This window comes from Pseudochaenichthys georgianus, chromosome 10 (genome assembly GCF_902827115.2).
Source record: "Pseudochaenichthys georgianus chromosome 10, fPseGeo1.2, whole genome shotgun sequence".
In the NCBI taxonomy this organism is placed as follows: domain Eukaryota; kingdom Metazoa; phylum Chordata; class Actinopteri; order Perciformes; family Channichthyidae; genus Pseudochaenichthys; species Pseudochaenichthys georgianus.
This window is the reverse complement of record NC_047512.1, coordinates 31,749,682-31,893,860: the sequence shown is the minus strand read 5'-3', so window position 1 is coordinate 31,893,860 and position 144,179 is coordinate 31,749,682. Positions and strand designations below refer to the sequence as shown.

The following is a 144,179-nucleotide window of genomic DNA, read 5'->3' as shown; positions in this document are numbered from 1 at the left end:
AGAACTAGGGAGGAATTATGACGTCATCCCGATAAACCGATAACAGTATTAATAGCCCCGATAATATACAATATATTTTTTTGGTAAAAAAAAAGAAAAAAATACTGCGGTGTGGGTGGATTGGGATGAGGGGCGCTTGTTTTTCACTCGGCTCCTTCCGTTTTGCCAGTACTGTGGTGTTAGTGGTTTAGGAAGAGGGGAGTTCTTCACAAATCCAGCGCTCCCTAATACTTCGAACCTGATCAGTCACCTGAAACATCGCCATCGCTACGATGGTGTGTTAAAAGCGTACGAAGACAATAATACAATACAGTGTGTGTGTGTGTGTGTGTGTGTGTGTGTGTGTGTGTGTGTCTGCACGCGCGCATTGGAGCTATGTGCAACTCAAGGCATATGCTCGAACCGGAGCTGCCTGGACAACACACTCTCACTCCCTAAGCGTCCAATAGCGACGTTTGGTCAGTGTCCGTGGCGTCCAATTGTGACGCTCCTAGGCTCCTTCAGAGTCATAAAGGGACGCAAATAGCTTTCAACTGATTGCAATGTATTCCCATCTGCGTCGGGATTTGACGCTCATGGAAGCACGGCATTCGTTTATGTCGGCTGCCCTTAAAGGTAATGTGAGCGTCCATTCCCAGGAGTAAAGGATGGCTGAAGACACTACACTACCCAGAATCCCCAGCTATCGTTTGGACTACACCATGTGCTCTTGACAAACCCCGTGATAGTCCTCAAGCTCTGTGATTGGAGAGTGTGCTCCGAGCGTTAAGCCGATTCTCGAACAGCACTTGAAATGGGATGGAACCACGGCAGACTGTCCAAAACTGGATTTGAACGGGTCCACCGCGTTTTGCAAATATGGCAGTAGCCATCGATCAGCTTAAGATAAGATATACTTTATTGATCCCAAGTTGGAACATTTGCGTTACATCAGCATGTGTAACAGTTAAATATGCAGTTGTGTTTATTTGAAAATCATTTAGTATAATCACATAAATTCAGTGTTTTATATTCAACAATTCTGTGTTCTTTATTTATTGATTGTTCAATCCCTGACAAGGCCGGAGATGAAATATCTACATACATCTTATAAGAGTAATACATTATGTATAATATCAGTTAAAATAAGTGCTTCAACATAGTTAACATTGCTGGAGGTATGCACAAATATTGATAGATGTCTTGTAATGCACTATTGAGGAACCTGCAACCCAAGTTTTTCATTCAGTGCAGAACTACACCACAGTTGTGTAGGCCTATATGATATGTCAATAAACCTTAGAAAATCTTGAAATCTTGAACGGGATGTGCAAAATAGTCATTACATACAGTCTTTAATTAACAATTAGTAGAGAATAACGAGTAATGAATATACTTTATAGGGATCGTATTAATATCTAATAATAAAAATATTCAAATTCAATAACATGCTTTAACCACCAGGTGTCCCTTGATATCAGCTGTGCACCTTTATGGTGTAAATACAGCCTATCTACCAATTGGATCAAATATAAAAGTGAGCCGAATTAGTGTTGATACTGCAAGGAGACGTATTGTGTGAAAAGAAATGTAAGATGTTGTTTAATGGCTGATATATTTATGATCCACGTCACGTTTTCAGTTCCTCATGTTTGTCTTCTCATCAGGGCTCTATAAATACAGAACTACGGCAGATATGTAATATGTAATGCAGCCGAACCGTGTATTACAATGCCGTTATGTGATGACTTTCAAAGAGAAAAGCAAGCACACTCGGAATAAGGTATTATTATTATTTTGGTCTGTTTCCGGTATTTGTTAATGACGATGTGCTCTGAGATGTGAGACTGGAATTGCACAGGGGGGAAATAACGTAGGCTATCTTTAGATGCGGATTTTGTTAAACTAATATGTTTAGGCTGTGGACTAACACTATACATTGACGGGGAAGGGGGTAGCAATAAAGATAACACCATTAAACAGTTACACAACATAACAGAAATAATATCGATAGCAGCGTCCCTAGCAACCACCTTGGTAACAATGAAAACGTCGCGATTTCCTGAAGTAATCTTCGTAATAACTAGCAAACTAAAGATCATGTACATCCACTGCACACATAATCTGAAATAACAACTCATATTTCTCGCATCAAATGACATCAAAACGCATTTTAATGGCCAAACTAACTTTAAAATAGGCATTTTACACCCAGAATAAAACGAATTTCGGCCATGTTTTCTTTTTCTGCAGGGAGAAATTTGAAGATCACGTGACATAGACGCCAGCCATCGGAATGAATGGTGAAAAAAAACGGGGTTTGTCAAACAGAGCACATGGTGTAGGCCAAACGATAGCTGGGGATTCTGGGTAGTGTAGTGTCTTCAGCCATACTCAGAAAACATATTTGTTTCTCCGAATCGAAGGGGAAAAATACAAAAGCATTGCACACAATTTAAACCAATCAATGTTGTGTAATTAACAAGGATAATCTGGTGTTTTTTAGTCGATGAGTAGTGCAGATATCACTGTAAAATCAATCGACAGTAAGAGGAGTACTTACTTCCGGGTGTAAAATTCTCCGTTATCCAATGGGAATGGATGCTCACATTGCCTTTAAGGGCAGCCGGCATAAACGAATGCCGTGCTTCCATGAGCGTCAAATCCCGACGCAGATGGGAATACATTGCAATCAGTTGAAAGCTATTTGCGTCCCTTTATGACGCTGAAGGAGACTAGGAGCGTCAAAATTGGACGCCACGGACACTGACCAAACGTCGCTATTGGACGCTTAGGGAGTGAGAGTGTGTTGGCCTGGACGCTGCAATCATGTTGCTGAGTGTGCTGACTTTTCGTACAATGTCCCGCTGTCTGCTTCCTGCATAAAGTCAAGTGCTCGGCGCAGTTGTGTGGATAGAGCGCTCCTCTGTTTTCATTTAAACAGCTCCTTATATCCGTTAGCGCAGCTAGCTAGCACCAGATGCTAACAACAACAATCAATCAATCAATCAATGTTTATTTATATAGCCCAATATCACAAATGTTACATTTGTCTCAGTGGTCTTCACAGTGTGTACAGAATATCAGTATGACAATACGACACCCTCTGTCCTTAGACCCTCACATCGTACAAGGAAAAACTTCCAAAGAAAACCCAGTTTAAAGGGAAAAATGGGAGAAACCTCAGGGAGAGCAACAGAGGAGGGATCCCTCTCCCAGGACGGACAGACGTGCAATAGATGCCGTGTGTAAATTGAAAAGATAATACATTTGCAACATAGGTAGTCCAAATGTTTGGAAATGCATGTGTGTATAATAGGAAGATGAATCCACGAGGATATCCATCCAGGACCTATGATCCAGGACCACAGCCACGACTCAAGATCCAGCGCTCGCGATCCAGGACACAGGACCGCAGGATCATCCATGACTCCGGATCCCAGCGTATATAGACACCAAAAAGAAAGACATTTGGGGAAGCTGGGTTAATCGGAACATGAGTGTACACGGGTATAGACAGAGAGAAGGAAGAAGTAAGATGTCCCCCGACAAACTAAGCCTATATCAGCAAAACTAGGGGCTGAATCTAATCAGCCCTAACTATAAGCTTTATCAAAAAGGAAGGTCTTAAGCGCACTCTTAAAAACGGATAGGGTGTCTGCCGCCCGAACACAAACTGGAAGCTGATTCCACAAATGTGGAGCTTGATAAGAAAAGGCTCTGGCTCCCATTGTACTTTTAAAGATTCTAGGAACAACCAACAACCCTGCATTCTTGGAACGCAATGCCCTAGTAGGACAGTAGGGTATAATGAGTTCTTTAAGGTAAGATGGCGCCTGCCCATTAAGGGCTTTGTAGGCGAGAAGAAGAATTTTAAATTCTATCCTGTGTTCTATAGGGAGCCAGTGTAAGGCAGCCAGAACAGGAGTAATGTGGTCCCTTTTCCTAACTCTGGTTAGTACACGAGCCGCAGCATTTTGAATCAGCTGAAGCGACTTGATTGACTTCTTGGTACTCCCTGATAATAAAGAGTTACAATAATCCAGCCTAGAAGTAACAAATGCATGGACTAGTTTCTCTGCATCGTTTTGAGGCAAGATATGCCTGATTTTTGCAATGTTACGTAGATGGAAGTAGGCGGTCCTTGAAATTGATTTTATGTGGGCGTTAAAGGATAAATCCTGATCAAATATAACACCAAGATTCCTTACAGTCTCACTGGAGGCCAAATTAATGCCATCCATAGTTAGTATGTCTTTAGATAATTTGTTTCGTAGATTCTTCGGGCCAAGTACAATAACTTCAGTTTTGGTCGTGTTTAACATCAAAAAGTTTAAGGTCATCCACGTTTTTAAGTCCTTAAGGCAGTCTTGAATTTTATTTAGATGATTAATTTCATCAGGCTTGATTGATAAATATAGTTGAGTATCATCCGCATAACAATGAAAGTTTACAGAATGATTCCTTATAATATCGCCTAACGGAAGCATATATAATGTGAACAAAATAGGTCCGAGCACTGAGCCCTGTGGCACTCCATGGCTAACTTTGGTTTGCGTGGAAGATTCATCGTTAACACGTACAAACTGAGAGCGTTCAGATAGATAGGACCTAAACCAGCCTAAAGCAGTTCCCTGTATGCCAACTAAGTGCTCTAGTCTTTGCAATAGGATATCATGGTCGATAGTATCAAATGCAGCACTAAGATCGAGCAAAACAAGAATAGAGACAAGTCCCTTGTCTGAGGCTATTAGAATATCATTTGTGACTTTAACCAGAGCTGTCTCTGTGCTATGATGTGTTCTAAAGCCAGACTGAAAATCTTCAAATAAATCATTGTTTTTTAAGTAATCACACAACTGTTTTGCGACCGCTTTCTCAAGAATTTTTGAGAGGAACGGAAGATTAGAAATAGGTCTATAGTTGGCTAAAACCTCTGGATCGAGGTTGTGCTTTTTAAGAAGCGGTTTTATCACTGCTACTTTGAATGATTGTGGAACATAGCCTGATAATAAAGACATATTCATAATATTTAATAAAGAAGTGCTAATTAATGGAAAAACTTCCTTCAACAGCTTAGTTGGAATTGGGTCTAACATACACGTTGATGGTTTAGAAGAGAGAATCATTGAATGTAATTGTTCAAGGTTAATGGCTGAAAAGCATTCTAGTTTACTATCTAGTGTAATATTAGAACTTACGATTTCGGGAGCTGTTGTTAACACTATACTGGTCGAAGGCAAGAGGTCATTAATTTTGTTTCTAAGAGTAACAATTTTATCGTTAAAAAAGCACATAAAATCATTACTACTGAGTGCTAAGGGAATAGAAGGCTCAATCGAGCTGTGGCTCTCTGTCAGCCTGGCTACAGTGCTGAAAAGAAATCTTGCATTATTCTTATTCTCATCTATTAATGAAGAGTAGTAGGCTGCTCTCGCTTTACGCAGTGCTTTCTTATATTCATTGAGAGTAATATGCCAAATTAAACGAGATTCTTCAAGTTTAGTGGAACGCCATATCCTTTCAAGTTGTCTAGACTTTTGCTTTATTTTGCGGGTTTCGGCATTATGCCATGGAGCTAATCTATGTTGTTTTATTTTCTTCTTTTTCAAAGGAGCAACATAATCTAATTTTATTCGCAGCGCATCTATAGCACTATCAACAACATGATCAATTTGGGGTGGTGTACATTTTGTATAAGTTTCCTCCCCTACATGCAGACATGCTATCGAGTTAAGTATTGGTTGAATCTCTTCCTTAAATGTGGCTATAGCACTAACAGATAGGTTTCTGCTGCAAGAGCTTTTGACTAATGCTTTGTAGTCTAGTAACAGTACTTCAAAAGTTACTAAGAAATGGTCGGATAAAGCAGGATTATGCGGTTCGACTAATAGTTGCTCAATTTCAATACCATAAATCAGAACAAGGTCGAGAGTGTGATTATAACAGTGGGTTGGTTTATTTACACTCTGACAGAAACTAACAGAATCTAATATAGAGTTAAATGCAACAGTAAGGCTATTTTTATCATCGTCAACATGAATATTAAAGTCACCTACGATAATTACTTTGTCTGTTTTAAGAACCAAAGTTGATAAAAACTCAGAGAATTCTGATAAGAATTCTGAATAAGGACCTGGTGCACGATACACTGTAACAAATAAGATTGGCTGCAAAGTTTTCCAGGTCGGATGCGTAAGACTAAAAACGAGGCTTTCAAAAGAGGTATAATTACATTTTGGTTTAGTATTGATAAGTAAACTTGAGTCAAAGATTGCTGCAACTCCACCTCCTCGGCCCGTGCCTCGAGCAATATGAGTGTTGACATGGCTGGGTGGAGTGGCCTCATTTATGCTGACATATTCTTCATGTCTCAACCAAGTTTCAGTGAGACAGCATATATCAATATTATAATCTGATATTAAATCATTTACCAATATTGCTTTAGATGCTAGAGATCTTATGTTTAAGAGACCACATTTAATCTTCCTGTTTTGTTGCACTGTAGTAGTTGTTACATTTACTTTTATTAGGTTATTATGTATGACACCTCTATTAGGTTTTACATTAAATTGTCCTTGGGCAGACACACACACCGCTAATATTGGGTATTTTATTGGGTTCGGGATTCCTATGGGTGACTGCCTAGGAGAGAGCGCAGAGAAGCGTGTAAGACTGCGACTCTGCCTCCTGGTCTCAACTCCAGTTTGTCATGGATTACGTCCACAAAGCCCTGAAATGTTTGCCGAAATGAGATCTGCACCTTTCAAAGTAGGGTGAATGCCGTCTCTCTTAATCAGACCAGGTTTTCCCCAGAAGGCTGTCCAATTATTTACGAAGCCCACATTGTTTGCTGGGCACCACCAAGACAACCAGCGCTGAAATGATGACATGCGGCTATACATGTCATCATTGATCAGATTGGGGAGGGGACCAGAGAAGATTACGGTGTCCGACATTGTTTTAGCATAACTACACACCGACTCCACATTAAGTTTTGTGCATTCTGATTGGCGTAAACGAACATCATTACCACCGACGTGAATAACAATCCTACTGTATTTACGTTTAGCTTTAGCCAGCAGTTTAAGATGCGCCTCAACGTCGCCCGCTCTGGCCCCCGGAATGCATGTGACTGTGGAGGCTTCGGTCTCTAAATTCACGTGTCTCATAATAGAGCTACCAATAACCAGAGTTGGCTTCTCAGCGGGTGTCTCGCTGAGTGGGGAATATCTGTTAGATACGTGAACGGGTTGGTGGGGACCTGCGGGTTTCGCGTTATGCCCCTTCTGAACAGTCACCCAGCCTCCCTGCTGCTCGGGAGTTGCCGGGGGACGGCTAAGAGGAGCTACATTTTGCCGGTCCGCACATGCTAACATGGGCTTTACTTTAACTGAGTTACTTTCTAAGATGCGGAGCCGGGCTTCTATGGCTATGATTCCCGCCTCCAACCTAACAACTATACTACATTTAACACATGTATCCTTACCAGTAAGGGAGGCCGGGAAGTAACCAAACATGAGACAGGAAGAGCAGGAAATAGCACCAGAAGGTGGGGAAAGAGCCATGGCTAGCTATCAAGCTAAAGTAGCTACCGTTAGCAAACCCGAAAAGAGTGTAGGCAACTGTGGAGTTACAGTCGCTAAGAGAAGGAGAGTTGTGAGTGCTTAAGCTGTAGTAACGTGTGATTACAACGTCAGGCAGTTGCCGTGATCAAGAGTTTTAAAACGATCGATTAAGTTTAAGTTAATAAGCTATCAGCAACAGAACAGGCACACGGGATACCCGGAGATGAAAACAACAACAACCGGAAGTTACAACGTGCAACGTGCTCACCGCAATAGGTTCCTCCTACAATGCACGTAAGGTCTCTCTCTTGCTCACTCAGACCACACGTACACACATCCTCCCGGTCCTCCAGATGGCCAGTCGGTGCCTGCCGGTGAGTGTGGAAGTGTGGTCTGCCACAAGCGGGCGGCAGGAGCGGGGCTGTCAGCATCAGCTTGTAGATGGTATTTTAAACTCGATGCGCTCTGAAGCTACGGGGCGGCCGAGGAAAAAAAATACACATGCGTTAATCGCGTTAAAATAATTAGTGGCGTAATTTTTATTATCGGTTATCGGTATCGGTCTTGAGAAGCAGGAAGTTATCGGTATCGGTTTCAAAAAACCAATATCGTGCATCCCTAGGCAGAACCCTACATTTAAAGTGACAGATGGTGAACCAAATGCCGTAATCACACAGAACAGGTTACTGATTGAGGTTATGGGGAACTGTATGTCGTATTGTCGAATATATTCACCTAACCTGTTATCTTGATTAGTCAGCAATATTACTCTATCCTTCCTCTAACAAAATCAAATGGGTGGTTTTTGTAATACCTGCTTTTTAGAATGCTTTTACATGAAATGCTAACTTGTACATTTCATGAATATTACTTTTCTTTAGAGTGAGAGCAGACCATGGTGTGGAGAATTTTGGGGTGGCGGAGCTCATGTTGACTGTGCGTGGGCTACATATATGCATTAATATAATTACTTATATTGACTGTGCGTGGCAGCTTCATTTCAGGCAAAAGTGTGCACAATCAACGGTAGGGCATGTCTTTTGATTTTTGTATACATTGAAATATTTTTATATTTTTTTCCACATGCTGTGCTGAAAATGTACATTATTTATTTAATTTTTTATAACACTAGCATTGAACGGTTGTGGAGAGATGTCTGGATGGCAGTCACCAGAATCTTCTACATTGTCCTGCACTCACTGGAGGATGAAGGGCATTTGGATCCCAGCAACAGTACCCATTTATTCTGTTGCCACTATTGCCCCTTTCACACCAGCGCCTTTTCAGCTCCGGCTCGGAGCTAGAGCCTGAAAAGCGCCGGGTTTTCCTGTTCACACCGCAGCGGCGCCGGCTCTTAGCTCCGGAATCCGCTTCATTTCCAGCTCCAAAAAATTGTCGGTCCAGAGGCAAGAGCTTTGGAGCTAAGAGGCGACGTCGCTTACGTCTCTCTTACGTCGAGGCGTGCAGGAAACTAAACCCACCTCCCCTGAACATGGGTCGACTGTCATGCCTGCCTTCAAGCAGTGTGCTTATAAACACACTTTATAAAGTCAGGCAACACTAACCAGGCTTCGTGTGGTTCTGTTTATTTGTACCTTACTTTGACCATCCGTTCACTGTTATCGATCATTGTGGAGAGAGGCAGACGTGTTGTTTTGTATTATTGCAGCTATCGGATGCAAGTAGTCAGTTTAGCTTCGGTTGCTATGCTAACATCACCCGTTTTATACCAGAGAAACTTTCATAACAGCGTTGTGATACCAAACAGTGTCAATTCAGACTGACACACATTCACTTAGGCTAAGGGGAACTGGGGATATGCATCAGCTGCTTGTGTGAGTCGGACAGTGAATACTTTAGAGCGGCCGCTGCAGTGTGAGCTAACCGGGAGCTAACGGGAGAATAAACTCCCGTGGAAGAGCAGCCAGCACGGTCGGTAAATGCTGCAGAAACACATTAATAAACAATGAACCACGGCACTCTGGAGCAAAGTATAAGGTTGGAGAAGTCGTTATTCAATTTATTCTGGCTTCGTGTGATTAAAAGCAACACGATCATCGACCCGACGCTGTTGTTGTTGTTGTAATGGTTTCCGTTGGGGAGCAAATCAGCGATGTAAACGGTGACGCCATGACGCAGCAGGGGCAGCTCTGGGGCGCCAGTGGGCGGTGTGAACAGAGCGGGAGCTGAAAAGGGAAACCGGAGCTGAACCAGAAAAGCTCCCGCTCGGAGCTAGAAAGGGAAAAGCGCTGGTGTGAAAGCTGCATGTGTTCCTGCCACGTCTTCAACACAGCCTGAAAGTGTTCCGTGATGGATGGGACAACCATCCTTTAAGGACTGAGCAGAACATGACTCCAAATCAGATGTGGGCAATGGGAGAACTGCATAATCCCATTCATGATCCTGATGATGTTGAGGTAATAACATCATCATTTGTATGGGATATGTGCATGGAGGAATAAATGCATAGGAATGTAGTGATAATTCTTTATTCTTATTTTGTATACAATTATAACGGTACATAACAGCGGAAGAAAAGTATACATATTTTTAAAAACGGTTTTGTTTTTTGTGACAGAGATTACAGATCCCCTACATTGACTGGGAGGCCAGTGGTCATCTGCGTGAGGAACACTCGGGAATAGTTGTTCCTGTCACCCGGAGTCCTCTGAGTGATCAACAGATGGAACACCTTAATGCTAATATTGACCCAATGTTACCATCAGATTCATTTGGAAAGGACATCTACTTGAACACATTACAGTTGGTTCTCTTTACGACTGGAAATTAAGAGCAATGGATCCATGGACTACCAGTAGCAGACAAAGTATTCAGATACTTGACTGAAGTAAAAGTCTTGCCTTTATAGTCTGACTTAAGTAAAGGTATGTAAGTACTAGCCAAATGGACTTACATTTGAAGTACTCATTATGCTTTAAAAGGTTCTCTGTATGTGTTAAAACTTTTGATTATATAGCTGCATTAATGTGTATGTGAAAAATAAAATAAAAATAAACATTGATTGATGTGTCATTTCACTAATGTAAATGTTTATGGTTAATATTGACAACACTTTTGTAGTGCTTTTTATACTGTTGGCTAGTTTAATATACACCAATGCATTATATTCTCATAAGTGATTATCTACGTTTCTCAGAGAAACAGCCCTGTTTCCAGCATTGTGACGATGTATTTGCAAAGGATGATACAAGCAAAACAATCTAATCATAAAATGAAATAAAGTTGTTGCATAAATGAAGTGGAGTAAAAAGTAAGAATAATTCCAGTCCTGTATCCTACATAATAAAATATGACAATCATGAATGTCTTTCTTTTTATGAAATCAGTATCCCACATTTGTTTTAAACACTTGCAAATGATATATGCTAGAAACCAATGGATTGATATAATATTTACAATGTAAAGTCCTGTACTCTGCAGGTGCTGGTAAAGAGCAATACAATGACAAAACCTTTCCAAACAAAACAACTAGTTGGTAGGTAGGTACGTAGGTAGGTAGGCAGACAGATAGACAGACAGATAGACAGACAGATATAGATGGATATCATATATAGATAGATACTTCATTCATCCCAAATTGTGAAATGTGTGGAAACAAGTATAAACACAATAACATTAAATACAAATGAAAGCAATAGACAGGAATATATCAGTAGAAAGGACACGATGAATATTATAACATGTAATGTAGCCTTACTATGAAGGCTGACCTAAATACGGTGCTTTTCTACAGATTACTTTATTACTGCACTGGTAAAGTAAAATTAGGGCGATTAATAAGATGTGAAGTGCTTTGTAACTTTGACCCGCTTGACTGAATACACAACAAACAATGAAGAAAGAGTTTTATCTGGGCTGCTTCGCTGCCAGCTGCTCCCCCCCGGGACCCGAAAGTGGCGTATAGCCTGCACTTCAACGAAAGTGCTCGATATATGCTACATTGAACCAATAACACAAACTAACTGCATCACTATATCATGCTCTTACTTTGAAATCATGCGAAAATGTAGTCATCAGCGGGCCATCACATGGTTTCCGAAAATAACCGAGTGACACGAGTAGATTTTAGCCGAGACCGGCGGAAAATATGTCTCAAAATTCCGTGTGTGTAAAAAGACGATCCGCGAACAGAGATTTGAGATCCGTGAACAGAGATTTGAGATCCGCAAGCGCATTTTTGGTCCACAAATACAAAATGGATTCAGAAATGCCTGATCGAAAGTTGTAAATATTAAAGAGATATTCACAGATCTTTTTTTAATTTGTGAACATATTTAGCGTATTTGCAGATTTGTTTTACACTTGCAAATGTATTTGTGAGTTTGCAAATCTTTTAAATGCATTTGTGGATGTTGTTTTACATTTACAAATCACATATTTACACACAAATTATGTTTATGTTCACACAAATAATTATGAGACATATCTATGCCCATACACCTGCATCCCTTAGACAGCACAAACTAACATCAAGCAAAAGGCTGCTGTCTATTTTTGATTGTCTTATTATGGGATTAGGATAAATTAAATAAACTTTAACCTAAATAAAAGATGATCAAATCTGGTGGAAATATTTAAAATAGGATTTTCTTTTAGCCCTACCTCAAAGCAGCATGAGCTGAATACAAAGGTTGTAATTTTGTCCCAAAGTTTAATAAACATTGGAACATGTCAGAAAAATAAATAAAGCTAACAGCAGCTACACCTCAGGGTAGCATTTTATAAATCCAACCGTACTGTAGGCTATATCAGTATAAATGTTTTCACTTTAGTCTATTTATGTAATATAAAGTATAACTTATCTATAACAGAGCCCCGATCTCTGTATGACTTTAATAAACTTCTGAATTGAATAAAAAAACAAGTGTAAACAACAGTGCAGTACGTCCAGCTAGCTAGTTAGCGTCACATATTTATCCGTATTATTTTACAAAAATGTACGTTGTAATGCCCCTTGGGTTTGACGTGTGTGACGTTAGTTAATTTAAAGTAAGTTAAAACCCAATACTCACATTTATTAGTGATTCCTCCGCTCGCTGCTGCTTTTAAATCCACTCTGCTGGGAGGGCATAGATATATATAAACACTAGAGAGGCTTCTCAATACTCAAATTTCCCCTCCTCGACTCCTCGGTCCTCCGGTAGTGACCCGGAAATGAATTTCAGCGCGCCATTTTGAAGGACGTCTCATTTCTCTAAATACACACCGAGGACGGAGGATCGAGCGTCGAGGAGGCTCTCTGGAGGAGCTATAACCGAGGATACACTGATGGTTCCTCCACGGCTCCTCCGCGGATGCATTTCCGGGAACGGTGGAGGGGTGACGCACGGCCGGACTTATCGCAACGCGATGTTTACAGTGATAACAGCTGTGAGGTGCAGAAAGCAGAGCAGTGTGTACAATATATATCACTCAGTAGGCCTACTCTCTTTATTTGCTTTAGTTTAGTAGATATCTACAAAAATCCCGCTAGCATTTAGCCTCCACCACTCGCAAAAAGTTCAGACCGAGCCAAAGCTATTACAAACGCCAAATATCCTTATGTTGCCATGTTAGCAAAGCGCTACCTGGCTGTATCTGCTACCTCTGTCCCTAGAGAGGGTGTTCTCCACAGCAGGAGACATTGCTAGTGCCAGCAGATCTGCCCTTTCAGCAAGCAATGTGGAAAAGTTCATTTTTCTTTAAACAACATGAAAATACAATGACAAGCAAGTCATTATGTCAAGCTGGCTGCTTAGGTGCTAGTACAGTAAAGTTCAAATACAGATTATTTCAGTTCATCGAAATGCTGCACCTTAATGTTTATTTTATTATATTTTGTATTTATTTGAGTGAATATTCACAGTTTAATAATAATTAAAAACCCAAAACTAATAGTTTATATTTTGTGAGTACTGGTACAGTAAAGTTCAAATACAGATTATTTCAGTTCATCGAAATGCTGCACCTTAATGTTTATTGTATTATATTTTGTATTTATTTGAGTGAATATTAACAGTTTAATAATAATTAAAAACCCAAAACTAATAGTTTATGTTTTGTGAGTACTTGTACAGTAAAGTTCAAATACAGATTATTTCAGTTAATCGAAATGCTGCACCTTAATGTTTATTTTATTATATTTTGTATTTATTTGAGTGAATACATTATTTACAGTTTAATAATAATAAAAATATATATATATATGTTTTATTTTGTGAAAAAAAATTCTGCTGTACCGAAAATGTACCGAACCGAACCGTGACCAAAAAACCGAGGTACGTACCGAACCGAAATGTTTGTGAACCGTTACACCCCTAACAAATTTATCCGTCATGAAGGATGACTTAAGTCTCAAAAGAGCCCTAAGGCCTACCTGCATAACTGTTAATTGAACTTAAAAGATATGCAGATGTTTGAAATTAAAACCATCAATATGAAAATCTTCAGCCAGGAAATAATCATAATCAAACCTTTTGTTTCAATCTGAGACAAAACAAGTTGCATAATAAACTCACAAAGTCAAGACAAAGCTCTCAGATATGATGGATGACTCAAGCATCATCGAAGAACTTCTAGCAGGCCAGGAAAACCTGTTTGACAGGAGATAATGGTAGCAGAGAATATAAAGAGACATTTATGAATTACCAATTGTCATTTTATCACACATATAGTATGTTTCTTCACATAAACCTTTAAACATACACATATTGCATTCCTCTCACCACATGAAATTAGCTCAGGAACCCAAAAGTGGCCCAGTGAATGATGGAGGAGACAAAGCAGGTCCTCAAAAGGGGATAGAGGGAAAACAACTCCTTAGGCTCTCATATATAGGGTGGTCAACCTAAAAGAGACATGGAAACATTATTAAGTCTCATCATCACAAATCAAGTATGAATTCATATAACATTATAAGACACATGACATACTCAACAAATCATAGACTTCTCAGTAGCCAAAAAGTGGTGAAGTGGAGCAAATCCTTGAAAATGGACGGAGGGGGAACAACTCCTCAAGCTCTCACATGTCAAGTGGTCAACCTGAGAGGGAATTGGATACATTATTAAGTCTCTAATCATCACAAATTAAGTATGATTTTATAAAACATAAACAATTATAAACTCACCATACTAGAGGAGACTCAACAGCCAAACTTTGGTGCAGTGCAGGCAGAGAGAGAGCAAGTCCTCGAACATGGACGGAGGGGGAACAACTCCTCAAGCTCTCACATGTCAAGTGGTCAACCTGAGAGGGAATTAGATACATTATTAAGTCTGAAAAATAAATAAAATGTTTTCCTCTGTCCTGCACCTAGAGTTGAAAACTTTTGAGATGTAAAAACTTTCAAAACTTTTTTAAAATGATGAAGTATGAATTAATACAACATTAAAAAATACATGATAAACTTATCAAATTCTAACAGTGGTCCCAAATGAGAGAACAAGTCCACAAATAGAACAGAGGAGAACAACCTGTAATGGAGAATAATTGATAATTTAGTGTACATGATCACACCATTAAGGATCAACACATAAGCACAATAAAACTTCTGAAAAGCATCATTAAAATGACAAATAATGAATTACTACATCCATAATGTGTGATGTGTGATAATAACGATAATATTAAATATTTCTCACCTTATCAGTGGAGCAGCTTTTTAAGCAGCTCACTCTTCTCTGCAAGTCTGTCAATCACAGAGTCAGAGTCCAAGGCCATGAGGATGTCTTTCTCTGTGGCCATCAACATAAATGCCTCCAATTTATCAGATGAGAGGGTGCTTCTGAGTCTGTTTTTAATAAACTTCAAAATTGAAAATGTGCGCTCACAAGCCACCTGTGTGAGGGATAATGTAAGCAGGTATTTATAAGCAAGGCCTAGGACAGGGTATGCATCTGTTAGCATGTTGAAGCGGCGAAGTATCTGGTAGCAGCACAGAGGGCATTCTTTGCAGGAGCAACAGCTTATGGGAGTTATCTCAACCTCTTCTGTGTTGTCCTCCTCACCACCTGATCCATCTTCTACTGTTCTTGCTTTGTAGTCTGCCAATGGGGATGCCTTCAGCCTGTTCCACTGGAGTGCAAAGCTTTTCAACTCGGCCTGCATATTTTCCTTGGTTGCCCTGCTGTCAAATCCTTGCAAGCACTTGCTTAAGTCTTGAAGGGCAGACTGGGGAAGAGCACTGGTGCAGAGCTGAGGGAAGTTTCTGGGATCCAGACATGCCAAGTCAGCATATAGATTGCCGTGTGTTAAAAAGCGCCTATGAATGGCTTCAATTGCTGTGTCCATGATCCGGTTATGCACATTCACCTCATAGGATTTGTCTGCATCATCCAGGGTCTCATCCTGAGCCATCTCTCCAGGCAAGACTTTCTTCATCCTCCTCCTCTTTTGTGGCAGTGTGGCCTCCACTTCAATGTCCGTGTCATCTCTCTCTTGGATTTCTGTGTTTGTCCAGTTGACAAATGTGTCTGCTGCTTTTTTTACAGAATCAAAATCTCTTCCCAAGCTTTTCAGCGTATCCTGTGTCGATGCCACCATTCTGTGAGCAGAGAGGATGTCCAATCCTGCCGTCTGAAGGTATTTAGACAATGGAGAGGTATGTTCAAATATGCGGAGGAAGATTTGAGCCGTCAAGATCGTCTCATACTTGAGCAATGACTCTGCATATCCTCTGGCCATGACACGGGTACATGGTTTCACTGTTGCCTGTTTCTGTATCGCTGATAATGTCAACAGCACATCAATGTACAGACCATCTTCGGGTTTTCCAAAGGAGCCAAAGACCTTCTTCAGGGCCTCATGCTTGGCCCACCAGCGTGTCTCGCCAATAGGAGCAAGGCGTCTACGTCTCTTGTTTCGGCCTGACTCTTCCCACACATTCATCCTTTTATATGACTCTTTGATGAATACCGCAATGCCATTGAGGAGCACAAACAGGGACCCACTCTCAATAACAATCTGGGTTGTGTTTGCAAGCACCAGATTTAGTACATGTGCGTAGCACCATACATGCACCTGGTTTGGAGATTGTGCAGACAACAGTGAGGAGAATCCTTTGTATTGGCCTTGCATGTTTGATGCCCCATCAGTCGCATTTCCAATGCACATGGTCTTGCTGAGGCCCATTTTGTCCAGAACTTCTGACAGCATGTTGACAAAGGCCTGTCCAGTGGATGAACTGCACTTCAGCACTGCAACAAGCCTCTCATGAACAACATCAGTAACATACCTCATAATTATAGAGCATTGATCCTGAGAGGTGATGTCCTGCGTTGTGTCCAGCTGCACTGAAAACATTCCTGCTTTCTTGATATCACTGGAGATGTTTTCTTGAATCAGATGGTGAATTGCATCTATCACTGAGTTGACTGTGGTTTTGGAGAGTAACGTTACAAGGGAGCCTCTGCCTCTCGTGCCACCAGACAAATGCAACTTTTTGCTGTTCTCAATGCAGCTGTCCAGGTGCTCTTTTAAACAGAAATCATACTTCCCCAGTAGAAGTATGAGTTCCAAGAAATTACCATGATCAACTGTGTGGTCTTCCAGAGTATATGCTGCCTCATTTTCTGACCTCCTGTATGCAAGCCCCCTCTTCCCAAGAACCTTGATGACATCTATGATGCGCTCCAAAACCTGCCGTCTCTTTCTGACCTGCTCTCTGTGCGCCGACATCTGACTGCCACCAAACACACTGCTGATATCAGCACTGGCGGATTTCAAGAGGTAAGCTTCAGCACAGTTTCTGTGTGCACTGCTTCTCTCATGCTCCTCTGTGCGCTGGTGTATATGCCTCCAATCTGACATTCCACTGATGAACAGACTGCTATCAGTTCTCTTACCGAATGCCATACAGATGAAACAAAACAGCATGTGACGCTCTGGACAGTACGTCAGCCACCTTCTACTGGTGCCGTCTCTACTACAGAACACTTTCTGCACCACTGGATTGCTACTTTTTTGCTGAGCATGGTAATTTAAAAATGACTGGAGATTTTTCTGATCAGGTTGTGAAAAAAAATCAGTTATTTGACTGGCACACTCATAGCTCTCAACAGCTGTTTCCCTCTCAGGTGATCCTGTCTTTGGGCTGACATACTCCTCACTCTCTACAACCTTTTCCCTCTCAGCTGGTGCAGTCTTTGGGCTGACACACTCCTCACTCTCTCCAGCCTTTTCCCTCTCAGGTGATCCTGTCTTTGGGCTGACACACTCCTCACTCTCTCCAGCCTTTTCCCTCTCAGGTGATCCTGTCTTTGGGCTGACACACTCCTCACTCTCTCCAGCCTTTTCCCTCTCAGGTGGTGCAGTCTTTGGGCTGACACACTCCTCACTCTCTCCAGCCTTTTCCCTCTCAGGTGATCCTGTCTTTGGGCTGACACACTCCTCACTCTCTCCAGCCTTTTCCCTCTCAGGTGGTGCAGTCTTTGGGCTGCCTGAATTGGTCTGGCTCTCTCCCTGAACTGACCAGCTGGACTTGCCCTGAACCTGTCTGGGCTGGACATAGGGAAAGCATATATCATTGGATGGGGAAATAACTCAAAACTACAGAATAATGTACAAGATAAAAGATTAGTTCATATTGAACGAAACGTTCGTGAGCGTAACAACACTAGTGGCTTTGCCATGTTTTCATTATGACACTTACTAGTGTTTTCCAATGCAAAAAAGTCAGGTCTTTGTGACAATACCTGAAAATGCTCAAGACAGCACTATACACAGCCATTTGAAAACTACAGTAAAAGTAACACATTTACACAGAAATTAAAGTTACACACAAATTATGAAATAGTTATCACCTCAGTAAACAATAAATGAATTGAAAGATTACAATAAATACAATGGCAAATATTGCAAATTAAACTAATTATTTCCTATAGGTTTACTTGTATTTTGTGATAAAATTCAAAGTATCTCATCTGTATTTACAATATAGCTTGATTCTGCATCTCTACTTACAGCTCGTTGGTCCATGTGAACGTTTACTGTTGCTATGGCAACAAGAGACCGCTGACGTTAGCAGCTCTTAGCTAGCCTAGCTAAATCATCTGAACAATAATAACCCATAATATCACAATTCAGCATATTTAAACAAAATCAACCACAACTACCAACATTCACAGCCCTTCAACTCTGGGCTAATATGTTGTCACAAGTAGGACTATGCAGTTAATTAGGTCACATCACATTTTTTGGACATGTCTCAAAAATGTAGCCTAGCCAGCCCCTGGCTAACGTTACTTACCATGTATGCCTCCACTCGCTCGTCTCCTTGCGCAGCAGCACCTGCTGGGGTGGTGACCCCGGCACCAAATAGGTCCGTCAATTTAGAATATTTAGTAGCCTCCACCTCCAGAGACTTCAGCTTTTTAAGTCGCAGTTTTTCAGCACCACCCGGGCGTTTCTTCCGCTTATCCATTTTCAGCTCAGCACAGCAGCAGCCCGTCCCGCGACTCCCGCCAATGCTGCCATGAGGTCCCGCCCCACCCTGGTTTGTGTTGTGATTGACAGCGCTGTCAGGGCTCTCTGAGCCTGTCAGCCCATGATTGATTGACAATGACAAACAATAGACCAATAATATGTGTCGATGCTGGCAACACACTGCTAGCCAATTGGCCGGCCCAATTGGAGGGAATTTAGAGGAAAAAAAGAAAAGAAAAAAACAGACAGGACCGGCCCACATTGGGTCAATGGCCCACCGGGACGATGCCCGGTATGCCAGATGGCCAGTCCACCCCTGTGTGTAGGTGATCTAGTATTTAGTATTGTTTAATGGAATGTATATCAATGTATTAAAGTCAATACTTCATTTATTTAAACCAATATCTTTCTTGATTCTTTGTACAGTATGAAAAAAAGAGTCTTTGTACCTGTGCTGAAGTTCACTGCTGTGAGGAGTCCAGTTCTGTCTCTCACTCTCTGGTCCAGCCTGTCTGCATCACCTGGACACCTTAAACAAACAGATATATATGTAAAGTACCATGTGCACAAACAATATAACTGATTCTCTTCTGTTGAACATGTTGGATTGTGTATTGTCCGAGTCAGGGTCCTTTTTATTTTACTGTAACTTTGGAAGTTGTGTTACAAAGGCTTACTGTTTATTTGATACCCATTTGGTAATGCAATTAATAAAAACAACAATGTTTGGGTTCGTTCTTCAGATGACTGTGACGTTAAGGTGTAAGCTCGATAATGAACTCCAGCTCAATCAACCATATTGTAATATCTAAGTAATCATCTTGAAATATGACATTAATAATTGTAATATACACACATCTTATTGTGAGGTTGATTTCACATACACTACTTCGACATTAGCTTGTCTACATACTCTAGCATAGCCAATTTAAATTAACCTTAGATGCATACAGTTCCTCCTACATAATAAAATATCTCTAAGTTACAAGGATGTAACCTTATTTTATTAACCTCAAACAGAAGCCGTTTGTTCAACAGTATTATCCCACTTAACGCTTAACACTTGTCTATTTCGTTTTAACCTTTATATATACAGTCTATGATTTTAACTTGGAGGCTACGATTAGCATCGTTAGCACCGATGTAGCTACCACTAGCTTACATGCTAACCCAAGCCTTACCATTCATTACGTAGCTGATTAAAATCATTAACACATAAATAAAGCACTCGAATTTTACTTACCGCATTCATGCACCGTCTGTTTTAACCGCAGAGCGAGTCACAATAGTCCGATATATAAGCATGAAGAACAAACAACCACGGCCGCCTACAGGTTGTGTTTCCTGGATGAGCTGAGTAGGCAGAGTCCCTGTAGCTAGCTTCAAGGAGCAGCTAGCAGAGAGACAAGAAGCTAACAGCGGCAGGCACTTGACAGAGCCGTCACTCAATGTGACCACGCCCTAATTAATGCAAAAACTTTAAGACCTAATATAAATAAAAGGGTCGCGTTAGAAAACAATTCACTTACAGATCCATAATCATGAAGGTGGAATCTAACTATATCGATAATAAAAATGTATGGAGCCAGGGACAGAAACATGTTTTTTTCTACTGTAAAGTTGGGCATTTTAACATGGGGGTCTATGGAAATTGCTCCTTTCTGCAGCCATCGCCTATCGGCCAATATATGAACTGCAGTGTGTGGCACTTCCGTATTTGCTTCCCGGCTCTTCCCCAGAGTTTGCCGCTTGGTCCTACACTAATAATACAAAGTTATTATGGCTGTGTGTACCTTGTGTGCACTGCCTAGTGGTTAAAGCACGTTATTGAATTATTGTTTTTATATGTTATATTTAATTAAAAAAATATTAAGAGTACATATACTTTCATAGGGGGAAAGTAGAAGGTCTGTGATAGAAATATAGAATATAAAAATCAAGAAGATACTATAAGTGATCTCTACAATAAAACAGTTTAGTGCAGGATGTACAAATATATTAATAGGAGGAGGTGCAAAACAGAAAAACGAATTAACCTTTATTTAAACATTAAATAACAGATTAAGGTCTTCTTTTAAATAAGAAAAAACGTTGGGGGTATCTATCTACAGATAAATATTAAGCCTGATAAAGTACTTAACGTCTAATATATTGCTTTCCTGCAATGTTAACTATATTGAAGCACTTATTTGAACTAATATTATACATATGGATTATACTCTTATGTATGTAGATAGAATAAGAAATGTGCAGAATATGACAGTTTAATGGTGGAGGTACACACATATTGATAGATGTCTTGCACTGTTGAGGAACCTGTGACCCAAGTTTTTCATTCATTGCATAACTACACAGTTGTGTATATGATATGTCAATAAACCTTTAAAATCTTGAAAGGGATGTGCAAAATAGCCATAATATATAGTCTTTAATTAACTATTAGTAGAGAATAACGAGTAATTAATATACTTTATTACTCGTTTCCATTAATGTCAATTGCAGATACATGTTTAGTCTTCTCAAGCACCAACTATCAAATATCTCTCCTGATTGTTGGCACTTGACAATCACCTTCCCTGAATTTTACTCAGGTGTAACTAAAGTCTGATTTAAGGGTTGTTTATATTTCACATCATTAATCAGAATCTGCAAAGTAACTCAAATAAGTGTAGTGGAGTAAAAATACCAGGTTAACCTCTGAATTGTAGTGGAGTAGAATTACAAAGTATCAATGAGCTGTCATGTGGGTATATATTAATGCTATATATTAATGCTGCGCATTATGGACAGCGATTTTCACCCATTTATTAATTATATGTTTTACATTTGATAACACCAATGTGTTTAATACTGGCAACTTCTAATTGTGGGAAAAACGAAAACGTTCAGTGACGTCCCATAGAACATTTTGCGAAACACAATAGTGTAGTGTGTAGTTCTGGGGGGGCGTTCGATTCCAGTTTTGGATAGTCTGGCGTGGTTTCGTTCCATTTCAAACAGCTGTTTGCGTAACCTTGGCGCACTGCCACTCCAACATCCAATCCCAGACCTTGAAGAGTAATCATGGGGAATGTTTTCCGGATTTCATATAATATAAACACCAAATACCAGCATGCTTTGCGGCTAAAACATCCAATCAGCGTAGCTGAGGATCTTGGGTAATCGCTCGAAATGCCTACGTCTGTTTCCGGTTATTTTTATTTTGAAATTCAGTTCCTGACGAACGCCAAAAAAGCCCGAGATTATGGAATTAAACCAATAAATAAAAGCAAGGATAATTGTGTGTTATTGGTGAGTAAATAACAGTGTGTTATTTTGAAAAGAATAACAAATTAGAAGGAAAAAAAGATTTTAAAAATATGAGGCTCTGAGCCCCATGTATTTTCCTCACAGACGGCAACACTAAAGGTCTAAAATAAAGACCTAAATGAATATTTGGGATGTTCTTGCCTTTAGATTCTCCCAATAAGTCCAAGTACAGAGGGTGACTTTGCTGTGAAAAAACACATTTCCACTAAAAAAACGTTAGCATTCATGAAGTAATCTTCGTCATAACTAGCAAACTAAACATCATGTACATGTACTGCACAAATAATCAGAAATAAAAACTCATTACTCGCATAAAATGACATCAAAACGCATTTTAATGGCCAAATGAACCTTAAAATAGGCATTTTCCACCGAGAATAACACGAAGGTCGGCCATTGTTGTTGATCACGTGGTCTGGGAGCTGTTGCAGCGTCCATAGTGTAGTGGACATTTTTATTATATCCTTATATGCTTAAACCAAATGCTTCTCATTTCCTGAGATGTGCTGTTTTCTTTTCTTCTACTCTACTTTGGGTTTATTCCCAAGCGCTTCAAGGCCACAGAGCTGTCTTTCTCTACTGGGTTGAGACTCTCACACAAGAACTTCCCTACTCTGAGAACCGTTATGCTATCTACCGCTCAAGGACAGATGTCTAATAACAATGTGACCGTGTGAAGACAGATTTCTAACTTTCCCACTCCTTCTCTATATAAGCTTTGCTAACACATTGTATGGCGCACACTCACGCAGACTATTCTATGCTCTGTGTGACCTGTGTCTATTTTGTATTGTATCTTATGTATTTGAAGCTTCAAATAAATAACTAGAAAGACAGCTCTGTCTGATTCACCATTTATTTGTTTTGATCACTTTGACTTGTACTCTCCACAGTGTTGGGTCCTAGATTTCCATAACAAGTGGCGTTATCCGCAGGATCTCTGCAAGTTCGATTGGGGACACCTACGGACGCTGGTGGTTGCTAGCTCCAGGATCCTCGGATCCTCCTCGAACCTCGACAGAAACCGTACGGGACGAGAGGACCAGCGCCGGGGGTGGAACCGATTGACTTCACGAGATCCAACGAACTCAAAAGGCTTTCAATACTCGGTGATGTATAGTGTCTAAATTGTTTAAAGTTAAACGTAATTAAACTCCATGACATTTATGAGAGGGACTGCTCGAAAGTAGGATATTTGGGATATCCGTATCATCGACGGATGAAAAAAAAAGTGTTTTGGTAACACGGGTGTTTTGGTAACACTTAAAGACTTTGTTATGGGAGCAAAGCAGGGTAGGGGGTTTGTACACCCTCCTGAGGGTCCGATTGTGGATGTCATGCGAGCAAAATATGGTGAGGAGAGTCTGTCTAAATTAAATATATGGACAGAAATGTTCGGATTTCCTAAGGGAGGTTCTTTGAGTAAATTAAAAATCAAAAACCTGGGAGATAAATTACAAGAGTATGAAGATGGAATGAAGGGTAAAAAATAAAATTAAAGTAAAAGACTTGGAAAAACTGGACACTCATAGAAAGTGTTTAAAATACTGGGAGGATGAAGCAGAGTGCCGTGAAAGAAGGCAATTGGCCGCGGCAATAAAAAAAATACAGGCTGACGATAAGAGTGAAAAGAAAGAGAAAAATGGTTCTGTGTTACCCCCACAATATAAACCACATACTTCCCTTTATCCTCTGTTTCCAGGCATGCAGGACCCTCTCCTCCACCTTGGATCCCCATTCCCCCTCCCCCCGTCTGCTACCTGCTGAGGAGGCTGCTGGAGGGGCTGCTGATGCTGAACCAGAGGTCAACATACCAGCCGCCGCCGGAGCAGCTGCACAGCAAGACACACAGAGAGGGAGCAGAGACGAAGAGAGACAGAGAAAAGAAAATGAAGAAGAAGAAGCAGGACTGAAAAAAGATCCATGACAAGATAGAGAAAAAGAAAAGAGACGCGAAGAAAGCTGAACTCTACAGAAAAGAACACCTCCAAAAAGGAATAACTACATTCTCCCCTTTCCCTGGCCAGCTGACCATGGTCCAGGCTATTACAACCACCTGGACCCAAGGTGATGGCCAGGGCAGAGGGAATCGAGGAGGTTTCCGAGGCCGGGGAGGAAAAGGCAGAGGACGAGGAAGAGACCGCAATAACTACAATCGCTGTTTTAACTGCGGAGAAACTGGTCATCGGATCGCTGAATGCCCACACGAGAAGCAGAAAAAGAACTTTCGATCGGATAAATCGGACCATAACAAAGACAATTCTTCAAACTGACAGTCGAGGGAGGGAGTGGGGGAGGAAGGAATTAGGTCGGGGGAGACGGAACCCATGCCAGCAGCATCTAACCAGGGAAGTGACACACACACACATCATGCTATTGAGTAATTGGAAAGTGTAGAATGTCTGTAATTAAAAAGGGTACATATTTGAAATATGACACGGAAAAAGCATTTAAGAAATTTACCACACTGACTTTGGCTGTCATGGGTGTTGATGTTACATTTTTGGTTGATTCTGGGGCTACACATTCTGTGGTAAAAAGGGCAGATTTTCCTTAATGCAAATTTAGTGGTAGATTTATTCACTCAATAGGAGCTGCTGGGTAACTGTAAAGGAGAAGTTTCTGTACCACTTCAGAGTAAAGATAACGGTGATGACAGTCATCCATTTCCCACATCAGTAAAAAACAGTTATTTTATCATCTGTTTGCCCAATACATTTACTGGGCAGAGATCTGATTCTCCGGTTCGGCTTGGACCTCATTTTTCCACAAATGAGGGTCTTAAAGTCCGACAGCCATCTCCTACGATGGTTCAAAAAACTGTCATTTGATGATAAAGAACTGGTGAATGTGTATCAATAGTAATGGCTGCTGACATATCCTGATTCTCAGGCGTTGTTGCGTTTGACTGATCAACGTGTTTTTCCACCTGCTGTGTGGAGGCTTCTCATTTGCATTGTACTGCTAACGTGGTTGAAGGATCCGTGTAAATGCTATGATGAGAGTTTTTCTGTTAGAATGTGTGAATGATGAGCTCATGTTTAAAACTGTGTATTGGAGTTTGCTGGTTTTGTTACACTCACACCCACACAACACAAACCGTGTCAAATCCCAGGGGCGGTCCACACATTTCACTAGCCAGGGGCCCCACTGATAGATGGAGGGATTTGGGTCCAATCGTTAAAGATTGGGAGTCAGTCACTGATTGGGCACCTACACACACAGAATATGTCATGTACTCTATGTCACGTGACGTGTATCAAATGAAAATGTGCACGAACGTAGCCGTTCTGCGCACATTGCTGTTGGTTGAGGATGATGAGGTAATTCTCATATCTCCTGCCGCGCTTTCAGATGTGCCATACTCACTCTGGGCAGCTCACAGATATGACGTAGGTTTAATGTCCACGTTCCGTCCCGTACCCATTGAAACGTGAAGCTGTTGATGGCAGCTTCACGTTTAGCTCTCCGCTTAAACAAGGGGTCATTATTCCGTGTAACATGCTTGTTGTTATGCTTGCTGTGATGTTACATTAGTCCATTCTCCGCTTGTAATTATGCCGAAGCTTCAAAGTTGTATTTATCATCTGAATTTGCCGAAACAAGTTTAATATTCTGAAAGCCAATACTTTGTTTATTCGAAAACAGATGAAACCAAACTGTCTTTTATACAACATGGAAGTATTATACAAGTAAAACTACACGTTGCTTTAATCCCATGTAATTGTAGAATGAACACAGTCTTCCTTTGAAGATGTATAAGTCAGGTGTCTTGAGTAGTCAAAATTACCTACAAATCATTGTACACATTAGTACATATTATTTTCCAGTTACCATTCTGAGTCTATTTTTATGCAGCTCTGTGTGATTTTGTGGCTACAATTCAGACTAATACACTACCAGAAGTGGAATAAGTACTCAGATATTGTACTTGAGTAAAGGAATAAGTACTCAGATCTTGTAGTGAAATTATAAGTACTCAGATCTTGTACTTGAGTAAAAGTAGAAGTACCAGAGTGTTACAGTAACAGTCCTGCATTCAAAATGTTCCTCAAGTAAAAGTAGAAAAGTATTATCAGAATATAGTGAAAGTAGCGACAGTAAAAGTAGTCGTTGTGCAGATTGGTCCATTTCAGAATAATATATATGATATATTTTATAATGATTGATCATGAAAGTGTTCTCAAAGCTGGTAAAGGTGCAGCTAGTTTGAATGGCTTTGTATTCTGCAGGGTAGCTTGTGGATTTACTCCAGGTGGAACTACAGTCTGATTTAACACTTAATTATATTTCACATCATTCATCCACATCTGTGAAGTAACTAAAGGGATTACTGTAAATACATGTAGTGAAGGAAAAGTACACCATTTACCTCTGACTTATGTTCACTGCAAACCTAAAAGTACCTCAAAAATAGTAATCAATAATGTATTGAAAAGTTATTTGCTGATTGGTTTTTATATCGGCTCAGCCAGGTTATATGGGAGGCCCAGTCTACGTACACAAAAACAAATTGGCTTGGCTTAACAAAGAAAATCAAGGCAATAGGTTGCATCGATGTTTATTGAGTTAAGACAACTTCTAATGAAATTGTGTTAAAGCAACAAAGTTATTTGGGTTAGGGGATAAGGCTTTTCCTCTACAATCAGAGGTGTTTTCAATTACCACTTACTTAATAATTGGTAGCATAAACACAAGTTTTTAAGTTGATTACTCCAAAAGTTCCAACTTGTTTTACCGTATGATTTAAATGTAATCTTAAGTTGTATGTACTTAATTACCACATGTTGAACATGAACACATGTTTTTAAGTTGACAACTATTTATAAATTAAGTTGCTCCAAATAATATTGTATTCAATAGGGTTAGCTTTTTCATGTTTTTGCCTTTAAAGAAAGAAATTAATTGATTCCACAACAAAAATATTAGGCAATTCACTTTTTATTTTTGAACTGCAGGTGTTTATTTTAACACATGATGTTTCAAAAGGAGAGACTTCATTTAGTTTGAACATTGCCTGAAGACGGGTGACGAACTTCTCATGGTGTGCACACCTAGACCGGACTTAAAAGACGTTCCTCTGACCAACGCTGACCTCATTTTGTATGTTGATGGGTCTGCCTCTCGCGACCAAGGGGGCACTAATCGGGTGGGTTTTTCTGTTGTTTCAGATTCTGCTGTACTCCATTCTGGACCACTTCCATGTCACCTCTCAGCACAAGCAGCAGAGCTCATCGCACTAACTGAAGCCTGCACGTTTGCAGAAGGCAAAACCGTGACTATTTACACTGACTCACGCTATGCTTTCGGGGTAGTACACGATTTTGGGGTTATTTGGAAGTGTAGACAATTTCTGAAATCTGATGGCAAACCAGTACTTAACCATGTACTGGTTGCAGGCTTACTAGACGCCATTCTGCTCCCATCTGAGGTTGCAGTCTGTAAATGTGCCGCACACGCAAGCAGTACAGACCCAGTTTCCCTAGGAAATGCGTCTGCTGACTCAGCCGCAAAGGCAGCTGCTCTGATTCCTCTCACACCTCACGCACACTCAGTTGTTAAAATCCCTGTCTCCTCCTTCACTGACAAAATGTCATCACTGACTTCCATGCAGCTCCTAGCTACGCCAGTTGAGAAGGCTCAATGGAAGGCTGCTGGGACTGTTTTTGACCCAACCTCCAGCATCTGGGTTGGTCCAAATTCCAATCCATGTCTTCCAAGAAATGTTTTCCCTCATTTCGCTAAGTTGACACATGGGTTGGATCATGTGTCAAAAGGAGGGATGTTAGAGTCTATCAATCAGGAGTGGTTCATAAGGGGGTTCACAGTAACAGCTCAAAAACACTGTGAAGCATGCCTAATTTGCATTATGCAAAATTCTGGTAGACCAATAAAGGTTACAGGACCCGGAGCACATCCACCTCCCACCAGGCCATTTGAGCACCTAATGCTGGATTTCATTGAGCTTAGCCCATCAGAGGGTAAGAAGCACTGTCTGATGGTGGTGGACATGTGGTCCAAATGGGTTGAAGCTTTCCCAGTAAAAGCACAGACAGCAAATGCTGTGGCAAAGGCACTACTGAGGGAAATCATTCCTAGATGGGGACTACCAGACAACATTTCTAGCGACAGCGGTTCACATTTTGCTAATGAGGCCATTACGCAGATAGGAGAATACATGGGCATGGACATCAGAAAGCATTCGTGCTTATCATCCACAGAGTGGGGGTGGGGTGGAAAGAGAGAACGGCACAATAAAAAACAAACTATCAAAATGCTGTGCAGACACAGGTCTGTCATGGACACAAGCTCTGCCCATTGTGCTGATGTACATGCGGATGCGGAAAAGAACACGGAGTCAACTCAGCCCATTTGAAATCCTTTTTGGGGCTCCTCCACAGATTGGACTCAAGGCTCCAGGATGTCCTCTTCCCTCCACAACTTTGTGTGAGGATGCTATGTTGTCATATTGTGTTAACCTATCATCCACTTTAGCAGACATCCGACGTCAGGTAGCCGCAGCCTTGCCTACCCCTGCCACTGGTCCGCTTCACCGCCTTCAACCCGGCGATTTCGTGCTGATCAAGGATTTCTGGAAAAAGAGCTGGAAATCCAATCGTTGGCAAGGTCCCTACCAGGTGCTTCTCGTCACCCAGACAGCGGTCAAGGTCGCCGAGAGAGCTACGTGGGTCCACGCCAGCCACTGCAAGGTCGTAGTCACAGGAAAGGAGAAACGGTAGAAGCAGACGACAACAAGTGACGTGTCCAAGTCACCAACAGATGACGACAACAAGTGACGTGTCCTAGTCACCAACGGAAGATGACAACAAGTGACGTGTCCTAGTCACCACCAGCACCACACTTGCACTACATACACCAAAACACACTACACACAAGGTGTCACGAGCGAGTGCCAGCTGAGCAGTTCCATATGCTCTCTGGTTCCTCGTTTGTGTTATCGGTGTACGGAGTCTGACTGTCCGTGTCACGAAATCGACCGAGAGAATAGACACACACAACATGGAACATTTCCCCCTCGTGATGAGGGCTCGGCTGGAGAGACGACAACGCAACCGTGAGCAATGTGAATACTACTGGAGAGCCTGGACAATCATAGAATGGTTCTTCTGCATACTTGCCATGATAGTTGTGTTAGGACTAGTCCTATATTTTATGTATCCATGGTCAGCATACAGCATGTCAGCCAACATCGAGGTATCTAAGAGGTACATGGGGAAAGCAGGGCGAACCATATGGGTCGAGGGGCTGGTCAAGACAGGGATTGGTAACATTACTCTAAGGCAGGGGTGGGGAACCTCCGGCCCCCGGGCCGTATACGGCCCGCGAGACCATTTGGTTTGGCCCTCGAGGTAATTTATAAACACACGCAAAAAAGAAGAAAATTAAAGAAATCTAGACCGCAAAATAATTAAACAAGCGAGTTCCTGTTTTTCCTGGCAACGGTCATGGTCCTTGAACACAACACGAGCCTAACGTGTCATCACGTGGTATATGTCTCGTCTGACAGGGGTGCAGTGCTGACGGAGAGCACCAGAACGCTACTCCGGGACTTGCAAAAAAAATTGCCGTACTCATAAATCCGTAGGCTACACATGCCGCAGTTTTTGCGTGGCTGTGTCTTTAGTTGTAAGCCCAGTCGCGATCTGTTCATCTGTCATTCTGATCATACAGTCAATAACTGTGTTGTTATTAGCATCTGGTTAGCTAGCTATGCTAACGAATATAAGAAGCTTTTTCTCCAACCAGTGAGATAAAGGCATATCTTTATATGATCATTATAGTTATCAAAAAACAAGAGAATAAAGTAAACAGGTATAAAATACTATATGACAGTAAAACAAAGTTGTTATTAATAAACAAGAATACAGTTTGATACAGAGTGATTTGTAAAATATCCATAAAGAAAAAGTAAATCTGCTTACAGTTCTGTTTCATATGGGTGTTGAGAGATGTTTCCATAGATCTCTTCATTTTGCTCTCAAAGTGCACCAGAGTGATGCTTTCAACTTCAATATTTAAAAAAAAATCTTCCCGGGGGAGCAAGCCTCCCTGGACCGCCCTAGAGGAGGTTAGGTCCCCCCCCACTTAAATCATGTCCACATGGATAGGAAACTAAATAAATGTGCACACATCTTGTGTCCATATCTTTCTGTTGTGGTGGTCATGCCACTCCGTACACGTGCATGCATGCGCGAGTCATGGTGAGATATCTGGATTAAGAGGTTGCTTTTTCTTTGCACAGCATGAAAGAAAGGCCAAATGAATGTGCTGTGATTTTTAAGCAGAGGTCAATAATTTGTACGGCCCTCGGAGGATGTTGAAAAAATTGAAATGGCCCTTGAGAGGAAAAAGGTTCCCCACCCCTGCTCTAAGGGATCGGGAAGATAGCACAGTGCAGTTAGACCCGTGCGACTACATGCATTGCCCCGACCCTAAGAAACTGGGGTGGGCAGATGCCTACATATGCTATGTCGAGAATGACAGTCACACAGCCACTCACTGCTCGGGGGGCTGGACTTTTGTTTTATGGACCAGCACACACCGATTGGGGTTATACCTTATGGGACGACAAAACAAACATCAAAGGGAGATTGTCTATCTCCAAGGTCAATTCATCGAGCCCCGTTATCCTGTTGCAACTACAGGCTGCCCAGATATCAGACAAGGGTTATTTTGTTGTCTGTATGTATGTATCCGGCGCCGACCCGTGTGGCACATTTTACAAAGACATCGCGCCCAAAACTCAGACCCCCGAAAAGGGTAAGCAACCTTTGACGCAACTGTTGACATCCATAGGTACATCTACATTTCTAAAACGTAATCTATACATAGGCAATAACGACCATAGCAACATTGATGTGGTTCAGACCAGTAATGGGATCACCGGTAACGTCTGGTGGCACACTCTGAGATCATTCTTGCAGGCCGCAGGACAACATGGGTCATGTTATGCATGCACCCTTTTCCCCCAGGACTCATCAATGTCCGTGCCAGTTCGTCCGCGCTCTCTGACCCAGGTTGAACACCTCTGCGCGTTTATGGCTCTGACAAGGCCCATCAAGGGTGAAGACCGCGTAACCGAGTGGCGTTATGCTAGGCAGCTTGCCCCACCATGCAGTAATCGGTCTAACTCCCCTCTGCATGCATCTATGTTTGATACCACATACGCAAAGTACCAACCCGTCAGCCATGTGCACCCCAGTCATTTGAGAGGGATGAAACACAGCCTCTGCATCCAGAGAAAGTACCACAAAACGTCTCTTACACCACCTTATTTTTTCCTAGGCACTACTACTGGTTGTCTCGTATCCTACGGAACACGTGCAGTTACGGTGCTTACAAAATCTCGTATTGTCGCATATCCGGTGCCCCTGGAAGAATCCTTTCTAACGTAGCATTCCCTGATGTTAAACATATTTCCCTTCAACTGGCCTGGCCCAGTGATGCTGGGTTTAGCGCGCCACAAGATTACGTTTGGTTGTGCGGCGACAAGCTCTATCAAGTTCTGGCTCCCCTCTGGATAGGTACATGCACTCTAGTGGATTTGAATCCAGTAGTCACTGTCCTCACGTCCTTAATGTACACGACACATCATTACCCAGAGTTCCAACACCCCGAGATCTGACGTCCGCTGGAGCTAAATTCATGGGTGGCCTGTTCCCATGGTGGGGTACATTAAACAATGCCCATAAAATAGATACCTTACACGTCCGGCTAGAGAACCTCACTTACGAGACGACGCAAGGCTTCCAGGCATTGCCCCCATTCATAATAGCCTCTAGGAACATGCTCATGCAGTTTTGCTCTTGACCTTTTGTTCGCCTCAAAGGGTGGCCTGTGTCATGTGATCGGTGACTCCTGTTGCACTTACATTCCCGACGCCACCAAGAACATCACTGACACCGTGCTGCATCTCAACGACCTGTTAGCCAACATGAAAGCGATCATTTTTGGCCTATTAATCAGTTGTACCTGTTTGATTATCCCAATACTGAAGAAGTGTGTTTCCAGCATGGTATCCTCAGCTTTCGTTCAGTATACTGCTATTCCATTACACGACAATCCTTTGCGCCACAGTGAGATAGACCAGCTAGAATCAGAAGAGTCTGATTCCGACACTACAATATAATCATGTGTACCCTCCTCTCGTATGCTTACATTATATTTCAATATACTATAATATACTTAAGTAACTACAGTTGAGTAGCTACAGTGACATTCAAGTAACTGTGGAACTGTTAGTTATATATTTTTCTGCAATCCCCTAGAGACTAATACTCATGGTGACAAAAGTCGACAATGGTTCCCAATGGGTTAAAGTATTTCCTGTGGTCGTAGACCCATAAAATAGGTATCAAATTAAAGGTCTTAAATTATCGCATCCATTTATGACCTTTAAAATTTGATTAACCCTTTATGTGCCGATTTATTACGGATTTCGGGCGGCTAATCTGGCGGCCATCTTGGAAAATGGCCGCCATCTTGGATTTTCAATTGGCCAATCAGGCAGATTTGATTAGTACCACTTGGAGAACAAGTGTGCCAAATTTGATGCTTGTATCATCATTTGCACGATTCTTCTGAAACATTGCTGTTATCTGCCCCACTAATTGGAGTCTGTCCTCCACAAAAACAGCCAGTTTTCTATGATATATTTGTGATGTGTTTACTTAAACCAGCGATGGAGTGTATTCATTGATGTGTTATATCAGTCTATCCTGTCATTTGTTTTTTTTATTGATCAAGTATGATCAAAAGGGGAGAATGTAGTGGACATTTTTATTATATCCTTATATGCTTAAACCAAATGCTTCTCATTTCCTGAGATGTGCTGTTTTATTTTCTTCTACTCTACTTTGGGTTTATTCCCAAGCGCTTCAAGGCCACAGAGCTGTCTTTCTCTACTGGGTTGAGACTCACACACAGTCACATAATAACTTCCCTACTCTGAGAACCGTTATGCTATCTACCGCTCAAGGATAGATGTCTAATAACAATGTGACCGTGTGAAGACAGATTTCTAACTTTCCCACTCCTTCTCTATATAAGCTTTGCTAACACATTGTATGGCGCACACTCACGCAGACTATTCTATGCTCTGTGAGACCTGTGTCTATTTTTTATTGTATCTTATGTATTTGAAGCTTCAAATAAATAACTAGAAAGACAGCTCTGTCTGATTCACCATTTATTTGTTTTGATCACTTTGACTTGTACTCTCCACAGTGTTGGGTCCTAGATTTCCATAACACCACCTTAGCAACCATGAATGTGTACACATTCATGAAGTAATCTTCGTCATAACTAGCAAACTAAACATCATGTACTGCACAAATAATCAGAAACAAAAACTATAGGTTACTTACGTAACCCCAGTGCTCAGAGTAACATGAGGTGAGATGTCTCACTATGGATGCGCCTCATCGCGGAGCAAACAGAAGCATCAATCTCATTACGCCAATCCTGATTGGCCGGTGATTCTTGACGTCAACGTCAGGGGAAATCACCCCCTATAAGTAGCCTGCGCCACGACGCATGCGTCATTCAAAATAAGCACCTCTTCTCGCTTCACCATAGCAAGGAGGGCCGTCTGGTGAGACATCTCACTTCATGTTACTCTGAGTACTGGGGTTACGTAAGTAACCTATAGTTCTCATTCATAACACTCCGTTCGATGTCTCACTATGGGATATCGTAGCTCCCGTATTGCCAGACGAGCTTATCTCGAAGATCACCGATCAACTAGAATTTAACAGGTGGAGTCCCGACTCAACAAGTTGCCCAGCACTGCTCGGGCCACGCTTGGAGCGGAGACGTCCAGCCTGTAAAAGCGGACAAAAGTGAGTGGCGAAGACCAGCTTGCCGCCGCACAGATATCCTGGATGGAAACACCCTTGAACAAAGCCCAGGATGTAGCCAGGCCCCGAGTCGAGTGAGCCCGCAGACCCGAAGGTGCTTGCAGATTCTGACTCGTATAGGCCAAAGCAATCGCCTCCACGATCCAGTGGGATAGTCGTTGCTTAGTAACAGGCTTACCCTTGTGAGGTTTAGCCCAGGACACGAAGAGTTGGTCATTAAGACGAAGCTCTTTTGATCTGTCCATATATGTGTGCAAAGCCCGGACTGGACACAATAGATCCTGCTGCTGCTCCCCGGAGGAAACCAGCTGCGGAGGAAATGCCTCAATGTCAATCGGGGTACACGAACCAACCACCTTTGGTGTAAAGGCAGGGTTGGGTTTCAACAACACTCTCGTTTGCCCTGGGGCGAACTGAGTGCATGAGGGATGTACAGACAGTGCATGGATATACTGACCCGTTTAGCGGATGCCAGGGCCAGTAACAGCACTGTCTTGAGTGACAGATGTTTCATGTCAGCTCCCTCCAGGGGTTCAAATGGGGTCATCTTGAGCCCATTTAAAACCACTGCCAGGTCCCATAAGGGTACCAGCGACCTGGAGACAGGGAGGAGCCTGCGCGCTCCCTTCATAAAACGGCAAACCAAAGGATGTTGGCTAGCCGTCTTACCCTCAAAGCCCACATGGCATGCAGCAATAGCAGCCAGGTACACCCTGATCGTGGAAAAAGCTCTGTGTTTATCGATCAAGTCCTGTAGGAATGATAAAATCACCCCGACAGGACATTGAAAAGAGATGTGCCCTTCTTGAAGGCACCACTCCTCAAACACCCTCCACTTACAGTCGTAAAGAGACCTGGTGGAGGAAGCTCTCGCACTCTGAATAGTGTTTATCACCTTCTGAGGGAGTCCCACTGTATTCAGATTGTACCACTCACGGGTCAGGCCCATAGTGCCCCGTGCTCTGGGCGTGGGTGAAGGATCGCCCTCCCCGCCTGAGACAATCTGTCCCTGCGTGGTGGGGGCTGCCACGGCTGCCCGCACAACAGCTGATATATCCCCGCCAGCCCGTATATTGCGGGCTAGGGTGGAAACATCAGAGTAAGCGTGTGGCGTTGCTCTTTCACTCTGGCCGGAGTTAAGGGGAACAGAACCAGGGGTGGGAACGTGTACAGAGGACCCGTGTACGAGTGCGTCCCCGCCTAACGGTGCGTTTAAATCGTGCATTAAAGAGAACAGCTGTCATTGAGCATTTTCTCCCCTTGCGAACAGACTTAACGCGGCTCCGCCGTAACGCACCCACAGCGGACTCCCGATCCTTGGATGAGGAGTCCAGTCTGCATAGAGTGGTGCACCCTTTGACAGTAATTCTGTCCCTAGGTGCATAACACCCGGTACTTGTGTCGTTCTCAGAGAGAGGAGACGTCTGCCGCTCCAAGGGATCAGTTTGTGTGCCAGTGTGTGTGACTGGAGACAACGCAATCTCCCCTGGCGGTTCATACACGATATCGTGTTGTCTATCCTCACAGGGACATGAAGTCCTCTGAGAGAAGGCAGGAAGCATTTTTTGGGTGGGGAACACCGCTAAAAGCTCCGGGTAATTTACGCGTGCCCGCTGGAAGTCTCTGTTCTAGAGACCTCTCACCGGGCGATCCTCGTAAGTCCCCTGTCAGCCCGTCTGACCTGCGTCCGTGGTGACCACCTTCCGTGAAAGGACTGCACCCGTAGGCGCATCCCGCACTGGAAAAGTCGGGTGTAGTGCCACTACGCATTTCATAATCACCAAAACTCTCCGTAAGCCGTGGCGTTCGGGGTTTAGTTTTATTATGAGGCCCATGTTGAGCGGGTGCTTTACGAGGACATTTTCCTCCGTAATCTGACTCCGCTCGGTGGGCTTTACAGATAAAACCCTTCTTTCTAGGAGAGAGAGAACCTTTCTCTCCAGAATGTGGGTTGACTCTCTCTGGGTTTGTGAAAACAGATAAATTATAACTGTTTTGAGAAGCCCAGGCAGACATCGTGAGTATCTCCTGCTGTATGCTCCTTAGAGCCAGCTGGGATGTCACTCTTATGGCTCCGACCGGCACTGCGCATGTGCGTGACGGAGGTGCCTTTACAGCTCCAGCCGGTACTGCGCATGTGTGTGCCGGTGGTGCCCTCACGGCTCCAGTCGGCACTGCGCCTGCGCGTGCCGGTGGTGCCCTTAAAGCCCCGGCCGGCACTGCGCATGTGTGTGGCGGTGGCTTCACGGACCCGTCAATAATCCGTCCTTTGAGAGATGCCGTAGCTGCTCTTGAAAGGGGAAGGATTGACGGGCCGTTCTTTACAGCTCTAGCCGGCACTGCGTACGCACGTGGCGGTAATGCCCTTAAAGCCCCAACCGGCACTGCGCATGCGCGTGGCGGTGGTGCCTTCACAGACCCGTTTATTATCCGCCTTTTGAGAGAGGCCGTAGCTGCTCTCAGAAGGGGATTTATGGTTAACGGACTGTTTATTGTCTTTCTTTTCATTTTTTTTGAGCTGCGCCCTTGGCCGGAGCCTGGATGCGTTAGCAGAAAATGGTTTATTCAGACAGAAAGATGTGACATGTGTTTTATGCGGACTTGAGGATGACGTTGAGGCATCTCTCGAGGCGGCGGGAACACATTCACGGAGGGGAGAAGGAGGGGCTGTCACGCCGCTCGCTTCTTCTTCCTCGACTGCTGGCCGAAATTCTGGGTTGGCTGAGCCTGAGCTGCAGCCGGAACCGGAGATTTTCTCGGCCAACTTGCCCTCGTCTCCAGCCTGGGCTGGGGACTCGGGATGGGCTGCGACCTCTGCGTCTTCGGTGTTTTAAACCGAGCAGAGTTCGAGGCAGCTTGGGTGTCGTGAGTATCTCCTGCTGCATGCTCCTTAGAGCCAGCTGAGATGTCACGCTTACAGCTCCAGCCGGCACTGCGCGTGGCGGTGGTGCCTTCACAGACCCGTCAATAATCTGCCTTTTGAGAGATGCCGTTGCTGCTCTCAAAAGGGGAGAAAATTGGTTTTATTGATTTTCTATTCATTTTTCTGAGCTGCGCCCTCGGCCCTCGGCCTGGATGCGTCAGCGGCAAATGTTTAATGACAGAGGAATCAACCAACGTGTGACATGTGTTTGTGCGGACTTGAGGATGGCGTTTAGGCATCTCTCGAGGCGGCTGGAACACATTCACGGAGGGGAGAAGGAGGGGCTGTCACGCCGCTCGCTTCTTCTTCCTCGACTGCTGGCCGAAATTCTGGGTTGGTTGAGCCTGAGCTGCAGCCGAAACCGGAGATTTTCTCGGCCAACTTGTCTAGTCTGGCCGCAGCGCGCTGACACACGGCTTGTAGGTCCATACTGAGACAGGGCGAAGCTGGTGTGCTATCGCCGAGAGAGCAGCCATCGCTCCGGGCTTTGCAGCCTGAGCTGGTGACACGAAGACGTAGTCTTCTTGCTCATCCGAGTCAGACAGGAGGAACTCAGAGGTGTACTCTTCGTCCTCCATGTAGTCTAACTCCAGGACATCTTCCGCGGGTGAAACCATGGTGAGGTCCAGTCGGGAGCCCCAGCTTGGTATAGCGTGGGGCCCCGTTCCCGCGTTTCTTGCCGCCACCGGATCTCGGCCTGATATGGCGCGGGATTCCGGTTCTGCGGGTGCCGCTGTCGGTGAGCCCCAGACCGCAGTGAGGGGCTCCATCTCTGCGGCAGACGTCCCCGTGTCCTGATTGTCGGTCGGCGGATCAGTGGACATGAGGGGGTCCCGTCCCGACAGGTTAACTTGTTGCGCTAACCTTCGGTGGAGGCTCTTCACGGTGAGGCGGGCACAATGTCCGCACGAGCCGGGGTTGTCGATGGCCTCCTGGGCGTGTTCCAGCCCGAGGCAGGACGAACAGATCTGGTGTGAGTCTGTGCCTGACACTTTCAACCCGCAACCGCAGCGCCGAGCCTCCGAGTTCCTGACTCCTCTGGTGTGAGGGGGAGAGGCATCCATCTCGTTCGCCGTGAGGCGTGGAGAGGGCCCGCTCATGACAGGTACGTTCGAGAAAAAAATGTTTACCGATCTGTCTTTAATCCGGGGGGAAAAAGGACAGCGTGGGTCTTTTTCTCTCAAGGATATTACCTGGTATGGTAATATTCCTGTAATCCTTTTCTCCTCCGTGGAAGAGAGAAGAAAAAAGTGTCCTCGCTACCGTGGTGTCGGTAGTGAGGGAAAAAACACAAGTTAGCAACTGGTGTGTTGCTAACTTGAAGTCAAAACCTTACCTTACTCCAGAGGAAGAACGGCGAGGTTGACTATAATACTCTTCTGTGAGAGAATCGGGTAGCCGGCTAATGCCCGTCGACCGAAAATTAGCTTTAGGTTCAGTCTGTGGACTGTTAAGCTAGCCCGGCTACCGTTCGAGATGTGCTCTGAAGCGAGAAGAGGTGTTTGAATGACGCATGCGTCGTGGCGCAGGCTACTTATAGGGGGTGATTTCCCCTGACGTTGACGTCAAGAATCACCGGCCAATCAGGATTGGCGTAATGAGATTGATGCTTCTGTTTGCTCCGCGATGAGGCGCATCCATAGTGAGACATCAAACGGAGTGTTATGAATGAGAACTCATTACTCGCATAAAATGACATCAAAACGCATTTTAATGGCCAAATGAACCTTAAAATAGGCATTATGAAGGTCTATGGGACGCCCTGCCCGTAGAAGCCTGATGGGCAAGGGGTACCCTGTACGTAATATAGCGACGGGGAGGGGCCCTGACCGTCCGTCAATATATGACGGGATGGGAGTGAGAACGTGTTGGTGTGTGTGTGTGTGTGTGTGTGTGTGCGTGTGTGTGTGTGTGTTGGATCGTTGGAGCTATGTGCAACTCAAGGCATATGCTCGAACGGGAGCTGCCTGGACGCTGCAATCATGTTGCTGCAATCATGAGTGTGCTGACTTTTCTTACAATGTCCCCCTGTCTGGCTTCCTGCATAAAGTCAAGTGCTCGGCGCAGTTGTGTGGATAGAGCGCTCCTCTGTTTTCATTTAAACAGCTCCTTATATCCGTTAGCGCAGCTAGCTAGCACCAGATGCTAACAACAACAATGCACGTAAGGTCTCTCTCTCACTTGCTCGGGCCATACATACACACACCCTCCCGGTCCTCCCGATGGCCAGTCGGTGCCTGCCGGTGAGCGTGGAAGTGTGGTCTGCCACAAGCGGGCGGCAGGAGCGGGGCTGTCAGCAGCATCAGTTTGTAGATGGTATTTTAAACTGGATGCGCTCTGAAACTACGGGGCGGCCGAGGAAAAAAAATACACATGCGTTAATCGCGTTAAAATAATTAGTGGCGTTAAAAAAAATGTGCGTTATTAACACGTTAACTTGACAGCCCTAATAAAAACATATTCTAATAGGGTCCTTTTTGACCCACTTATGGAAGAGTGCACTCGTGCATCTAAAGGTCCTTATACACCAAACTGATACCAAAGAACACCAAAGAACACCAAAGAACAAGTCCCGACGGAACCCTGGTTGGTGATTGGCTAATGTTTAAGTATAAAAGACATGAAAAAGTGGATTTTGCATAATAGGTGACCTTTAAAGTCAGAATTCAGACTTTAAGCTCAGAACAAAAATGAATAAATAACTGATCTCCAAAAACAACACATGTGGCACTAATCGTCTTCCGTATTTAAGTACAATATTAAAGTAAATAACTTTTTCTAAATGTCTCCTGATATTCATCATGAATGATATTAGTGTACGGTTCACTAGCAGGAACCACGCCACAACAAGGTGATGTTTGTACGTTTATTGAAGTAACATGTGGATGATATGAGGGGGTGAAGAGATGATCTGGGAGGACGAGCTGTGGTCCGTGCAGTGGGAGACTCAGAGTGGGGGTTCCGTCTCCGGCATGATCTGCGTGGGCTGATTACGGGCCCCCAAAAGAGTCGGATTAAAGCAGCTGACTTAAGCGTGTGCGTGTCTGAGATCATTAAGATTGTTGCGGATGTAAGTGTGATATGCTTGGGATGACGAGCGGCCGAGGGCCTAGATGGTTGTATATGGGATGCCCGGTCTAGCTGCTGTGGACGCTGCGCCAATGCGGGAGGAATGGCTCGAATAATATTCTGAGCATATCCCCAAAGTGAGCAACACGTTGTGGAAGTGTTCCTGGAACCAGAAACGTGTGGCCCTTTTCCCTGTTTCGGTGAGAGAGAGTGGGTGTTGAGGCGTTGCGTATGCATCGTATCTTGCGCTGAAGTATTTGGTTAGTGGCTCGTATGGCTGGGATACGAGTTCAGGCGGAAGATGTGGATGGGGAAAGAATTCCCAGCTGATCCGTTTTATTCCGGAGTGTGAATATGAGAGTCGTTTGCCGTGGAGGGCTAACGGCTGCCGTTTCGTGCATCTGTCTGCCTGTAAGTAGTTTGACAAGAGGAAAGTGATGCGCTGTACTTTCTCTGAGGATAGAGAAGCCCGGAAAGACATTGAGTCCAGGATGATGCCTAGAAACTCAATGGAGGTTGTAGGCCCTTAGGTTTTCTCCTCAGACGGAGGAATGCCAAGGTCTGACAAATATTTGTATGAGTGTGCTCAGCCCGTGGCAGGGGGGTGAGGATGGTGGAGTGACTGTGAGAAGAAGTCGAGAAGATGGAGCACGTGGGGGAGTCTGTGGTTGTTTGGGGACTATTGAATGGCCTATCATGAATCCTTCTTTGACTTCTTTGGCCAGTAAGGTGTCAAAGGTGTGAGGTTCTGTTAAAGCGGACTGAAGGTTGTGGCAGATGTGAGATGTGTCAGGCAGTATTGCTAAGCCTGGGTGGAAACCATCGGTCAAGCCTTTGGTGAGAAAGTAAACGGACTATCTGGATGATTCGCTGAGGCGGTAGCTAAGTTGCTTATCTTGACGGGTGTGCTGAGTTGCCGTGCTAGTCAATCTGCTGATGTAGTTGGGTTGTGGGGGCAGGTGCTCCTGGCATGAGCGCCGCCGCAGAAAGAGCAGATGTGCATGAGGCGGCAGCTAGAAAAAGAGCAGCCTAGGTCATTGAAATTGTTGCACGCCGTCCTGCCTCCCTGCGGGTGATAGACGGTTAAAGTCTGAGGCGTTGCGTGATGGAGAGGAAGGTGAGTGAGGTGTTTGAGATGGTGGAGAGCTGACTAAGCATGCTAAGGCTGGGTGGGCAGGGGGCTCCGCATAATTGGCAAGGGAGGGATGCGCGTGCTGCGAAGGTGCTGCAGTAACGCTCGGAGTCTGGAGCACCCCGGTATGTTCCCTGGTTGAGCGGGTTGATAATAAATAATAATAATAATCCTTATATTTATTATGGCGCTTTATCAATGACTCTCAAAGCGCTGTACAAATACACTGCACGTACAGATCATACATACATGTAATGGTCATCTGATGCGGCCGGCGGCTTGGCTAGCAAAGTTTATTTTATTATTTGTATTATTTATTTATTTTTCTGAGAGAGAGACCGGAGCGTCTGCTCACGGCGAGAGTCGGAGTGAGAGAGACCGTAGCATCTGCTCACTGCGAGGGTCAGAGAGAGAGAGACCGGAGTGTCTGCTCACTGCGAGGGTCAGAGAGAGACCGGAGCGTCTGCTCACTGCGAGGGTCAGAGCGAGAGACCGGAGCGTCTGCTCACGGCGAGAGTCGGAGTGAGAGAGACCGGAGCGTCTGCTCACTGCGAGGGTCAGAGAGAGACCGGAGCGTCTGCTCACTGCGAGGGTCAGAGCGAGAGACCGGAGCGTCTGCTCACTGCGAGGGTCAGAGAGAGACCGGAGCCTCTGCTCACTGCGAGGGTCGAGAGAGAGACCGGAACGTCTACTCACTGCGAGGGTCGAGAGAGAGACCGGAGCCTCTGCTCACTGCGAGGGTCGAGAGAGAGAGAGACCGGAGCCTCTGCTCACTGCGAGGGTCGAGAGAGAGAGAGACCGAGGGTCGAGAGAGAGACCGGAGCCTCTGCTCACAGCGAGGGTCGAGAGAGAGACCGGAACGTCTACTCACTGCGAGGGTCGAGAGAGAGACCGGAACGTCTACTCACTGCGAGGGTCGAGAGAGAGACCGGAACGTCTACTCACTGCGAGGGTCAAGAGAGAGACCGGAACGTCTACTCACTGCGAGGGTCGAGAGAGAGAGAGAGACCGGAGCCTCTGCTCACTGCGAGGGTCGAGAGAGAGACCGGAACGTCTACTCACTGCGAGGGTCGAGAGAGAGACCGGAACGTCTACTCACTGCGAGGGTCGAGAGAGAGAGAGACCGGAACGTCTGCTCACTGCGAGGGTCGAGAGAGAGACCGGAACGTCTACTCACTGCGAGGGTCGAGAGAGAGAGAGAGACCGGAGACTCTGCTCACTGCGAGGGTCGAGAGAGAGACCGGAACGTCTGCTCACTGCGAGGGTCGAGAGAGAGAGACCGGAACGTCTACTCACTGCGAGGGTCAGAGAGAGAGAGACCGGAACGTCTGCTCACTGCGAGGGTCGAGAGAGAGAGACCGGAGACTCTGCTCACTGCGAGGGTCGAGAGAGAGACCGCAACGTCTGCTCACTGCGAGGGTCGAGAGAGAGAGACCGGAGACTCTACTCACTGCGAGGGTCGAGAGAGAGACCGGAACGTCTACTCACTGCGAGGGTCGAGAGAGAGAGACCGGAGCGTTTGCTCACTGCGAGGGTCGAGAGAGAGAGAGACCGGAACGTCTACTCACTGCGAGGGTCGAGAGAGAGACCGGAGCATCTGCTCACTGCGAGGGTCAGAGAGAGAGAGACCGGAGCCTCTGCTCACTGCGAGGGTCGAGAGAGAGAGACCGGAGCCTCTGCTCACTGCGAGGGTCAGAGAGAGAGAGACCGGAGCCTCTGCTCACTGCGAGGGTCGAGAGAGAGAGAGACCGGAGCGTTTGCTCACTGCGAGGGTCGAGAGAGAGAGACCGGAGCCTCTACTCACTGCGAGGGTCGAGAGAGAGAGAGACCGGAGCCTCTACTCACTGCGAGGGTCGAGAGAGAGAGAGACCGGAGCCTCTACTCACTGCGAGGGTCGAGAGAGAGAGACCGGAACGTCTGCTCACTGCGAGGGTCGAGAGAGAGAGAGACCGGAGCCTCTACTCACTGCGAGGGTCGAGAGAGAGAGAGACCGGAACCTCTGCTCACTGCGAGGGTCGAGAGAGAGAGAGACCGGAGCCTCTGCTCACTGCGAGGGTCAGAGAGAGAGACCGGAGCCTCTACTCACTGCGAGGGTCGAGAGAGAGAGAGACCGGAACGTCTGCTCACTGCGAGGGTCGAGAGAGAGAGAGAGACCGGAGCCTCTGCGAGGGTCGAGAGAGAGAGAGACCGGAACCTCTGCTCACTGCGAGGGTCGAGAGAGAGAGACCGGAGCCTCTGCTCACTGCGGGGGTCGAGAGAGAGAGACCGGAGCCTCTGCTCACTGCGGGGGTCGAGAGAGAGAGAGAGAGAGACCGGAGCGTTTGCTCACTGCGAGGGTCGAGAGAGAGAGAGAGCGGAGCGTCTGCTCTCTGTGAGGGTCGAGAGAGAGAGACCGGAGCGTTTGCTCACTGCGAGGGTCAGAGAGAGGGAGACCAGAGCGTCTGCTCACTGGGTGAGGCGCTGTTGCTACGGGGTTAGCTGCTAGAGGAGGAAGGTAAGCGGAAGCTGGGTTGCTGTGGATTGCTGAAGGTAGGAAAGAAGAAGGGATGGAGGGATGAAGGGATGTATGTGCAAGGGGATTTTTGTGAAGCCTGTGAGCAGGTACAGAGGGCAATACGACCTGGCCCCCACCAGGGGGTGCTGGTGAGTCGGGCTGTGTCCGTGGAGGAGGACGGCGGCCTGTGACGTCACGACCCGTGGTGCGCGCGCCGCACGGTGGTTGGCTCTGGAGCAGGAAGAGCTGTGTGTGTCGTTGCTCTTGCCGTTGTGCTGCTGTAGGCTTTGTAGAGATTGAACAGTCTAGCCTTGTTGTCGTTTCGGCGAAAGTGGATGCCGTTTTCTCTCAGGAAACGTTGGAGTTGAGTGAATGTCCACCTCCGTAGTTCAGGCTCCGTTTCGGAGCGCGGCTCCGTCCGAGAGGCGTGTCGCGTGCGCCACCGCGAGTGGCTGCTAATGAGGCAGGCTGCCGGTGGTGGGGAGATTGGAGCTGGCTGTGCCTGTTGTGGCCCCGGTTGTGTGCCCTCGCTGGCGGAGTAGACGAAGCCTGGGACCTGTCTGGAGTTGGAGGTGTCTCGTTGGGGGAGCTTGAGTGGGAGCTGTGGCGGCTGGTGTGTGGAACACTGATTGCCGAGCGCACGCGGCTCCGTTCGGATGCTTGGCTTAGATCCAACTGCTGAAACGTGGATGGCGGGTAGCCGATGTCGAAGAGATCTTCGTCTGACTCTGGTGAGTTGATCAGCAGTTCGGGATCCATGGTAAGTTGAATGTTCTGGTGGTAGAGTGTAGCTTGTTTGAACCGTGACGACGCGCGGCGTGAATCACGGTCTGGCTGTCAGTCCTTGAAAGGATGGAGACGAGCAGTGGCCGGAAGTTTTGCCGGATATAAATAGGGGTGGCCGTGGTTCGAGGCGGAGTTTTAGGCGTGGCCATGCTCCTGAACCTATGTTAACATTTTAACCTCATTTGTGTATCAACATGTAGCATTTTACTGTTATACCCTTTTACACTGTTAGGAAGCTATGTTCAGTGGGTCCATGTTAATGATTGGCCCCCCTTCAAAAGAGACATTTTGAGAGTCTTGGAAATAAGAAAAAATAAGTTCTTCTACACAAATTGAAATTCATATTTTGGTATTAAGATTAGAGAGAGAATCTCTTTTGATTGGTGCCCCGACTCCACACTACACTAGTTGTCTGTAAGAGGTCAACACAGTGGAGAGCTGGTGGTTCACTGTCACAGCAGGTCTAAACCGAGAGTAGGAAAGGTCAAAGCACTTGCAGTTACAGCACTAATCAGGATGTAGCACCCTGTGCATCATGGGAAAATATGAACCTCTGCACAGCAGCACAGAGGGGTCTCTGTTCAGGGATTAGCCTTAAATGACTTTCTCAATTTACACATTACAGAATAATTCACTTGAGGAAAAATCATATAAAACAATGACACAAAAATGTGGCCAGTACTCCAAATTAAAGATATTATTATTATTATCTCATCGACATATTTTTTTTCTTGAAATAGAGCTCTCGAGTACATTTTATTATAATTTTGAGGTTATAACTTTATTATTTCTGAAAAAATAGAACATGTTTTCTAAGAAATATGTTCTCAGAATTTTGAGATGATAATCTTGTTAATTTCTTTTTTATTAAAGATGACTTTTCTCAGAATGATGAGGTAACTGTCTTATTAATTCACTAAAAAAAGTCCCATATTATTTTATGAATAAATACATCACACTGTTGTATATGTGCTTCTATGTAGTGTTTCAAGATTTTAAACAGTGATGCTCTCCTTCACAACGCTCTATGATCAATACTCCAGCAGAGGGCTCCAGAGTCTGTGTTTCTGCCCTCAGGTTTGATGAGAGGGAGTCAACAAAAATATCAGAAGTTATTTTCCCATTAGCTCTCAGTGTGTGAGGATGGAGCAGCAAATCTGATCCGGTCAGCTGGAGCCAGCAGAGTTCCTCCTGAGCCCCTCAACAAACCCCTCTGACCTCTCCGGACCTACCCGTCTGCACCATGAAGCTCTGGGTGGTGCTCGGCATGGCTCTGCTCTGGGTGGAGCTCCAAAATGGTGAGTGAAGTCTCCACATCTGTCTCGTAGATTCATGAAGCAAAATGGCTGTTATTTTTAATCATGAAAACTTGGATTTTAACCTGGAAGAAGTGGGAGGATAAGATAATGTGAGGTTGTGTATTTGTGATGGGCGTAGAATGGGAGGATGTTAGACAAAGAAGTAAATCACATTAACATGAGGCAAAGAAAAACATTTGATTTACATTTGTTGTTATATTTGAATTGTATATATGCATATAAATTGTAAAAGTTGCATGAGAGTTGTGTGATTTTTGCAAAGTGTTTCTGCAGACCAACTCAAAGCAGATGCATCTGAGGTATGCAGCAGGCGTTTCTCATTACTGATCTTTACTGCTGACCTTTCCTTCTCATTAATGCTGCACGGAAGAATAAAACAAACACACCCTGAAAGACCACACCACAGACCGAGAATTTGTTTTTGTCTTATGTGCCCACTCAGAAATACAGAGCCCAAAAAAGAGGCTGGGTTCTGCACATTCTGTGCCAGTAATAAGGATTTATCACTTCCTGCTTTAATGTTGTCACAGCTGGAGAAAACACAGAGCTCTTTTGGAAAGACATACTGATCACAAGTCTGGACGCTCGTACAGTACAAAAAGAGAGGACTTTGTAACATTTGCTTTATTACTTTTAAAGGGGCACTATTATGCTCATTGTCAGGTTTCATAATTGTATTTTGTGCCTCTACTAGATGTCCCACCCCTTAGCCTACAATGTGTTGGAGAGCTAGCCAATAGAAGCGCAAGTGTTACATTGTGATGTCACTACAGTATGTTACTGAAGTTAACAAAGGACAATTATCAAGTCGTATCAAGCAGGGGGAGGGTACTTTTGGATTTTAGCCTTTGCAGACCATTTACATGCACACAAACCTCTTTATAACACTACAGGGAAGGGAAAACACAACAAACCATAATAGGGCCCCTTTAACCCCTCTCTCACCCTCCTCCCTTATCCAGGTTCCTGCCAGCAGATCAAGCGTAGAAAAGATGTAGGAGAGAACCGCATCCACCCTGGGGGGAAGAGGGTGAAGGTACGAAAACTAAAAGAGGTGGCAGGGAAAGGCCAGTCCCTGCTGACCCAGGTTCTAGATAGGGGACGCTTCCTGCGCCTGGGCCAGAGCACCAGCCTGACCCCAGGGAGGAACATGGAGCTGCGCTGCAAAGGCAACTCCATCGGGTGGTCCTACCCCCCCTACCTGGACACCTACAACGATTCCCGCCTCAGGTGCTGAATCAGCCGTTTGGCATCATGATGGATGTGAATGTGTGAAGGTCTGATTATTTGTTTTCTTTTCCGCCTCCAGCATCATGCAGAGCGACAAGTACAGTCAGCTGATCCTGACGGCGCCCTCTGCTGCCGACACGGGGCCCTACAGCTGCTGGGTGATCGTCTGTGATGGCACCGAGTGTGAGAGGGACCACGACCGATCATACGTCTCATACATATATTTCACAGGTGAATCATGGGATACATAGCAGATTGCACTCTGCAGTTTCTATAAGGGATATTTATAAAAAATGACATGTCACTTTGATTGAGGGTTCAGGATTCAGTTTAATATTGAATAGAATCAGAATACAGTTTCTTGCTAAAAGGCTTTCATGTAAAAGGAATTTGCTTTAGTTGTATAGGAAAAAAGTCTGATAGCAAGGTTAAGCAGAGAAAATATTTTAAATATAGCATACAACAAAAATTATATGTTTTGCTGCTACTTTAGGTAACACACTGACCCACGATAATACCTTATACAACCAGATAATCCGAACTGTTTAAAAATCTACATCAAACACATCAATCACCTTCATGAATGGATGACCTAGCTTGCAGATACAAGTATTTTCCTTATTACCTTATTTGACCTGACACACCTGTCCCTCCGAACAGACAAAGACAACCTCTTCGTCCCCTCGGCCTTCCACTTTGAGATCGCATACCTGCGCCCGGACCGGCCCGCCGTGGTGCCGTGCCGCGTGACCGACCCGCAGGCCGAGGTGTCCCTGCACAGAGAGGTCCCTCCAGAGGAGATCACGGCCAACGGGACGCAGATGACCTACGACCCAAGCAAGGGCTTCGTCCTGCAGAACCCCAGCCCCGAGCAACAGGGGGTCTTCTACTGCAAGGCCGTGACCAAGGGCACCCCCCAGATCTCCACCAAGTACCAGCTGCTCTACGTGGAGGGTAAGGTCATTAATGCAGAGACACATGGTGATGCTGCAGGATCAGAAACCATTACTCGTGTGCCTTAACTGTGAAAAATAATTATGTTACCTATCACTTTGATTAAAGCACCGAGAAGCACGGTGAGAGGCTTTTCACAAAGTCATGAATCACGTGACTTCGCTTCATCAGCCTCCAGGAAGAGGTCGTATTTCACAGTGGTCAAGCCCCTCCCCTCCACATCACTAATCTTGGTTTATGTGGACGCTTGCCAACTTAAAGGGGACCTATCATGCAAAATGCACTCTTGTACGTCACATGAATATGTGTCCCCGGTGTGTCAGGGAACTCACCAAGTGTCAGACAATACAACCCTCTCTCTTTTCCTCTACCTATACCCAAATCTCTAAAAACGGGGCTGCAACGGATCTGATACAGACTGATCCAGATTTGAATTATTTTCGACGTCACAAAAGTGGTGCTCCGCTTAGTGGTCAATTCTCCACCTATCAGGGGAATGAGAGGTTGGGCCACGGCCATATGTAGTACATATGCCAGGCCTGTAGTCTGCCACAAAAGCAGCGAAGAAGACTTCCCTTGCATGGTTGCCATGGTTGCCCTTCTGTTTATTCTCCGCTGTGGCTCTTTTTCTCGGACAGACGTGCAATAGATGCCGTGTGTAAATTGAAAAGATAATACATTTGCAACATAGGTAGTCCAAATGTTTGGAAATGCATGTGTGTATAATAGGAAGATGAATCCACGAGGATATCCATCCAGGACCTATGATCCAGGACCACAGCAACAGGCACAGCCACGACTCAAGATCCAGGACTCGCGATCCAGGACACAGGACCACAGCAACAGGATCATCCATGACTCCGGATCCCGGCGTATATAGACACCAAAAAGAAAGACATTTGGGGAAGCTGGGTTAATCGGAACATGAGAGTACACAGGTACAGACAGAAAGAAGGAAGAAGTAAGATGTCCCCCGACAAACTAAGACTATATCAGCAAAACTAGGGGCTGAATCTAATCAGCCCTAACTATAAGCTTTATCAAAAAGGAAGGTCTTAAGCGCACTCTTAAAAACAGATAGGCTGTCTGCCGCCCGAACACAAACTGGAAGCCTATTCCACAAATGTGGAGCTTGATAAGAAAAGGCTCTGGCTCCCATTGTACTTTTAGAGACCAACAACCCTGCATTCTTGGAACGCAATGCCCTAGTAGGACAGTAGGGTATAATGAGTTCTTTAAGGTAAGATGGCGCCTGCCCATTAAGGGCTTTGTCGGCGAGAAGAACAATTTTGAATTATATCCTGTGTTCTATAGGGAGCCAGTGTAAGGCAGCCAGAACAGGAGTAATGTGGTCCCTTTTCCTAACTCTGGTTAGTACACGATGTTGGAGTCAGAGTGTCTAAAACCCACCTCGGCTCCGCGTGTCGTTTGGTGAGCTAGGTAAAATCATAAAAGGAAGGAATTCAAATACACCAGGATACAAGTTAAACAATATTCTGTTTTAATGACAAAAAGGTAATAATACAATACACAGAAGTACTCCTGCTCTTTTCTCCTCTCGGAGACCTTACTATCTGGACCGCCTGAATAAAAAGGAGGGTGGACTAAGGACCCAACAGGCTTACATGCAAAAAACAACAGGAGGAGTTGTGTGGATGCTCCTCCCATACAGGTTATCCATTGGGCGATATAAAAACGATGGGCTCTCGTAGCGAATCAGCACGAGCCAGCCAGGAGAAAGAGTCTCTTCAGTTTGAGGGCAAAAAAAACACATCTGGTGTTCGCTGTCTCACATTCTTGCAGTTTGGACACACACCCCCCTTCTTGCATAGAGTTCCCTCTCTGCTCCCCCTCCCCCATCAGTTTAACCCACACATCTCCACACACCCTTGGCATTTTAAAGATATGTCTAAGATATAGTTGTTTATAGTTGACTAATACAAGTAATACATGTAAGTTACTTTAATATCAATAATAACGAGGAAAACATTACCTCTGCTCTCAAGCAGTAAAATAGTAGCACACACTCATTTCCCTTAGCATGTGTCACGCACACTCATTTCATCATGCAGCCCCTCACAAATGTCACATGTTTTTCCCCTCTGAAAGCTATGTGAATTATTTAATTAACAAAGGTTAACTGTTCCCATACCCTAAGGCCTTCCTCTGAACTTTATTCCACCCCAAAGTCAGCTTACTTGGAATGAATACATGTATTGATAATCCAGGCCGACTATTGTCTCCAGGCCTCTTTATGAGTCTTGCAGGAAATGAATCATTAACTAACAAGACTTTAACTGGATTATATCTGAGGAAGATCTCTCTTGGAGTTCCCCTGTTAATTGCAAAAACCATTGATGATTAACAAAGAGACTCAGGGGCCTCTCTTGATATCTGGAAACTGCAACAAGACTTTCTGAAAAATACTTATCGGGTAATCTTTACATTACCTACTCACAAATAGCCAAAAAACTATCCTTTTGCTTATACATAAAAGTGGAAGAAAAGACTATTGCGCTAATCTACTTTTACTTAAAAAGGGGACATTGTTTCAGAAATATATAAAAAACCTCTCTATAATTAAGAGGAAAAAATGTACTTTGTCCATTCAAATTTAACACCCTTCTTATATATCAGGTGACATAATAAAATGAATATACCAGAAATACGCTGTATTAAACTTTCTGCTGTAACACTTTACTTCAATTCCCCCTTTTTATCTCTTTCTCAAGAGATCAACTTAAACAAGTCATTTGAAACATAACTCTTTTCCACTGTGTCTGTCCCCCAACATTATACAAATCCATCAGAAGGTGGGAGCTAAATGCAATGTAATGTAATGTAATTTAGAGCACTTTAAACATTTGGGAACAGCCCATCATAACAACTTCTTATGACAGTGGAGAAAGACCAAAACATGTAAAAAAACTGCGTCCTTGTCTGCCGAGCCCTCATACTCGTCCTCTCCCTCCGAGGTATAAGCCAACAGGGGCATTTGGTACGGAGGGGGAGAAGCAGCTTTTACCTCAATGGTGGAACTGATTAGTCTGACACACAATGAGTGGATGCACGGCACACAACAACAACCACATGTTATTAAAATGGCCATAAAAGTAGCTACATAAATAAAAAGAGACAGTATTAAACCTTTCCATTGACCAAACAGATTAGCAAACCAATCTTCACAGGGATTGTGTATCCCTGATTGTTCATGCATAGTTTTAGATAGGGTACGAAGGCCTTCTAAAGCCTTTGTGACGGAACCGTCCGGAGCCGTGTTGTTGGGAATAAACGTGCAGCACATATCCCCAAACATTGCGCAAACACCCCCTTTCTCCGCCAGAAGCATATCCAACGCCATCCTGTTTTACACAGCCATAAGGGACGTTGTACCCAATTGTTCAGCCAGGCCTTCTACCGCGTCTGTAGTGAGATTGGCCAATCGGAGTATGTTGTAATGTACATTTTTGATAGGGGTCACAGGGAAGATGGCAGAGAGAATTGGCATACTTTCAAACCCTGTAGCTATTTGGTCAGCTAGTTTGTATTCGTTAGGGACCCCTCGTGGGATTCCTATGGAATCGATGTAGGTGGGAGAGTCGAGGGATAAATCAAACGAGTTTCTAGTGTCCCTTTTAGCCAGTACATGCCTTCTACGGCGGGTAATTAGGTTGGTGTTGAGGGAGGCTTTAGGGTCCGTGGGCACCAGTTTTTCGCCTAGTAACATTAGGGGTGCATGGAGGCGCACCATAGCACACAATCCTACAGATAGTTCGGGGATACGGGTGAACAGGCGGTGGCCCCCACAATAATAGTATAGACCAGCCCTGGCCCAATGTCCTATACTAGTGCTAGACACGGTGTGGTTACACCAATCCGTAGAGACATTTCCTAGGTCAAAATGTGGAGATTCTTGGACCATGGCGAAACATGTGTACCCACCGACACCTCTGCTAGGCGTGAATAGGCCTGTCCTAGTATCATTATCCATTGGAGGGAAAACATTGGCTAGGGTGGCACAGTTAGGAGGACTAGCCATCTTGGTAAGTTGTAACATACAGTCGTAACCCCAGGAATCCGTGGGAAACAGGGGCGCAGGGTCAGTGACTAATTGCGGGCGGGCCGTAGCACAGGCTAGGCAATCCCCTGCCATTTGTTCTTGGGCTGTTCGAGCAACCCATTTTAACCATAGATTGTCATCTGTGTATCCTGTGGCCATTTGGATGACGTCTAGGGGTTGAAGTTGGCTATAATCCCCCGTACATTTATCCGTACATGTGATTTTAGACAGGTATTTAACATTAGATGCTGCATGAGGAATGTTTTGCTCTATCTTTGGTGTAACTTTAATTTCGAAGAAGCCATGTGGCGAACCCTTTCCTGCATGTACCGCGAGGACATAAAGTCCAGCGTCGGTGAGCACGACATTCTTTATCGTTATGAGTACCAGATTACAAAACCTGGCGGAGCACGGAACGCCTGGGTTTCTCCTAACCACGTTCATTCTATATTTGAGGGATCTAACAATTTCCGCCGATCGGTAAGATGGCATGAATCCCCAGTCATCAGGACCCGAATTTGATAGGACACTGGACCAGGACTCGCAGGAGCAACCGTAGGTGTATGTGACGGACACATAAGGATCACCTTTGGAATAGTATGTACTGCCTCTGTAAGTGTAAGGACCGCCTTTGACCTTATCTTTGATGCTTCTGTTACATACCGCAGGGGCTAAGCAGACGTATTTGGCTAGGTAGGAATAGGTCCTGTCGAGGTTTCTGCAGGGGGCAATTCTGCACAGGTCGATTTGTACTATTCCATCACTACCTGCTTGGAAAGTGAAGGTTCGTTTAGGAGACATTGGGGTAACTACTACCTCATATGTGGCCCGTTTAACCCTAGTTACGGATTCATCTGGCGGAGGAGTGGAGTCTGGGTGGTTAATGGAATCACATAAGATAAAAATAATGGCAACAGTTACAGTAGAAAACAGGACTAAGCCTGTGAAACATTTCCAGTTCTCATACATAGTTATGCTGTTAGCTCCAATTCTTCTAGTGTCAGTAAAACATCTATGCCAACGTATGGTGTTAAAACCCAAGTTATTAAAAGTGCTGTGGACCAATGGGTCATTCAACCAGTAGGGCGAACAAATAGACTATTATTCCTACTAGTAGTAGCAACCAACAGGTTATCAGGAAATTCAGGGCTCCTTCCGACATTTTCTATTCTTCTCTGAAATGTTTTGGTCTCTGTGTCAGCATTACACGAGGTAAAAATAAAAATAAAAAATCCCTTAAATATGGGTTTTTAGAAAACAACTCCCCAAATGTGAGTTTACAAAAACAAATTCCCTAAAGGTGGGCTTATAAATGGGGTCCTAGGTGTGGCTGTGACCTGATCACCCCGCCGTGGATCGTTGTCCTTTCCCCTAGTCCCCGGCATCCTCTTCCTTAAAAATAGGTTAATAAATGAGTTAAACTGTTGGTTAAGATACCACTTCCCTCAAAAAATAGGTTAATAAATGAGGTGCTATGTGTAGCTTATAGCAACCTGATCAGAGGGAAGTAGGTTCCTCTGTTTCCCCGTGAAGTCCGGTGTCTTTGTCCTCCAGCCCGCTGACGGCAACTTCTGGGCCGTCTGTTGTAGGGATGTCCTCGAGGTCCTTCTCCTCCGGTCCGCTGATGGCAGCTTCAGCGCCAGGTCCGTCCTGATGTCGTGTAGGGTCCTTCCAGGTGATTTCCCCGCTGCACACTGGCTCCAGTGGTACCAGTTGTCCCCCTTTCCTTCTAGGCGGATGGCATGGGATGTCCTCTGAGTCACTCTGTAGGGGCCGGAGAACCTGGGGTTGAGCCACTTGGGCCTGATGACCTTCAGCCAGACGAACTCCGCTGTGTTGGCCTCATGCCTCTCGGGTTCCCCTTTGGCGTCAGCAACCTGTGTGGAAAAGCATGATACCAGCCCCTTAAGTTGCTGGAAATAAGGTTTCGAACTCATGACCTCTACTTCCTTTCCTACGCTCAGGGCTCCTGGGCCCGGAAACTGATGGCCATGTGTCAGCTCAAATGGGGAGAAACCTGTCCCTCGGTTAATATAACTCCTGATTGACATAAGGGCCAGAGGCAAGGCGTCTAACCAGTTCATGCCTGTCTCCTCACATGCTTTGCTGAGTTTCTGTTTGATGTTCTGGTTCATTCTTTCTACCTTACCCTGAGATTGGGGGTGATAAACGGCTCCGAAACTGTGTCTTAGTCCTAGGGACTGTTCTACGGTGCGTAGGTCATGGTTCTTGAAATGGCTGCCATTGTCTGACCTCACTTTCCTAGGAAACCCATGTAGTGGAATGTAATGCGTGACTAAAAACTTGTTCACTGAGTCTGCATCTTCTCTCCTGCATGGCATAGCTTCTGGCCAACCTGTGTATGCATCTACTACAACTAGTAAGTACCTGAACCCTCTCACTTTGTCAATCATGTCAGTGTAGTCAATGATGATTTCTTCTCCTGCCATCTTAAGTAAAGGAAACTTTCCCTGGTGTGGTTTTACAGTGGCTCTGATGTTATAGGTCATGATAGAGAGATACAAATACTGAATAGTTTAGATGAGAAATGCCAGGTTACTAGTATTTATCATGTAAACAGGGAACATGAATAACCCGATCTCTCTGTGCTCATGTAAACACCATATCCCCAATATGATCATAACTGGGATAATACTATAAATGGCGTCCGTGTAGATGCAGTCAGTGTGTTTTACTGGAGCCTCAGTTCGATAAGAGATTATTTTCTGAGTTCTTTAATTTAGGTACTCTCTCTCAAAATGGTAATGTGCATTATGTTTTAATTATACTTCTTATCATTCAGAAGCTTTTTGTGTGTGTTTATGTTTTACTGAGTGCTTATAGGCAATTTCCACCCCAGTATTCAGTTAACTGTTTATTTTCTGTGCACATTACATAGACTAGCTAATATTCTACCTACTGCTTGGGACTTTGAGTCTTCAAAATGTCCAATGTCACAGACTGGGACTTACTTTAGAGTCAGTTGTATTTACATTCAGTATGACTTGTTATTAGGGGTGTAACGGTACACGTACCCGTACCGAAATTATTCGGTACGGGCCCTTCGGTTCGGTACACGTGTGTACCGAAGTGTACCGAACGAATATAACGTTAAACGTAAAAAATTGAGAACGTGAACAACTTCTTGGAAGTAATCTCAGGTGCTGCGTCGCAGCATTCAGAGTAATTTCCTCACATTGGGCTCATCGCGTCATAGAGCGAGCAAGTCATTCCATTGGATGAGAGGGCATGCTATGAGAGCTGGTCAGAGGGATGCGTTCAAATTTAGTCAGTAATTTGAGGAACTGTCGAAAATTAATGGCGAACGCAGATAAAGTTGAGCTCGAAAATCCTCCAGCATCATTGAAGTCTCCGGTTTGGGAACATTTTGGTTTCGCAGTTACATACAAGGATGACGGAAAAAAGACAGGTGGACCAAACCAAAGCTGTTTGTCGGCATTGTTCAACTAACATTGGTTACGCGGCTGGCAATACATCAAACTTGCACACTCTTGAAAAGGCATCACCCGAACGTGAATATCACCGGTACCAAAAGAAAAAAGACTGAAGTGCAAACCCAACTCCCGCTAGCATTTAAGCCTCCACCACTCGCAGAAAGTTCAGACCGAGCCAAAGCTATTACAAACGTCAAATATCCTTATGTTGCCATGTTAGCAAAGCGCTACCTGGTTGTATCTGCTACCTCTGTCCCTAGCGAGAGGGTTTTCTCCACAGCAGGATACATTGCTAGTGCCAGCAGATCTGCCCTTTCGGCAAGCAATGTGGAACAACAACATGAAAATACAATGACAAGCAAGTCCTAATGTCAAACTGGCTGCTTAGGTACTAGTACAGTACAGTTCAAATACAGATAATTTCAGTTCATCGAAATGCTGCACCTTAATGTTCATTTGATTATATTTTGTATTTATTTGAGTGAATATTCACAGTTTAATAATAATTAAAAACCCAAAACTAATAGTTTATGTTTTGTGAGTACTTGTACAGTAAAGTTCAAATACAGATTATTTCAGTTCATCGAAATGCTGCACCTTAATGTTTATTTTATTATATTTTGTATTTATTTGAGTGAATACATTATTCACAGTTTAATAATAATAAAAAAATATATATATGTTTTGTGAAAAAAAATGCTGCTGTACCGAAAACGTACCGAACCGAACCGTGACCAAAAACCCGAGGTACGTACCGAACCGAAATGTTTGTGAACCGTTACACCCCTACTTGTTATGATTCAATGTGAAAGAGTATACTGCTCAATAAATAATGATCACTTCACCACCTCTCTTGACATCTAGGCGCTTGAGAGTGAGTCAGAGGCAGAACACAGGGACAGTGGAGAGAGCTCCGTTGCTGAGGTGAGTGATGAAAGGGAAATGACAGTTTAGAGTAAATTGTGATGTGGACTCTCATCCCAGAATGTTAAGGAAATCTGTGGGGATATTTCAGTCAAGGGGCATCAAATGACCAATATAGACAGAAGAGCAACATTTATTTGAACATTTAAGTCGATACCATTCCTAGGTGAACTTAACATCTGTATGGAGTCAGATCAGTCCCAATATTAATAAATGCTCACAGAAGGATTCACAAATGTATTTTGCGATTTATATATAAATGGCTCTCCACAACAATATCTCTCAATGCACTCACAAATATTTATTGTTGTATATAAATGTACAAAAAATTGGCATTTAAACTGCTTTTTATTAATTCAAAGATGGCTCTGAATTAATAATCAAATATGTTTCCTTTCTTTACTCCTGAATGAAATTACAAAATGTACCCATCATTTCCCTCATGCTAGTATAGCCACATAAAAATCAAACCATCTGTTAAAATGCACCAGAATACAGGAAATCAATTTTTTTTCCCCCACATTCAGGATGCTTCCAGTACCCAGCATTTTTCGCTCTGGGCTAATTCAGAGGGTCAGTGTTAGCATTGTGTGTTTTTTTTGAAAAAAAAAATGAAAAAGATCAGTTAAATGAGTTTTTCCCATTATATGGATATAAAATATTCATAGTTTATTAAATATTAAGGTTCCTTAGACGTTGTTTCCTGCAGATGACGCGATTTTGGCCCCGGAACCAGGTCCGTGGGGCTTAAGAGGTTATCTCATGTCTTATAAAAGCTTAGTAATGATTTATAAAGTTTTCACAAATTAATTAATAAATGAATTACAGACTATTCGTAAACCCTTTATAAGGGTAGTCTTATTGTAAAGTGGTACCGATTTTTCTCATGGCAGTTAGACTCTAGAGCAGGGGTCGGCAACCCCTGGCACGCGTGCCACCATTGGCACGCGGCCCCGTAACCAGTGGCACACTAGGAATTAGTGGAATAAGTGTGCACAAATATTTAAATTGTATTTTTGGATCCTGAACGAGACCGCCGCCAGAGCGCGTCTCCCCGTTACCTGCAGAAGGAAGCCATGCACGCAACGCAGCCCCGCTCTCTTTAACTGCAGGCGACTTTCTGCCGCTTTCCTCCGTGGTGCAGTGCTGATCGTTTCACCACAGAGGAATGCACTTCACAAATTGCAGTAACCATAAGGAGCTGTATAAAATGCCGCAGTTTTTGCGTGGCTGTGTCTTTAGTTGAAAGCCCAGTGGCGATCTGCTTATCTCTCATCGAAATAATATGCTACAAAGGGGCGGACTGACCATCTGTGTGTTGAGCTTTCCTGTCGGCTGCCAGACCGTAGTCGAGGAAACAGGGGGATGACTCTCTGTCATCTCCCAGGGCAGGAGCAACAAGCTTCAGGTTCAATAACCCACTTTAGCTTAAATGACTGGAGAGAGGCGAGCTCTTCTTGGGAGGCCGTTGCATTTATTTAGTTGTTCTTCTGTTTCACAAAATACATCACAGACCTCAGTTTTTCTGCTGCCTCGTTTCACTTCCAGAAACATACACACGCTAGCTCACTCTCGCTCTACCATACACATTGTTGGAGCACCACCCGATGGCGGTGGTGGAAGGTTCACCTCTGCTCCGCGCCGCCCCTTGATGACGGATGAGCTGATCAATTTATAAAAGAAGGAATTCAAAGCACCAGGATAAAGGTTAAACAAAAATCTGTTTTAATGGTAAGAGCAACAATACACAATACAGAGCACTCCGGGCTCAATTCCTACCACAATGTGATAAACGTACCACGACAGCCAGTCAGGAAGAGAGCACCGACTGTAAGAATGTTACAGTATTTAAACACATTCTGTGGGAGGAGTTGTGTCGGTTACTCCTCCCTAGCTATTTGTTATTGGCGAGCCCAAGACAGTGAGCTGGTAGTTCTCCATTGGCCAGTTTCACTTCTGGGCAGGACCCTAGGCAATGAGTCAGCAGTTGTTGACTCCGTCTGATTCGCTCCCTCTCCTTACAGTGTGTGTGTGTGTTTAAATAAGGATGTTTCCTGCCATGCAAACTGCTCCTACTTCATACAGAGTAATTAAGCACACACATATATTTAAGACAACTACTCCAAAATGTCGTGGCAATTTAGCACAGGCCTCCTCTGAACTTCCTCTAACCTCGAAGTCAGCTCACTTAACAGGAATACATCTATTAATAATTCAGAACGACCATTATCCCATGGCCTCTCTAGGAGTCTTGCAGGATATGAATTATCCAATTAACTAAGTCTGCCCACGAGCGCACATACATTTTCCACGGGTAATCATTTTACTCAAGGCAGAAATCACAGGTTGTACTGTACCTCACCTACTCACAAATAGCCACAAAAACACCTTTTGATTATAACACAAAAGTGGAAGAAAGACCATTTGCGCTAATCTACTTCTACTAAAAATGGGACATCATTATAGGAATATTAATATAAAAAAACCTCTATATTTAAGAGGAAAAAATGTACTCGTCCATTCAAGTTTAACACATATGAATATATAAAAACACACATATATTAGTTTCAACACACCTCCTTTTCGGGTATGGTGTGTTTACAGAGACATGTAATTGTTATACATTGAGTTTGTGCATTCTGTAAATACATGTGTCCTAGGTGAAGGCCAGGGGAGCCTTGGGGGAAAAGGTCATAACCTAATAGAATAATTAAGATTGAGGAACTTGGGGTCAAGTTTCAATGTGTATCTCTCTCTCTCTCTCTCTCTCTCTCTCTCTCTCTCTCTCTCTCTCTCTCTCTCTCTCTCTCTCTCTCTCTCTCTCTCTCTCTCTCTCTCTCTCTCTCTCTCTCTCTCTCTCTCTCTCTCTCTCTCTCTCACACACAGAACGAACGATCGTCCTTATTACTATGCCGTTTAAACCAATTATTTAAATGTGTTTGTTAAATTCGGCATCATGTAAGTTGCGCTGACAGGTCCACACACTGCTTCCCCGCAGCGAGGCTCCCCCCGCCCTCCTGTTGACAGTTCACGAGCGTCATTTGGTTTATATATTAGTCACTTTCTTATGAAAAGACAGGTTTTAGGCCTTGGTTTGAGCATTCAATTCTGAAAATAAAAAATCAACCATTTAATGATGATTAATGATTAATTTGTCTTTAATCGTGACATGACACGAAATACACAAGAGTAGATAGTAAGTAAGTAAGTCAATCTGCATAGGAAGACGAGTTAAGGGATAGAGGAGAAAAGGTTATATTTACAGAGCCTGTCAATTTATGAATTGAGGAAATCAAAGTTAGTCTGTTAACCAAATTGCAGCCATCTAATAATGTACTATCTGTTATTAAAGATCAGAGGAGAAGAACAGAATGAGAGGGGTAAATCCGGAATAAAGAAGCAAAAAGATTGTAGAGCAGTGAGAAGGAAAGGAAGAAAGAGAAGACACGTTTAGGTCAGGATGGATAACCGAAAGTGGTTGTCCAACAAGAAGACTGGTAGCTCTGGCAGCAGCAAAGATATTGTGGAGGCCGAGCTTCCACAGAGGGATTTAGTTCAGAGCGAGTTAACTCCACCAGCCAGAGAAGATGTCCCGGCGGCGGCCGGAGCATCTTGTTCCACAATAAGCGCTAGAATGGGTCAACAGCCGCCTCCAGCTCCACCTTTTAATGCCACTGCGCCTGACGATCTTGGGACTGAGAGGCCAGCACAAGTTATCCTGCAGTCCTACCCTGTCCGAATAATTAATGGCCAAAAACGCACCTTTACCAAGAATTGGTTTAAAGGGGAAAGGAAACACCAATTACAGTTATAATATTCCGGTAGTTTATTCATTTTACAATGGATATTGATCGTAATATTTATTGTATATGATATTACTCGCCAAAAGAAAATTAATTATCTGCCGGCCGGGTGGGGAATTCCGGGAACAGGCCGCCGCCATTAGGGGAGTCCCAAATGGTGATGTCACTGGCTGTGTTTTCGCTCCACCAGAAGTCAACACAACGTAGCAGATATGGCAGCGATGGAGGAATTTTGCAATGAGATCGACGTTTTGAACGATGAATTTGACTATTCGTCGGGAGATGACATTGATGTGGAAGCATCTACAGTTACCAGGCATCCCATGGCCTATGCTTATGAACCGATTCGGTCGAATAGAGTGGCATACGATCCGGAATAAAAAAATTAAAAAAACACAATGCTAACAGTGAGCCTCTGAATTAGCCCCGAGCGAAAATGCTAACCTATTACTGCACCGAAAATCACTCCTAGCTCCCTTATTACTTATCCTAGCCGCACATCCACACATCGTTTATGATCGCAAGGAGACACAGAATCTAACGGTGCCCACCTCAACACTGAAAGATACAAACTCGCGAGGTTATCCACAAAAACGTACATCAAAACAAGTGGCGCTAGGTACTAACATACGCCAGGCTAACGGCTTACCTTCCTCATTGTCTGGTCTAAACTGGCATTACAACGATAAAAACGATGATGTAGTTAATCCATAGGTTAATATCCAATGGGGCTGTGTCCCCTTTGAAATGTTCTGATAATCTATAAGCAATAAAACTGCAATTCCGTTATCTGCTGTCCGCTCTGTGCTCCGTGCGCTCTGGGTCCTGCAATACCATCCATCAATAGCAATACTAGCCTTTTTAGGGCTGTTTTCGACAGATGAGCGTGTGTATGCCAGTTTAATTAGTTGAGCTATAGAACACCCCCAATTCTCTATTGTACGTCATAATAATAGCTACCATTTAGTTTGGACGCGATTGCGTTAATTAATAAACTCGTTTGGTGGCTCGAACTTCACGTTTGTTGACACTGTCATTGTCTTGCGCGGCCGACGTGCTGGGACGGTCGGTGTTCCCGACTGCATACGTTGAGAAATCGAATATTGTGGGAACAGATCCTGGCTTCAAATCCAATGTTTTGTATTGAACCAGGCATCCAGACTGGACTTTGAGCAGCTTCTCATCCTTTAGTGGCAGCCTATGGAAATGTACTTCTTCTTTCTTTGTATAAAATCCATTTGTGCAGCCTGGGGCAATACAATAAACTCCTGACGACGACCGTTTTCTTGTAATGTAAACTACTGGTGCATTGCACGCCATGTTGTTTGTTATTGAGCTTTGGCCCAGGAAGCCGTACACAGTCAGTGACGTCACTGGAAAAGTCCCGGAGCAATGGAAGCGCCCATGGTCATTAGGCACGTATTTCAAAAAGTAAATTCGCGTATCTCGATCGTTTACATTGGAAATAGACTAGATAAATACATTTCCTAATGGTAATATTGTCGCATGGAAAGCAGTTTGAAAAGTGTTTCCATTTCCCTTTAATGGAAGAAAGTGGCTGGAATATTCAGTTGTGGCTGACGCCGCATTTTGCTTTCCATATAGAAAGTTTAACACAGGGTGTAGTGCTAATGCAGACAAAGCCTTCACACAAACCAGCTTCCGTAATTGGAAATGTGCAACTGATATCACCAAAGGTTTTTCAAGACATGCATCCAGCAAGGAAAATTTGAAATGCAACGCTCTCTGGATCGAATATGGTGCTCCTAGTGCTACAGGATCTGAGGTCTCCATGCTTGTTAATGAGAGGCAACTGGCAAGAAATCGCCAATATTTAAGTGCGATCGTGGACATCATTGAGTTCCTTGTGTCACACCAGCAACCGCTCAGGGGGACGTTGGATGCTGTGGAGTCAAGAGAAGACGTGGAAAGTGGACTGTTTTTGTCTATGATGAAATATACACTGAGGAAAGACCCGGCCTTAGCAAAGGCATTCAGCACTATTCCGAAAAATGCCACATACACATCACATGACATTCAAAACGAAATAATAGGGCTCAGGAGTGAAATAGTGACCTTGATAGTCTGACAGACCGTGTCATTTCTGAGCTAAGAAAGGCAGGCTTAACAACAGACAAACCCCTCAGCCAGTGCTATGATGGTGCAAGTGTGATGTCAGGGAAAAGAGGAGGCGTGCAGAAAATACTGCTGGAGAAAGTTGAGAGAGAGGTCCCATATGTGCATTGCTTCAACCACCAATTACATCTGGTGGTTATTCATGCCATGTCATCAGAGAATACTCTGCAAGTATTTTTTGATGTGTGTGACATGCTTTATCGGTTTCTGAAAAAACCAACTGTGTCCGCAGTGTACACAGGACAACGCCTGAAAAGGTTATTGGACCAAAGGTGGACCGGTCACCTAGGTACCGTGTCAGTCATAGTCAACAGTTATGACTCTGTCGAGCAGTTCCTTGTGGAGATTGACAGCAGTGGCCTTCCCACCCAACTAAGAGTAGAGGCAGCAGGCCTCCTAAAAGCAGTTCAAGAGCCCCACTTCAAGTTTACTGCGGTTATGGTCCACAAAATCCTCGCCCTTCTGGACCCTCCTAACAAAGTCTAGCAGGATAAAAAAACAGACCTCTACACTGGAGTTAAGGTTGTTAAAAGTACATTGGATTGCGTGGAGCATCTCCGGAGTGACTCGGAGTTCCAAGCCATTTGGGCATAGTGTTCCACTGGCAGCCCAGCTGATGCATCAGAACCAGCGGCTCCTCTACCAATGAAGAGAGCTCGCCAAGTCCCTACACCTGAAGCAGTATGTGGTGGAGTGTACTATAGGTCAGGGGGACATAGGAAGTGAGACAGAGTGCAAGCGGCTCTTCTTCAGCACATTGGACAGTGTCATTGGGGAAATGAACAGGAGATTTTCTGAACGAAACAGCCAGCTGGTCGAGGCGCTTTGTGCCCTTGACCCAGAAAATCCTCACTTTTTGGATGTGCAGAAGGTGACACCGCTGCTTGAGCTCATGAAAACCATGGTGGAATCTGAGTTTGCTGTAGCTCGAAACTTTTTGCAGTCTGAAATGGCCCGCTCTACTGGGGATGTGCACCCGAGAAAAGCCTGTTGACAATTGGCATGTGAGGCGGATCTCACAAAACAATTTCGGGAAAAAGACTGGAAGGAGCGCTTATTCAGAAAGGTCAATAAGCAAACAAGGAGGCTGCAACTTTACTGAAATAAGGTAATATACAATTCTGCAGATTTATCTTGTTAAAAAAAAGCTTGGTGTGTCAATTAATTACATTGCCAGTATTTTTGGTTGTTGTGTGACGACCCCTACTTTACCTGTTGTGTGTGTGTATGTCCCTTTAACGTTCAGCACTGATTGAGGGCACCTGGCTGTCAGCACGGTCATGAGGAGTGAAAGGCCTGAGCCAAGGACTTGCTTGCTCTCTCTGTTGGAGGATCTGTTTTGGAGAGCAGCTGCCTGACTTATGATTTTGTTTCCCTTCACCTTAGTTTGGCATTCAACACTTTGCACAACCACACCATGTTCACACACCCACATATACACTACTGATCTTACTGATTAACACATCCCATTGTGGTAGCTTTGTTTAGTTTAACGGTAATAATAAATATCTTTCCTTATATCGGGTCCATTCCACGTTTTTGTTATGGCCAAGAGCCAGGCCGTGACAGTTGTGAAAAAAAGGTCGCCGCCTCTGATTTTTTAACAGCCCCCTCAGTCATTTCATCCTGGAGCCGGGCCTGCCTGAAATGTTTGCCGAAATGAGATTTGCACCTTCCAAAGTAGGATGAATGCCGTCTCTCTTAATCAGACCAGGTTTTCCCCAGAAGGCTGTCCAATTAGCGGCATGACCTACTTTAAAACAAATGAATAATGACTATATAATCATATGTAAGAGATAATGTGCAGCGACGCGGTCATGCCGCTAATGTCATGCCGATCTAGATCCCTCCGCTTCGCGTCGGGCTCCTGATCTGCCTGTCGGTGTTCTTTTCCCCATAATGACCAAGTCGCTGCACATTATCCCGCTTATTACATGGCCACATTCTCAACAAAGTAACGATTTGACTCCCAATATTAATTTAAATGCTTTTATGGATTTAGAAAATGATTTCATTGATTTAAAAAATAGTTGTATGTATTTATTTAAATTGACATGCATCTGCTAAGAAAAATAGTTCGTTGTTACTATTTGAACTAACGTAGCATCGGAGGAACTGCTTCGATAGCGTTTTTGAGGAGCTTTTTGATTACAGATTTGAAAACATCGTTGCTTGCTTTAAAAGTAGCACAATTCATTATGTCAAACCTTGGAAAGTATCTAGATATCCCTGCCCAAATGCCAAAGTAACTGGCAACTGAATATGAGGGTTTCTGCCCCGTTACTTCTCTTCTTACTTCTATAAGAATAAAACACGGAGGACGGAGATCTCTTTTTCTCCCCCTCTTCTGAGCCCAGCAGCTGATCTCAAAGCACGCTCCCCTCTCCTGCAGGGGGGTGTGGTCAGCTGCAGCTCACAGAATCAGCCTCCTGCAAAAACAGGGCTGGAAAGAGCAAATAGAGCAAAATGAGGCATGGCTAAAATGCAGGATCTGTTTGGTATTTTGAAAAAAAACTATATTTATATACTTTATATAGGTATGGCCCTACAATATGTTTCAAATATAGCATGATCTGTCCCCTTTAAATGGAAACAGAGTCAGATGTATGGGAGGAGAATTACAAGGTTAATTTATGAAATGAAAATGTAGTGAGGAGTTTTTGTCTGACAAGGCCGTCACAGAGACCAGCCCCTCCCCACAAATAACTGGCTCTACTGTAGATGGAGGTTAAAGTGTTCAAATGCTAAGCTTTCCTTTACAAATGTTTATGCATTTCTATATAATTGTTTGGTTTTCTTGTTATAGTTCCTAGCGGGGCACCATTGGTCAGCCTCGAAGTCTCTCCGGAATCTGTGACAGGCGGAGACAACGTCAACGTGATCTGCACAGTGCTGGGGGAGCCGGAGGGGGACGTGAGCTTCACCTGGTCTTATCCTGGACAGGTAAAAAGGGTTTGAAACATTAAGTTGACCTGATTCAGAAACAGGAACAGTTCAACAATCATCTGTATAAATCTGTGTTTATGTCAACTCACTTCAATTAAAATGTCCCATCAGACTTCCGGTTTGGCTGGATATGGAATAATCACGTTTTTGAGAGGCTCCGCTTCCTCCTCAAAAAAATATATAATTTAACAATACATTTCTTCGTGAGAGGTCTGCAAAAGTCGGCAGTATAAGCTGCAAAAGAACAAAAGTGCAGAGAAACAAACTACGACTGATGAAACTAGCGACGAGGCTAGCGCTAGCACCAGGCTGGATGCTAGCACCAGGCTGGATGCTAGCACCAGGCTGGATGCTAGCAGCGATCAGGACGAGGCTCCGACGAGGACGGACATCATGGCAGCTATCAATCAGCTAAATCAAAATGTAGAGTCGAAGTTCGAGTTGCTCAATGCCTCCATAGCTGGTCTGAAACAGTCACTGGGCGAGGTAGAACAGAGAGTAATTTCTACCGAAGGTGGCCTGAACGAACATGAGACCCGAATCAAAGCTTTGGAAGACCAGTGCTCAAGATGGGCTGAGGAAGCCAGGTCGCTCAACGGGCGGGTGGACGACCTCGTCTCGCGCTCTCGACGACAAAACATTCGGATAATAGGTGTTAAGGAAGGCACTACCAGAGATTATTATTTTTTCTCTCCTGTGCATAAATCCTATTCAAGGATTGACTTCATGTTGTTGGATTCTAAGCTGATCTCTAGTGTAGCGACTACACAATACCACAACATCTTGATCAGTGATCATGCTCCCATGTCACTCGATATCAGATTTAACAACCATAAAAGCGAACACACCTGGAGATTCGATCTCAACACAATTTTAAAAGAGAAAAGTTTTCTAAAATATATGTCGGACAGGTGATGTGGATGATTCAGTATTATGGGAATCCATTAAAGCAGTGCTTAGGGGCAGCATCATATCCTATGTAGGTGGTAGGAGAAAACAAAGAGAAAGGAGGTTAGTGGAGCTGGATGAAGGTGTGTCTCAGCTAGAACGTTCATACAGAGCCTCCGAAGACCCCGACACATTAAACTCTATAGTTTCCCAAAGAGATGAATATAACACAATTGTATCCGCTCAGATTAGTAAACAGATGAACAGAATAAAACAGACGCAATTTGAATTAGGAGAAAAACCTCAGAAATTGCTGGCACGACAGTTGAGACAGGCACAAGCCTCCCGGGCAATTCTGAGAATAAAATCAGACATGGGCACTGTCCTCACTGACCCTAAAGAAATAAATGCACGTTTCATGGAATTCTATTCAAATCTGTATAAGTCCAATGGTAATCGGGATACAGATGCAATTAAGTCATTTCTCTCTGAGCTGAACTTGCCTCATCTCAACGGTGAAGCAATAGCGGATCTAGACAAAGACATCTCTATGGAAGACATAATAAAAGCAATTGGTGAATCTCCAAATAATAAGGCACCTGGCCCTGACGGATTCACTATAGAATTTTACAAGTGCTTCTCTAAGTAACTATCCCCACTGCTGCTGCGTATGTTTAAACATGCAGCGTCAATTGGCCGACTGCCTCAAATGCTCTATAATGCAAATATTTCATTGATCTTGAAAAAGGGCCGGAATGAGCTGGAAGCCTCATCTTACAGACCTGTGTCACTGATCCCTAATGAAACAAAGTTGATTAGCAAAATTCTAGCTAACCGATTGAAGCTTTATATCCAGACGATTGTACACCCCGATCAAACAGGCTTTATTCCCAATAGGCATATTTATTTCAACCTACGACGCCTATTTAACATACTATATGCTGAGCACAATACAGAGACAGTTGTGATTTCAGTGGATGCTCAGAAGGCCTTTGACCAGGTCGAGTGGCCATATATGTATGTGACCCTAGACACATTTGGCTTTGGGAAGATGTTCATTGACTGGATACGGATTTTGTATGCTCATCCCACAGCTAGTGTGATCACTAACCAGAATATCTCCCCCCAATTCCCACTATACTGTGGCACTAGACAGGGAGATCCCCTGTCACCTTTTTTATTTGCTTTAGCCATAGAGCCACTAGCCACAAGTATACGGCGGCATCCCGGAATATCACCTGTCTCCATTAAAGGGCAGAATCATCAACTGTCATTATATGCGGATGACATTTTGCTATATGTCTCAAAACCACAGGAATCTATGCCCTCAATTATGGAGCTGTTTAACCATTTTGGCTCCTTCTCGGGGTTTCAAATAAACTGGGATAAGAGTGAATTAATGCCAGTGTACTTGAACCAGAACAGCTCCACACTGAAATCTGTGCCCTTTAAGATAGCCGAGGACAGGTTCACTTACCTGTGGGTGACAGTCACCAGAAAACCCGAATGGTTACTTGAGGAGAACTGGAAACTGAAAAGAACCCAGCTTAAGCAGAACATAGACTTCTGGAAAACTCTCCCTCTGTCACTGGTTGGGAGAGTAAACGCAGTTAAGATGGTGGTTCTCCCACGTTTTACATATCTCTTCCAGTCAATCCCATCATGTATACCGCAAAGCTATTTTAAGAAATTAGACTATTCTAACCGCCTTCATCTGGCAATATAAAGCGGTGCGTATCGGCAAGAAACACCTTTGTAAAGATAAATATGAGGGAGGGTTTAATCTACCAAATGTTAGATGTTATATTGCTGGGCAGCACATTTAAACATTCTGGCTTTCTGGAGAAGTGGTACCCTCACTGAGGGCACCGAGGAGGACACTCCAGCCTGGCTTTCTATGGAGCGGGCGTCCTGTCTCGGAACTTCTCTCCCAGCCCTTCTGAATAGTCCAGTTAAGACTAATAAATTACTATATGCAGGGAACTTTCTGGTACACAATTCTCTTAAAATATGGAAACAAATAACATACTTGAAAGCCCCAACTATGTACATAGACAGCCCAATCTGTGGCAACCACGCCTTTAAACCGGCCAGCGTGGATTCCGCGTTTGCTCGCTGGAAGGAGAAGGGAGTGGAGTGCTTGAAGGACTTGTACCAGGGGGGCCACTTGATGTCCTTCGAACAATTGAGGAACACATACGATCTCCCAGCCTCACACTTTTTTTGATATCTACAGATCCGGAGCTTTATGAGGTCTCATATAGCTACATTTGCAGATATACCGCAGCATCGGGCACTTGAAGAGATAATTAATGTTAGACCAGGATGTAGAGGAAGAGGAGCAGTGTTAACCCTATACCAGACACTTCTTAGTCAGGAAGTAGTCAGCACAGAAAAGTATAGAACTGAGTGGGAGACAGAATTGGGTGTTCCGATCACTGGGGAATGTTGGGAAACATTTTTTAGGAATATTCACCGGTGCTCAGTAAATGTTAGATTAAATCTGATACAATTTAAAGTTGTACATAGGTTGCACTACTCAAAAGTTAAAGTAAACAAGATGTATTCCAGCGTATCAGCATTATGTAACAAATGTAAAAATCAACCTGGCACCCTTACACACCAATTCATTTGACAAGCAATTGAAGCCTGATCCCCTTGTGGCCATTCTGGGGTCCACGAGTGACACTGATCTGAACTATGGCAGTGACAAATGGCCGGTGTTTTTGGGTACTGTTTTGGCTAAAAAACGTATTTTGAGGTTATGGAAGTCTGATGCTGTGCCTTCGTTCGAGATGTGGCTGAGGGAGTTGGGTGAGATCCTCTACCAGGAGAAACTTAGATTCAAGAATGCAGGAAGGGGGAGAGTGTTTGATAAGGCCTGGGCTCCAGTGATGAGACACTTAAGAGGTCTGGATGAGGATGAAGGTGTGGGATGAATGATCAATAATGTTAATCCTGTAACTTTTATCTTGTTTTTTTTCTTCAATTTGCTATGGACATTTTGTCTTTGTCCTGGACTGCCCTCTTGTTTCTAGCATGGATATTGCATTTCTTGTTATCTCGCCCATGGATGTGTTTTAAAACCGCCAACTGCCTAATTGTACTAGTATGTTCTGAATCCGCTGGTTTGTTGTTGTTATTGAAAATGGAAAATATGATTGCTTTGTTATACCAATGCGGTTGGTACAATACATTTGTGCAATAAAAAAATTCTTAAAGACATTTTTTTTCCCATCAGAGAAATTGACCCTGAAAATATGGTGAAAACCAAAGTAATTGGAGTGTTTCGTACGGTGGCCAACAGCTGCAAGAACACTTCCATTCGGAGAAACTTGCCACAGCTTCAGAAACAATGCAAATATAAAAACACAAATGTGCGCATCTTCACCAACTTGACAACACATGCGAAGGATTTGACTTTCACCAACAAATGTGCAACTGTCACTGTTGGCACGGTTAGCCTGTCTCATAAATGTCAGTGCTGTCAGTATACCTAGCTAGCTAGCATCCAGCAGATCTGCAATAATTTCAGAAGATATCATGTGATCACATTGTTAGAATGTTAGAATGTTAAATCTTACATTTTCATTACCTTTCCTTTCCTTACCATTGTGGATGAAAACATTTTCTGTCACCAATAAACAACACAATGGTAGTAAATCTTGATTTCATTGTGTAGGACCACCGTCCAGTTCACATCCACACGTCCTTGAGGCTGGTCCACAGAGGGATGAGCCACACCACCAGGGTCTCCCAGAGCGTCCTGACTGTCGAGGACCTGGAGACCATCGACTTTGGGAACTACATCTGTAAAGCCAAGAACCAGCACGGAGAGACTAGTGTGATGACCAACATCCTCTCCAAGTAGCTCTGGAGGCTGCGCAGAGTCATGTTCGATGTGAGTGTGTTGTGAGGTATAACTGGAACACACCCACCAGTGAGACCCCCTCAGATGTCATGTATATATACATAAGGAAGTCTTCATTGCAGATCGTTATTACATAATAAAGATTTGCTACATCTTATGTGGAATAAGTTCTTTTTTGTTGCATTGTTTTTCCCAACCAAAAAGAAGATTTTTTTTGTGTAGAGGTATAACACTTCACCAGGTATAACACCCAGAGGAGAGGATCATTTATTCAGCAGGACAGAGCCCACACACATGAACCTAAAACAAAGAAGCGCTGACCTTTTATCCTCCACAGACCACTAGACCTAAAAACTGAACATCCCTTGAAACATTTAGAAAGACTAAAACTGTTTTACATGTTTCTGGAGTACAAGTTTAATATAGGTTCTCTAGAAAAGATTCTGACTCTGAATTTTGTATCAAAAAGGGACAAAATAAATAGTGCAATTTATCAATCCAGATAGGTGAAAAGTGTTGGAGATATCGGTCGTAGTGATGTCTTCCTTCCTTCCAATATAATGCAACAAGATGGTGGACTGCTTGTGGCTCGCTAAACGGTACAAATAATAATATCTGAAACCTACGAGAGAAATGTTTCTTTTTACAAAATATGGCCCCTTGTTACTGAAGATAATTTACAGTCCTTTTCAAGAGCCGTTTCTTACATGAACTATCTTTCTACTGAACTACATTCAGTAACCAAATCACAAAAGAAATCTATTCATTTACGAGAGGCTTAATGCACACAGGTGTAGTTTGGAAGAGAGAAAATTGTTCTACAGGCTTCTATGAAAAATATGAATTTTGATTATGGGGTGAACTGTCCCTTTAAATAATAAAATAAACTGTTATAGTTGAGTCAGAGTCTTTCAGCTTCTCTCACATGGACTACACCCTGCTGCTGGCACTTTTGAATTGGACACCTAATCAAACATCACTGACGAATCATACTTCGCATAATTTATTCTACATTCAAATGAAATACTGGCGCTGGCAGACCGAGCCACAGCCATTAAAGTCACTCTGGCTCTGCAGCATGTTGTGAAGAAGGAGAATCTGGTTTAGAGCTGAGCTGTGTGCCAGGCTGACACCCTAATGCTCTCCGTATGTGGAATGTGTTTCGCAGGCCCAGAACTCATTTAGTTTCCAATGCAACACTTGCTGCAGTTTCCACTCTGCTGAATAGTTATGATTTTGGATTATACTTAAGGTAATGATATGAACATTTGCGTAAGGATATTTGGCTCAAACACGACAGGCTGGACTGATACCTGCTGAGTTTTAGTTTAAGTTCCAGGAAAAATGAATTCCTTTAATAAATATCTTAAAGGTTACCATTAAAAAAGGAGTTGTATCTGCCACGAGTAGGTCAAAATACACCCACAGGCATCTTTATTAGGTACACCTGTGCAACTGCTGTCTAAGGCAATTATCTAATCAGCCAATCACATGGCAGCAACTCAATGCGTTTAGGCATGTAGACATGGTAAAGACGACCTGGTGAAGTTCAAACAGAGCTCGTAACCACTCGTTATAACCAAGATATGCAGAAGACCATCTCTGAACACACAACACGTGGAACCCTGCAGCCGATGGGCTACAGCAGCAGAAGACCAGGCCAGGTGCCACTCCTGGCAGCTCAGAACAGGAAACTGAGGCTACAATTCACACGGGCTCACCAAATTGGACAATAGAAGATTAGAAATATGTTGCCTGGTCTGATGAGTCTCGTAAACACGTAAACAACATGAGCATGGATCCATCTTGGCTTGTATCAACGGTTCAGGCTGGTGGGGTGATGTAATGGTGTTGGGGACATTTTCTTGGCATACTACCAATTAAACATTGTTTAAGGCCACAGCCTACCTGAGTATTGTTGCTGACCATGTCCATTCCTTTATGACCAGTGTCAGTGGTGACTCGTCATTAGGGGCAGGCACAGCCCCACCTAGTGTCAGCAGAAAGTAATGCAAATAATAATTCCCAAAATATGCAAAATAAATACATGTTAAAATATATTTTAAGATCATGTTCAGTCATCTGATTCGTCTGTACATTTCTGTTTTAGTCTGCGTTCTTCTAATTTTTGTCTACAGTGTGCCTATTGAGCCGTGTTGAGCGATGTGGGGCAAGCCCCTCTGATGTTAAAATGAATGGGTGCTGTAAAAAGTATTTTTCTATTCAATGTGTGCGGCAAAAAAATAATCATAGGGGCAAAGTGCTGGCAGATACCAAACGTTGTCTCATAATTCAGAGAGCTGATTGGCTGTAAGTATGTGTGCCGCGAAAAGTTTAGATGTGAAGAAGAGACGAGAGAGAGCAGCGTATAGCGATTCAAATCAGTAAAACGGAAAGAAAATGAATGAAGTTGACCATCCACTTCAGCTTTGGTAAGTTCATTTTATGTCATATCTATTGTTGATCTTCTGTGTTTTGCCTATAGGCTATTGCTCTGCTGGATCGATTGATATTGTGACCTCGGTGACGAGTATCTGTGTTTTCCTTATATCCCCATTATTATTTTCTGTAAATCCAATATAGCACCTTTGGGATGTAGTGGAGAGGAGATTCGCATCATGGAAGTGCAGCAAACAAATCTGCAGCCACTGTGTGCTGCTAGCATGTCAATATGGACCACAATCTCTGAGGAATGTCTCCAGCATCTTGGTGAGTCTTTGCCACGAAGAATTAAGGGAGTTCTGAAGGCGAAAGGGTCTGACCTGGTACTAGCAAGGTGTATATAATAAAGTGGCTGGTGAGTGAATGTAGATCAAGGTTTTAAAACCCGACAATGCTACACAAGCTTTAAAACAAGACTTTATTAATTTGCATATTTCAAACATGGTCAATAAACCAATAATAACAAATCCACACAAAATACTCTTTTCTGAGACATTGCAGGGCCTCCCGTACGTACAAAGCAAAGCCTCTTCTGCTCAACTCTTTGCAAAGGCCCCGACGTTAAAGCTGCAGTAGGAGGGTTCAGTGAGGGTGATTACCAAGACTCAAACACATGCACAAACACTTGGATTGGTCCTTTGGTCAAAACTACAATAAAACAAGGAAATGTGGAAAACAAAACAAGTTTGAGGCCACAGAGCAGACAACCTCGGTGTCAAAAATCCCAACCTTTAAAGAAAACTAAATACATTCTGAACACGGGTCGAGATTCGAACAGCCCTGGTGATAGTAAGATGACACTTTGACTGTCACTCTTCTGCAGTTGGCTGTGAGGAAATGGAGCAGGGATCCAGAAGGAGCAGTTTTATATTCAATGCATATTTCATATAAAAGACTGAGGAGGGACAAAGTCATCTGTATTCATAGCTGGATTTCCATTCGTGTCAACATGTGTGTATCTTTTACTGCATGTAGTGTGTGTGTGCGTGTGTGTGCGTGCGTGCGTGCGTGTGTGTGTGAGCCTCACCAACAAGTATCAAAAATAGTGTCCTGAGATTTCCTTCTCCCCCATCCATCAGAAGTGAAAGGCATAAAACAAGGGGGCCTTGCTTTTTAAGTGCTTCTGTGCGACTGGTGTCTTTAAAGCGTCTCTGTACAAGTGTCAGAGTTCATCCGATCCAGAAGTCAGGCGTTGCTAAGGAAAACAAACATGGCTCTTTATTCCAGAGGGATAACTCAGAGGCCGAGCTTCCCGGAAGCAGAGGCCCATCGTTATCTGGGGGAGACGGGGGGGCTGGAGAAGACTCCGGAGCTGCGGGGGGACTGGAGGCTGAAGGAGCGCGAGGGGGAGGTGGAGGTGGGGGACACCTTGCGGGGGCTGCTCAGGTCTCCGTTGTGCAGCTTCCACATCAGCTCCTCGTTCTCCATGGACAGACGCTTGTTCACCTTCGACTCCTTGGTGAGGGACTCCTGCAGCACCGCCTGCTCCGTGGACAGCTGTCTGAGACGCACACATACACAGAGGACACGTTAGACATGCTCAAACATTTAAAGACGTGAAGTTGATCGTTTCTTCCCCCAAAATCTTATAAGCAAACACATTAATCTGTCTCTCAATAATGACTGATTTCCTTTTCCTGTTGGTTGCTCCCAGCCACAGACCCATTGGTTGCTACTGAATATGTACAGGTAATTCAAGCATTACTCAGTGCAGTAAATAGTGCTTTTGTTGTAGACATAGTCCACAATGAACTACAATGCCCATATTCCACGAGGGAACCAGTGTATTTTTTTAATTAACTGACATTTTAAATGCCCTTTAGAGGTGTCCTCTGAGCTTAGAAAAAAAAATCTAAAGAAATCTTCAAAATTGGTCAAACTATTTGGCTGATTTTATTTTGTAAAGCGGCTGTATTTCAGAAACTACGATAATCACAACAAATATCTATTAACTTAAAAGTTGAATATCAAAGATAGACACGTATATGCAACGTCAAAAAACTATTGTAATTGGAAAACATTTAGTTAAAGGTGGGGTATGTAATTTTGAGAAACCGGCTCGAGATACACTTGTTATATTCCATGGAATGCTCTTAACATCCCGATAGCAATGAATATCTTAAGTGCTTTGACAAAAAATCCATAAAAAAACGTCATCTGTGGAAGCCGTGGTACTGTAAAAAGCACGACCAATCATTTTAGCCGGCCCCGCTAAAATAACTGGATGGCCTACCTGCCTGTCAGCCTTCCATCTGTGCACAAACTTATCTCGTGCCCTCATTGGTCATGTGCGCGCACGTGTGTGTTGGAGGAGGGGCTCTGTAAGGAAGTGGCAGATTTTTTCCAGCTGTGTATTTTCAAATTCTTGCGCACTCGAGCTGGTTTCTCAAACCCTACCTTTAAAGTAATGTTTACAGTTTTCGAAGTTTTTCTAAAATCTTAATTCTTACTATGATAAGTGTGTTTTTTTAATGTGTTCTTAAGTTTTATAGTAATAAGTGTTATATACCAGACTAATGCCAGTACCAGATATCAAGACTTTAGATAAATCAGAGAACATGTGTGGCTTTTTCCGATATCATACTAAATATAGTATTTGCAGAATAAAAGGTAAATCGTTTTTTGAAAATAATGCAGCTATGATAATGTAATACATGGCACAGACACTGAACAGTTGAGTGGATCAGAACTGGTTTCCATCTCTACACAGGAGTGATCCGGTGAGCTGTTACCTGGACAGAGCGTAGTGTCTTTCCATTCGAGCCCTCAGGTCCTCATTCTCCTGCTGGACCTTCTGCAGGCTCTCATCCAGCTTCACACTCTTCTCCGTCTGGAAAGACAACAAAACAAAAATAACAACCATTCTTCTGGTTGTTAAATGTCGGTTGCTCTTCAGCAATCCTCCTGATCATGTGCCTCACCAGTTTGCCGATCTCCATTAGCTTTTTCTCCTGCTGGTGCAGCTGCTTGTTTTTTATATCCAGCACCACTTTGAGGCTGTCCAGCTCCTGCTCTAGATAAAGGGTGTGGGAGTCCTTCTGCAGGGACAGAGAACAAGAGATGTTCAGGGACTGTCAGAAAAATGAGTACAGTCAGGGTTGTTCATTTTATGTGGACATAAATCCAGAAACACACAACAGAGGGCGCCATGCATCAGGGACAACGAAGCTCTGGATGTTTAGCTGTCATAGCGAAGGTAGTGTTTAAACTCCTTGTCCTTTTTAAGAACAAGAAGGTGATATTGAGCTGTTGCTTATGCAGCTCTCATCTTGTCCTATAAATAGAAGGCAGGCTAATGTGAGGCGAGATGCCCCTGTGGGTTCATCTTGAGGGTGTGGCTGTGCTGCATCCAGCCGCCTTGGTTGTAGTAACTCAGGGCACCTGGGTCTGGTGCTGTGGAGTGATCTACACTCCTGTTCACGCTGTTAAAGAATGATTCATGATTAACAGTAACAACTCTTAACCACTAGGTTTTTGAACCTGTGTGCCTCACTGAGTGATGTCCTCAGGGGACAACATTTATTATTATTCACTTTCATGTAGTATATTTTTTTAATGGCGCTGGTCAAAACTTCACTTTAAGGAATAGCTTCACTTCAAATTTACCACAGAAAACCTAAATAATCCTAGGATATTTTGGAAAGCAATAAAATCGATATCAACCGGTGAGATCCGTAATGAGCTACCTCCGTGCCTTACCACAGCATCTGGCACTATATCGGACAGGGCTACTATGCTAAATTGCTTTAATAAGCATTTTGTGTCCTGTGGTTCTCTATTTGATTCTGTCACTAACTCTGCTTCTGTAAATACCACAGTCTGTGACTCTGAACAACGTGGTCTGGAAAACCCTTTCAGTTTTACCCCTTTTACTGTTGATGTTGTTCATGAAGCATTATCTAAGCTAGATCCTAGGAAACCGGCTGGCCCGGACAACTTAGAACCTTTCTTTTTAAAGATAGCTGCAGACTTTATTGCTCCACCTCTTACTTCTCTTTTTAACCTCTCCCTCAGCACAAATACAATTCCAAAAGTATGGAAGTCAGCGTATGTCCTGCCTTTACTGAAAGGAGGGGAGGCAACTATTTTAAATAACTATAGGCCAATCTCTAAATTGTCAGTTCTGGCTAAGGTTCTTGAACGCCTAGTGAGTGAACAGGTAAAGGAGTTTTTATGTACAAATGACATCCTGTCTAAACATCAGTCAGGCTTCAGAAAGAAACACAGCACCATCACTGCCACAATGAAAGTGGTGAATGACATTACTAGTATTTTAGATAATAAGCAGAGTTGTGCAGCTCTGTTTATTGACCTTTCCAAAGCGTTTGACACCGTTGATCATCGCATCTTAAAGCAGAGGCTACTCAGTATTGGCATATCCAGCCTTGCAGTGGGTGGTTTGTGAACTACCTCTCTGAAAGGTCCCAATGTGTTCATTTTGATGGACTGTCTTCTGAGTGGTTAAACATTTCTAATGGTGTACCACAAGGTTCTGTTTTAGGTCCACTTTTATTCTCCATATATATTAACAGCGTAGGTGATAATGTGGATGAAGCTACTTTACATTTGTATGCGGATGATACTGTGATGTATTGTGCAGGTCCTTCCATTAAGGAGGCTGTTGTTAAATTACAGGCTGTTTTTAACACTATTCAGACTCAGCTCTCTGAATTAAAGCTTCTTTTAAATGTGGATAAAACCAAGGTAATGCTCTTTTCAAAAGCTCAAAAGACACCAGAGCCTGTTTTAGATATTGTAACTACGCAAGGAACAAAACTTGAAGTTGTTGCCTGTTACAAATACCTTGGTATCTGGCTTGATGATTGTCTCACTTTTAAACTTCATGTCAATAACCTGCTTAAAAAACTGAGGGTTAGGCTAGGGTTCTTTTTCAGGAACAAGTCCTGTTTCTCGCTTGAGGCCAGGAAAAGGCTAGTCACTGTGACCTTTTTACCTGTGCTGGACTATGGGGATCTGGTGTATATGAATGCACCTGCCAATTGCCTGGTCAAGTTAGATGCTGCGTATCACAGTGCACTGAGATTTGTGACAAACTGTAAAGCATTAACCCATCACTGTACCCTGTATGTAAGGGCTGGTTTGCTTTCACTAACTGTACGGAGGCTCAGTCACTGGTACATTTTTATATACAAAGCCATGCTAGGGAAACTTCCATCTTATATCTGCTCCCTGATCTCACGTAAAATTGTAAGTGGCTACTGCCTGAGATCGAATGCTGTGGTTTTATTAAATGTGCCAACTGCTAGGACTGTCTTAGGGAAGACAGCTTTTAGATGCGCAGCTCCTCTGTCTTGGAACAGTCCGCAAATTAAATGGAAACTGAACAGTCTGGTGCCACTAAATGTTTTTAAAGCTCGGTTGGATGCTAGTCAATCAGAAGCTATTGGTACCTGTTTATGTGGATAATTATGTAAATGATGCTGTATGATGTCCTTTTGTTGTTCTGTTTATGCTTTTATGTTTCATGTGGAACTACTTGAACAGGTCTCCCTTGGAAAAGAGATCAATGATCTCAATGGGATTTTATCTGTATAAATAAAAGGTTTGAAATGAAATGAAATGAAAACAACTGAAGCATTTCAAGCCTTTAAATGCCCATTTGTTCCCACAATCCCAACAACTAAATAATTGTCTGCTTGGGGGGGATTTCTTTATCAGCCTGGTCAGTGATAAGCACCGTCCTTCATTTGGATGGATTTCTCTGTGGAAGAAACTAGCATTTCTTTTTTTCAATAAGGGCAACGTGAACAAACGTTGTGGGAAATAGGGAAAAAAAAATACACATTTTAGATTCATAAATATATAAAGCTTGCTATAAGAGAGTGAATCATTTTATGTTGTGGAATTTCATATTTTGGGACACACAGGTGTTTATCCCTAAGGGTGTGACTATCTTTGCTTTGGCCGCACAGTGTATACCGTCGGAGCTGATGTTCAAATTCCAATATTTGAAAAAACAAACTTCACCCCGATGTCAAGATTGATGCCGTTTGCATTAACACAGCCAACATATTCATTTTTAAATAATTGTTGTATTACGGTATTTATTTATTTTTGTTTTAGGATCACTTAATGCATTGAACTGTCACTTGAGCAAAATATAATATCATGTGACTACAAATAAAGAATAATATAAAAAAGCAGAAATGTACCCGAGTGAGGCACAAGAGAAACTGGTGTCTGCTGGTGGGCTATCTCTGCTATCGCTCCTGCTCAGAGGCTATCACTGGGTCATGAGATGCTCCTAAAGTGGCGCTCTGCTATAATAAGCACACGGATAAGGGGGAGGAGGGGGGGGGTACCTGACTCTTCTCAGCCAGCTGTTTCCTCCTGTTCTCCATGGCGCTCAGCTTCTCAATTAGGGCATTGTTCTCCGCTGTCAGCACTTCAATCCTTCCCTGTGGACGTACGCAGCACAACAAAGTCTCAGAATACATTTTACACACTGTTGTATTGTTTGTAAATTCATTTATTTGATGAAAAAGGAAAAACAAAAAGTCAGTCTTACAGACAGAGTGTCTCCTGTCTCCTTCAGAGACGCGTCCAAAGACTGCAGCTCCTGGTCGTGGACTGTTCTGAGCTCTGAGGATTTATATCACATCAGAAATATTTCAGATATCTGTACAACAGAGCTCAAGGCTAAGAAGTGCTCTGTTATTATGCGATGGAACAATGCACACATGCAATTGTAAACCAAGGTAGGAAATCAGAAGTTATATAAAGCCGAAGGTGTTCTGAGCTTCAGAGCAGGAAGGCAGTTTCTTTTGGATCAGATGCACTTCTCTCACCTTGCAGGGACGCTTCATACTGCTGCTCCACAGACTGCAGCTGTTCTGCATGGCTGCTCTCCACTTCCTGCTTCATGGACTCATGAGTGGCTTTCAGCTCTTCCATCTTTAAAACAAATAACACAGGGTAGACCTTTGAAATATTAGGCATTACTGTTCACTGCAATACTTAAGATTTGTGTTAATCTTTTTCTCTTAAGGCACAGAAAAGATTAAATAAACATTGACATTTTAACGCTACAAGGACAGTAAATATGTGACCCGCTCTATTGAAATCAGTCGCATTGACCAGAAGACACATTTTGAGTTGTATACACTGCTGGAAAGAGGAGATGTGTAGCTTTCTAATGATATCAGGATTGTTGTTGTACTCCAAATATTAAGCGAAATATGTCACATTATATAATGACTGTCACCGAGTCCTCATTTTGAGAAAAAGGCCTTCAAAGTTTTCTCTTCTCTGGAATCCATCGATCCGATTGATTATTAGTGGAGCAAATGATCAAAATACTACGGAGGGAAGATATTTTTGTTTGGAGGGGAAGCGCGAGTGTGTGTGTGTGTGTGTGTGTGTTTGTGTAATTTTGCGTTTGTGTGTATTGTGTTTGTTTCCCGGGGAAAACACTCACGAGAAATACCGGCTGTTGTTATGCCTGCAGTGACGTTAAGTTACTCCGTTCTCAGCGTGTAATTATGCCGAAGCTTCAAAGCTGTATTTATCATCTGAATTTGCCGAAACAAGTTTAATATTCTGAAAGCCAAGACTTTGTTTAATTGAAACCAGATGAAAACGAACTGTATTGGACCCTGCCGTGTTATCTACACTGAACAAAAATATAAACGCAACACTTTTGTTTTTGCTCCCATTTTTCATGAGATGAACTGAAAGATCTAAAACATTTTCTATTTACACAAAATAACCATTTCTCTCAAATATTGTTCAAATCTGAAGAAATCTGTGATAGTGAGCACTTCTCCTTTGCCGAGATAATCCATCTGAGGGGTAGGATTAGGGTAATGTTGTGAATTGAGTGGCCCATGGTGGTGGTGGGGTTATGGTATGGGCAGGCGTATGGGCAGGCGTATGTTATGGACGACGAACACAGGCCATTTCAGAACATTACCCTAACCCTAATCCTACCCCTCACACCAGATACTGACTGGTTTTCGGACCCCCCCAGACCCCCCCAATAAAGCAAAACTACACGTTTCAGAGTGGCCTTTTATTGTGGCCAGCCTAAGGCACACCTGTGCAATAATCTGTGAGGTGGGATGGATTATCTCGGCAAAGGAGAAGTGCTCACTATCACAGCTGTTTTCAGATTTGTGAACAATATTTGAGAGAAATGATTATTTTGTGTATATAGAAAATGTTTTAGATCTTTGAGTTCATCTCATGAAAAATGGGAGCAAAAACAAAAGTGTTGCGTTTATATTTTTGTTCAGTGTATGATTACTCTACTCTTACATTCATAATGTCAGCCGGAGGGAGGGGGGGCGGCGCTGCGGAAGAGCAGATTGCGAGTGAGAGATGCCCGTCTTCTTCCCTTTTACAAGCTTAAAGAATGTATTTATCGTGTGATTTTGGAAATAAAAGTTTCATATTCTGAATGCCAAGACTTTGTTTGTTTAAAATCAAACAAAATACCCGAACCCCGAAAAAATAGTTTTTTACGTAAATCCACGTTTATTTTGAAATGAGCCGTTGCGACTTCCGACTGATTTCGATAGAGCGCGTCACATATGATGAATGTCCCGCCCTCCACTGTGGTCTGAGCCTTTACAGGGACAGGGGCTTTCAAACTAATTCAATTAAACTAACAAGACGATATACATGAAGAGGCAATACTACATTTTCCTCCATATATTATTATTAAAATGTACAAAAAAATATCATTTAGTTCGGCAAATTATCCATATGCAACGTTTGATATTATAGCTCACGAGAAGCTCTTTTATAATTGTTGGCGTATTCTCTCATGAATGTTGAGCAGTTCAGAAACTAGAAAATAAAAGTGCTGTTAAGTTTTTGGTTAGGGAGAAATTGATCATTTGTGTTCATTGTTGCGTAACTGAAGTATGTGGCGCTGATTACCAAATGAGTCCTCGGCACATCTTAGGTCAAGGCAAGTATATTTAAATGACACATTCCAACAACAAAGAAAGTCAAAGTGTATTAGAACACAGTGCAAAAGAAACACATTTCAAAAAGCCAAGAGAAAACCGTTTAAATACAGCAAATACATGTAAAAGAGGTACAGGAATAATAAGTAGCGGTGCGGTGCAAGATATTAATAGTTATTGGATTTAATAAAATACCTAGTTGCATGTCCAAAAAGGTCATCAGTAACCTTATCTAAGTATCACAATATAAAAGTAATGTAGCCTAATGTAATGTAATCAATGTGAACTTCTTTTTGTAAACTGATTACGTAATGTGGTTCAATGTAATCCTGATATAACTCAGTGCTGCAGGTTGTGGTTCAGAGCACCGACCTGCTGCTGCAGCAGGGTCAGGCTCCTCTCGCTCTCCTCCTGGTGGCTGAGCTGCACCCGGTCCCACTCGGCCTGGTACAAGGCCTGCAGCCTCTGCTCCAGCTCCAACAGGTCCCGCTGGTGCTGATCCTGCAGCTTCTGCAGCGCCTCCTCCAGGGACGCTCGCAACTCATCCCGCTCCTTCTCCAGATGCTCAGACGAGTGCACGGAGCAGACTGGAAGCAGAAAAACTTCATCTTGAGTTTTTTTCTCTTGGTAAAGATAGTAGCGATCTCTAAGGACATCATTCCAGCTTTGTCTGTGGTTACACACGAGCCTTTTTCTTTGATGTTTTACCTTTAATCTAACAGTTCAACAGTGCCCTCGTGTTACTATGCAAACATAAGAGTTTTGAGAGTGACGGTTTCTAGGGGTTCTCTGGTTGACTTTCTAGCTGGTTAATAAATGACACAAGTTCTTTGTCAAAGACAGAAGTTGTGTGTCCCTCTCAGGTCACCAGAGTGAACTGATTTGTAGACTGTAATACTCTTTAAAATTAGACTGAGTAAAATGTCTATTAGTAACTGCTTAGGTAAGAAATGTGACCCATCCACTGAGGAACTAGCAAAGTTCTGCCTTGATGTTAATGTGTGACACTAAATGTGCTCCAACAAGGAATGGAAAAAGTGACTTTAGAGGGGAGGGTCCTCTTGCACTTGACTGCATGTGCCAACTACACTGCAGTTATTAAAAGGCAGATGAAGATAAGTCTCTTAATTCCTTCCCACTATCTTGAAATCAGTATCATAAGTGACAAACCCGTACACCAGGAGTCTCTTCCTCCCTCTCCAGCTGGCAGAGTGCCATGTCTATGTTTATGCAATAGGTGGCTTTAGCTTTTGTTCTGTAATCCAGTCTCACTATTTCTCAACTGTTTCCATTGCCAAGTGCTTGGGTCTGCACTGGAGTGGGTGGCGGAGACCAACTCCATAACCTCTCTGGTTTAAGTGCTGGTGCCAAAACACAGCCAGCCCATGTTAACTTCCACTCATTAGTGAACTAACTCTGATGGAGTACAGTAAGAAGGGCAGCTCTCATGTATAGCAGGTTATTTTGGTCTCAAATACATGATGTGACGATAAACCACATTGAAGTTGAGACTATGTGAGTCTTTAATAGTGGGCGTAATATAATACTGAACCCAGATGTTGCTCTGCTACAACACGTGTGGCAGGAACATGCAGTGCTCTCACAAATCATCAGAGCAAAAATAAAAGGTACATAATAAAAGTCATCTTCCAGTGTTGTCCTGTTCTAGAGCACAGAATAATGATTCTGAATAAAGATTTAATGGCTGTGGTTACCAAAAAGAAGCAGAGGGAACGCCCTTTCTTAGCATTTCAGAAGAAGGAGAATAGGATCAATTAGGAAGACGATAAAGGAGGAATATTTAGAAGTAGAACAAGTAGACCATTTATTTATCCCCAAGTTGTTGAAATTCAGTTCAGGATCTATACACATTAGGTCTGAATACATATAAAACATTTCTGTTATGTAAAGGTATCGGAGCAAACAGGCTGCCAGTTTTTCAGAGGAGGTGAACTGGCTCATCTCCAGCTACCAGTCCACACTCAATCAGTATTAGTTTGGGTCCAATCGGGACTTGAACCGTCATTTAGTTCCCAAGTCAAGTCTCTACAGAATGAGCTGCCGCCCCTTTAGCACATGATGTTTCCCATTTTAGCTTTACATGCTGTAAAAGTTGTTTATAGTTCAAACTGATCTGAGTTAAGGGTTGCAATAACGTTATTTTGAACAAATTCACAGACAAATAGTTGAAAATCTTGATAAATCATAATTGACATTCTTATTGGATGTATGTACACAGTTTCAGAGTCTGTGTTTCTGAGCTGCAGTTTGAACTCATGCACCTCATGAGGATTCACCTCAGTGAGAGTGGAATGAGCGATCCAGGAACAGTGGCCAAGCGAGAGACTATCTATCAGGCTAGGGTTGGCATGTATAGCTCAACAACATGTGCAACAGAGATCTGGTCATACGAGCCTTTTCTAGTCCAAATCCACACAGCAGAAACACCTCATGCCTCATTCTGGGGAGGAGGCCTAGTTCATCTAAAGTTAGCTGCAGTTTGGCCCACAGTCAGGAATGATAAAAGGGGGTGTGGTCCTATCACAAGTTTGGATGTGGTCCAAGACTGTACTGTATCGCTGTGTGAGGAGAGACATCCCTGTGGAAGTACTCTCAAGAGGAAGTAAAACTAAAAGCGGACTTATAAATGTGTCTGGATATCTAAGCATCTTTTACTACTCATGAATCAAAGGTTAGTGTAGGAAAGAATGTGTTAAAGCTCAGATATAACAGCGCTCAGCGTATAAGAGCAGTCATGTGGAAGTCCCGAGGCTGTGAGGGGGGGGCGGCACAACAATAGGGCTGACCTAAGTATGTGAGTGTGAGAGTGATGAAATGCATGTGCCCGTAAATATAAGGCTATTCTGTGGGGCAGCTCACAGGCTGGACAGAGAACACGGGTCATTAGGCCTCAGGTGGTGGGGCATTCCACCACTGGGGGGGGGGGGTCAGAGGTCAGAGTGCCTCTCCCAGGGGAAAGGGCTGACATGGCACTGCTCAGCGACACTTAAAACACACACTCGTGCCGTGACAGATAGGCATGTGATTACTAGTGGAGGAAAAAGCAATTAACTAGTGGAGGAAGAACTACAGGGGGCATCTCTGTGGTGAGTAAGACCACCCCCCCCCCCCCCCCCCCCTTCTACACTGTTTGGAAAAACAAAAAGTGATTATTTTAACTGATATTGGAGTGGTTGTGATCATTTTTCCGTAATTTTAACATTGAACAATATATATTATTAACTGATCATTGTGTGACTTTTTTTTAGCAGATCTGTCTAAAAACAAATATTTTGTAAAGAGTGTAGAATTACATTTGTACGGTGGGATATCTCTGCAGCTCCACACTACTAAATTTAAAATAGTATTCAACCTTCAAATATTTTGCTTCTGGCTATTTGGTTATTACATTAATCCATTTTGTGATTTTTAAGAATTCTTCAATTAATTGTGCAACCCTAGAAACTGTCATATTTCATTTAAGATGGGAACATCTGACATATCGTATTTATATAATTAAATAAAGACTGTCTTGTGCAAAGTGATAAGTAAACATAAGAGTCCTTGGCATCAAATGGCCAATGACTCAGATCTTTAACTACATTAGACACAGCAATCAAATATTGGAACCAAGTAAACAACCAAAGACTCATGAGGAAAAACAATTGTTCCTCATTCTCTAAAGTCAAACAAACGAGATCCAAAGTGCTTCCTGACTTGTCATCCTAACTGAATAATATAAAAGGACACACTCTTAGCAGAAAGGAGAACCAAGAGCAGAGCAGGAGTGTGTGCTTTGCTGATAACAACTTTAAACACAGCCGGTGTGTGTGACCAAGGTGACCTCACTTACCCAGCTCTCCTTGAAGGGTGACCAGCTCCTGGGAGAGATCCCTGCAGTGCCGTGTGGCTTCATCACGCTGCGGGGGGAACAAACAGTCACACACATGTTCATGCAGGTTTCTGACATAAATCATCACAGTTAAGATCACAATGGCAGCATAATGACTCTGTAAGGTTCATTCCTGTATGAAGGAATGTCCTGACGGGGCAACTCCCGACACAGATTCTCCTTCCAGGACACTGTTTGAATAGCAAATGCAAATAAATTACAAGCACCAGAGCAACAAGGGCGGGGGATTATGGAAAATAGGCATTCAACTCGTGTTTTCACTCGGAGCGCATGCCTGCTGTCAGCTTTCACTCCTCTCATTCTGACTCAGGTTTGCAGTAAAGATGAGGCTGCGCTGAAACTGCAGTGCTCCTCAAGACTCCAAACGGACGCATCCAAACCCAAAACCTGTAAATACGACTCTCCGCTGATTCATTAAGAGCCTGCCACTAACTGTCATACAGCCTGCATAATTAAATCATGAACCAGAGAGGAAATGGAAAGAAAGACAAGCCAACATGTCTTCATTGATTAGTTTAAACAGAAACAAGCAGTATTCCTCTCCGTCCTGTTAAAGCTCATATTCCTCACTGCAGATAGAACAATGTAGAAGCCAGTTACCCTCTCTGCAGCGTATGGGGCACTAAGGCACGCTCTGCTGCCAGAACAGCCCATGATCCAGCCTCAGCCTGAGGATCGGTAGCGGGAGTCCCCCCCCCCAGCTACAGAGACCCAGTACTCCAGGACAAACGGCGGTCCAGGTGGACACACCACCTCCACACGCCTCCTCCCAGACTGCTCCGACTACATCTGAGGCAGCACTGAGAAAGCCGCTGGCTGTGGAGAGTGACTGCAGAGTGCATTACCGTAATACACATAAAAAACCCACAAAGGGGGCAGGCTACAGTGCGCAGAGGACAGCCTCCTCCCAGCGAGGTGGGGTCTCTTTAAGGCAGCAGGAGTGGAGCAGAGCTGCCTGACATTAGGCTGATGGAGCAGGGCCTGTGCACCGACCTCCCCCAGGGGAGACATGGTGAGGCTTTATTACCACCATCCTCCCCCACTACTCATCCAATCCCCCCTCTGCATCACCACCTTCCGATAAGCTCTGCAGCTACAGGATCCATGAGCACTATTTCTCCATTACAAGATGATATCATGCTGACAGATCACATGTTACTCTACTGTGAAATGAATGTACCCGTTTTATTGTTTTAAACCAAAGATAACATTTATGTCCTGGGACCGTTAGGGTTAGTCTAGTTATTTTATTATAATCGTTCTGTATAATACATATACTCTACAGTTTTAGACATGTTTGTAAGATATATTTTAAATATGTTTTGTCTTGTGTGTAGTAGTCTATTCTCAAGCTTGGGAAAAACAAGCTTTTCAGTGCGGGTTTGTGAATAGAATTCATTACCTTAGTTTCTGTGTGAAAGTATAGAATGAAAGAACACTGTAATATTCTGAATAACCACCTTAGTTATCATGCATCCGACTTCATTAGAAAGAGCACATGTTAACCATCATGTAACTAAGGGACATCTATCCAGGAGCAAAGAGCAGACATGTCCCCGGTGTATATCAATATGATGCCATGTCAGGTGTAGAATAACACTTTATGGTAGACGGAGATCAATGTCTAATTGCCTCTGATCAAGTTACAAGTTCCTAGAAATATTGTGAATGTCAAGAGAGGTAAAGTGAGATTGTACATTTGGGAATGTGCTTGCATTCCTCCGCTGAAGAGCAACGTGTTTCACAGCTTTTGCTCTTTGAGAGAAGGTATGTCTAACCAGGTCCAGAGCTCACACGCTGCATCCAAACACATGATAAGAAACAGAGCTCTGCCCTTGGTGAGGGTTTGGCTGCTGTTCATCGTAACCATATCAAGTCAACAGCTGGGACATTCTCACACTATGTTGAGGAGCTGCTGCCTCCTATTCTTGGGCTGATGAGTGACCACCAGATTCCATTACACACTGCACGCACACAATACTTGGGTATTACCACACGTGAACCACGGTTACTCTTGTGTGCCGAGTTGATGGCTTGAAATCAAATGCAAGCTGTGTGTGTTTTATAGGCTGAATATATGAATTGGAATCATTGGTTGCAGTGGAGGACATACTGCGGTGGAAGTTGAGTCAGCCGCTCTCAATGGCAGAGGAACACACATGTTGTGTTTTTAATATTTGTTGATGTAATCAGTTTCACAACACTGCCCGCCTATCATGGGAAATGAGTCAAACAACCACCAGCTGTCACATGACATGAACCAGTCTTATACATTTAAAAAAAGCCAGCGTTGTTTTGCACGACTGCACATATGCATTAGTCAATACCATCCACACCATTCTCAAATAAGTTACTACTGGCTTTCTGGTGCTTGGAATGTTGTTGGCGGCCCGTGGTCGATGGTGTTGAAGGTTCCTAAACATCTAAGGAGCAAATGTCAAAATATCTTTGACACTTGACTGCATTATCAGGATAGCTTTATATTTTGGGGCGGTGCAACTGGCAGCAGAAGACACCACAGAACTCATTGAAGCCATCTGAGGCTAAAATTGGACTGATATGAACTGTGTCACTATCCAGAGCACTGCCACAAGGGATGTGTCTGGTGTGAAACTCTGAAGTAAAACAGTTGCTGTAATGTAGGCCAAAGGAAACTAATTCATGGGTTATTTTCTATATTTTGACTTAAAGGAGCAGCGGTTTACTTTTGAAGCGCACATTTGGTAAATCTCATTGACTGACATCCCCTTGTTTTTTGACCTCATGTTTCATGTTTGAAGCTAAGGTAATCAGTAGTTTCCTTTCCTCCGGAGTCCTTATGATGCTTGGTAATAAATCACAAGGACAGGCATTTCTAGCAAACAACCGCGTTTCACTTCGCAGGAGCAAGAACCCAGAAGGAGTCCCTACAGCAGCGATACGTATTTGATCCCTGACCCAAAAACAATGCCAATGTGCAGGTGTGATGGCCCTTTCTGCTAAGCTAGGCGCACCACAGCTGCAGTAGGGTTGGAAACAGGGTCCTCCATTTCCTCTGCCCCTCCCCCTAAAGCTATCGTTTCTGCAGTTCAGGGATGCTAAAGTGAAATAACATGTATGGGTTCAAGCAGGTTGATTTTACAGCCCAATGTCTGGCATGTTATGGATTTGGCCTCCACTCCCTGTGCTGATGCGTCAGAGGGGAAGCAACATGTCAGACACGGTCCAGTGGAATGCAAAGGAACGAGGGCAAGTTCCCAGCAGCCTCTAGGGGGAAGTCCTGGCAGGTCTGATGGCTGCCCCTTGTGTAAGTGTTTGTCCATTTGTCAACTTTAAAAAAAATTATTTAGTCTTATTGGTATGCAAAATGTCTTTGTTAGTTTGCATCATATCAACAGCAAAGGACATTGCATTTCTGCATTGAAAACAAGTCTTAAATAAATGTTCTCCCCTCTTGTCAGCTAAATATTTTCGGAAAGCTGTACCTTAGTGCAGTTTTTTCCAACCTTTTGTGTTATTATATATTTAGTGATAATAGTTGGAATGTTAGAGAGGGAATTTCACTGACATGATCTTTTTCAGATAGAAATCGATATTGGTTGGTTTACCAAGTGTTTCTTTAATAATCTATGCACATCTCAGTGCGCTGATGAAATGCTTCCTCTAACAAAAGGCAATGCAACAGGCATTATGAGCCAGGGGATAATGAAGAGTGGAGGAAGAGATCAAATCCTACATATAAGACAAATCCCTTCTGGACATCATACCATCAATCATTTTTAAAAATAAACAGCAATGTACCACAGTACCTAGTGTTTGTTATACATAGAAAACAACGTTTTATGGTTTCTTACTTATATACATTTCTGAATTCAGAACATACTTTTTCTTGAGCCAAAATGAGTAAAATGTAACAAATTGAAAAGAAGGCGTTACTTGTTAAGACACTTCTCAACACTAACATTACTGTGTTTATGATATCTGGACGAGTGGTGTCCTCCAATAAAGTAAAGACAAGGCCCTAGTGTTAGAGCCACTTAATATCATCTTATGTCCTCATGCATATTTGGTTGGTACATTCCAGTTGTTCCATCAACCCATGTGGTGTGAAAAGGTTTGACAAGGGCCCTTCTAAAGTTAACAGGGAGACTGAAATAGCTGGTGGCATCTCATGTGCTCACAGGGTATCCGTTTTATTCTTCTAGGTTTACAGGAAAACAAAGATAGGAATCTTTTCCGACTGCATGGGGTCATTTTAATTCAATTCTACAATTCACTTATATTAGCTTGTAGGGCTACTGATTAAATAAACCTAATAGCAAGCAGCCAATCGTATTTTTGCTTGGAGTACAACTCAATGAGGGAGTATGGCAGTATGGTTGGCTGATAGGATAAGCCTGTTTGTGCTGTGCGAAAGATTAATCCCTTGGGGCATCTCGTTCCTGGAAGCCAATCACATGGCACCACTATTAAAACCGATCCAAAACAAACGGCAAGTTCAAACATCCATATTTTTAAAGGGCTCTCATGCGACCTGAATAACATTGAAACATACAACTGAGCTTCAAGTTCATCTTCCCAAGAATAAAACCATGCTGCAATAAAGATGAATTATTAAATCCAGGATTGCTTCAGTTGTTCCGTGCATTACAGCAACAGGGCTGTTTTGTGTTGGACAGCCTTCAAGTATGTCTATGACTGCAGCCCTCCGTACCCTTACAGTCACCCTCATGCTGTTTCTTGAAATAGAAATGGCATTTGGCTTGCCTCGTATCAACACACAGGACATGATGTTGCAACACTTGTAGTTACGTCATTAAGATCATTTCAGACTTACCCCCGTACATTCAGGCTATGTTGGTATTTTGCTAGCATTTGACAAGGTTTTAATCCGTATGTTACAGCTTAGACTTAGTACTTGCAATTCTGTATACATATTTGATGGATATAAACAGTAGGATTCCTCAACGAGAGCCGTCTGCTTTATATATATATTGAATATTCCTTTTTAAACCAGGCAACCTAGTGTGATACAATTAACCAGTCTAATCTTAGCTGCAAACAGTAGAAATTGTACAACAACAATCACAAACTGAACATGGCCAGCATTTTCCAGAATTATCATCTTATCAAGAATGCACTGATAGCAAATAAAGTATATATCTCTCTACCCATCAATCCATTTATCTAATATCATAAGATAGTATTTAAATATTCTCTATACATGTCCAAAAAAAGGTCAGTGACAGATTACCCATTGCGGTAATTGTGCAATATGCTTCATTATGTCTTCTCTTTGTACACATTAGATCATTTGCCAGGACAAATCATCTGAAGAGTCCAATATAACATAAAAAAAAAATGCAATTTCATAAATAAAAAAAGATTCCTACCTCAGCTAAAGCTCGCTGCAAGACGATGGCGACGGCCTCACATCTTTGGTTACTTGCTGCCAGGAGTCCTCCGAGCTGCTGGACGCTCTGGGCCTTCCTCCCCCCCTCAGCGACACTCACTGGCACCACATCCGGTGGTCCGCTGCGCTGGCTCGGCTGAGACGTCGGCTGCTGAGGGTGCTGCTGGCGGGGGGCGGCCTTCGGTTTGTTGTTGTCCACTGTGAAAGAACGTGTGTTGAGTGTTGTGAACAACGTTGATCATCATCATACCCCACTCCAAAAACGGTAAGCTGTTCCGACAGCAGCACCCCCCCCTCCTCCCCTCCAAACCTTATTTACTCCCGTGAGGGTCACGGATGCAGCGAGCTCCAGTGTCAGAGCCAGGGATATTTCTGCCGTCTGTCCAATAAGAGAGCCTGAGGATTCTCAACGCTGCTCCTCCGACACAACACATCTTGCAGATGCAGCGCAGATGCAGGCCCCCAAGGACAAACTATTTTAGCAACATCCTGCTAATGTAGCTTTGGTTTACATCAGCTTTATAAATACCTTAACCCCATACAACAGCTTCCATCAATAGTTTGTTTTCTCTGACACAAAACAGCAACTTCCAAACATAACATTTACAAACTGAGTACTGAGGACACGAGGGAAGAAAATAACTTATCCTTGATATTAGACACCTGTTTCTTGTGTTAGTTTGTGAGGAGACGTTATGTAACACAGCAGTGAGAGAAGCCTGGGTCATATGGGGAACACCAGTGAGTGGAATATATCGTACCACCAGAGGCCCGTGGCATTACTCACTCTGTATGTCTGTCTGTCTGTTATGTAAGAGCCATTAGTGCCAATGAAGATGAATACGCAAACAGTTACATAATTTGATGTCAAACTGGAAAATTAAAACCACACTAGATCTCTTTTTAAAACATATAGTGGTTGAATACAGCACAGTGTTCTCTATTATACAACCCATGCTCATGAAGCTTTTATATTCATGTCCTTTATGAAGCACATTCAAGTTAAATTTAGATTGCACTAGGCAGGGTGTCATTTCATCCCAGAAGGACCCTTAGAGACAGAACTCCCATAAGGCTGTTTACATAAGAAAATAATAATGTGTGTATTAGGCCTGTAAGTCAGATCTGCAGCACCATTTGACAGATTCTTCCTTGGCCCACGCTTCACCAATGTTCATGAAAATCAGGCGAGTTGATTTGTATGTATTCCTTCTGACAAGCAAGCAAACCAAAGTGAGAAGCTCTGCTGTGGTAACAACACGAGCACGTACAGTCATTGTGGGATATCTAAGTCATGCTGTGTTTACTTCGATACCTTTCTAAATAACACCCTGCAGTTTATATTGACAGAGAAGGTATTTATTCTAACCAGAGGAAGTATGTTCCCTTCCTTCAGCTGATCCAGGAGCAGCGGCGACATAATACTGCAGAGGGAATAACACTCCAAGCTGGCAATACCCACAGAGGGAAAACTGATGTAATGAACTGAGAGGGTAAACACACTCAAGCTGTAGAGTTACCGAAGCAAAACAAAAACCTTCTACTCGAGTACAAAATGGTTAAAAGTCATTTGAATTGAAAACTTAAAATGCCAGTCTTAACACTAGAACCTCCAGAGGTCGCTGTATACCTAAAACCGCCAACGGGTCAAATGTACCCGCTATTAATTTGCAAGGTACAATGTTCTTATATTTATCATACAGAACAGTGAGTTTTGATCACACAGGGATGAAACTTATACCAACAGAATCTGTGGACTCTCAGCTTTTCATATGATATAGTTTGTGCAGATAGCATGAAGTATAAAATATCACTATCAGTGCTGATTTAAACGCTTGGTGTTAGACTTGTGTTTTGTTTAGGTGCGGGTAAAATGTACCCGTTGGCGGTTCTAGTGTTAAGTTGACACAGCTCCGTATCAGGATGTGCGGTTCCCCACAAAACTAGTTTCTCCCTGTGTGTCTCAGCCAAAGTAAACAGTTCAGCATAAAACACAGCGCCGCCTTCAAGTCACGAAAACTAAGACACACCTTAGTATATAACTTAAGTGAGTTTGCAAATGTTGTTGCCTCTTTAATTTGGTGAGCAGTTTTAAATGAATGTTACTAATGTGTGTGGGATACAGGACACAAATGTGAAACAGATTTCCATCTCAATGTCCTGACTACATCCTCTTACTGTTATTCATACACTCATTTGAACTCCACTTTCTTTTCTTTGCCTCATATATAGTTCATCAGCACAAAGTGATAAACGTCAAAGTAGAAAGTCTCTCTGACACAGATCCAAACTCACAGTGGATCTGTGTTGCTCAGCTTTCAATCGTTTTGAAGAGGCTGCAGTTCACTAAATCTTAAAAAGGTTTTTTAAAATGAGGACGCCCTCTGCTGGCTGTGCAGAGAGCGTAAGGGGACGCCATGTCCAGCTGCATCACAGCCAGCATGCTCCACTAACATGCCTGCATACAGAATGAAGCCAAGCTCAAAGACTCAGGCTGTCAAACTAGTGCACATTAAACTACATTTGTCAACAAATATATTGTGAAGATAAGTAGTTGTTAGTAAGTAGAACTAAAATATCTTATTCCCCTGTAATGTAGTGGTATGCAATTAGGGCTGCACGGTATGATGATAATACATGAGTTATATACAGGTAAGGTTGTGTTTTGTTTGTAGCATATCCAGGAATATCAAAGTGGAACATAATATTATTCATCATATTACGTCCACAGTTTTCAGCAATTAATATGACCAGAGCAAGGTAAGGAACACATAATGCAAAGGTGTTTTGAATTTCCAAGAGAACTATGATGTTACAGTATGAGAACATGCTGTTGAAAGAAATAAACTGATTTCAAAGTCTACTCTTTCTTGTCGGCTGCTCTAAGAATGCTGATACAAAATAAAAGAGTACTAATAACATACAAGAAATGTTTTGTTGTTAAGGAAATTATTGACAATAGTCTTTTACAGAATAAATTCAACATTGCACTGAACAAAAGAGGCACCAAAAACCGTTCAATTTTAAAAAGTAGGTTCCTAACGATACTCTTCTTGAACTAAGTGCCAATAAAACAAATCTGAGTGCAATATCGCAGTCTTTCAACATGTGAACAAAAAGACTATATATAATGCAGCCCTGCATGTAATGATTTATATGTAATAATTAATGTAATGTTTTTTCATAAATCTTGTTCTTTTGAACTTGTTGCAAAATATAACTACGCTCATGTCTATATATAGAGGAACTGGCAAAGACATCTTCACACGTATGTTTTTTGCCTGCAAGCTGTCATCTTCTGCTCGTTTCCAGAAGACTAGAACTGGACATTATGCAACACATTTCTGCTGAATCTGAAAGAAAATAAATGATCTCACCTTGTTTAATAATTCAAAATGGTCTTGTAGATAGAGAATATGGAAATGCACTGGTTTCCAGGGCTACAAACTACAATCCTGTACATGTTTTAATCAGAAAATCTTTTGAGAGGCTCCCAGTATTTAATTAAGTAATCACTGATCAGAACATTTTCATTGGCCACATATAGGAGTTCATTATCTGGCTTTATTATCTAATACAACTGTGCAATTTCATTTGAGTTAGACGTTATATAAGCACGCAGGCCGTCTCTCCCTTTGACCACTCTTCCATGGCAACAGAGGACCTGCAGCTATTTTCATCAAAGTGTCTGAACACAGCGATTGCCTTCTTCATTTCCCTCCTCCCATGCACAAAGACGCATTTAATGTAACAATTCAACATCACTGTACACTTCACATCACATACTGAGTGACTTAGTAACTCCGTAGCAGAGTGCTGTGCTGCTATAAGGGGATATCACACCATAGCACAAAGCATGATGGGTGATGAGACCCTTCACAATCAAGCACTTGTTTTAGTGCTTTTGTTGACACAATACCAATAACTGTTACACACTGGACACTTGCATTGCTTTGTTTAAATAAGATATAATCCCATTTTGTATTTAAAACCCTTTGAGACCCTAAAACAGGATTACCATATAAGATCATAACCTTTAAAAAAAAAAAATAGGAGAATGGTTTGCATTATGTGGAAACCACAGGAAGCGTCTGCCTTCCCACAATCCCGTTCAACAATCAAAACAAGGTTCCTGTAGCTTGACCGAGAAACCAAGAACCAAAATAACCTTGGTTCATCTCAGGGTGAAACAGGAGCACAGGGTGTCACTGTGAGCAAGTGCATTCTGACAGTCATAAAAAGGTGGCCTCAAACATAATACAACTGTTTAAATGTCAATATGGCATTAAAGGAGACCAATCTGATGTTTAGTTTAAGTATAATTATTCCTGAAATCAAGATTCATATCATACCTTTGCTCAGGGTTGCATCTTTTGGTGAGCCAGGTGGGTAAATGAAAGATGAACCTCCTGCTTTGCCAACTAGTAAATACTAGCCAGACTAAAAATAGATTTCAGGTCCACGTGAGAGGCAAACACCGATAGGCTAGGCTTAAATACTACAGAAGAGAGAGCAAAACCCATAATAACGCAGGTAGAAATATTCAATATAAAATAAGTGACAAACCTGCTTTGAAAACCACCGTGTTCTTCCTGCATCCTGACAGCAGCTGAAGGTTTCGGAGTAAACCCTTGGCTGTCAGACGCACGTGGATGTTGGACAGGGAGAGCTTCGGAGACCACAACATCTCTCAAAAATAAAGCAGGTTGTTTTTATCCCGAAAAAAATGGAGTTTCTTAACTAAGAAGCTTGATGCTGGCTATGAACCGCATGCCATGGTGTGCCTTAGTGTATCATGAGTTAAATGATAGCAGGACTGACAGGGAAACAATAAATTCATCAATAAAAAGCAGTAGTGAGAGCGACTCCGCTGAGACGGCCTTGAGAAAAGTGAAGGCACCCAGTTCAGCATGGCAGGTCTCCCAAATGTAAATCTAAATCCAGCTGTGAAGGCTGGCCAGCGGTGTGCGGCACAGGCTGATGGATGTGATCAGGGGGAACAAATCAAATCCTTTAATCCTCTTGGTAAAGCCAGGCTTCATCTATTCACCAAACACAGGAATCTCTCTCAGCAGAGCAAAACAGCATCTCCCAGCTCAATGATGGCGGTGCTGTGGCAGAGCCAGGATGCTCGGAAGAGAGCAGAGGGGGTTGGGTGGGAGGAGCTGACGGCAGCAGTGCAGCCAATGGGAATTTAATCCAGCCCCCCACTCTCATTTACCGTGTTCCTGTGTCCCCAGCAGTGGGATGGGAAAGGACAACAGACTTATCGTGGCACGCTGTTGTCTGGTGAGCTGCTTAGCTGGCACTGTGGAAATGTGTCTGAAAGCATGACTGGAAATCAGTTTTTTAATCCAAGAGTCAAAACAACGTGCCGACTAATTGAGTGTTATATAATGCAGCATGTTTATCATCTAGTTTCCGCAAAACTGTGCACTCAAGGGGGCTGTAATGACACTTTAGAGCACTGTAGAAAATCTGCATCACATTAACTGTGAGCAGCAGAGTGCAACACACCCAATAAAGCACACATTACAACTGTAGTGTGACAGGAAACACATGTGGTCACTGATAAACACCAGAACTTGAATGTTCTGGTCAAAAAGTAAGCTCAAACCATTGGATGGTTTCACAAAAACAGACTTTGACTGCAGCCTAGATCAAACTAATTGTCAGACCCTAGATAGAGGGTCTAATTTAATATGTTGATTATTACTAATTTACCAAGAAATTAAGACTTCATCAAACTACAAAACATGACTGTCCGAACGATTGTATCAAACTGCTCGCCATGTTCGAAACACTATTTGTATTTCTTGGAAGAATGTTGTTGGCAGTGAATGGAGTTCGAGAGAGTCTGTAGACATTACTCTGGGCTTTAACAAAAAGAGCTTTTACCAACACAGAATGTTTTCTTCAGGTAAAAACAATTAAAGAAAATAAATGTATTAATATACAATTTTATATTTTTAAATAGGTGCTAAATAAATGATAAGGCAGTAGAGGACACTGCTCTTTGAACAAATAATGACCTTTAAACGGGCGAACAAAGTTAGCACATTCACAATACAGAGGTTTAAATTGCATTGTTATACTTAGAAAGCGAAATGACCAGTATCTCCTGAATTCAAACCTTTGACAAGTTATCTCAATGGAAAGGTAAGAACACATAGATAATACACATGTTCAATCCAATGGAAAGAACTCTTACCAGGTCCGTTTGGAGTTGGACGAACAAGTCTGGCAGAAGCGGTCCTTTTTAGAGGACTGACTGTAGAATTTGAAGCGCCTCTGATGGAGAAAGCGGAGGCAGGCTTGCATGCTGCGGTCAGAGCTGAAACAAGCAGAAGATCCAGGTGAGACACGCAGCTGGAGTTAAACTGACCCATGGTGGCGCATCAACTGACCGCAAACCAGAGGCAGCTTTTAAACTAGAACAATTTAATGAGGATTGATCAAACAGGCGGTTTAACTGAAAAACAAAGATACCTCTACTATTTGATGTAAATGGAAAATAAATTCAATCAACATAAAATGTCCCTCTGCAAACATGATGAGCACACAATAACAACATCATTAGGGAGGAACAGTAGCTTGTTGTAGTTTAATCACAAGTCAGACTTTACAGTGTGTTTTCTTATCAAGTGTGAGGATTTGCCAGTGTTTAAAGTTCAATGGGGTCGGACGCACATTTACTCTAGAAATAAGAGTTCAGAAAGGTCGAGTTAATTCTGATTCAAATGTAAGATCAATGACTGGGATATATATATATATATTGACCTATCAATATCGTGATACAAGACTAGTTATTCTCTTAGATTTTAGAATCCATAATATCCTAGTATTATATATATATATAATATTGTTGTTTCCTGATTTTAAAGGCTGCATTACAGTCAAGTTATATCATATTTTGAACTCACCAGACTTGTTACCTTTCCATTATTTGCCTTTACTCACTAAATCACTAAATCCACATTACTGGTGGTTATTTTTCAAAATTCTCATTGTGTAAATGTTCTTCATTAATGAATCACCCTTTGATGAGAGACAACTAAAATAATAAAATAGAGACATTTCCAATATCTCAACAAAAAAAAGTGACAACGTATGAAGTACGAACTAAATGTGTGAGAATATGAGGTGATGGTTTTATAGCATCCAATAGCTAGATATTCATTTATTTATGTTAAATACTAGTTGGAAGCTTACCATGTTCAATTGTAAAGAATAAAGCAATTTCTAAAAGTCCATTGTTAATCTACTTGCAATAATACTAATGTCATGTAAAAGTATAATCATATAATGATCATTTCTCAAGACATGAGAAGAAAAGAGACATGATTGTACAGGAAAAGATAAAGGAGAAGTCTGTCTGATAGTATATGCTGAGTGTGCGTGTGTTATCTCACGTGGTCCAGTGTTCTTCCCAGTTTTCAAACGGGATGGTTTAGGTGCAGCTCCTCCAGAAACTGTTACGGAACAAGTACAGAGATTGTAAAATGATTTGTAGAAGAAACAAACAGACCATTTCTGGTATAACCGTAAAGTGTCTTTGAGCACCTGTAAATTTGCTTGATAAATTAAATGTATTTATGATTATTTAAACGGCCCATGTCATGCTTTTCTGGTTATTACCCGTCCCCTTGTGTGTTATGAAGGTTTTTCTGCATGTATACGGTCTGCAGAGTCACAAACCCTCAGAGCACACCTTGTAGCGAGTACAACTCAAACACAGAAAAGACCCTTCTATGCTGCCCCAGCCAGGCTGTGAGTGTGTGTGTGTGTGTGTGTGTGTGTGTGTGTGTGTGTGTGTGCGTGCTCAGGCTGAGTTTCGCGGTATCTCGCAGACCCCACGCAGCAACGAGGAAACGACCCCAGTAATCCGCAACGTCCCGCCAAGACGGCACCCAGACCCCACGCAGCATTCCCATCCGTTTGTCATTACTGGTGTCATTTCCTGGTTGCTAACAAACGCCATTGTAAAACATAATCACTGATGTTCCGCTGTAACGGTGGTGAACTCATCAGAACAGAGGTGGCGAGCTGACCAATCAGAGCACAGTGGGCTCACAGGGAGGGGGGCAGGAGCTCCAACAAGGCGTTTAGGACAGAGAGTGAATACACATACTTTACAGAGATGCTGTGAGAAACCAATGAGTTTGGAACATTGAACAATCTGAACATCTATTCTAGTAGACCTCAGCAATGGAATGATGATCAGTGGGAATGGCCAAGACATGGGACCTTTAATTAAAACCTTAACAACCTTTAATATAATCTTCAGGGTAAAAAACAATTGATCAGATTAAAAACAGGTGTAATTTGAATCTGACCATTACAAACTATGACAATGAATCAATATCTAGAATGCAAAAATGTAAATGTACATCCTCCGTGCTGGACTAAGTGAAATACCCAGAAGATCTTTCCATTCATCACTGCACCCTGGATAAAGCAATTATGATCCAACTCCCAAGTCTCACTTACTTCTCCAAAGCTTTCCATGTTGACCATGAAACGCAGCTAACAAAGGGATGATACAGAAACGATAGGATCCAACAAGCAGGCATGTCAACAGAGTGACATCACAGTTAGATGCTGCGCTGCCCTTCAGAATTAAAGAGGAGCCGTTGAAAGAATGAACTGTAAATTCAGTCCAAGTGCAGCTTCGAAGTCCTGTGTATCCGGCCATTGGCTTTTAATTGAAGAATAGAAAATAATAAGGAAACTGCTCTTTTTCTGCACCTCAGTTGTGTCTGCGTACACCATCAGTTGTGTCTGCATACTATCCTCCAGGCAACACTGTGTGTGTGTGTGTGTGTGTGTGTGTGTGTGTGTGTGTGTGTGTGTGTGTGTGTGTGTGTGTGTGTGTGTGTGTGTGTGTGAACTAGAGTGGAATAGAACCCGTTCCCATAACAACCACACAAGGGGGGTCCCCAGTTTGGAAAATAGGCCCTCTCAGCCAATCAGAGACCTGTATGCTGTTGAAGATGCTGCGAGGAAAAGAGCCCTCTGCTCCTTTTTGTATAATACTCTTATAATACATTTTTAAAAACACAACACACCAGCACCACTCAGAGCTCAGCACTGGATTGATCTTAGCGTTATATACTGATTGTTGATAGCTTTGAAAGAAGTCATAATTTCTCTCCCTCCTTCTCAAATATTTGTTCTCTACTTTATTGACATTAATGGGAGAATGTTAATTTCACGTCACAGGCATTAGATGAGGTAGATAGGTGTCCAAACAATGTCAAAATATGGAAATGTATTCATAAGTGTGTGTCTTATTTTTCAAAATGTGTGTTTGTAAGGACACTTTGATATTCCTCTTTTTTATAGAGCCTAACATAAAGACAACTAAAAAAGACATCACAATATTATAAAGATGTATGTTAGCAGATGTGGGGGCATTTAATCTGAGACAGATTTGCCCTGGGGAGATTTACATCCAAGCCTAGCCCTCAAGTGGGTCACCATTTAACAAAGAGCCCTCCCCCCCCCACCTTTTGGTCCAGATGTTTTCAGAAAACACGCTTTGACAAAGTGGCCTGATGCTGGAGAACTCCTGCATGAAACTGATTTGATATCATTGTGCTTTTGTTCCTAAAAGCTCTGTAAGAGCTGGTAGGCTTACCGTGTGTACTCCCTTCACTCGGCTCAGTGAGACTCCTGGACGGCCCCAGGGTCTTGCGTGGTAGTCTAGAAGAAGGAGTTGGGGGAGGGCCCATGAGAGAGGGTCGAGAGGAAGTTTGAGGAAGTCGAAATCCATTCAGTTGAGCCTTGATGCTTGATGTTGACACATTTTCATGGGCTGACTCTCCTGTCTGCACTCTCGGACTGCCTGTGTTCAATGGAGCACAAAGACATATCTGAGGTGAGCAGCATGAACCCCGTTATTAAAGGATAAACAAGCATACTGAGATGTGTCATGAGTAACAAGCTGGAAGTTAAAACATCCACAGAGCCAATATTTGATTTAACAGGTAATATTGAGTCCTTTTCATGCGATATTTGTCCATCAGAAAAACTAGTAAAAAGCAACTATAAAGCTAAGAAAACAATGTATATATTATTAATTAAACAAATAAACAGGATCCCCAACACCTTACCCCATTTGTTAATTATAACTTTCAATATCAAATTGTACACAACTTACCAGCAAGTATCTTACTCATTACAGCAACCATTTCAAATCTGATCAAATACAAACAAATAAACTAAAACATGTAGTAGTTAAAGCTAAATAATGTATCCCCGTGAAGTTTCCATGTAGCTGGAGCATGAGAAAGTTACTGCTTTTTTACTATGCTCAGGGAGCTTGTTTCAAACATTGTTTTTTCACTACTGGCGAGCTCAAAACCTCCCTTTCCTTCCCCTGCTTTCCGCCCGTACAGATGGCTTCCCATCAGAGGAAGAGTCCCCCTCCTTCCCCAGAACTCCTCTCACTATGAAGAGCAGCAGGGCAGAGGGGGTTAGCTGTGTATTCACAAGACAAGAGACGACACCTGTGTCCGACACTGTTCCTGTGGAACATGGCTGAGCTCACCAGGAGGACCACACTCTATAACTGGTTCTTCTTTGTGTTTCCACCGCACAGAGCCCGAGTGGTGCTGCGTCATTGTGTCATCGTTTGCGTCGTGACGTAACCGTTTACGGCATGCAAAATCCCTCACATCGACAACAGCAACAATGGCAGACAGAAGTATCGAAGCGCTGCTCATGTTGCTCTTGCTTTGTCAAAGCCAACTAGAAATATTAGAAAGACTTCAACAACTTTCCATTCGTCACCGCGACGTTCAAATGTTCTTCACACTCTTTATCATCAACAACAATCATGTAGGACAAAACTCAAGGCCCGGGGGACAAATCCAGACCGCAACCTTGTTTTATGTAGCCCACGAGAGCTTGCAAATAATATCATAAGTTTATCCTACGTTTAATGTAGCTTTATATATGCCAATAAACTACATGGCCCACAATGCATCTTGTTTTGTCACCTGCGCACTGAAGCATCTTAATATCAGCCGTTTATGAGAGTGGCAGTCTGACGAGGCGGTCTGTGACAGAGATCAAGGAACAGACGTTACAGCGGCACCAAACACAGAGCAGTCTGCTCTATTCACCAACACAAGTAACGCCAGTCCCAGAACCGAATGACCCGCTCTGAATCAGTCCGGTATCCCTGCGGCTCATTCAGAGACACACATGGATTTGAGTTTTAAAAAACTGGTGTTAGGGTCATTTCATGTTTTTGGTGGATTAAAAAAAATTAAGTCTTTCAGAGTATGAACGCCATCTTGCTATATTCAGATAATTACTTGTGTAACGTTTTTGAAGACAGGAGGAAAACTTCTGCGATCACCATCTCCTCTCGGTTGCTCCCCACTGCCCCCCCCTGAAAATAATGAGTGACAGGCTGATAGTAACCATAGTAACACGGAACGGCCCGGAACAGAGGGTTTTCAAAGTCTTGGCTTTCAGACCATTCATATATTGCTGAATACATATTATAAATAGTGCTTGATCTAAAAAGAAAAAGGTAGTTATTAATAAGGTTATTACTAAAACCAATAATAATCCAATCTAGAGGCAATTATGTAATGTAACATAATTTTTTATATTTATATTTATTTTACTGACGCAGGAGAAAGATAAATATACGGCCTGTTTGATCACGTTAGAGCTAGCTGTAGTTAGCCTCTGCATGCTCCAAGCTCAAAATACCTAGCTTTCAAGCAACGATTATGATGATATACAGTATCATTACTGATTCTCAATGTTATTTAGGCTTTTTGTTGTTGTTGATCAGCCACCGACGTAAGCGTGACATATTTGGTTCTTGGTGGCAATCGAGTGGGGCTACATATTAGAAAAAAATGTAAGGGCTAAGAGCCGGCCCTGCTGCTGTAGAAACAGGAAGAACCAGGGCACTAGCTCCGAACTGGCCCTGGAACTGCTTTGGGGGGAAAGGGGCATTAGAGGAACTGCTCAGTGGCACCCTCTGATGGGGATACTGCTTTACTACAACCTGAATCATTTCCGTTTGCAAAAACATGTATAAGAGGTGCAGAAATGCATTAAATCAAACAATTTAATGTTCATCCTTTAATTTTACTGATCATTTTTATTATTTCTGCAGTTATTGGGCAAATTCGTGAATCAAAGATATTTCCTATTGGTCACTCATAACATTATGGTGTTGCTTTGAAGGATCCTATTATATCAGCTTCAGTACATAAAACCCACACAAAACCATAGGTGTTGCCTTCAAACCTACAAAAAACTTTAAGACTCGAATCCAAATAAACTTTTCTACTTTTTATGTTTCAAATGATATGCCTAAGCAGATTGTTTACAAAGCATTACCCATTTACCCAAATGGAAAATAGTAAGGAAATCATTAACTCTCTGCTTAGTTAAAAGTAGGAGATTTATGAGGGCATTTGTTGTGACCTACTGTCAATGTTTGATTACCAACATTTAAAGGTCAACTTACTCTTTGTGAAAGTTTATCACTGGTTTAGCTTAACTGTATCACAAAAAACTAAATATTTATTTAACATGGCCCACTTTATATTTCTGAGTCTTACCTGTGCTGCTCTTCAGCTTGGACTGTGGTGTCCCGGCTTTGGAGGCCTTGAAATCATCCCTCCCCCCGGTTGGCTGCCTCAGCCTGCTGGACAGAGGGGACGCTCTGGGACTGGCAGGTGGAGGTTGTAAAAGTTGTGCTGTCTGTCGAGGAGCTGGTCGTGCTCGAAATGTGCTCTTTCTCTCATCAGATGAGGCTCCCGTTGTTGTCACTTCACTGGACTCTAGCTGCAAAAAGAACAATTTCTCATTCAGTCCCTCAGCTTTGTGCAATTGGCCCCAACAGTTTAAAAAAAACATTTTATCTGTTGTTAAAATGCCACTAACTTGCCAGTTATAACATCTCTAAATGCAATCCATCTGGATTTGATGTGGCTTACAGTAAAAGATGTCAGAACATAAATATGAACAGCACTGTAATGAGAATATGACAATGAGTCAATACTCACCACCAGGCTGATCCTCTTCACCTCTCTTGAGGAGTTTTTAACAGGTCGGTTTCCCGCCTCAGTCGGAATGGCCTGTTTATTCAGGGAATTGCTGCTCGAGTTCCCCGTTCGGGTCAGGCCCGGGTGGATTTTAACGTTGGGAGTGGTAAAGCTAGCTGAAAACCTTGCAGTTGCACTCTTTTCCCTCGGTGGCCTGGATGATGGTGATAAACTCTCCGATGAGCAGCGAAGACGCGTCTTGGGCACAGAAGGCTCTGCCTGACCTACAGCTGAGCCTGATGCGACCTTAATTTGGTCTAACACGCCCTTCTTTGGAATTGGTTTGGGATCACTTCTATCAGGGGATTTTCCTGAGGATGAGAAGCAGAAGGTCTGGTTGCCAGAATGCTCTGCAGTTGCAGTTTCTGCTGCTTGGCATGAGGCTGCCTGTTCTGTTGCAAAGCTGGCATTACTGCATACTTCTGAGGCAGGTTTATTTGCGGCTGTGTTTGGGCCAGGTTTGCATGCTCCACTCTGTCCCTGTCCACTCGTAGCAGTAGGGCCAGACGACTGTGGAGCAACTGAATTAGCAGCCCCTGTAGTCATTCGTCTCGGAGCATCATTGACCACTTTAGTGGTGGTAGAGACAATCGCAGTGCTACTCCTTAAATTGGTTGGACTAATGCTGTCAGTAGCTCCTCTTTGTGCTTCAGTGTGTTTATTGTACACGTTAACTTGTGATGGTTTTAGCTGTGAAGAAGAGCCTGACACTGATAACTGATGTACATTTCTTGTAACAATTTTAGATTTTATGCTGCTGAAGTCTGACTTGGGAAACTTCTTGATTTCCATTTTCTTGACCTTTGTGACTGCAACCAAATGATTAGGAGCTGCAGAGTTTTGCTGCCGTTTAACAGGGTTGTGTCCTGGGTTTCCTGTGTTCTCAGTACAGGGAGACACTGGAAAGGAGGGGGGGCTGGGTATCATGTTCCCAATGCTTTGTACTGGAGTGGAAGTATGGATAACATGATCAGTGTCTTGCATAACCGACGGAGAGTGCACAAAGGTATCGCCTTGTTCTGGTGTGAATGCTGCAGTGAAACAGAGCGATGGCTCTTTTTGGGCACGGGCAATCTGAGCTTCTTTTCCGCAATTTGCAGGAGATTTTTCACAGACAAAGGTCTTCAAAAGAGCTCCCTCATTCTCAGCTGGCAGAGCTACAAGAGGGCTGGATGTAGCCATATCATTTTCTTCACGAGGTTGCATATCCTCAGTGAAAGTCAGGCCAAAACACATATGGCCCATGTTCTCCTCTACGACTTTTTCTGAAGATTTTTCAAAGACATCCGGCAGAGTGGTTGACAGCAGGTTAGATTCAGAGGGAAATGTTGAATGGCCGGCAGCCAGAGACATGGATGACTCATCCAGGGAAGAGACAACAAGGGAATGATCCTCTAAGCAAAAACTGTTTGTCCTAATTACCATTTCCCCAGAGCTCAGGGAGCAGAAGTCATTCTCAGGGGACCCTCTACGGGAAGTGTCAACTGAACTCAATCGGCTCCCAACAGAGTCTGGAGACATCACTGCACAGCTACTCCCATCCTCCGTGTTCTCACTGAAAGTGTGGTACTTGTCTGATTCTGACTCATGGCTGCTCATCAGACTCAAGTTGTCATTCCAGAAATTCACACTGCCATTAACAGGTGTGGCAATAAATGTTTGGTTCAGGTTCAGGCTCACATCACTGAGCAAAGGATCCTTTGGTAAGGTGGTGTTGTACAGGTTATCCAAGGAGGAGGTGTCGCTGAGGCAGCACTCAGGGGAGCTGTTGGCTTCCCGGTCACTGGGGTTTGAAATACTACTGTGGGAGTCCGGTGAAGGCGACAGAGACGAGCTGTAAAGACTCTCTGGAGAGAGGGCCTCTCTGTGGGGTGGAGGAACTGTGCTCGCAACTTGGTCCGTAGACATGCTGAGAGTTGTCTTAGACATTGTGGACACAGGATTTCACCTACTTCTGTAGATGACCTCAAATTCCTTTGGTAGCACTTATTCAGGCATCAATATCTGTAAAGATGGGGAAAAGGTCACATTTTTTAAACATTTATCAACAGAATCTTTGATGACTTTGTAATTTCACTGAATGTTAGCAGAAGCACTCAATACTAAGCTAAAGCACAGATATTCCAATATAATATCTATCTCGGGCTCCATAAAGGCTAAGGCATGCCTTGGTAAGCCTTTGTAGCCATTGGTCATTGTAACAGTATCTGGACACTTTAAATATGTATGACTTGGCTCAATGAAAAATGCAAAAGCCATCATGATAATGCTCAAGGGAAAACATTTTGCAAGTCTGTCCAAATGATTTCCTACTTGGGCTATGCGATACACAATGTGATTACATTAAGATTGTTGAATATCAGGGTTCTTATGTTTTGCCAGACACGGCTGCTGTCTCTCATGGACCTTGGTTTCATAAAAGCCTAAATGTGAGGCTTGCCAAGCAGTAACAAGACATGTTTCTACTTGTAAAATGAGCCGTTTGGCATGAGAAATATACCGCAGAGTCTTAACCGCTTTGTTGTGTACCGTTGTGTTTATTTAAGCTGACTGGACTGCTAAGCTTGCCAGGCACTACTACAACAAAAGCACCATTGTGGTATGTACCACAGGAGAGTAAGATATCAAGTCACCAACAGCCCGAAAGTGTTCCAGTATGCAGATCCCAGACATCCTGGTGCATATAAGAAAACCCAACAATTGAGAAACTGAAAAACAGAATAATAAATAACCTACAGTCTGCTGTACTTCTGTCACGTATACAGGTTAAGGAAGGAAGGGTGGAGGCTAAGAAGGTTCTGGCTGTCATATTCTAATGCTAAAATACTACATATCTATTATGAAAACAAGAGTTATTGTTATTGCATATTGTAAAGCATGTTGTTAACCTTTTCTTTTTTTATTCTTGAGTTGCATCCTGCTTGCTGTTGGCAGGTGTGTGTGTAATACTGCTAGGATAGCAATATATTTTATTGCAATATATTGCAGCAAAACTGTCTGGGTGTCAAAATAAGCCATTTCTTTCCCTATGTACCCACTTACAGTATAGGGAAATAAATGGCTTATTTTGACACCCAGACGAACACAAGGCTCTGCCTAAAGCGTTAGAGTCATAGACACCTGTAGATGCCTGACATGACAACACAGAGTTAATTATAGGTCTGGGGTACACAAAACTGTAATTACAGACCGTTTTTTCTCAGGGCCAAAATATCCACCTTTACAAACCAAGTTTTGCTAGCACATTGACTCAATAAGAATGTTGAGTATAACCTACAAATGACACATTCAGCAAGTCTCAAAACGAATGGATTGATACGTTTCTTTATAGGAAAGTGTCACAATGCTATATATATATAAATCTGGACCCTACCTTTGAACATGCACACTTCAAAATGTTAAATCATTAAAAAATGTTGGACCTAAGAGCAATGTTCAGTCTGTAAAGATAACATTATAAATGAAGTCTATTCTATTGCAAGTGATTTTAAAGACTTGTTAATGTTAATATGCTTCAATCATTAGGTGTTCGTATTTAAATGGATTACGTTTCGACCGTCCTGCTGATAAGATACGTTATCAAAAGCAGCTCTGCTATTATCAACATGACCCAAAGTCCAAATCTGGATGAATCGTGTTGGTTTAACAGGCAGAGGAAAAAAAACAGCGTTCACTGCATTGACCTTCTGTGCAATCGAATGAAATATACTGCCTTGGCAAACCTTTGTGCACATTGAACCTTGGCAGGAGCTGCCTCTCCAATACCACTGCAGTATCTTCCCACACACAATATAACAGAACAGGGATGTTTCTGGTTTAAATCGTGACTACTAGGCATTATGTAAAGTACAACTGCAACTGAGACAAACCACGACTAGGCAGACAATGTACAAACAATGACACTTAGAAGACACTGAGCCAACAAATAGAAAGAAACACTGCCTGTAAAAATGTTCAAAAGTGCTTACCTCTGACTTAAGAAGGATCAACTACATTATGAACCAACTAAAATACTGCCACTCTTTCCATTCACTGATAACAGAAGAGAAAATGCGTCCACTATCAGCTGCCTGCCATATCACGTCAGATCACGTTGTTGCAGGTTCAGCCAGCTCATTTTACCCTCTCAGAGGCAATCCCATTACTGCTGTCCCTCCAAAGCACTAAATCCAGCCAAATGGGCAGGCAGTGGTGTGCGAGTGAGAGAGCTTCAGCCAGCAGCCAGCGGCCCCCGTCCCACCACCCCTCCCTCCTCGTGTTCAGCCGTGCATCAGTAACATCACAGCCTGAATGAGGGTGCAGGGGGGCAGGCATTAGGTTGTTTCTTTCCCTCGTGACTTTACTCCGGGCCCAGTGCAGCAATCTCTCTGGCCAGGCACTGTGTCAGACAGTATCAGAGAGTTGGCTGCACATTGCTCCACAGTGCAGGCATGTCAAGGTCCGGCTAAAGACTGAGCTCAGTGTAAGCTCCACTCCAGAGTTTACAGGAGAGTGAGCAAGGAGGAAAGCTACATGTTACCTTATCCATGCCGAGCCCAGTGCAGGAGGAGTGGCCTTGGCCTGCCAGGCTGAGTTGGCATTCACTGTTGCTAAGCAGCAAAAGTCTCTCTTTTATGAGGGAATGTATCAGGCTGCTTTTTAGTAAGGGATGAGTGAAAAGGGGAGCAGAATGACGGGAGGCCTGGTTTCCTGGAGGAATGTCGCCCTATGACAATTCCCAACCAGGATTTGAATCGCTTATTCAGAGACACTTTCCACAAATGTTGGTTACTGTAAGGCAGATGAGTTATTCAGAGTTCTCCAATGATAATGTCACTTTCTGATGACACTCCCTCTTGTTGTAGACAAACAGCTCGACATCTGATCCCAACACTACAGCAGTGGTGCGACACCAGCATCTAAGGCCCCCTAAGACCTATGCTATTTCTGCCTAATCTATACAAGGCCTCTGACCCTGGGAACTGCAGTCTAATCTTAACCAGAGACGAGATGTAAATCATGGTATAGAGCGGGCTTATTATGTCCCCTGAAAATAAGTCCTGTAAAATCTGTTATTAGGAGAGTTATGTATTCTAAGCTTTTTGACATTGACATCTTTGGTTTACATGCAGAACTAATGTCCATTTTCCACTTTAAGATGGGTATGTTGCCAACTAAATAGTGTATTGTAAACTAGGAACGCATCCATGCAACATATATTTAAAACCAGTAGGGTGACCCTCTGACACTCACAGTAAACTCCCAACTACTGTGGGCTCTAATGGGTCCTAGAAGAGCACTCTGCCTTGTCAAAAAACACAAATGGGTAATTAAGTAACTGTCAAATTAATTATCAAAATTGCCTTAGTGTAAATCACAAGTTTCTCGATACAATTATTTATCTATTTTTCTGGCCAACGAGGCAGTCTTTGCTGATAAAGATATAGTCTTTCACTATCATACTTTTGTTATTCGTATACATTTTAGCACCCTGCGACAGATGAAACAATATGATATACCCATTGACACACATCGATTATATTTATAAAGTCACAAAAATAAATAATGTATACCACACTTCCTGACAATTTAAATAACCTAGATGTGCTATAGGAATTTCAAAATAAATGTGTATATTAAGGATTGATATTAACCTATTAAGTACAATGTGTTGGAGAACTAGCTATAGTGTTACATAGTGATGTCACTATGTTACGCAACAAAGGAGTCGAATCGAGGCATTTCAGGCAGGGTTATGGGAGAGAAACTCCCTCTGGCCTGAACTTTTGGATTTTAGCCTTTGCAGACCATTAACATTCACAAACTCCTATTCCACACTTCAGGGAAGGGTTTTTTAGTCGATACATGGATCCATATCAAACAGGAATCCATATCATTGTATTGTAACACCTCTATTTGATATTGGGCACCCAACTAAGTTCCTCTTTGAGATAAATCCAATGCAAATCCACTAAGTGAGATCAACAGAACAATGCTTCCCTATTTCTGAATCCCTCAGGCATTGTGCAGCGAGCTCAATTGGTCTTTCCTTGCCTTGCCTTGGCTTGGCTGACAGGACATATCAGTATCATACAAGGAGCAGTTATGAGTAGCAGAGACAGAGCTGCACAACAGTAGCGCAGGGCAGCGGATCAAGCCGGGAGATTCCAGCAGCATACCACAGGGACAACACTGTCCTCTGTAAGCCACTGGGGAACAAAACCAAACCAATGAGCTGCCATAGAAGAACAGCATGGCACTGTCTTTCAAAAGTCAGAACATCAGCCGGTCTGCTCCAGAAACAAGAAGTAGAAAAAGGCTTTCAAGACAAAGCTGTGGGTCTATGCCATCTAGTGAAAAACAGAGGCAAGTCACATCTGGCAGCAGCTGTCCTAACGGATCTTGGTTAACTTTTCTCTTATGGCGCGTTTCCACTGCAGCGGGTAGCTCGCTTTAAGCGTGCCGAGCCGCGCGGGGCCCGTTTTTGGTTGCGTTTCCACTTGGCCTAGTTTTGGGCCGGGACTACTTTTTCACCTTTTTTCTGGCCCGACTAAATCGTGGTTCTAGGGCCAGGAACAACCAGGCTGAGTCAGGCTGAGTATGCTAAACTAGAGAGAATCGCTGGCAAGAGGGCTACAACTACAACAAGATGAACATATTTGACCGTGATTTAATTGTAATACACGTTTCAAAATGATGCCAAAGTAACAACATACTGATACCGTTTAGTAAAAACCATGCATTTATGCTTTGACAAGTCTGCAGACAGACGGCAGGCGAAAAACCCTTTTAAAATGCGTGTTTTCTAAATGGAGCTTGGCTAAGCTAACATTATATATGCTCCGACCGTCCACACTCACAACGGCCTATACAGACATAAATAAACCAGCGACTGTATTCGCCATGACACAGGCAGTCTGTGGTTTGTACTTGTTTAACTTTTGTCTAGTTTCTGAACAGATATGAAGAGCTGTGAGCTCTGAGTGCTAAGAGCTAACGGCTGTGTTGTTTTTCTGGGGCTCTCATTGAAGATGACGTCACGGCTCCGCCTACACTGCGTTACTATAGTAACTACCCCAGTTCCTAAACTGTAATGGAAGCGCAGCATTAAAGTGAGCCGGGCCTAATAAGGCCTAACCAAACCGAGCGAGGCCGAGTGAGGCCTGCAGTGGAAACGCGCCATTAGTTAGCCTAAACAGATGAATACACATTTGCAGGGGGTGGAAAATGAAAAATAAACAAGAACAAACATTAGACTGGACCTTCGTTAGTATGTTTTTTTGACAGGCTGAAGGTCAAGATTGAACACTCAAGCTATGTTGGGTATACACTATACCAGAGGTCGACAACAGGCGGACCGTGGTCCGGATCCAGACCTATACGGACCCGGACCTATAATCAATACATTAATTGGGGTTTTCATTTTGACGGGGCGATTCTATTTTAACTGCCGCCGACAGGGGGCGAAAGAGACGAGTGAGCAATACAGGGAGAGAAACACAGAAGAAGAGATGAGAGCGCGGCAGAAAGAAGCGGAGAGGAAAGTGAGTGAAGAGAATAATTAGCGATACAGGGAGAGAAGACGGAGAGGAGAGTGAACAGGCGTGTTAGCGGCAGCAGGGCTCGACATTAACGACTGCCCGATGGCATCTAGTATTTAACTCGGGCAATGAAGCCTCACCTGCTGGTTGCCCGATTATGCCAGTATCATGCAGCTCGAGGATCCAGTAATGAGTGACCCGACAGCAAAACTAAACATATCTATAACTAGTTACGGTAGTTTGAGGGGTAATTAAAATAGCTACGTGTGATATTCTAACCTGAAGTGTGTGTTTTGTCCGCTCACCGCTGCATGTGATTATGCAGAGCTGCATGTCGACTCGTCAGCAGCAGCTGATCTCTCTCTCCCGTCAGATTAGACTTCACTCGCGTCTATGTCCATATCGATCAGATCCCGATAGTTCTAGCTGATGATAAGACTACCTGCTTATTAAAAGACACCTAAACAATAAGTGTCGCTATGCAACTGGGTGAGGCCACAAAGTATAGCGCAGCATTATGCATTTGTTTACATGCCCACCGGAACCCCGAGGCATTACCAACAGATCAACGCACAATCAACCCATACAGGACATCTCTTTCTCCACATTAAGTGTTAGACATTATAATTGACTATTCTTGTCTGTCACATACTCTTCTATTCTGTTACATAAGTGGCGCAACTGAAGCGGTATTGCACTAAAAGGGAAATTATTTTGACTGGACATTTTGACTGAAGAGATTTAGATTTGCCGGCTAACGGGAACTCTGACGTTGCCATTTTGTGTGCTCGGCTCCTCTCGACTGCTGCTCGGGTCTGCTCGGTCAGCTTCCGGATGAGGAGGCATTCGTTCGACCAACTTACAGTAGATAACATTGCAAACATTTTTAACAGGGGCCATAACGGCCCGTCCACACAGCGGTGTGCGTTGACGCTTGGAGGTGGGCGTATCTGAAGCTTGGGGATTTTTTTGCGAGCAAAGCGACCAACAACCAATCACATGAATCTCCCGCCCCCGACATACAAAGCAATAGCAATGTTAAAACGAAGTAAACTGGATATAAAATCCCCAAACAGGCGAAAACCTACCAGTTTCATCCACTGTCTCTGCCACCTCCCTCCATGCCTCGCTCCTCTGGTTTGTATCCCGGTAGATGAACAGAGACTGATCATACAGCACCGGGTGATTCACTACCGCTATAATGAATTTTCCCTCAATTTTTTGGAATATGAGGAAATGACCTGCGTAGTCTCTCCCAGCATACATTACACGCGGTTTGATTGGCTAGCGCTTGTACTGGCAGATTTGCATAAACGGGATTTCATTGGCTGACGCTTCTGCCGAGGCGCCAAAAGTTGAACATTGCTCAACTTTTGAAGCGAGCAACGCCAGCAACGCTCCACGTCACTTCCCAAAATGCAGTTCGGCTAAAAGTGACGTCACCCCATTCAAAGTGAATGGGCAGAAGCGTTGGAAGCTTCAACGCACGCCGCTGTGTGGATGGGCCGTAATAGTGTAAATAATGTTTGTTTTGGCAGTTATAACTGAATGTAATGTTTTCTACTTTTTTACATCTGGGGGAAAGCATTTGCCTTCATCAGATGGAAAGTGTCTTGGCCAACAACTTAAGTATTTCTTATAGCTATGCAGGGCATGCAAGCGAGCAAACACAAACAAGTGAAATGAAGAATAAAATTGAAATTGTACAATATAATATTGTGGTGGTTCATCTTGTAATTCAGTCTTGAGAATGCACCAGACAGCATCTAAGACCTGCACACATCTAAATGTTCTAGGGGGAGGCCCCCCAAACCCTTTGTGTGTCATTTTTCAGGGCAATCTCTATTGGGCTCAGGGCCATATGTAAATTAGCTTAGATGGCCCATAGGCCATCTCCCAAAATCCTTAATGTCATGCACTGGGCAGACAGGGAGAGACAAATAATGACACATGGCGCTCTCCAAGAAGAGGAAAGTGGACAGTGAGAACAGAGCTTTTAAACCTGAGTGGACGGACTCATTCATGTTCATCCTGCCCACTGGGAGCACAGAACCAGTGTGTCTCATTTGTTCAGAGACCATGGCGCTCATTAAAAGTGCCAAAACGCCACTATGAGACAAAACACAAAGTGTTAGACCAAAAATTCCCTCTCAAGTCAGAACTGAGGTCAGATAAGCAGCCTCAGAGCCCAATATGATCAGTCCACCAGGATCAACATTAAAAATAATATCATTCCAGGGCAGGCTAACCAATTAAGGATTTTTTTTGGGAGATGGCCATCTAAGCTAATTTACAGATGGCCCTGAGCCCAATAGAGATTGCCCTGAAAAATGCGCATGGACGACATGGCACGAAGGGTTTGGGGGGCCTGCCCCTAGAAAATGTAGATGTTTGCATGTCTTAGATGCTGTCTGGTGCATTCTTTAGACTGAATTAGAAGATGAACCACCACAATATTATATTGTTCAATTTTATTCTTCATTTCACTTGTTTGTTTGTTCTTGTTAGTGTTTGCTCGCTTGCATGCCCTGCATAGCTATAAGAAATACTTAAGTTGTTGGTCAAGACACTTTCCATCTGATGAAGGCAAATGCCTTCCCAGATGTAAAAAAGTAGAACACATTACATTCAGTTATAACTGCCAAAACACAAATTATGTACACTATTATGGCCCCTGTTAAACATGTTTGTAATGTTATCTACTGTAAACTGGTCGAACGAATGCCTCCTCATCCAGAAGCTGACCGAGCAGACCCCATCAGCAGTCGAGAGGAGCCGAGCGCATCCACGAAGCACACAAAATGGCGACGTCAGAGTTCCCGTTAGCCGGCAAATCTAAATCTCTAAGGTCAAAATGTCCGGTCAAAATAATTTCCCTTTAACACAATACCGCTTCAGTTGCGCCACTTATGTGACAGACAAGAAGAGTATGTGACAGACAAGAATAGTCAATTATAATGTCTAACACTTAATGTGGAGAAAGAGATGTCCTGTATGGGTTGATTGTGCATTGATCTGTTGGTAATGCCTCGGGTTCCGGTGGGCATGTAAACAAATGCATAATGCTGCGCTATACTTTGTGGCCTCACCCAGTTGCATAGCCACACTTATTGTTTAGGTGTATTTTAATAAGCAGGTAGTCATATCATTAGCTAGAACTATCGGGATCTGATCAATATGGACATAGACGTAAGTGAAGTCTAATCTGACGGGAGAGAGAGATCAGCTGCTGCTGACGAGTCGACACGCAGCTCTGCATAATCACATGCAGCAGTGAGCGGACAAAACACACACTTCAGGTTAGAATATCACACGTAGCTATTTTAATTACCTCTCAAACTACCTAAACTAGTTATAGATATGTTTAGTTTTACTGTCGGGTCACTCATTACTGGATCCGCCAGCTGCATGATACTGGCATAATAGATTGCCTGATCGGGCAACCAGCAGGTGAGGCTTCATTGCCCGAGCTAAATACTAGATGGCCTCGGGCCATCGGGCAGTCGTTAATGTCGAGCCCTGGTGTATGAGAATGGCCTTGACACAATTTCAGCCCAGATTTACAAACTCCTGGCAGGACAAGCTCGAGCTCAATTCTCGCACGGAACAAAACAAAGTGAGTGAGGGACTGCAATATAAGAGGGACAGAAAGAGAAACTTTAAAACTGTTCTATTGTTATGATGTGTAAAGAAAGACTGATATTGTTCTATACTCGGCTGAAACTGTTAAGTCATGATGTGAAACGGTTTAGCAAAGAAAAAGGGAAACTCAAGCTCCTGCTACCGTGGTAAATTTGGTTTTATATTGGACGTTGGATATTCGACACATTCGAAAAATCTATTTAACACTGGCTTCGATGGGCGATTTTTTGTCAAACCAACTTCGATGTGTTAACAAAGCTTTTTTTTCAAAAAACCCACCTTTTGATTTTATACTATTTTTTTTGTGTTAAAAAATCCTATAAATCTATTATGCGGCTTGACCTTTTCACCTACCCATGTCAAAACACATCTGATGAACTCAGCTAACTGTCCTACACTTAACACAAAGCTTTTTTTTTCAAAAAACCCACCTTTTGATTTTATACTATTTTTTTAATGTTAAAAAATGCTATAAATCTATTATGCGGCTTGGCCTTTTCACCTACCCATGTCAAAACACATCTGATGAACTCAGCTAACTGCCCTACACTTAACACAAAGCTTTTTTTCTCAAAAAACCCACCTTTTGATTTTATACTATTTTTTTAACGTTAAAAAATGCTATAAATCTATTATGTGGCTTGGCCTTTTCACCTACACATGTCATAACACATCCGATGAACAAAGAAAAGTACCCTCTGCATGAGAAAAAGCAAACACTCTGATTGTTAAAATGTTCCTCATCATCAAAATTGATAACAGTTCTTTGTTTTTGTCTTTTTGACCATGTTGCAATATAGGACATATACAGTGTTTTCAACTGTCAGTTAAAAATATCCTCTTGCCTACTATTTCTGAAGTCCTTATATTATATGGAAGCGATTTAGTAATATCCGAATTATTGTCGTCCTGAGGTGCCTTTCTGTTGGCATATCCTTGAAAATGCTTACATAATAATTAAAAAAAGTAACTTTCATTACTATTGCCTGTGTCAACCTTTGGTTGTTTTATGTGAAGATGTATATTTAAGCAATAGCTCACGACAGGCCGTGGTATATGCTCATTATATCACAGCTAAGGGGCGTGGTTCGGCCCAACGGTTAAGTGTGGCAATATGAAAAAAAAATACACTCTAATTTAAATAGTTTTTATTAGTAAATAATGATGTTCCAAATAAAATAGTCCCTCCGTTGCCTTCTGCGCGAAACATAGTGCGAGGTGGTTGCTATGCAACAACACTAACAGCTAGCGAACATATTAGACAGAGAGCGTTGATTCATTATTTGGCTATTTATTTACATTCAGTTGTATGTTGCACCCACTGAAAACCTGTCCAGCATCAGTAGCATGGCTTACGTGGTTACTTGTTGAGGTTGTTCTAGGCTGTTGCTTGGCGTGGTGAGAATATTGCTCCACTTTCTCCGGTCCCCGAGATTTGGCTTCCAGTAGCTCTGGAGAGAGCTTTCGCACCTGTGGCCACTAACGGTCATACTTTCTCTGCTTTGTTTCAAGACCCGCATCAGAAAGCTTTTGAATGGTGGTACTTTTCCAGTTGGTCTACCTGCTCTTCACGTAGCTCTGCATGTCGTCGTTTAGGTGCTTTTTTTTCTGGAGAAAGGCACTGCTCAATCCACTCCTCCATAGTAAGACCCCCCGGAGGTCGAAGTTAATCTTAAATGTTTCCATCTTATGCTTTGTAAGTTTGTTTTGTAACAGAAGAAATGTAAATATATTTATAAAACTGACAAGTCAAATCAAGCAATCTGATTGGCCGATAGTATTTTTGCGGACCTCTTTGATTACAGATTTGAAAACATCGTTGCTTGCTTTAAAAGTAGCTCAATTCATGATGTCAGACCTTGGAAAGTATCTAGATATCCCTGCCCTTAAGCCAAAGGAACTGCACACTGAATATGTTTTGCCGTTTGATGTGTATGTCTGGACCGCTGCGTAAAAAGGAGGGTTTCTGCCCCGTTACTTCTCCGCTGCTTTCTTGTTCCAGTATGAAAAGCAAACTGCAGGCAGTTTGCTTTTCAGCCTAACGGTATACTGTTTTTCTCAGACGCGGAGGGATACTGACTTGTTGTGAAAAGTAACTTACAATTCTACCCGTGGTATACGCTCAGTATATCACGGCTAAGAACCAATCAGATTGCTTGATTTGACTTGTCCGTTTTATAATTAGCTATTGTAAGTCATTTAAAGAATTCCATGTAGCCTAATCACCTTAAAAAATGTTAAGATGAAAAGGCCAAGCCGCATAATAGATTTATAGCATTTTTTAACATTAAAAAAAATAGTATAAAATCAAAAAGTGGGTTTTTTGAAAAAAAAAAGCTTTGTGTTAAGTGTAGGGCAGTTAGCTGAGTTCATCAGATGTGTTTTGACATGGGTAGGTGAAAAGGTCAAGCCGCATAATAGATTTATAGGATTTTTTAACACAAAAAAAAAATAGTATAAAATCAAAAGGTGGGTTTTTTGAAAAAAAAAGCTTTGTGTTATATAGGCGGGCCTTGTATTAACACATCGAAGTTGGTTTGACAAAAAAACGCCCATCGAAGCCAGTGTTAAATAGATTTTTCGAATGTGTCGAATATCCAACGTCCAATATAAAACCAAATTTACCACGGTGCTGCTGCTACACTTTATTTGATTTATCTAAAATTAAGCACTTTTAAGATGCACATATTTTCAAAAGCTATGTTATTTATTTTCTCTATTTCATTTTTAAATGCGGCCCGAGAGGAACATTACATAGATCCACAGTATGTTACTGTATATCTGTATAGTTCAATGTTAATTGACAATTTATAAAACGGACAAGTCAAATCAAGCAATCTGATTGGTTCTTAGCCGTGATATACTGAGCGTATACCACGGGTAGAATTGTAAGTTACTTTTCACAACAAGTCAGTATCCCTCCGCGTCTGAGAAAAACAGTATACCGTTAGGCTGAAAAGCTACTGGAACAAGAAAGCAGCGGAGAAGTAACGGGGCAGAAACCCTCCTTTTTACGCAGCGGTCCAGACATACACATCAAACGGCAAAACATATTCAGTGTGCAGTTCCTTTGGCTTAAGGGCAGGGATATCTAGATACTTTCCAAGGTCTGACATCATGAATTGAGCTACTTTTAAAGCAAGCAACGATGTTTTCAAATCTGTAATCAAAGAGGTCCGCAAAAATACTATCGGCCAATCAGATTGCTTGATTTGACTTGTCAGTTTTATAAATATATTTACATTTCTTCTGTTACAAAACAAACTTACAAAGCATAAGATGGAAACATTTAAGATTAACTTCGACCTCCGGGGGGTCTTACTATGGAGGAGTGGATTGAGCAGTGCCTTTCTCCAGAAAAAAAAGCACCTAAACGACGACATGCAGAGCTACGTGAAGAGCAGGTAGACCAACTGGAAAAGTACCACCATTCAAAAGCTTTCTGATGCGGGTCTTGAAACAAAGCAGAGAAAGTATGACCGTTAGTGGCCACAGGGGTTGTCGACCCTCCGCTTCGCGTCGGGCCGAACCACGCCCCTTAGCTGTGATATAATGAGCATATACCACGGCCTGTCGTGAGCTATTGCTTAAACATATTGTTGTTTTTGAATTGTACTTTCTTTATTTGATTGGCAGTCAGTTGTTGATGACATGCAGACATTGATAAAGCTACAGGCTACTTCAATATATCACACTAATTCATAAAGCAACTTAATACTCTTTCAAGTCCATAAATGGATTAAAACACGGTATCCAATACGCCCGAGAGACACTTTAAAAGATTAGGGGATAAACTATTATTAATTAAAATTCCACGGGAGTAGAGGTAGTCGTAGTAAATAGATAAATAAAGTTTAAAAAAGGCGGACTAACAATGACTACATGAAATTCAACAGTTGAACAACTAAAATGGAGCGTTGCAACGGTTGACAAAAAACCCTTGAATTAGCTAGCTTAATGTTAGCATGCTAGCTATCAAACAGTCGACCACAGTGCGTGGGTTCATTTAAGTTGACAGGAGGTTGAACTGTTGGTACTTACAAGTAGTTACACAACTAAAGTCGCTCACACATGTGGGGGAAAGACACATAAAGAACTACCTTAACACTTTCCCAACAATTTAGACATACAGTGGTCCGTTAAATTAATAAAAATGATCCACACTGCACCTGACTGATGGTTTGAAACGTTACCTGTCACGGGAGCGAGCAGCGACGATGTTAGCGCGCCGGTGACAATGTATTAATTACTTTCAGGTGGTCGCCTTCTCTTTCTCCGAGAAACCGGAAAAAAATGAAACTGAAAAAAACGTTATATTGTCATTCAAAACTGAGTATATAATAGTTCATATTATTCCGCAGAAGTGAAGAACAAGTGTTTTTCAGTGTTGGGAAGTAACAAAGTAGGCTACTTTTACTCAAGTAGGCCTACTGTCAGTGATGTACCTGAACGCGTTCAATGAACGATCGTTCATGAACGCGTTCATATTTTGGGCGAACGTGAACTGAACGTACTGTATTTCCGCTCGTTGAACGTAATTGAGAACGCGTTCATTCTCAGCGCTGTATAACGGCGTTCAAAAGTGCGTTCATTCTCAGCACTGTATTATAACGGCGTTCAAAAGTGTGCCAGATTTCATATGCCTTTCAGCCGAAAACCCAGTTAAAACACACCGTAAACAGGCTTCAAAATAATGCGGAAAACCACCCAATCTGGCAACAGCAAGCTGCCTGTGACGCGTACGCGCCTGTCACCCATCGCTGTCGCACTAAAATATAAATATACTAAATATATCAGACTCCTCACAACAAACAATGTGGAACCGCGGAACCGGCGAGCATTGAATGAATGAATGAATTAGTATGGACGAAGCCGAGAGCAGCTGCAGCAGCACTCGCTCAGAGTGAGACTCTACGGCAGGGGTGGGGAACCTCCGAGTCCGGCCTCCGGCCGTATACGGCCCGCGAGACAATTTGGTACGGCCCTCGAGGTAATTTATAAACACACGCAAAAAATAAAAAAATGAAAGAAATCTAGACCGCAAAAAAATTAAACAAGCGAGTACCTGTTTTTCCTGGCCAAGGTCAGGGTCCTTGAACACAACACGAGCCTAACGTGTCATCACGTGGTATATGTCTCGACTGACAGGGGTGCAGTTCTGACGGAGAGCACCAGAACGCCACTCCAGCACTTCAGAAATTGCAGTACCGATAAGTCCATACACATGCCGCAGTTTCTGCGTGTCTGTGTCTTTAGTTGAAAGCCCAGTGGCGATCTGCTCATCTGTCATACTGATCAGACAGTCAATAACTGTGTTGTTATCATTAGCATCTGGTTAGCTAGCTATGCTAACGAATATAAGAAGCTTTGTCTACAACCAGTGAGGTAAAGGCACATCTTTATATGATCATTATAGTTATGAAAAAATAAGAGAATAAAGTAAACAGGTATAAAATACTATATGACAGTTATTAATAAAGAAGAATACAGTTTCAAAGGGGAGTGATTTGTCAAATATCCATACATTAAAAGAAAATCTGCTTACAGTTGTGTTTGGGTGTTGAGAGATGTGTCCATAGATCTCCTAATGTTGCTCTCAAAGTGCAACAAATCTTGCCAGGGGAGCATGCCCCCCGGACCCCTCTAGAGGAGGTTAGGTCCCCCCCACTTAAATCATGTTCACATCACATGGATAGGAAACTAAATACATGTCCACACATCTTGTGTCCATAAATTATCTTTCTGTTTTGGTGGTCACGCCACACCCTGCACGTGCATGCATACGCGAGTCATGGTGAGATATCTGGATTAAGAGGTTGCTTTTTCTTTGCACAGAATGAAATGAATGGGCTGTGATTTTAGTTTTTTTAAGCAGAGGTCAATAACTTGTACGTCCCTCTGAGGATATTGTAAAAATTGAAATGGCCCATTAACATCCAGGAGACAAATAATAGCTCGCAGCAACGTATTGAAAAAATAACTATGAACTATAAATTAGTTCATTTTTGAAACCATGAACTTTAGTTCAACATTTTGAATTATGAACTATGAACTGAACTAGTTCATTTTAAAATTTGTGAACTGTGAACTGAACTAGTTCATGTAGAAAGTGAACTTTCCCAACACTGCCTACTGTACAATGTTTTTCTTTTAGCCTATTTACCTCGTTAACGTAAATAATACTCATTACATTGACACATGCATTATTTGTGATTAAAATAATTGTTGTTGGTAATGTATTAGCGACCCCCACAGATGTATGATTTCACTGCTTTCATGGGAGCTCAGACCCCTCCTTATGGGAGCTCAGCTGCCATTGGCTCCCACATAACTCGAACCCTGCTTGTAGGCCTACCTAACTTGAGTATTTCCATGTAATGCTGCTTTATTCTTTTACTTCACTACATTTAAAAGTGAATTAATGCAGTTTTACGCCACTATATTGAGTAATTTGTGTATAATTTATTAAGTAAAAATAGCAATACTAAATTGTTAAAGTACTCTGTTTCATGTAAAAGTCCTGCATTCAAAATGTCACTTAAGTAAAACTACAAAAGTATCAGCATCAAATTATGCTTAATTTTACAAAAGTAAAAGTACTTGTTATGCCTATCGGCCCATTTCAAAATCATGTATATAAAATGACTTTATTATTGTCATTGGTGGAAAAAGTATTCCGATTATTTACTTAAGTAAAGGTAGCAATACATTAATGCCCAATTACTCCATTACAAGTAAAAGTCCTACATTATTAAGATAAATAGAGAAGTATTATCGAAGAAAATGTGCTTATAAGTTTAAAAAGTAGTACTAATTTTGCAGAAAAATGGCCTCCATATGTGATATAATATATATGAAATTGTTAGATTATTAATATTGTTGCATCAAGCAGCATTGTACTGTTGTAGACAAACAACGTTTTAATGCAAATCTGAAAAGTCATTAGAGCTTAAGTAAGACATCTTACTTCTTCCACATCTGGTGTTATTTGCCTGTACTTCCACACTCTGTGTGAGTTGGTGTCATCCCTTACAACTAGGTCGCTAAAAGTTGAAATCACATGCTGAAATAATAATTGCTTTTTCAGTTCAGCTAGATGTCGAATAAATGAATGAAATATTTTGTTGGTTTTTATTCTGAAGAGATCAACCACTTGATACCATCAGATTTTATTATTTCAAATTTATATTTACGATAATTAAATGATTATTTACCAATATGATACTAGGAAGCAAATGTATGAACAATGTAACAAGTGCATTTTGCTAACAAAAAGAACATGTGGGCACACTAAAACAAATCCTAGCAGAGGAAAAAGGTGAAGGTGGGAGAGAGTTCCTAAAAAAAAAAGAGTTGCTATAAAAGAACCATTACATCTTCTCAGTCAGTAATATCAATCAAATGTACAATATTTATTCATATGATCATATCTGGTATTTTACAACAGCCATTTTTAGAATCTACTACTGTGCTTGGCAATAAAACATAAAGGTCATCATAAAAAATAATCTGTGTTACTAAGCAAAAAGGGTCACTATCAACATTGTTCATTCGACATTTGCCACTTGAGACATATTACATACTGCATTGGTTTTGTCACAAATAAGTTTTCCGTTATACAACAGAGGACCAGACACTGTTTTTTGGGATTTCCTCTTGATGGATCTGCAACATGCTACCTGTAGTTGCGCGTCAGGTATTTTTCAGTTGATATCAAAGGAAAAGCAGGACAAAGGAAAAGCAGGACAAAAACAAAGCAATCTGCTATCTTAGTGGCTCATATCAGTCTGAATGGATTAAATACATAGATTGATGCAGGACAGTATCACAAACTGATACATCAGGCCATTAAGTGCATGAGACAGGATGAATGTACCAAGACAGGATTATTGTTCCACATCAGTGTTAGGCCACATGGCTTCTGTCATTAGTGTGGGTATGAGGTGGGACTCCTCGTCCAGAAGGCAAGTCAATGTGCACGCAATCAAGGAAAGGGGGAGGGAAGGAGGCCTGGAGGAGGAGCAGCATGTGTCTTCTGGGGATGTTGAAGCTAGAAGAGTAGAGGAAGGCAGGTTTTTTTTTCCTTTTGTGTCCACTGGTAGGCAGAGGTGATCAGGCGCTTCTCCACCTCTTCCTTTTTTTTTAAAAATTTTCTCTCATTTTTTCACACAGGAGGGCCAGCTGAGGCCTCCACATGAAGCAGAAACGATGATGTAAAGGACCACCTAAAACGAAGACAGCACAGAAACTAAGTTTACTTCCTGTTTGATTAATCATGCAGTGAGCCATACAGTTGCAGCACACCAGAGGAATACATTTAGTGAATGTCAACCTCAGCTCCCAACAGTGTGTGACTAAAATAAAGCAACTCAGCCAATAAAGGACACAATGTCTCCTCTGAAACCCATTAAAACCACTATTTCGATCCATGCATTGTAATATAACAGGACTTTAAATATATAGAGCCCTAGTTTTAAATGCTCCCTTTTAATAATAACAGTATATTTCACACTATTTTCCTGGTTTGCTACACACACAAAAATGCAAATAAATGAATGTGGCAGTGGTGATCAGGACTCCAACTCAGGGAAATAGGAAAATAATATATATATATATATAATAGTTCTTTTTTGTTCATACTGTGAGTAAGGTAACTTCGTCACTGTGAACTGACGGCTTCGGGCATTTGTATACAATTTATTGATGTAGTGTATTTTATTTTGAAATGTGTTCCCTTTTCCCCATGTCTGTTGCCGTTGATTGTGTGCACCTGGTGCCCTGTGTTGTCTCCTCCCCCCTCACCTGTGTCCTGTTGGGTTGTGCATTTAGGCTCTGGGGTTTTTCTGTTTGAGAGAGTGTGTGTGAGATCCTGGTGGTGCTGGTGACTGTGTTCACGCGTGGGCAGCAGATTGATGCTGTGTCATGTTTATGACGTAATAAATGCCCACACCGGGTTGTATTTTGGACGTTCTGCCTCTGCCTCCTTGCTTGGTCTGGGCCGCTCAATTGTCAGCTTCACAATTGGTGTCAGAAGTGGGATTGACCAAGTGAGGAGGTGAAAATGATGGAGGGGAATAACCTCAAGTTTGAGGAACTAACGGAGATGATGATGTTAATCATGCACTCAGACAGCCGGAGAGCAGCAGTTTTTACAGATACAACAACAGATATCTGAGATAGAAGAGGAACGGAGACTCCGGAGGCAAGGCGGCAGGTTGGCTGAAGAGCTCGGCCGCATCAACGTCCGGTATGGGGACCAGGCCCAAAGAGGGGAAAAAGTGATGCAACAGATTCAAGAGTACCGTATGGAGCTCCGGGAGCAGGACCGTAGAAACCAACAGAAGGAGGAGGCGGAGCAGATCATGGAGCGTTAGCTGCTGGAGGAGCTGGAGAGACAGAGAGAGGCAGAGCTCACGGCCCAGAAGGCCAGAAAGAAGGAGCTGATCAAAACCCTGGAGGAGAATAACCGCCAGATGAAGAGGGAACTTGAGCGAGCGGCCGCTGAGAAGCTGGAGAAGGTCAACAGGAGCCTACAGCGTCACCTGCAGGGCAGCGTGGAGGAGAAGGAGGAGCGCGAGAGGGAGCTCCTCAGCATGAAGAAGCAGATAGCCACTCTGATGCAGCGGCTCCGGGCGGACCCCGCTCAGCTGGAGAGGTTGCAGTCCATGCTCTCTGTGAAGAACGGAGGGATACAGGACCTCAGGAGGAAATCTCTGTCAGAGAGTTTTGGAGCTGGAGAGGAAGCTCTACTCAACTGAACGGCTGCTCAAACAGACTCAGAGTGACAAGATCAAACTGCAGATCAGAGTAGGGGAACTGCAACACAAGTATGAGCCCAAAGAAGCAAAAAAGGATCGGATCCCGAAGAGGAAGAAAGAGAAGCTTCCTTTCGACATCACGGCAACCTCTGAGGAAACCACGCTGCACAAGGGGCCGCAGGTTGTTGCCGTGGGGATAGACATCACCAAGATAACGAATTCAGACGCTGAAGCAGCTAATACAGCTGAGACAGAGAAGCTCCCGGTTGATGAGCGTGTCAGGAAGGGGTACGATGAGGATCCGGTGCAGAGACAGCTGAGGCTGGAGAAGGTCAGAGCCACTCCGCAGCACATAGAGGAGTCCAGGAAACACCGGGCGGAGTGGAGACCCATGGAGGAAAGAAAAATGGCCAAGGCCAGAGAGAGATGCAACCATGCGCATCGCGCGGTGGTCCGGTGCCTTGCAGCCGTACAACTTTGCGGTTAAGTACCGGCCAGGCAAGTCAAACTGGGTGGTTGTCCCGAAGTTAAGACACTGTGCTTCCTGGGGAGAGGGGTAAGGGAATGTGACTAAGGTAACTTCGTCACTGTGAACTGACGGCTTCGGGCATTTTTATACAATTTATACTATTTATTGATGTAGTGTTTATTGTATTTTGAAATGTGTTCCCCTTTACCCATGTCTGTTGCCGTTGTTTGTGTGCACCTGGTGCCCTGTGTTGTCTCCTCCCCCCTCACCTGTGTCCTGTTGGGTTGTGCATTTAGGCTCTGGGGTTTTTCTGTTTGAGAGAGTGTGTGTGAGATCCTGGTGGTGCTGGTGACTGTGTTCACGCGTGGGCAGCAGATTGATGCTGTGTCATGTTTATGACGTAATAAATGCCCACACCAGGTTGTATTTTGGACGTTCTGCCTCTGCCTCCTTGCTTGGTCTGGGCCGCTCAATTGTCAGCTTCACACATACTCACCAGGCACACTAGAACAATGACAATAGTCAGCTTCAGGTTCTTCATACACATGGCTCGAGCCAGGTTACGACTTGTGGTCTTAAATGTGACCGACTAAACAAAGTATGGAAAGAGAGTAACATCAGTTACAGTTTGTTTAGACTACTGTCAAAAGAAAGTATCATGCACATTAAGACAAGTAGGATAAACATTTAAACTCACTGAATCCACCAGATTTTCTGTCTTGTCAATCAGCAGCTCCAGCTTCTCTCCTCTCTGAGCCACCAGGTCTACAGAAAGAGAGCCACAGTTCACTTGAGAGACACAAAGGGCCCAATGTGTTGAGAATCATGTCAAATTGTCAGTGAAATCTGACATTTGAGACTTTTTTTTTTTTTTTTTAAATATTGCGTAATTCTGTGGCCAGAACATTTGCTTATAGCACCAAATACAAATGCTGCACTGACTGTGTTCAATGGTACAACCACAACACACTGCATTCTTTTAAAAATAAATAAAGATTGCACAAGTGATGTATTAGTGTCCGGTTTAGTGCACCAAGTTCCACTGGCGGATTGGGGATGGGATTATGGGATGGGAGAATTTAGTTTTCAAGTTAAATACTCACATACCTAATTGTATAGGTCTAAATATGTTTCTATTTTCACAAGGTATTTGTTTATATGTATATTAATACATGTTATTGTATTTTAATTGTTTTACTTTAATGTAGCTTTAACTTTAACTAATGTATTCCTGCTGTTTTTGTATTTTGAGTCATTTGTTAATTTTGTTGGAAAAAATAAATCTGTAAAACATTTTGGACTGTTTTTTTGTTGGAGGAAACCATTAAGAAAAGGAAAAAGTAAGGACAAGCCCCTCACACATAAGGTTTTCCTTAACCAAATAAATGGACATCTCGTTCAATTATTTTCTTGTAGCTTAATGTCAAAAATGGGCTGTTTGCGTCATAAGGAGAAACCCATGAGGAGCTCACCTATGTTGCGGACCATGATGCCCTTCAGGTCGTCCACCTGCATCTGAGTCTCAGTGACACGATTTGTTCCTTGTGGGTCGGAGTGGTGTTTCTGCAGAAATGAAGGTACGAGATATTTAGGGAAATATTGATTTCTAGATCTGTACATGTGTTATTTTCTTTATAGACTACAGAAGTGAAAATCAGCCTCTCCAAATGTTCAGGTTCTTTTAATACTTACCATCTGGGCTGCCAGTGTGGAGGAGAACTCGCTATTCATGGCATACGGCAGCGCTGTTTGCGCTCGAGACCCGTACGTCGTTTGGAAACGCTTCTTAACTTCGCTGAGGAAGCTGAACGCACGCGACCTCTCAAAGTCCTTCAGCACAAAAAAAGTTAGTTTTTTTTTTTTTTTAAATAACACTCCTGTCAAAAATGCCTTTAAATTGTAACTCTACTGCTATACTTCCTGTGTCTTATTTTACATGTTCTTTAGGGCTGCAGCATTAATGAAAAAATGTTCATGCTTATTTTTAAAATATTCTTCAATCATGTGAATGAATTATTAATATTAGCCAAATAATTGCAAATAGTTGTTTTTTGTGTATTTAACTTATTGCTGCATTTTACTTGCACAATGATGTCTCTTATTATGCTATTTTGAACCTATTTATCTTATTTTCAGTCTTGTACTGTAGGTTGCATTGTTGTGCATGACAATCAATTATTTTAATTTTTTAAAAGGCTCAATACAATTCTTCTAAAACACAGGTTGGAGATTTTTTTACTGATTAAGTGACTACCTTATTTAACTATCTTTTTGTATTCAGCTAATAACATAAAGTGCATTTCAAGGGACTGCTATCACTCAACCCCAAATTCAACCCTAAAGAAATAAATACACAGATTTCAGAGATAATTATATACTTACATCATCAGTGATACACAGGTATATGATTCTGTCATGGCAGATGTAATGAAAGAGATAGCTAAAAAGGAAAAAAAGACAGAATTACAGATATTAGTTAAAAGTTTAATTCAGTATACTATGGGCACAGTAAAGAAGTATTAGAAACATTCACCACAGATCAACTGTAGTGAATGGACTGTCTGTAACTCTAAATGACTTTAAGACTTTTATAATGCTCAAATTGTGGTGTGACTTTGTGGCATGTGATTTCACTGTATTGTTTCAGGTACTAGTCTGTGTCACTCTCTGTAGGCTGTGAGCTTCCAGTAGAGCTTGTCACATGTGCTTATATAAGACATTCCACACTTAGGATACAAATAACCACATGATTTATACTTTAGCCAAATGATGTAATCATGTAGGCAATCAAAGCCAAAGGATAATAACTGGCTTCTCATGTTATAATCAAATATAGATGTATGTTATGTTTCAATGTTTCTGAACATGTGTCATTTACTTTGCCTTTTTGACTGTCATGCTGCTGAAACATGTCAATTTGGGGGATTTGAGTAATCAATACAGTTCTATTCTTATATTTTCTCTTGATTATTCCCCACTCTATCATCATCCTGTAGTTGTCTGGCCCTAGGCTCTGGAACACTATACCTCTCCATGTGAGGTCGGCCCAGACCCTAGGGGTTTTTAAATCTACACTAAAGACTCACTTCTTCTCCCTGGCCTTCTAGTCAGAGCGAAGCACGACTCATGACATTTCCCTGTGTTTGATTTTTGTATTTGCTGTTGTAATTAATTGTCTTTTCTTGGCGATTGTAGTAATGTGTTATTTATTATTTGCATGTACAGCACTTTGGCTCGACCAAAAATCGTTTTTAAAATGTGCTATATAAATAAAACCTGATTTGATTTGATAAAAGCAAAAAGTGTCGCAAGGATTTGAATGTGCATGAAAATGACCCTAAGTGACAAAAGTAACATCATGCTGGAGAATAAATGTCGGATCATATCTTTCTTCTTCAATCTTCTTTTATCCATCTTCAATTGATCATAATTAAATTGAAATACCCGAATGCCTTCCAAATGGTGGTTTTGAAGTACGATACGATACGATACGATATTACTTTATTGTCAGATCAAGTGTGAAATTTGACTTGCGTCACAGCAGCTCCATGTCCAACATCAACAGACATATATGCATACACAAATACATGAAACACAAACATTTAACATAGCAGCACAATCAGTGAGAGAAAAACATGCTCAAAGAGCCTTCAGCGTGCATTTGGTCTGGGATTTAGCTCTGTATTTACTGAGAGGATTGACTGATGCACAAAGGAGTGCTTCAGTCTGACTTTGTTGAATCGTGGGACCCTGTATCTCCGATTAGATGGTAGCAGTTCATATTCACTGTTCAGAACATGGTTTGGGTCGGAGATGATGTTGTTGGACAGCCTCACTAGGTTGTTATGATAGGCTGAGTCATAGAGTCTCTGACAGGGTTGACCAACAATCTTTGAGCAGATCTTTAACAGGTGGAGCAGTTTTGATTTTAACGCTGCCGACAGACAGTTGTACCAGGTAGTATTGCAGTACTGTAGAATGGACATGATCACAGATGTAAAGAACAACAGAAGAATTTCTCTGCTTGCGCCAAAAGACCTGAGATGGCGGAGAAAATAAATTCTTTGTTTTGTCCTTTTGCACAGATAATCAATGTAATCCTATGTGATGGTCAATAATTACACCCAGGTATTTGTATGAAACTCCCTGCTTGATCTCATCTGTATGGATGACAATGGGGACTTTATGGGAGTCAGATGGTGAGCCAAAAATGATTTCCTCAGTTTTCTTGGTGTTGATCTCAAGAGCATTGTTATCAGTCCACTCGACCACCTGATTTACAGCCTGTTGGTGCAGCTCAGGGTCGTCTGTGTTACTGAGCAGAGATATTATTGCAGTATCATCAGAGTACTTAATGATGAATTGATTTGGTGTGTTGGTATGACAATCATCAGTGTAGAGAGTAAAGAGCACAGCTGAACTCACGCAGCCCTGGGGGGCCCCTACATTGGTTGTGATGGCAGATGACAGGGTTTTGTTAACCTTCACAAGTTGCTCTCTACTGGTGAGGAAAGCAGCATACCAGTAAATCAGGTATGGATTTACTTCCATTTTGGCCATTTTTGACACCAAGATGTCTGCTTGTATTGTGTTGAATGCTGATGAGAAGTCTAGGAAGAGGGCTCTTGCATAGGTGTTGCGTTTGTCTAAATGTTTAGTGATGAAGTGAACCAAAGTGGCCACAGCATCTTCCGTACCGCACCCTTGTTTATAGGCAAATTGGTATGGATCAAGTTTGTCTTGTGTTGTACTGATAAGGAATCGGAGCAGAATTCTTTCTAGTGATTTCATAATCACTGATGTGAGGGCTATTGGTCTGTAGTCCTTATGTTCTTTTGGGCATGGAATTTTGGGCAGCGGTTTGATGTGGGAAGTTTTCCATGACAGAGGGATGGTGTGCGTGTCAATGGAAGCCTGAAAGATGGGTTGCCACACAGGAGCCAGCTCAGTAGCAAAGTTTTTCAGCAGAAAACCGCTGCACCCATCTGGCCCAGCCGCTTTCTTGGTGTTAGTGCACTGAAATGTTTTTCTGACCTCTTCGACAAGTGAACTTGGCTAACCCAAAACCAGAAGATGTTGAGTTGAATAGGGTGTAGAACAGGGCAAAGCAGGAAATATGCATGTTCAAGAGCCTGAAAACAACATGTTCTACAATGTGTGCATGCTTGATTGAATGATTACTCAATTATCAAAAAAGCAGGTCATCTTTTTTTCTGTCAACCCACTAAATGATTAGTGAACTTATCATTGCAACATTAATGTCATGTCATTCCGTATAGGACAGTATGACAATCTTACCAAACTGCATGATAGTACAGAAGAATGACCCTAACACGTCTGCACACATATCATCATTTCTTTCCTTCCTGGATTGCAACAAGTTTAGCCTGTTTCTGTGTGCCATGTCTAAATTTACAATTGTAGAATTACTTGTTAATCAGATAAAGGTATTTCAAGCAGTACTCTGTAATGGTTGGCCAGTGTTTTTAACTCATAGTGCACTTTCTATGTACATATATACTGATCAAGACATCAGCATTTGTACATACTAATAACCAAGTTATGAACCCTTCTGAACTGGCAGACCCATGTAGCCACAGCATATACATATGGTGTTGGAGGCCAGCATATACATATGGTGTTGGAGGGTGCATGTGTGGGTTACTCCTACCTTCCGTGGCTGTAGGTCAGTTTGTTATTCTCTGATGGGATTTTGGCTAATATCTGTTCAGTCACTTCCAGGAAGTTGCCACCACACCATGCATTCTTTGCCAGGATGGTGGTTCCACGAGCCACCACAGCAAACAGGATTGCCATGGCAACAGCTGGCGTTTCAGCTATTTCCCTCGCTAACAAAAAAAAACAAGAAGAAAAAGAGTGAGATGTCACTGGCAGGATGGTGAAATAAATTGATTGCTCAACAGAGGAGAGCCCTGGTGAAACAGGGCAAGGGTAACGTTACAGAGAATGCACAAACAAAGCAATTAAAGTATGTGTGAGAAAGATTGTAACTACTGAATTATCTAGCTTGACTAGTTACATGATACAGTTGTCACGAGAAAAGAAAACGAAAGCCAGATTAACGCCTGCTGGACAACAACAGGCTAGCTAGCTATTAATGTTGATGACCAATGTGTATAACGGCGTTGGGTAGCTAACGTTATATTAGCTATTTTACGCCATACTAATACTCGTTTCGAGCAACGGAACTGACGCTGTAAACAAAGATAAAGTAGGGAATCTATTACCTCGATGTGTCAGTGTTGTTCAAAGTAGCTAATGTAGCGCAAAACCCAACATCTAAAGAGGTTTCACCTGCTAGCAAGCTAGCTAATCCCTTTCGAGTGACTTCTGTTTTGCAAATTGCCCAGACAATCTATACCGGAAACCGATTTCACTGTGGTAGGAAATGTAGTTCTTACCACATTCCTTATGCCGTATACTCGATTGTTTTGTTTCGTTAAGGAAACTACATTTGAAAACTTCCGCATATACCGTGTTGTCGTCACATGTTTTCATACCGACGTCACCTAATGGCGACGGTTTGTATTTTTGAGCCCATTTCTAGGTCTTGCAGGCTACTTAATCACTGCCGCAATTGTGTAATTTTGGTATTTGAATCGTCCTTATTTCTTTTTCAGGACTGATCTTTTTCTTTAACTTTAGCTAAATCTCTTACTTGTGGGGAACCACCGAACATACTTGGTTTTAGTCAATTATTTCAAGCTTTGCCAAGATCCAAACGATTCAAAAGTGGGACCTATTGAGCACAACACTGTGCATCTTTATCTATTCATTAAAGTTATATTTCTGAATATAAGATGCAATGCTATAATCTTGTCTGTGTTTGCTACTCCTAAACTTTGAAAAATATAGACAAATGAAAAAACAAACACCTTTAGATTTACAAATCCCCTTTCCCACCTGTTGCCTGTCAGACAGAAATAAGGTAATACTCTCTTTATTGACGCACATAACCGGAATATGAAGCATGGCTGCTGAAGGCGAAAAGAAACCAGTGCTGGAGATGGTAAGAAGGAATAATGCCTTATGATTTGTGGCATTGTATACAGCTACACGTATTTGTTAGTGTTAACCTCTGCCTGTAAGACAACATTGAACTAAAAAAATCTATGGATAGCATTTCGCCCGTAAACGCCTCACGTGGGTAGCTACAGGAGCTAGCAGCAAATAAACAGTTATTACACCTTAAAAGTCTAACTCCTTTAAATCTGTTCCATCTAATGCAACATTTGTTGTGGACGGATACCATCAGTGGCATTATTAAAGCTAAGCTACGGTTACCTGAAACGTAAATAACTGTACTTACTTTACATTCGCTAACACTCCATATCCGACTCAGAATTTCTCCACTAGGGGGCAGTATTGAAGCCTTTATAAATACAGTCTGGTTGAAACGGACATGTGCGTTGCCTCAGTTTCTTAGAATACTGTGGTCAACATGTGTAACTGATGCTTATCCATGTGCATATGTGAAATAATAAGTACTCTATGTATTGGCAATGCATAGTAGCTCCATCTGCAACATCTGGAAGGAGTCCATGGTTCAGTTTTGAGTGTGCTGTGATAATGATATGTTGTGTTTTAGGTCCAGGCTGATGGAGGAGATGAGGGATGTGTGACATTTGTGCTACATAATGAAGATCATACCCTGGGAAACTCCCTCAGATATATGATCATGAAGACGTAAGTGTTGTTCTTCAGACTCAGCATGATGACATCTAGCCCCTGAAATCCCATGGGGCTTCAAAAGAACAAAGATTTTGGCTGACTCATTTGAGTATTTTGCGACTTACAGGTTATTTTGACAGTTGATCATTACGATATTTCAAAGGGACTTTTTTTAAGACGTAGTTTTAAGTGAGGTTGTATGACGTACTTATTAATAGTCAGTGTACTACTACCTGCAATAGATGTTTGTCTACAAGTTCCTAGTTTGAAGTACCAGCACAGAAGAAAAGCAATATACTGTGCAGCAGAAAAACCTATTTTAGCCAACTATAAACTTCACTGTAGGCTATATTTAAGAAATGTAAGCCACCTCACTCCATTGATGAAAACAGTCATTTTAATGCACAGAACTACGACTACTGTCAGTTTTGTTGTGTTATTGTTTGCCTTTGGTTTATCAAACCAAATATTATTACTATGCCCTAATGTTTTTAAGGTTTTCTATAACGTAATTGGAATTTACTTGTTGTGGAAAAATGCTACCTTTTTAAAACACCAATTTCACACAATAACTCAAAACAAACAAATTGATTAAAGCTCAGGAGGCAAAGCTGATTTAATCAATCCAATGAGCAATTACAAATAAAATGTAGACGGTGAAGTTGTGTAATGAAAAACAGGTTCCTCAACAATGCAATATGAATAGAAACAAGACATAAAACAAACAATCAGGTATCATGTGATGTCGGCAGGATATCAAATTGTCAATGGGCAATAATACCCCATTGAGGCAACAAGACTGTGGCATCAGTTTTTACATATTGATATATGATGTAAAAGTGCCTTGAATTGTCGGAATACCAAAATGGTGCTATATTAATGATATTTTATTCGCATGTTTTCACAGTAGTATATTATTTAGCTTCCTGTGGGTCTGTTTCTCCAAACTGGGGGCGTACCGACCTTCGTCTGGAAAATGACCTCATACAACCCCACTTTGAAAAGTCCAAACTATCCATTTAAGTGTGTATGTGCTTCCACTGTGGTCCCAATGTTTTGTTCTTAGTTAGTCAATGTCAGCTGGGATGACTTGATAGTGGAAAGATTGTAATAGCGTCAACACCCTTCCACCCAATCTAAGAAAAAAATTGATAATAACCTCAGATCATGTTTCCAATTTCCTTTTTTTCCATCAGTGTGGATGTGGATTTTTGTGGCTACACCATCACTCATCCGTCTGAGAGCAAGATCAACTTTCGCATTCAGACACGAGGTAAGAGACATTACTAAACCCCCGCCACTTAATCTTCTTTCCCCTCTCCTTACCATCTGTTACGTTTATGTAAGCATACATGCGCAGGTCGGTTTTCAGGCTGTTGCAGAGTAAACATGCTGATTGGAGTCTGGTGCTTCCACTTTGTCTGCTCAGACAGGAAAGCTCAGCAGCTGACTTGACACAGATGCACAGACTCTTGTTATTGTCAACAGAAAGCTAACCACTTGCCTTGTTGCACTAAAAACTAATCCGCTTTAAGCAACAATTCTGTTCTAAGATTTAGTTGTTGAACTTAGATTCAGGAGGTCGGGGGCTTCAGTACATCAAGACTCAATAACCTTTCACTGGTCCACTGTGCGTTCTATATTTATTCGTTCTTTCTTCTGTATTGATTATACCCCCCCCCTCACCATAACCACAATGAAATGGGTTTGTGGACTCCATGTCATTTTGGAGAAGATGGCCATGACTGCAAAAAGCAGTTATTTTTATAACTTTGTTTAAAGTTTTTTTAATTAGCAATTAGATGCCCTTGACAAGTTACTCAAGCGAAGAGTGATGTGTACAAATCTCGTGCTAAGCTTAATCAACATCAAAGCAACAGCAGTGTTTCTTTGTACTTTTGTGACCTCAGCTGCTGTGTTTTTATTTTTAATTAAATGTCACTTATTTCCAAAATAGACATTAATCAATGCAGCAATTTGATAAATTAAAACGCAGAAATCAGACCTTCTTGAGGGAATTTCTACTGGAAATAATTATTTTTCAATACTTTTAAAATATCATTTTTTTGATTTTGGTTATTTACTCGATAACACTAACGTCTTTCTTCCTTCAATGCAATTTGCAAAGCAGTGCTTACTCACAGCAGAGTTCCCGTTAGAATATTTATTTGCCGGTCAAAATGTCCGTTAAAGTTTAAATCTTCTGGACAAAATTAGAAAAGTGCCGGTCAAAGGTCTTCTTTGTTATTTATTGAGCTTTAAAACTAATTGATATGATTCAATATTCGAATATATATATATATATAAAAAAACAAATTATAGTATATTAACTCCATTATTCAAAAGTGTACAGTAATTTACAATAACAAGGGAATAATAAACGGAGCGCTCTCTCCTTCTCCTGACAGCCCGCCAGTATCATGCAGCTCGCGGATCAGTAATGAGTGACCGGACAGTAAAACTAAACATATCTATAACTAGTTTAGGTAGTTTGAGAGGCAGAGGTGGGGACTTGAGTCACATGACTTGACTCGAGTCGCATATTTTTTGACTTGAGACTTGCTTGACTAACATTGATAAAAGACTTGACTTTGACTTGTTATTCATGACTTGAGACTTGACTTAAGCTTGAGACAGATGATTTGAAAGGACTTTTTAAAATTAAATATTTGCGTTTGTTTTTGTATTGAGATATTACATTTAGTTTTTTCGAAAAATGTGATTGGGTGATTATAGCGCCGTGCGCGCAAACCTGGCAACCCACTAGACGGCAGGAGTGTCAGTTAACATAGCAGCGGCTAGCGTTACTCCACAAATAGTCAAGTTTGGATTCAAGGATTATGTTGTCGATGACGCTAAAGAGAACAGTGGTATGCAGGGTCTACAGCATAAAGTTCAGTGACACGTAGTGTTGCACGGTGTACCGATACTTGAAAGGTACCGCGATACCCTGCCGTTAAAAACGTTACGATTCCTCCGTTTCATTAGTATCGGTACTTTAAGAATGACGGAGAAAAGTACTCCGGTGAGAAAGCGCTGTTTTAATAAGAGCCGTGTGTGTTCAGCGCTCTGCTTCCACTCCCTGCACTGCAGCCGTGCCTGCACTGCAGTCCCGCCCCTTTCAAGCATGCTCTAAGTTCCTCCCCTCTCTCAAGCACGCGCTAGCTGCCAGAGCATGTGAGAAAACAGGGAGCAAGTGGTTGCAAGTGGGAGTGCAACTGCCGATGCGACTCGGCTTGTTGACAAAAAAGACGCCAGCAGCGAAATTTGGAAGTATTTGAGCTATATCTCTGACAGTGAGGGCAAGCCTACGGACACCACGAGGCCTGTCTGTGAGACATGTTTTAGATCCCTGCAAACCAAGGGAGCCAACACATCAGACTTGGCTAAGCACCCGCCGTCCGGAATCCAGAGCTGTTTAGAGAATTTAAAGACAGACATGTTAGCGAATGTGATAGATAACATAATTACATCATGCTCAAGCCATGCCCTCAAATCTAAGTCAAACAAGTGTAATTTATTTTGTGACAAACGAACGTTTTCGTAGTTTGACGAGGCAATTAATGGCAATGATAACTGTCTAATATGGCTATCTTTTTAGCTAACTTACCAATGTGGCTAACATCTGCAATGTACATTTGGTCAATAATTATTTATATTACTGTACTATTACATATTAATAAAATATAAAGTTAACTATCAATATTTTGATCTGTTATGATGATAAACTGAAGCAATTTCAAAATTAACCCAATTAAGTGAGTTTTAAATCGTCCTACTTAGTTTATAAGGAAATAATGAAGAGGAACAAATTAAATGATATCTATGTAGGTGCTGACGCTGTTGGCGGTTCTAGTGTTAACAGAAATTTAAATTAAATATGTGTAATGGCAAATGCCATATATGATTTTCTTACCTGTAATTCTGCATTTTTGAACAGACTTTTTGATTGAGTCCTAGCTATATTGTCTGCAGTTCTGGGGTTAATATGAATCTAATATGATTGTCATCGGTCTAAATTAGATTTCAAATTATTAACTGTGTATGTAATGAAGATCATAGTGTGGGTTGAATCCATTTTCATAACCACTGTCTTTTAACTGATTTAAATGCGGAAACTGGGCTTATTCATCAGAATTTTGACTTGACTTGCTTGACCTGAGCAATGACTTGACTTGCTTGACCCTCACCACAGTGACTTGCTTGATACTTGTAGGTCAAGACTTGAGACTTGCTCATGACTCGCACATGTAGGACTTACTCCCACCTCTGTTGAGAGGTAATTCAAATAGCTACGTGTGATATTCTAACCTGAAGTGTGTGTTTTGCTCCCGATCAATGTGATTATGCAGAGCTGCGTGTCGACTCGTCAGCAGCAGCTGAACTCTCTCTCTCCCGTCAGATTAGACTTCACTTGCGTTTATGTCCATATCGATCAGATCTAGCTAGTTCTAGCTAATGATAGGACTACCTGCTTATTAAAAGACACCTAAACAAGAAGCGTCGCTATGCAACCGGGTGAGGCCACAAAGTATAGCGCAGCGTTATGCATTTGTTTACATGCCCACCGGAACCCCGAGGCATTACCAACAGATCAACGCACAATCAACCCATACAGGACATCTCTTTCTCCACATTAAGTGTTAGACATCAGAATGGACTATTCTTGTCTGTCACATACTCTTTTGTCTGTCACATAAGTGGCACAACTGATGCGGTATTGCGCTAAAGGGAAATTATTTTGACCAGACATTTTGACCGGAGAGATTTAGATTTGCCGGTCTTCAGCATATTTTACCGGTCATAGTCCAGTAATTACCGGTTAACAGGAACTCTGACTCACAGATGTCAATGCTTCTTGGAAATTGTGGATGCACGTGACGTTGATTAAACATGTCATCTGTTTTGATTAGTGAACAAGAGAGAACAGTATCCCATGCTGTAAACTGCAGATTGCTTGTAGGACATTTGGTGAAACTGGACCCGAACAGCATCCTGCTCCTGCGTCATTTCCTTATTTTTCTAGCATGGCTGTATATATATGAGGCATGACTGTAAAGTACTGCATGTGGTCTCACACAGCTGATTAAGATGCAGAGTAAAGCTGTAGGTCCTGGAGAGGGGTGACCGGTGGAGTGCGTGCTGTGGTTGATTTTGTTGTTATTTGTAATGGTGGTGGTTTTCTTCAGAGGACTCTTCTGTGTGTTTCAGGGGGGGTCCCAGCCACAGAGCCGCTGCGGAGGGGCCTGAGGGATCTCACTGAAGTTTCTCAACATGTTCTCAACACATTTCAGGTAAGCCTGTTCATCCATCACCAGACTCACTGAGAGAAACCCACCAGCAGTGGTTAGGTGTACGGCCCTTCTTTTTCATTTTCCATGTCCTGTAGTGTGTTATATAGGTATTTTTTGCATAAAATCCCTGTGTTCCCTCCAGAGGATGTTTCAGTCTCACACATCCATATATAATAATGGTAGTAATAATAAGAAGAAGAATTTAGTTGAAATAAAATAAATTGTAATTGTGGTTAAATAACATTGTCTGCTGCATTTATTTGGTCAATTTAAACGGTAAGTAACGTTATTATGTCAGGTGTGCGTGACCTGTGCCGCTGCGCGTTCGTCATCTGCAAAGTGCTGACACAGCAGTCAATGATGGAACTCAGAAAATGGTTGAAACAACCAGCCCTAATCGCCAGCAGTAACACTGCATCTACTGCAGGTAATAACAGTTCAGATCATGGGGACATTACGTTACCCGCGGCCACTGTCGTGGACACTAACGCCCGACTCACCGGCTTTGCCCGCCTCGCCCACGGAGGCGGAGCAGCCGTCTTCGTTGCCCCATACACCGCCACCCCTCAGTGGCCCGCAAGTGCCAGAGGACCTCGGCAAAACAGAGCCTGCCCAGGTATATTTAAAAAAGTACCGAACTCGCCTGTACAGCGGGGTAAGGTGCTCATTTTGCAGCTCATGGTCTCAAAACAGAGATTGGCTGGAATATTCATGTAAAAAAGATGCCATCTTCTGCAATGCATGTAGACATTTCAGTTAAAATACGTCAGATGCCTTCACCACAACTGGCGCCATGCTCTTATAGGCTACGTGATAAGGGACTGGGAAGGCATGAATCAAGCAAAGAGCACATAGATCCAAAGATCTCTTAATGTTGCTCTCAAAGTGCACCAGATTGATGCTTTTAACTTCAATATTTAAAAAAAAAAATCACAGTGGAGGCACAAAATGCTAATATGAACCTGAAATGACCTAATACCATAATGTGTCTTCTTTAAATCCTTAAAGAGTGAATATTTAAACCACTGCCAAAACAAATAAAGGTTCCCATGAATTGTGTCTCCATTGTTATGTTTTGTAGATGCTCTAAATTCACCTTTAGTCTTTGATGTAGATCTTGTCAGTCACCCCCCTCCCCCAAACACACACACACATACCTCATTCACACCAACGGTGTTTCAGGGCCGGTTCGGAGCTGGAGCTTGAAAAGCACCGGGTTTTCCTCTTCACACCGCAGCGGAGCAGCCTCTTAGCTCCGGAATCCGGTTCGTTTCAAGCACCAAAAAATTCTCTGGGCAGTGTGAAAAGAGCCAGAGCTAAACCGAAGAACCGGTTCTGAACCTGAAAAGCTCTAGCACGGAGCTTGAACCGGAGTTGCGTTGGTGTGAATGAGGTAACACACACCTACATGCACACACATGCATTTATTTTTGACAGGTTGTTAATTTCAGAAGTGTGTCACACATTCACACCTGTATTAAGCTGCCAGGGGAGCTGCAACCTGAGATTGCTCTAATCAGCTAGTAGTTACAAGTTTTTCAAAAGTCAAGGTTTATTCATAAAACATTCCGCACTGTGGCCTCTAACACCCAGGCCTAGTGTCGCTACTGTTACTAAATACTGAGGTCGATCCCCTTTTGGCAAGTAACAGTGTTGAAAGGGGAGATGGAGGGGATGACATGACTAATGAGACCACAAGCTGCTTTACAAACCCTAGTGCTGCCAGCTCTAACCACTGAGCAATACAGTGGTCAATTAAATATATTCGTTCCATGTTTTAAAATTATATAAGTGTAAACAACATCAATATGATATGGCTTGATTATTTTAAGTAGATGCATGTGGGACAGATTCAGAATCTCACATTTTCTGTCAACTTTCCTCAAAAATCCTAATGCAGTGGATCCTTAGTGGTTCAAAAGGCTTGTGTACTGAGCAGAAAACCAGTGACCCAGTGACTCTGAGCCCCCCCCCCCCCCTACAGAGGAGGACCAAAGAACAGCAAGCCCTAATTGTCCACACGTGGTACAATAATATTTCCATGTGGGATGCAGGAAGAAACCCTGGGCTGTTTGGCTCGCCCTGGAAAGTAGTCCTTTAATGAAATTTAAGTTGCTCTCCGTGCCATGTCAACTCCAATTCTGACTGTCTTCTCTTTTATGTTGTTCCAGGCACGAGTTGACGAGTTCAAAGAAAGGCAGGAGCAGCCCATGGACTGAAGAGCATCACATGTGGAGGGCTATTAAGATGTCAGACAGTTTTCGACAAACAAACCGGAAAGAAACGTGTTACCATGATCTCAAAACATTTTATGTTCGGGGAGCCCTTTGATCATGTCACTTTCAAACATTTGTACAGTTTTCTTTTTTCGTATTATGTTGGGATTGATGTATCATAAATGTTAATGATGCATTTGTTTCAGTCCTGTGTTGATCAATCCTAGACTTTTGAAGCGATTAGCGAATAAAAATACATATAACTGAGTCAACAAAGCACATTTTCTTTCCAAAATCCTGCCCTTTGACTTGAGATGGAATCATTATTTTCATATCCACTCTTGTAACAACGTTTGAAGGACGTCCAAACCGTAAGTGCTTTTCAAGCCGTGTTTGTGGAGGAAAGGAGTGGAAGCTAGAATGTCCTTATGAGCAGAGGAATGTGCTGCGAGAGACTACATACGGTGCAAACAGGCAGGAGAAATTAGAGTATCAATAATGAGGTTAAAGTAATTTTTGAGGTTAATCATATCCAGTTAGTCACATGTTCATGCAGCTCTATCTCAAGACAATCAAAATGTCAGCACAATGCGCAACTATGAAGGACCCTTTTATTTAAAAAAAAACTAAGCACTTTGGGATTGTTAGGATCTGATCATTTGACATTTTGGGAAAAAAAGGCATGTAGCATCTTTTTACAGACATCAAAAGATCAGAACCATGTTATCAAAGAGTGTATTAGTCTTAGTCTGATAATGCATTTCCACAAATTACCTAAATGTTGCAAAAGACTACTAGGTAGAATGTCATGTGATAAATTCCTGGTCCAAACACTTTAAAGGTCACGTATTGTACTGTATTTCAACAATATATTATAGGTCTCAGATATATAGAAAACATCTCCCTGAACATTTTTGCTCAAAATCCCAAACAGATCATGCATTTAAGCATGCCATAAGCCCCTCTGTTTCAGCCCTGTTTCAAACGTGCTGATTCTGTGTCTGTAGCTTTAAATGCAAATGAGCTGCTGCTGGCCACGCCCCTTTGCGGACGTGTTTCTCTGTCTCCGCCCCCCACCCAAGTAGCTCCATGGTAATGGTGAACACTGCGGAAGAGAAGCGGTTTACAGTGTCCACCGGCAAACTCAGAGGTGCCAGATTATTGCAGCCTAAAACAGCACAGCGTCTAAACTTCTTAGACATCCTGCTGAAACCGGTAGCCAAAAATACACAGAGGTGCTGCGGGAGGGGATTCCGGGAAGAGGGTGGGCGGGGCTTACCGTGGTTGGTTTGTTGCTAATGCCGTACGACCACAAATGACGTCACATATGAACGTTTAGGTCTCTTATGAACCGAAACCTTGCCCATTTTCTTTAGAGGATTTCACAAACCTGGATCAGGAGGGAAAGAGATAGAACCTTTTTTGCTGAATTGTTATGAGTATCTTAACACACAGGGTAGACATACTGTATATATGAATACTATACATTTAAAAAGTGTATTTCGCATAATAGAGATCCTTTTTTAAAAGAGTCATAAAAGTTAAATTTCATTTTTGCTAACCATACTGGTGCTTTTTATTATAATCAATCCAACTTTCATTTGCAAGGGCAAAATGGGTTACATCCTCTTTAACTGTGAAACCTTCAACGATGATGGGGTCACACATCCAAAGTTGGTTTAAAAAATGATTTAATATCATCTTTCTTTAATGGGGCAGCACTATTCAAACCGAACGCTGCATAAAAGGGAAACTCCCCAAACTCATCACATGGCTGAAACCACATGAAGGTTGAGCACAGCACATTGAATATTGTTTGTGCAGAAAAGAATGTATCCGCAGTGACAAGGAGGCGGCTGTGCATAAATGGTTCTTATAGCAAACAATCATTTTCAGTATGGTTTAATGTGGTTTTGTTTCAAAATGTCGCACACACATAAAGTCCTCGCTCATACAACGTTTTATTCCAAACACATTATGGTGAAATTGTAATCATACTAATTTCTTTGTTTATTTATATGTCGGCCAGGCCTGTGTGGTTTTACAGATGATATCTGATATCTCCAGTATTGCTGAATAGTTTTCTCTGTAACGTTGACATTCAACCTTTAGAAGCAAACCTTAATGAGTTGCTCTTGAGGCAAATAAGACAACAAAGTTACCTCTAATAAAAATAAGTCTTGTGGAATCATCAGCTGTTTCCAATAAAAAAACCTGTACGGTACTACTTTATTAAAAATGTACCAAAGATCTCTGAGATTCAGGCGTTATCTCTGTAAACTCACTCTGTGGAACTGGCTCTTCTAATGTGAAGTGCAATCCTTGTAAATCAGGAAACACCATGTAAAGGTAATTTGTAACACCTTTGACACAGTGTCTTTTCCTGATCTTTCCCTGAAATCAGATGTTAACCAAATGTAACTTCTCCTCAAGGAAAACGCCAAAGACATGAAGCCTGTGACATAACATTCAACCTTTGACAGGCTGTTAATAACTCACATGATTGTTTGTATTCATTCCTGTCAAAAGTGCACTGCTCTCTTACCACAGCTGTACACTGACTCTAAAGGGGAAGTAATGGAACATTTGAACATTTGTAATACTCTTATATAACAATGATAGTTGATACATTGGCAGGAAAGGGCCACATAAACGTCTCATAGTATCCTTGGAAACACAAGTTGACAAGAGTCATGTTTACATTTAGTATCACGTAACCATTGGCAGGAGGACTCAAAGAAGGAGTGTGTGGCGTTTGTAGTCATAACTGTTTTCAAATACAAGGCAAGGCAATTTTATAGCACCTTTCAACAAAAGGCAATTCAAAGTGCTTTACAAAAAAGAAAGACATTAAGAAATAGCGCAGCTGAAACACATAAAATGGCATTTAAAAACAGTCATTAAAAAGCAAAGATCATAAAATAAACAGAAATAAATCGTATAAAAAAAATACATGAATACAAGTTATAGTGCATTGTGAGATGTGAATAGTTCAATTAAAAGCAGCGACATAAACGAAAGTCTTCAGCCTGGATTTAATCAAATTGCCCATAACTGTATTAGGTTACCATCAAATCTATCACAGACCCCCTATGGACCGGACCCCATGCAGTTCGCCTACAGAGCCAACAGGTCTGTAGATGATGCTGTCAACATGGCCCTTCACTTCCTCCTCCAGCACCTGGACACAGCAGGAACCTACTCATCTCTGGTGGGGATGAGTCTGCCTACAGGTGGGAGATGGACCATCTGGTGACCTGGTGCAGGGACAACCACCTGGAGCTCAACGCTCTCAAGACAGTGAAGATGGTTGTGGACTTTAGAAAGAACGCAGCCCCATCACTCTGTGACTCCCCAGTAACTGCTGTGGAGTCTTTCCGCTTCCTGGGCACCATCATCGCCCAGGACCTCAAATGGGAGCAGAACATCTGTTCCCTCATCAAAAAAGCCCAGCAGAGGATGTTCTTCCTGAGGCAGCTGAAGAAATGCAACCTACCCAAGAAGAAGATGGTGAACTTCTACACCTCCATCATCGAGTCCATCCTCACCTCCTCCATCACCATCTGGTACACTGCAGCCACAGCCCGGGCGCTGTTCAAAAATGGCAGCCCACTGCTCCTAACACTAGGATGGGTCAAATGCAGAGAAACAATTTCCCCACGGGGATTAATAAAGTA

At 42.6% G+C, this 144,179-nt stretch overlaps 5 protein-coding genes across 6 annotated transcripts; 3 read left to right on the top strand and 2 right to left on the bottom strand.

The window, feature by feature from the left end:
- Positions 1-45,640: 45,640 nt before the first annotated feature.
- Positions 45,641-70,306, top strand: pdgfrl (platelet-derived growth factor receptor-like). The gene is made up of 6 exons (XM_034092156.1): positions 45,641-45,861; positions 46,845-47,112; positions 47,192-47,343; positions 47,773-48,066; positions 65,251-65,387; positions 69,961-70,306. Exons 1-6 carry the CDS (start codon positions 45,807-45,809, stop codon positions 70,147-70,149), a joined length of 1,095 nt encoding a protein of 364 aa, XP_033948047.1. The 5' UTR covers positions 45,641-45,806; the 3' UTR covers positions 70,150-70,306.
- A 2,686-nt stretch (positions 70,307-72,992) lies between these two features.
- On the bottom strand, positions 72,993-108,108 carry mtus1a (microtubule associated tumor suppressor 1a). Its single transcript, XM_034093428.2, has 15 exons — positions 107,880-108,108; positions 103,873-105,915; positions 103,426-103,651; positions 100,470-100,676; positions 98,242-98,301; positions 97,041-97,163; positions 90,810-91,027; positions 85,378-85,444; positions 81,897-82,111; positions 79,401-79,506; positions 79,121-79,194; positions 78,915-79,010; positions 75,513-75,629; positions 75,324-75,421; positions 72,993-74,092 (listed from the first exon to the last, which is right to left on the bottom strand). The coding sequence occupies exons 2-15, from the start codon at positions 105,838-105,840 to the stop codon at positions 73,864-73,866; spliced, it is 3,804 nt and encodes a 1,267-aa protein (XP_033949319.1). The 5' UTR covers positions 105,841-105,915; positions 107,880-108,108; the 3' UTR covers positions 72,993-73,863.
- Positions 108,109-118,340: 10,232 nt separating this feature from the next.
- Positions 118,341-125,790, top strand: LOC139434703 (protein Spindly-like). Its single transcript, XM_071204660.1, has 2 exons — positions 118,341-118,477; positions 123,246-125,790. Exon 2 carries the CDS (start codon positions 124,547-124,549, stop codon positions 124,829-124,831), a length of 285 nt encoding a protein of 94 aa, XP_071060761.1. The 5' UTR covers positions 118,341-118,477; positions 123,246-124,546; the 3' UTR covers positions 124,832-125,790.
- On the bottom strand, positions 122,465-131,689 carry sybl1 (synaptobrevin-like 1). 2 transcript variants are annotated; one of them, XM_034093431.2, is made up of 8 exons: positions 131,616-131,689; positions 130,972-131,149; positions 127,683-127,740; positions 126,993-127,130; positions 126,773-126,863; positions 125,998-126,065; positions 125,797-125,889; positions 122,465-123,298 (listed from the first exon to the last, which is right to left on the bottom strand). In XM_034093431.2, the coding sequence occupies exons 2-8, from the start codon at positions 131,115-131,117 to the stop codon at positions 123,230-123,232; spliced, it is 663 nt and encodes a 220-aa protein (XP_033949322.1). In that variant the 5' UTR covers positions 131,118-131,149; positions 131,616-131,689; the 3' UTR covers positions 122,465-123,229. The 2 variants fall into 2 exon arrangements, with proteins under 2 accessions (XP_033949322.1, XP_033949321.1); XM_034093430.2 differs by having other exon boundaries at positions 131,549-131,668.
- A 557-nt stretch (positions 131,690-132,246) lies between these two features.
- Positions 132,247-140,769, top strand: polr1d (RNA polymerase I and III subunit D). The gene is made up of 5 exons (XM_034093433.1): positions 132,247-132,330; positions 132,910-133,007; positions 134,189-134,265; positions 138,204-138,286; positions 140,458-140,769. The coding sequence occupies exons 1-5, from the start codon at positions 132,292-132,294 to the stop codon at positions 140,503-140,505; spliced, it is 345 nt and encodes a 114-aa protein (XP_033949324.1). The 5' UTR covers positions 132,247-132,291; the 3' UTR covers positions 140,506-140,769.
- Positions 140,770-144,179: the final 3,410 nt, after the last annotated feature.

Excerpts from the sequence above, each read along its gene's own strand:
- LOC139434703 (XM_071204660.1), top strand. The coding sequence starts at position 124,547 with ATGAAGAGGGAACTTGAGCGAGCGGCCGCTGAGAAGCTGGAGAAGGTC.
- polr1d (XM_034093433.1), top strand. The coding sequence starts at position 132,292 with ATGGCTGCTGAAGGCGAAAAGAAACCAGTGCTGGAGATG. Across the intron at positions 132,331-132,909 it reads AGAAACCAGTGCTGGAGATG|GTCCAGGCTGATGGAGGAGA; the intron begins GTAAGAAGGAAT and ends GTTGTGTTTTAG. Across the intron at positions 138,287-140,457 it reads ATGTTCTCAACACATTTCAG|GCACGAGTTGACGAGTTCAA; the intron begins GTAAGCCTGTTC and ends ATGTTGTTCCAG.
- sybl1 (XM_034093431.2), bottom strand. The coding sequence starts at position 131,117 with ATGGCAATCCTGTTTGCTGTGGTGGCTCGTGGAACCACCATCCTGGCA. Across the intron at positions 127,741-130,971 it reads CTGACCTACAGCCACGGAAG|CTATCTCTTTCATTACATCT; the intron begins GTAGGAGTAACC and ends TTTCCTTTTTAG. Across the intron at positions 125,890-125,997 it reads CAGAAAATCTGGTGGATTCA|TCGGTCACATTTAAGACCAC; the intron begins GTGAGTTTAAAT and ends TACTTTGTTTAG.
- pdgfrl (XM_034092156.1), top strand. The coding sequence starts at position 45,807 with ATGAAGCTCTGGGTGGTGCTCGGCATGGCTCTGCTCTGGGTGGAGCTC. Across the intron at positions 47,344-47,772 it reads CTCATACATATATTTCACAG|ACAAAGACAACCTCTTCGTC; the intron begins GTGAATCATGGG and ends CCCTCCGAACAG. Across the intron at positions 65,388-69,960 it reads CCTGGTCTTATCCTGGACAG|GACCACCGTCCAGTTCACAT; the intron begins GTAAAAAGGGTT and ends TTCATTGTGTAG.
- mtus1a (XM_034093428.2), bottom strand. The coding sequence starts at position 105,840 with ATGTCTAAGACAACTCTCAGCATGTCTACGGACCAAGTTGCGAGCACA. Across the intron at positions 100,677-103,425 it reads CAAGCTGAAGAGCAGCACAG|GCAGTCCGAGAGTGCAGACA; the intron begins GTAAGACTCAGA and ends CATTGAACACAG. Across the intron at positions 75,630-78,914 it reads AGCTGGCTGAGAAGAGTCAG|AAGGACTCCCACACCCTTTA; the intron begins GTACCCCCCCCC and ends CTGTCCCTGCAG.